Source organism: Cajanus cajan, chromosome 6 (assembly GCF_000230855.2).
Source record: "Cajanus cajan strain Asha chromosome 6, NIPB_CcT2T_4, whole genome shotgun sequence".
Lineage (NCBI taxonomy): Eukaryota > Viridiplantae > Streptophyta > Magnoliopsida > Fabales > Fabaceae > Cajanus > Cajanus cajan.
The window spans coordinates 63,294,585-63,438,763 of NC_138522.1; the positions used below are offsets into that span (position 1 = coordinate 63,294,585).

The 144,179-nt window shown below is 30.7% G+C and overlaps 12 protein-coding genes, 1 non-coding gene and 1 pseudogene across 16 annotated transcripts in view; 6 read left to right on the top strand and 8 right to left on the bottom strand.

The window, feature by feature from the left end:
* LOC109796613 (transcription factor bHLH155) overlaps window positions 1-5,741 on the top strand; it is a 7,691-nt gene extending 1,950 nt beyond the window's left edge. The window contains exons 4-11 of one of the 2 annotated variants that reach the window (XM_020356314.3): window positions 30-71; window positions 482-541; window positions 1,509-1,631; window positions 1,736-2,974; window positions 3,075-3,182; window positions 3,545-3,685; window positions 4,200-4,325; window positions 5,270-5,741. In XM_020356314.3, the coding sequence (XP_020211903.1) occupies window positions 30-71; window positions 482-541; window positions 1,509-1,631; window positions 1,736-2,974; window positions 3,075-3,182; window positions 3,545-3,685; window positions 4,200-4,325; window positions 5,270-5,359 (1,929 nt within the window). In that variant the 3' untranslated portion in view covers window positions 5,360-5,741. The remainder of the gene's footprint in view (window positions 1-29; window positions 72-481; window positions 542-1,508; window positions 1,632-1,735; window positions 2,975-3,074; window positions 3,183-3,544; window positions 3,686-4,199; window positions 4,326-5,269) is intronic. The other variant, XM_020356315.3, reaches the window with a different exon arrangement.
* Window positions 5,742-7,441: 1,700 nt separating this feature from the next.
* TRNAE-UUC (transfer RNA glutamic acid (anticodon UUC)) lies at window positions 7,442-7,513 on the top strand. The gene has a single exon. It is a non-coding gene; the product is annotated as a tRNA-Glu (tRNA).
* Window positions 7,514-8,829: 1,316 nt separating this feature from the next.
* On the bottom strand, window positions 8,830-12,063 carry LOC109798164 (uncharacterized). The gene is made up of 5 exons (XM_020358411.3): window positions 11,905-12,063; window positions 10,244-10,358; window positions 9,466-9,555; window positions 9,281-9,379; window positions 8,830-9,161 (listed from the first exon to the last, which is right to left on the bottom strand). Exons 1-5 carry the CDS (start codon window positions 11,970-11,972, stop codon window positions 9,060-9,062), a joined length of 474 nt encoding a protein of 157 aa, XP_020214000.1. The 5' UTR covers window positions 11,973-12,063; the 3' UTR covers window positions 8,830-9,059.
* An 18,586-nt stretch (window positions 12,064-30,649) lies between these two features.
* Window positions 30,650-31,737, top strand: LOC109795793 (LOB domain-containing protein 29). Its single transcript, XM_020355333.3, has 2 exons — window positions 30,650-31,022; window positions 31,124-31,737. Exons 1-2 carry the CDS (start codon window positions 30,744-30,746, stop codon window positions 31,481-31,483), a joined length of 639 nt encoding a protein of 212 aa, XP_020210922.1. The 5' UTR covers window positions 30,650-30,743; the 3' UTR covers window positions 31,484-31,737.
* Window positions 31,738-47,828: 16,091 nt separating this feature from the next.
* On the bottom strand, window positions 47,829-49,622 carry LOC109796727 (LOB domain-containing protein 16). Its single transcript, XM_020356488.3, has 2 exons — window positions 49,103-49,622; window positions 47,829-48,357 (listed from the first exon to the last, which is right to left on the bottom strand). The coding sequence occupies exons 1-2, from the start codon at window positions 49,397-49,399 to the stop codon at window positions 48,022-48,024; spliced, it is 633 nt and encodes a 210-aa protein (XP_020212077.1). The 5' UTR covers window positions 49,400-49,622; the 3' UTR covers window positions 47,829-48,021.
* A 3,013-nt stretch (window positions 49,623-52,635) lies between these two features.
* On the bottom strand, window positions 52,636-62,819 carry PARP1 (poly(ADP-ribose) polymerase 2). Its single transcript, XM_020356487.3, has 20 exons — window positions 62,576-62,819; window positions 62,238-62,287; window positions 61,932-62,151; window positions 60,341-60,527; window positions 59,906-60,239; window positions 59,289-59,484; window positions 59,054-59,218; window positions 58,835-58,895; window positions 58,676-58,736; window positions 58,336-58,587; window positions 57,004-57,238; window positions 56,790-56,902; window positions 56,642-56,718; window positions 56,342-56,502; window positions 55,678-55,869; window positions 55,448-55,556; window positions 54,698-54,780; window positions 54,448-54,585; window positions 53,981-54,163; window positions 52,636-53,021 (listed from the first exon to the last, which is right to left on the bottom strand). The coding sequence occupies exons 1-20, from the start codon at window positions 62,723-62,725 to the stop codon at window positions 52,974-52,976; spliced, it is 3,015 nt and encodes a 1,004-aa protein (XP_020212076.1). The 5' UTR covers window positions 62,726-62,819; the 3' UTR covers window positions 52,636-52,973.
* A 1,297-nt stretch (window positions 62,820-64,116) lies between these two features.
* MEF3 (Pentatricopeptide repeat (PPR) superfamily protein) lies at window positions 64,117-66,300 on the bottom strand. Its single transcript, XM_020358399.3, has one exon. It carries the CDS (start codon window positions 66,110-66,112, stop codon window positions 64,316-64,318), a length of 1,797 nt encoding a protein of 598 aa, XP_020213988.1. The 5' UTR covers window positions 66,113-66,300; the 3' UTR covers window positions 64,117-64,315.
* Window positions 66,301-66,455: 155 nt separating this feature from the next.
* On the bottom strand, window positions 66,456-69,170 carry LOC109798159 (ARM repeat superfamily protein). The gene is made up of 7 exons (XM_020358400.3): window positions 68,884-69,170; window positions 68,667-68,800; window positions 68,061-68,296; window positions 67,839-67,977; window positions 67,350-67,476; window positions 66,826-66,944; window positions 66,456-66,740 (listed from the first exon to the last, which is right to left on the bottom strand). Exons 1-7 carry the CDS (start codon window positions 69,047-69,049, stop codon window positions 66,708-66,710), a joined length of 954 nt encoding a protein of 317 aa, XP_020213989.1. The 5' UTR covers window positions 69,050-69,170; the 3' UTR covers window positions 66,456-66,707.
* A 4,468-nt stretch (window positions 69,171-73,638) lies between these two features.
* On the top strand, window positions 73,639-76,668 carry BS14A (BET1P/SFT1P-like protein 14A). Its single transcript, XM_020357443.3, has 6 exons — window positions 73,639-73,788; window positions 73,921-73,956; window positions 75,689-75,842; window positions 76,032-76,088; window positions 76,173-76,232; window positions 76,405-76,668. The coding sequence occupies exons 2-6, from the start codon at window positions 73,943-73,945 to the stop codon at window positions 76,492-76,494; spliced, it is 375 nt and encodes a 124-aa protein (XP_020213032.1). The 5' UTR covers window positions 73,639-73,788; window positions 73,921-73,942; the 3' UTR covers window positions 76,495-76,668.
* A 14,247-nt stretch (window positions 76,669-90,915) lies between these two features.
* LOC109796371 (uncharacterized) lies at window positions 90,916-92,191 on the bottom strand. The gene has a single exon (XM_020356047.3). The coding sequence runs from the start codon at window positions 92,154-92,156 to the stop codon at window positions 91,572-91,574; it is 585 nt and encodes a 194-aa protein (XP_020211636.2). The 5' UTR covers window positions 92,157-92,191; the 3' UTR covers window positions 90,916-91,571.
* Window positions 92,192-112,433: 20,242 nt separating this feature from the next.
* Window positions 112,434-114,606, bottom strand: LOC109797930 (transcriptional regulator SUPERMAN). Its single transcript, XM_020358101.3, has 2 exons — window positions 114,184-114,606; window positions 112,434-114,089 (listed from the first exon to the last, which is right to left on the bottom strand). The coding sequence occupies exon 2, from the start codon at window positions 114,047-114,049 to the stop codon at window positions 113,420-113,422; it is 630 nt and encodes a 209-aa protein (XP_020213690.1). The 5' UTR covers window positions 114,050-114,089; window positions 114,184-114,606; the 3' UTR covers window positions 112,434-113,419.
* Window positions 114,607-116,706: 2,100 nt separating this feature from the next.
* LOC145958811 (uncharacterized) lies at window positions 116,707-117,513 on the top strand (annotated as a pseudogene).
* Window positions 117,514-124,920: 7,407 nt separating this feature from the next.
* On the bottom strand, window positions 124,921-126,586 carry LOC145958882 (uncharacterized). 3 transcript variants are annotated; one of them, XR_014434426.1, is made up of 5 exons: window positions 126,450-126,586; window positions 126,339-126,384; window positions 126,074-126,243; window positions 125,729-125,926; window positions 124,921-125,216 (listed from the first exon to the last, which is right to left on the bottom strand). XR_014434426.1 is itself a non-coding variant. In XM_083076421.1 (4 exons), the coding sequence occupies exons 1-4, from the start codon at window positions 126,557-126,559 to the stop codon at window positions 125,884-125,886; spliced, it is 381 nt and encodes a 126-aa protein (XP_082932547.1). In that variant the 5' UTR covers window positions 126,560-126,586; the 3' UTR covers window positions 125,355-125,883. The 3 variants fall into 3 exon arrangements, 1 of the variants encoding a protein (XP_082932547.1); XR_014434425.1 differs by having other exon boundaries at window positions 125,729-125,938; XM_083076421.1 differs by lacking the exon at window positions 124,921-125,216 and having other exon boundaries at window positions 125,355-125,938.
* A 12,068-nt stretch (window positions 126,587-138,654) lies between these two features.
* LOC109796369 (Galactose oxidase/kelch repeat superfamily protein) overlaps window positions 138,655-144,179 on the top strand; it is a 5,972-nt gene continuing 447 nt past the window's right edge. Inside the window, exons 1-2 of the mRNA XM_083059307.1 lie at window positions 138,655-139,663; window positions 144,072-144,179. The exon at window positions 144,072-144,179 is cut by the window's right edge and continues 447 nt beyond it. Coding sequence (XP_082915433.1) covers window positions 138,762-139,663; window positions 144,072-144,179 — 1,010 coding nt within the window. The 5' untranslated portion in view covers window positions 138,655-138,761. The remainder of the gene's footprint in view (window positions 139,664-144,071) is intronic.

The following is a 144,179-nucleotide window of genomic DNA, read 5'->3' on the forward strand; positions in this document are numbered from 1 at the left end:
CCTTTCCCACACTTTGGTTTGATTTTCAGTTTGCTGATGGGTGGCAGTCTCAGTTTTCTGCTGGAATCAGGGTAAGCTAACTGCTTTATTATTTTTTCCCAGCTTCACAACATTTGTGGCTAACTAAAATCTGGAAGAGTGGACATTCTATTTGCACCCAGAAATTATAATTGCCAACTTGCCATTCATTACTAATTCTAAGTATAATGGACAATTTAATTTTGACCGTGTATATGGGAAACGGTGGTTATTATGATAGTTGGCTCAATATGACAAATTATTGTTGAGCCACTCCAGGACTCCATGTCATTATTCTTATTTATTAAATGCAACTGAACTATGTTGCATTGCATTCTGTTCTAGTGTACTTCATGTTAGAAAAATAGTGATTATCTTTTAGAAAATAATTTCCTAGTCTGCATTACTGTACTTTGGTTGCATTAAAGATTTTCATTAATAAAGCTTTTACTTTTCCTTTTAGACCGTTGCTGTTGTTGCTGTAGTCCCACTTGGTGTTGTTCAGCTCGGATCTCTAAATAAAGTAAGATTTTTATTTTTAACCTTTATCTGCATTGCTTCTGCATCATACTGGTGATAATGTGGTTGACGATGTTGTTCAAGAAGGCATCTATCTTCTCTTTACGGTGTTGTGTTAAACAGACTTTCTATGCAGGATTTCAAAATTTATGTGCACTTTTTTTTTTGGAAGTATCATAACTAGTTAGATAGCATGACTTACTTGTATTTCATTCGTTATTTTCCATCTAATTATGGCAATTACTGGTTGTTGTTTGAGATATTGGTTAAATAAATCCATAATCATGTGTAATTTAGTGAAAATCGTATAGAGGAATGGATGAGAAGTTATTAACAACTTATCCCAAATTTTTTCAATAGATAGGTTATACATGATATTGTTATGTCTACATGTATACTAAATTATAATTTACTAAACTGCCTATCAAAACTAGATTATCTAGCATGAAAAATCAGATTATAAGACTTTTTTTTAATTCTAATTTAGTGGATAATAACATCGCATATGGTTACCCTGACCTAAGTTACTGTTAAGAAACAGTTATGTACTTAAATGCTGCCTTAAAAGTGTGCACACTACATTGGAAAAACCATGCCTGGGGGAGGGGATTGTTGGACCTAAACATTAGAGAGTTTAGATACCACTGAACCTTTGCTTTTGGTGTATTTTTGTCTTGCTTTCTCTCTGAAATGGTTTCCTAAATTCACAGGAAGTTGATTAATTAGTCTGGAGAAGTATCAAATTAGTTTTGATTAGAAGAGATGTGTGCCCAAATGCTTCTCCTTCTGACATGCTTTTATGAACTTAAAATGCAAGTTTTTAGTAAGAAAATTATATCAGTCTTGTTTTTTAGTTTCCAGTCCAGAATTGTGGATTATAGAATATTTACTGGATAAGAATTTATATGGAAATTCATTTATTCTGGAAAAAAATATTTAATAGCCTTCTACTCTTTTGACATCTCTGGTAGCAGGTGATTGAAGATATGGAGTTTGTAAATCATATCAGAAATCTTTTTTTGTCTACTCAAAATTACTCAATAGGTCAATGTCCTAATCAAATACAGGCTAGTTTGAAGAGTTCTTCATCTTCGGTAAGCTTTTGTCTTCACTTCTCTTTATTCATGTGTCTGTATGCTGCATGAATGCCTGTTGAGCATTATAATGAGGTTTATATTTCTTGCTTTTTTTTTCCCAGCTGGATACCTTGAAGGAAAACATGTCTTCAGATATTGTGCCTACTTGCTTTTACAATACACAGAAATCCATGAAGAGTGAAACAGCAGATGTTTTAATGCCCCTTCAATGTTCTGGGAGGAACTATGCACCTCATTCTGGTTGTGAGAAAATGTCTGATAATGTGGCCAAGCAAGAGGGGCCTGGATTTTGCAGTGATGAAAGTTCCATTTTGCTTCAGTCGATATCCAATATGATGAACGTGGAACATCAGGAATTTGAAGAGATGAAACCTCTACATGGGAGGAAGTGTGAAGGAGGAAGTAGTGGCTGTGAAGATATGAAGTTGGAATCAGAAAAAAATATCTCTTCTCTTTTAAACGAATTTGTTACAGATAATGCTAGCTTCAATGATTTAATATATCCATCTGAAAAAGTCAGAGTTGATTCTGCATGTCTTCCTTCAGTTTTTCATGATACAGTTGTTTCTGAAAGTGATAAGTTGCATTGTGTGGATATTAACCAAAAAGGGAAGTTGAATTTCGTCCAACCTTCAGATGCAAACACCCAACAACTTACTGAAAAGTCAAAATTCCATACCGAGCCTTGTTACAAGGATAACTCATACTTTCAAACTGAACCTTGTTACAAGGATACGTCACACATGTTGAAGTTCCCTGCAGGCTGTGAGCTACATGAAGCACTTGGACCAGCTTTTTTGAAAGGGAATAAAAGTTTTGATTGGTCGACACATGTTAATCAAGATGTGAAAACAGTTGAAATGTCAGATGAGATTGCCACTAGCCAATTGACTTCTGAATCTCTTGCAGAGCATCTTTTGGAAGCAATGGTGGCCAACATTTGCCATAGTAATAACAATGTTAATAGTGAATTATCATTTTGTACATCTACATCAATGCAATCAGCAATGGACTCTGGAAAAAATCACGAAGCTTCTATTTACAATGTGCATGCTATTAATTCAGAAGGCTATTCAATAGATCAGCTCTCTCTTGTCAGAGAAGACAAACACCGTTCGTTGAGTTCATCATCAGGGATATGTGGTGCGATGTCCTCAAAAGGCGTTTCATCTACATTTCCTAGTTCAAATAGTGGACAGCTTGAAAGGTCTTCTGAACCATCTAAGAACAGCAAGAAGAGGGCCAGGCCTGGAGAAAGTTGTAGGCCTCGGCCAAGGGACAGGCAACTGATCCAAGATCGTATTAAGGAGTTGAGAGAGCTGGTGCCAAATGGAGCAAAGGTATCTAGCTGAATCTATTTCCTAATGGTTTTTGGGTTGAGTGATGCTTGTAGAGCTGGTTCATGTGGCTAAATTTTTTTTTATTTTTTTATTTCAACAGTGCAGTATTGATTCATTACTGGAGCGCGCAATAAAGCACATGCTCTTTCTCCAAAGCATAACTAAACATGCTGACAAGTTAACTGACTTTTCTGATACAAAGTCAAAGGTAAAGGCTTAAGGCGATTTTAGAAATCTGTCCTCTCCTCTGGTCCATGGTCTATATAGAATTTATACTGTATTTCTGGTCAATTAAATTGGTTATTGAACTTCAAGATATGCATACATGAGTCATGATTATGGTTTACTACTAATTAACTGGTTTCTCACTCTGGTTTAAAGCAATGACATGTTTTCCCTTGACATGTTCCTTTAGGGGGAACTGTTCAATTGAACCATAAGATTTTATTTAAGTGTTGTTTAGGATAGCAGATTTTTTAGTGCCAATGAACAATTCAGAATTTGATTTAGTCCCAACTATTTCTGCATGTGGACTTATCTTCATTGTTTAACACTACTGCAATTTTGCAGTTGCATCACATGGAACCAGAAATTCTTGGATCCTCTAGTTATGAGCAGGGCTCAAGCTGGGCAATGGAGGTAGGGGGTCATCTGAAAGTTCATTCAATATTAGTGGAGAATCTTAGCAAGAATGGCCAGATGCTTGTTGAGGTACGTTTGACATGAAAATCACAACTTGATTTATTCTATATCAGTGATTGATCACAAATTATAATAAGGTTTAAATATCCTTTTAGTCCATGTAGACTGTGTAGTTTCATGTACTTTACTTTTAACTCCTGTGGTTAAAAATGCTTCATTTTAGTTTCTAATTCCTATACATTATACATACCATTTTTGCTTGCTTTCATTCTCTATCATCTGTTATTATAGGGATTAAAAAGTAAAATTTATAAAGTTATAGGGACTAGAAGGAAATAAGAATGCCAAGTATAATGACTAAATTAGAATATTTTTAATTATAAGGAAGAAAACTTAAAAAGATGAAGTTCATGAAATTATAGGGACCAAAAAGTATTTAAACCTCGTAATAAATAATAAAATATCCTCCTAAGAAGACATTGGATGTTAGTGGGTGGTTGAAGTTCTATGAGATATTGTTTTGTTGCCGATCCCGTAATCAGCTATTGAGTATGTTTTCTATTCTAATTGTCTTCTGCTGTAGATGCTCTGTGAGGAGTGCAGCCATTTTCTTGAAATAGCAGAAGCCATCAGAAGTTTAGGCCTTACCATTTTGAAGGGTGCAACAAAAGCTCATGGTGAGAAGATATGGATATGCTTTGTCGTCGAGGTAATTTCAGAACTCAAAACTTAGCTTTATTTTTCATGCAATTAACCCTATCTACACAACCGTTTTCTTTTCCACTAGACTGAAGATCTGACATAAAATTGCTGGAAACTTGGTCTATAATTCAATTAAATACATTGCAAAAAATATTGCATACCAATTATTGTAGATTAATTCACAGTTGAAAACATCAAATCAAGTACATGGAGAAACAATGAGAATTCATTAGTAAGCTTTAAAATTAGGTCTGATATTCTATTGTGATAAATTAAGTTACCTTAATCTATTAGCGCATTAAACACTTAATTCAATTAGTCGACTAGCTCAGTCTTAGACCTAATCTTATTGGATTGGATAAACTGCATACCTTTCTAATTGAGTTTATTAAGAGGCTGTTTAGATACAAATTAGAAACGTTTTTGAAGACTTTTCTACTAGAAATAAAGAGTATTTTTCAGTAAAAAAAAATCGCAAAAGTGCTTCTAAATTTGTATTCAAACAAACTCTAAGTGGAGTTTTGTCTTCCATTTTTAAATATATGATCTTTATTCTTATTTTCTATTTCATTCTTCTCTACTAGCAAAACCTGAGTTTATAGAAACGAGTCCTATGACCACAGAAAATTGTAATTTCATTTCTCCATTTTATCCACTACGTTCAATTACATGGAATGACCCTTGCAATTGAAGCCACCTATTTCATAACATTAGTTATGGAAAAAAAATACGTTAATTGAAGCAGTTGTAATATCATAATTCATGGCTTTAGACTTCAGTTGTACAACTTGATAAGCTTGTTAACAAGTTCATGTTTCAGGTACCAATGTGTATAGATGTGTACCTTAAAGGACAAAAGCAACTTCTAAGAACAAAATATATAAACTCTATTAATTGTTTTTTGGTTAAAACTCTATTGATTGTTGATGATGAATAAACTGTTTGTGACAGGGTCAAAACAACAGAAATGTACACAGATTGGATATCTTGTGGCCACTTGTTCAAATACTGCAGTCCAAGAGCACCGTGTATTCTCAATAATTGCTTGTTTCTTGCAAACTTAGTGGCCACTCATTGGCAAGTGTAACTCATTCTTGATCTCTCAAATGAAATGAAGCCCTCCTTTATAGTGTTTTAAGACTTAGGTTGTGGTTGTGGTTGTGGTTTGTTTTTTTTTTTTTTTTTGATGATTGAAATGTGTGATTGTCATTGTTTATGTTTGACATTGAAAATAGCACAACACGTTGAACATACATTAGTGTCACTCTTTTCAGTCACATGAAACCCGACGTTAGAGGGTGGCCTTAGTCCTTAGCCACTATAGCCATGGATGATGGATCCTTCGCCATAATGTAGTTGTAATGAATATAGTGGAAAAGGTGGTTTTGTTTAATTAATGGAATAAAGCAATTTAACATATTAATTGGTTCATCAAATAGGCAATGACATAAAATTGACAGGTGGTTTACATTCAGGTATAAAAAATGAATTATTTTAATATTTATTAAATTTGAAACGTTACACTCTTGTTTTTACATATTTTCTTAATAAAGAGAGGAAAATTTAATGTGTAACAAATGATGTGATAAAAGAAAATAGTCAAAATATAATATGCAAAAGGAGTATGTGTATTACATATGTTTTCTTGAAAATGCATATTAGGCATACATGTCAACCTCCGTCCCGTCTGTCAAAAAGGCATTAATCATCAACAATCCTTTTAACAAAAGTAGGCCTAGTGTACTTGTCTCACAAAACAAAAAGGAAAAACATTTGTTTAATCCAGGGATAGCAAAAAAGAAAAAAAAAACCCATATCACTTAATAATAGATAATTAAATGGATACCTATAGGAGGAGATAATAAAGTATTTGTATATGTGAGTACTCGTATTTTAAAAATATTACAAGTATTTTTAATTATATATAATATATATGTTACAAAAATTATTTTTAATATAAAATTATTTATATTCTGTTTTATTTTAATTTTTTATATTTTAATTTAAAATTTTACATTTTATCATATATTTATAAATATACGTGGATTTTCATAAATATGTATAAAAAGATTCATGAATATATGTACGAAACTAAATAAGTAATGAAAAATTCACATATCGTATCGTTTCCTTAAAACATTGGTGCAATTTTAATACTATTTCATCAAGCACAAAATTATAAAAGAGTAAAACTAAAATCTAATGAAAAATATATAATAATTATAGGAACTTTTAAAGTTTATATTTTTAATCAAACTTAGTACTAACACACACAAATAGCTCAATCAAGTATCAACAATTGCTATCTTATTTATATAAAAGTTCACGGTTTACTAGTATATTATAGTTTTCTAGTAGTATATATATGTATGTAAGTAAAGTGTGAACTAGTTTTAATGATTTAATTTTATAAGAATTGTCTATATAATGGATTGCTTACATTGAGAAACATTTTCAATTTTATTTTCTGTTTTATTTTAATTATAAAATATATTTTTCTTGTATTTCCTATTATTTAAATTTTTTTATAAAAAAAATGGTTAAATAAATTATTATTTCAATTAATATTTCTCCATCAATTATTCACTTATTTTATAATCTATGTACATTTTCCTTAAAGAACTTAAAAAATGTGGAAGCAAAGAGTATTTCTTTACTTACATTAATCTTAAAATAATAAATATATGGAAAAACAAATAAAACATGAAATTTACTAAATTTTATAAATTTCAATAAATTGTTATTAATAAAAAATATACACTTAAAAAAATGCGATAAAAAGTGTTAGCCATTCTATTTTTTTTTCTTTTTTGACCGTTAGCTAGCATTTCTAGTTAAAAACTTGAGTATTAGGAATTGAAAATTTTACTTTAAAGCATAAAGTGAGAAGTTATAGGAACAAAAATAATAATAATAATAATAATTAAGTTTATAGGTAAGTATGATAAATTGCGTAAAATTTAAATTGTAGGCCATTACTTTATACGTGCCAGCACATGGCAGCTTCAGCTTTCACGTAAGTATTGTCAAATGGCAACTTAAAATATTAATATTTTTTATTTTGTTTTTGTTTGAATAAACTGTATAAGTTATATAAGTAAATAAACTCACCTTAAGCACAACTCCGTTGTCGTCCAGCGGTTAGGATATCTGGCTTTCACCCAGGAGACCCGGGTTCGATTCCCGGCAACGGAATTATTTCTTTTTGTAAATAATTGTACAACCAATGTTAAAATAGTATTATTAAAATAGTATTCTTGTTGGCTACTGAGAAAAATGCAACCTCGACATCCTTAAATGCTCAATCAAGTCTATTTTAATAAATAATTTAGTGTTATCTCAAATTTGAAAGTTATAGGACTAAAATATGATAAAAGATCAAAACAATTTTTTACATCAGGATAAAGAATAAAAATATATTTTAGTCACATATAAATTATAATAAATATTAATCCTACATAACTTAATATATTATAATTTTATCTCGGCAACTATGAAATATTTTATTTTCTTTCTCTTGTTAAATACTTGATAAACTTAAAAAACACTCGAGTATATAATGACAGAAAATAATTGTTATTAAAAAAAACTATATAAATTAAGCTAAAGAAATCAGTCGACATAGTTATTTAATAAACTCAATTTAAGCTTTTCAATTAGCTTGTTTAAATAAATAAATAAATAAAATAAGACTGATCACTATTTTCTTTTTACAAGACAAACTTTGTGCTTAAACAAATGTCATGGACACTTCCCAGGTGATGGTAGCAATGAGGTGGTGAAGGAGAATGGATGAAGAGGAAAATTATCATTTCCTAGTTTACCTCATTTTGATCAAAATCATTCACTTATTTCCTCCTAAATCTATTTACATTAATGGTTCAGATCACTTGCATCAATGCATCAAATTTGTGTTTGGAGGATAGTGAACATATAAACGGAAACAATCAAAGCAAGAGTTATGTCGGGAGTCAAGCTATAAAAGCAAGGTGTTGTAATTTATCGTTTTTGGAAGAAAACACTCAACCCACTAGACCATAAGAAGAAAATTGATTATTACTACCTTGGAAGCCATCATTAATATTCCCTCACAAAATGTTCCATCATTAATACAGAATCCAAGTAAAAATCAGTGCTAAGCCGAGAAATAGGTGATTACTATATTTAGTTTCCTATACAGAATCCAAGTGAGAATAGATCCTCTTGTTAAATAGATACAATTCAACGACTCTAAATAAAACTCAATAAGTTAATACCCTGTCAAAATATTTAGTTCCATGGTGAGGGTCTTTTTTATGTTTATCTCTTGGCATATAACCATATCAGGTTAAAACTAAGATGAGCATACATTTCCATTATCAAACCAAGTAGAGAACCGTAGACATTAAAATCAGGGAGCTTAAATCAATGTGCCAACGTGGAGAAATTTAGCTTAGTTCAATAGCGACTGCAAGTGCCAGACTTTACCTTTGGATCAAATTCGCTAGACAAAACAAAATTGGCACCAAGTCTGAATGAACAGGCTCCGATCATTTCCCCCCTCTTTGTATACAAGTTTAGTAATCGAAACATAGTTCCTAACGTCAAGCATACGAAAAAATAACATACATATAAAAATAACTATAAATTAAATATAATCCATTGCATTTGTTCGGAACCAGAGAGACATCTAAGCCAAATCCTGGAGAATTGGAAAATGGGTATGACGAGCAACCAAGAACAATCCGAGAACTCCTTTCAACTAATAGGTTTTGGTTTTGGGAGCCTTCTTCTTGTGTTGCCTTCTAGGAATGGAGTTTTTCATCCCAATAAAAAACAACAAAGCCCCGAAGAGGGCCATATTCTGCGAGGAGTAAAATATTTGATAAATTGCAAAACTACACGAAGAAACGTTACAGCTCAAGTTTGAGCATTCCAACATGAAAAAATATTATTTTTTTTTAAAGAAAACACTGCTCATACCTGAGTAAATTTGATGAAAAGCTGAATAAATTCTTTGTCCTCGCTGTCATAATTGTAGAAATCATACAGTATCGGAGTAGCAATCATTTGATGCAAAAGCTACAAAGAGAAAAGAACCAAGGCTTGAAAAATTAAGAACTTGAAAAGCCAATTTCAATTTCACAGAAATAAGTCAAGCTACAAACCAAAAGGAAAGCTCCAAAAGAGCTGCCGAGTATGAATAGAATCCCTCCAATGCCCTTGAGAGCAATAGCCCCAGCAACTAAAAATTTCATCTGTTAATGACATAAATCACATGAATACATGTGCTAGATACAAAATAACTAATGATAAAAGGAGTACTTGATTGGATGCAGGAACATGTTGATACAAGGATGCACCATATGCATGACAGCTATAATAATGCAAGAAAGTTCAATTATTTTCCACTAAAATGTTTCATAACTTCCCGCCTCATGCCTGCACACCCATTTCATTTTTTCAGAATGTTATACAATTTTTTTTTAACTATTTTTCTGCTTACATTTATGATTCATGTCCAACACAACCACAATCCTGTTGCCTGCTGAGAACCCAAAACTGGGTAAATGCGGCAAGCAGTCAAGCAACAATAGGTCTCAAGTTAAAAATGAAAAAGACCTAGATAAGTTAATAATACTTTGTCCAAGATACATGACAGTCTTATTTAAACGTGCAGTTACAAAAACAAAAGCATTATTAAATATTTAAATATATATCATGGTATATGTTTCATCAATCATTGATTACACATTAATTAGACCTCAGTTAATGACAGAAAAATGCATGAATTCACAAGCTGTTTCCAACTCCATGTCACACTCGTGATACATTTAACCACTTGTTTCATCTTTTGTTCCTACCCAAGAACTTGTTTATCTGTTTGCTGTGTTTTAATCATGCTTTCCTTAAATAGTTGATAATAAAAGAGACTGAGAGACTAACATCAATATCTGGAAGTTGGAAGCCAACTTTAGAATGTACTTGATGTGTAAAGGCATCAAACTTCGGTCTGAGTGCTTTTGCTGCGGGTCCCCCATCAACTCCATAGGCACTAAATCTGTACAAGTATAGAAAGGGGGGAGGAAAAATAAAGAAAAGCCATAAAAGTTAAAAGAAAAATAAGTAACAATTGAGTTGCTATGTACTTCCAGAATCAAGATGTCAAATGGAAAGAATTTTTAGCTTCTAATGTCTGATTAAATGTAAACAATGAACACCATCAAGCAATACTGTCAACTTATCCAAAATATAGCAGATGAGCCTATAAATCAGGTCCTTATTGAATGCAATTAATCAAATTTAATTACGATTGAAACATGTGAAAGCATAGAAAAGAAAGGTGCACATTATTCCACATCAATCAGAAGGTCACAGTCCATTAGCAATGACAATCAGAAACTTAATTAGTTCATGTGTAACAGAAATCATCGGTTTGTCTCCCTCAATGTATATAATGTACATGCCTTAGGGTCTGTTTATGTGAACTTCTTTCAAAAGTACTTATTACAGGACAGAAAAATAAGATGTAAAAATGAAATAAACTTCTCCAAAAACTAAAATTAGCTTATGCATTAGTTAATTTGTAGAAGTTCTCTCATTAGCTTCTCCAAAATTTGACTTTTAATTTATGCATAAGTTAGTCTTAACTTATAGATAAACTTATTTCAATTTTTCTTCTTATTTTCTTTTTAAAAGTGCTTCTGGAAAAATTTAAATCCCAAAACAAAGACATTCAATTGCTCTCTGTTGAAACCATAACTCGATACAAGAAAAATCTCAACACCGTGCCCCAACACTGTGGAAACAGGTTAGGGTCAAGCAAGGGTTACCTAATGAAGACCAAATGTTTATATACGAATATACCCTCATTTTTAACTCAAGGACTTATATGTAAGAATTATTAAGATCCTCATAAGGGTCAACTTATTGTTATTAACACCTACACGCTACAAACTGGGGATAAAAAATTCCGGGGTTATTTTATTTATTTATTTATTTTACGAAAATTGACATTTTATTGATACTCATCTGCCATTAATCACCCAAGATTAACAATTTTTTCCGGAATAATTCCCCAGTTTCAAAATAACACACTGTAATTATAACCGCTAAAAAAACAGATACTCTCTAGTCTCTATAATATCACAACCCACACGTTACTTAACAACCAGCAACAATTACCTGGTGGCCGGTGCCCACCCTACTTAATTGCTAACGGTGGTAACAACAGATAGTAAAACTCACGAACTAGAGAAAAGTTAGATTGACAAGACCCGAAACCGTTAACGTTCACTTCGAATGCATTAAAACGATTCCATAACCTCAGCAACAATGATCAAAGCTAGCAGCTACACTAACACTACAGTGCAAACCAATCACGCAACAAGATCTAACTACCATGCCAACGAAGAAGAAAAAAAAAAAAAAAACCTAATAAAAGAAAATGTTCCGTTGCATGCAGTTGAATTGAAGCATGTGAAACACAGATCTGGTGAATCGTTTTGACGAGAGAAGGGGTTGAAGCCCTTGAACGTAACAGATCCAAGCAGAGAGAGTGAGAAAGTAGCAGAACAAATAAGGAAGAGTGAGGAAATAGAACTAACTCTTGGTAAGCGGAGAGGATGAAGAGCGAAGCGAAGAGGACTCTGCCGAGAAAAGAAGAGAAGGCCATTGAGAGATGAAATCTAGGGTCAGACCCACCCAACCCAAAGTTGAAAAACACATACTTCAACAACGCCTAATATACTCTTTTTCCTTTCCTTTCCTTTCGCCGCCTATGGGCTCAATTAATCACACACCGGCCCACTTTAATGTATTATTTGTTTGGTAAGACCATTTATTGCTCAACTGGACTATCAATTCTAGGCTCTTCGCGGATCATTAATGCCATCATCAATGTCTGCGTAATTATAGCTTCGTATTTTAATTTTTTTCATTTTGTTGAACAAAGCTTTCATTACAAGTCCAAAAACAGGGCCCAAGCCCAAACACTACATCAGAAGCCCAAGACCCCACCAATCAGAAATTCACAAATAAAGCAACAACTATACTAGTAATTTCATACTCACTTATAAAAGAAGATAAATCTATTAGGGTCAATACAGTAGAGGGTTTTTTTTTCCCCTAGATAATTTACATGTGTTTAATTATTATTATTATTATTATTGTACATAAAAATATATTTTAAAGTAAGATATTAACTGTTTCCTAAAAAAGAAAAGGAGTAAGATATTAACCGGAAACGAAACTACTTATCTACTAATGGTTATTTAAGAAGTAAACAAACCTTTTCCGTATTTGGGCAATTCTACAATATTTATTCTTATATTATAACTTACTAGTATTTTAGCCCCAAATATTTATTATATAACTAAAATTTATAATAAATTATAAATATTATATTTGAATTTATAAATTATATTTAAAATTTATATAAATAAATAATTTATTTATATAAATTATACTTTAGATTTAAGGTAAATAAATTATATTACAGCACAAAATTATTTTTAATTATTAGAAACTTCTTATGAGCAATTTATGCGAATAATGTAACCATATCATTTATTAATTATTTATTAATTATATATAATGACATAAATATAAATATTCTTACTAAAGGAGAAAAATATGCAAAAATCATAATAATAATAAAGGTAAATATTTTTTTATTACCTAAACAACCTTTTACCCCAACTTTTCATCCATAATTATACCAATTATAAATATTAGTGGATACTACAAATTTTTTTTTGTTGGCTCATTCACTTTTTAAAAGACTCCAAATAAAGGAAAGAACAAATTACTTGCTTTTTTCTATCGCTCAATCTTTCATGCTTTTCAAAATAGTAAAAATATCATTATTAATTATAAAAATATATTTGCTTAAGTATATCTATTTTTATTGACTATATTTTTTTTTATTGGAGATAAAAAAAATCATTTTGAAATAAAAAATTTTCCTTTACAGTATTAAACACAACAAAAGAAAACGAAATATTTAAGACTTAAATTCAATATATTAGCTAAATCAAAATAACTCTTTACTAATTGATTTACACACGCAATTGTTTATATATATATATATATATATATATATATATATATATTAAATTGAATTATTATTATAAAGATAGATCTTTTGGATCTTATAATATTAAATTCGCAATTTTACATCAAATATTATAATTTTGTAATTTTAATTTCTTAATTTTTTTTTAAAGTTTACATTTTTATCTCTTTACTACACATTTATTTGTAAATCATTAAAATTGTAACATTTGTGATGACCTAACATTAAATAACTAACAATATAATTAATATTTAATTATAGTCAGACTAAATTATATTTTTATTTTTTATTTTTATTTTAATTTACCTTTTTAATGTGGTAAAAATGATGAGAAAAAGTGAAACTTAACACAAATGTTATTAAATTTTAATTTTCATATCATTTATTTAATTTAAGATCATGATTAATATAATAACTTTGTTTTTTAATGATCAACAAATGAACTATTTAATAAGAAGATTAAAATTATAAGTCTTATAAAATTGAGAGACTAAAATTATAAATTTAAAAGTTAAAAAATAAAAATTATGAATTTGATATTATTAAAAAAATTAAAAATTAAATTTAACCTATATATTATATCATTTCATTTCCATCTTTTATCACATTTATATATTATTATTTTTATATTCTTCTTTCCATCTGCCCTCACTAAAGAATAGAGTATATGTTTTCCACTTTTGTAAATAACAGATAATAATTCATGTTTGGATAATTTATTAACAAACACTTATAAAAATAATATAAGAAAAATAAAATAAAGTAAATTTTTCAATGAATTAAAATTAGCTTATACTAAATAAAAATTTAAACGAGGGAATTTTTATAAAATAACTCGTGAAAAATTAATTTTAATTTAAAAATGAGTTTTTTTTTTTTTTTTTTTTACTTTTTCCTTCCTTACAAATATCAAATATATATAGTTTTTTTTTTTCCTAACTCTTCCTGCCCTAGACCCTAGGTACTGAAAATGTGGAGGTTGGAAAAGGCATTCTGGGTCAGATGGATGGCCTAAACCAAACCTAGTGAGAGTTGACGGCAGACAAAACCATATTCACGTCACATGTGCCACCCAAATACAGGAAACCACTTCTATTTTTAGGAACCTCAACCCTAAGGCTAGTATACGAAATTCTCTCCATTTTTATTTTTATTTTCTTAACTTTTTTTAAAAAAATAAACATGATATATGTATTAGAAAGAGTGACTTCTTTATTCCTAAAACTTCAATTATGAAAAGAAAAAGAAATAGAGAAAATCTACTCAATAAAAATTTGGTTGTATTTAACTTATCGAGAGCCAATTATAATTAATATGACTAATCATTTAAGCACAATCTACCATTTCAATGTCAATAAAAAAAAAAGTCGACGTAAAAATAATCAAGTCTTTAAGTGGACTTTAAAACTGACGTAAAATCTCCCATTTTTACCAGTAATTATTGTTAATATATTATTATTTTTGGTTTATTAATTGGTGTTTATTACCTATTCAACATATAATTTTGGCAACTATTTATAATTCCAACGAGTTAATTAATAACTTGTAATTTTCAACTAACAACTCTCAATTATGAATGAACTTTTCAGATTTTAAATAAATTTTCAAATACTTTCATAAAGCATATCCTTAACCTTGAGTAAAGAAGTTAGGCCGGCGACGAGAGATATATATATCAGCGGCTGAGAGAAGACGTTATGCGAGTATTTTGTATACTTTCGGTGTGGGCCTTACAAATTACGATATGTCAAGATTCAAGTCAATACCAAAGGAAAATTAACATAGGTGTAGCTTATTTGAAGCAATTAATCAAAACGAGATAAGTATATAGAGTTTTATTCTTAGACTTTATGCTTCTAATCACCTAGAAGGGACAAACTTGTAGGACCAACACTTCCTCATTCACGTATGCATAATAATGTGAGTCATTTCAGTCAAATTCCAATCCAAATTAGGTTAACTTGAGCCTTGAAACTAGATTTTTAAGAATTAATTAATTAATTCCAGGTTGTCTCCACTAGTGACTAATATCACTTCTGGTCATGGAATTGAAACCGCGTACGTCCTTAACAATTAGCAAAACAACAATCCCAACAAAGACAAACCCTTTTGAAATTAAAATGGCAACCAAGCTAGCTCTCGTAATTTATGTGAATTAATACATTAAACCAATCCCTATATCGTGGCTCGGTTTTGAACAACTGCCCCCTGTTCAAACTACATTTGATTTCATTTTAAAATACGAAAGTCACCAGTGAATAAACTAGTGGCCTTTAATTGTACCGAAAACTAGCTACATTGTATATCCTATATTTATATATTCTTTTTCAAGATGAAGCTTTCTGCAGATGTGTCTCAATCATTAAGCAACATCGTGTTCTTTTGGTTGGTATTATTCAGAAAGAGTTTGCTTTTGAGTTGCATCATTATGGATTATTGTTAGAGATTAACTAATTGATAATATAATTTAAAAGTTGCACAGAACATGTTGCATAGATTAATTAATTGTATCAATCTATATTTCTAGTCAATAATATAAAAAAAAAACATTAATTATAGTGCCATTAACAGAAGCAAATATATAATACGTACTCTCAAATTAAGAAAAAAAAGGAACAAGTGTAATTCATGTGGAAATTTTATAGTATTGTTTTGTAGATTGTGGTGGATAAGAGAGGATGATACATCCTAAGTCCTAACCTAGATATGTGGCAATCATCCATACACGTGCAGTGGCCCCTATTAAACGTTTGGGGTTGGTTTAATTTGACTGGTCGTGCACTTGTCCTTTGTCCATGCCCTTCTGTTCTTAAGAGTGCAAACCAGACAACAAAATTTTCATAACTTTTAGCTAAGAATATTGCATATATATGTTTGAATTGATATGATGAATATCTTCTAAATTAATAATCCACTGATCAGACGATCATGTAGTTTCTGCTAGATGGACCTTGACTTCCGGTTCCAGATCTGGGATTCTGGAATAATTCTAAATTCTATTTCACACGTTATACACAGTTCACTCGTTTGATATGATGTACATATTCAAAATCCAAATAGGTCACAGAATATATTGATGGGTTACTTTACTAAAACTTGTTTTTGAGTTAGCAAGCTGAAATGGATATAAATGTGAATCTAGTGGCAAGTGTTTGTGATAATGTCTCATCACGTTATTAGAAGTTAAGGATAAGTTAATTTAATTATAAACACTTTTTTTAATTCATTAAAGATAAAATTATGATGTATCAATTCTAACGATATAACTTATTTGAGGTTAGAAGATTAACATTAAAAAGAAGACTTGTAAGTTTTGATATGTGAAAAAGTACTATATCATTTTAAAACTTTTAAAAGTGGAGATAAATGATAATTTATAAATACTATTTTTCAATAACATTAAAAATAAATGGATTTAAATCACAAAAATAATTTTGGAAGTTCAAAATTTAAAATAATAGTGTTTATTATCATTTAGCAATAACATAATGAAGATAATCAACAAATATAAATAAATATAAAATTTGAACCAAAATTCAAATAATAACAAGATTGTATAACTAAATAATTACTAAAATGACAAATATTTTGTTTACAATGACAATAATAACATTAAAATTTAGAATTTTGTTGTATAAAAATGGTGGACACATCTATGAATAACCTGAAATATCGATAGATTTAAACTACAACAAGCTTACAAGATTTATTCTTACGTGTACGAGCCCACCGTTAATTACTTGTCTTTTTGGGAGTGTAAAAAATACTTTGATATATAAAGACTCTACACTTGAATGATTCAAGCAATGTAGAACTATTTTCTTTTAAAATATTATATGTAACAAATATTCCTCTAATCAACCCGAGTGGTTCTAATGATGAGGGTTCATTTTTCATAAAATGTTTAAAATTTGGGAATGACGAATTGAAAGTTGGGTTAAATGAAATGTAATTTTGTTTAGAGGTGGACATTATTATTATTTGTATAGAAAGAAGAGTGAGCGAAAACGTTGGATCCTTGTTTTGGTGATAGTGAGTGTGGCTTAAGTTTGGAGCCTGACCACTATTTTAGCGTTTTGCAATTATTATACACTCTGAATGCTGATAGGGTTGTTTTATTTATCCATATGTGATCGCTTCTAATTTAATTATTGGTTCCCAAGCACGGCCGCAAGAATCACTATACTACTATAAGATTGGTGGTGACGTGGATATGGGTTGCTGTGGACCCCACTACATTAAACAATAGTACCACTCGTGCGGAATTGGATTAATATTAGTGTTTCATGTATATATGGAGCCTAGAAACGAAACCCTCCAACATTTTCTGTTAATCACTTAGTTTGCACGCATGAACCATATAATTTTTTAAGATTAATTTTAAATAGTTAAATTAAAACATGATGTGTATAAAATTTTTAAAAAAGATTCACGTTCTTAGTTTTTTTTTTATCATCGTTCATTTGATTTTAATAATTTACCCTCCTCTTACATTTTTTTTTCTCACAAAAACTAAAAATTATAAATAAATAAAAAACACATATTTATGAATATCACAATATTTCTTATCCACAAAGACAAAGCGGATGGAGTTAACCACTAGAATTAACCTGATGGTTGAGTGAGAAGGAATTGAGATAATTAAAAATATGAAGACCTAGGTTCAATCTTCATTACAATTATTTTTGTAATTTTTTCAATTTAAAAAAAAAACGGATGGAGTTATTATTACAGTAAGTGAATTATTTAGTACATGGTGTGTCTTATTGGGCACGTGCACCGCATCATCTACGAATACTAACGGCTGCAGCTTGCCTTTAATTTGTCCTCACTCGTTTTCTTGTCGTTTTGTTTCAACGTAAATTATTGACAAATTCTTTTTAAAAAAATAACAATTAAGAGAAATAAAAGAAGAAAGACAAATGAAATGAGATGGGATGAGATGAATGGTACGGTGACATGAAATGGAGAAAAAATAAATTATAAAAATGTGTCTATATTAATATAACCAACACTACAAAAAATAATGAATTAGTATCAAATTTAATTTAGTGGCAAGATTTAATTTTTCTCGCTTATTATGGGGTGACAAAAAGTTTAGTGATGATGTTGTTTTTTAAAATCGTATTTAAATTTTTTTATCACTGATTTCAATTTTTATTGTAATATTATTTGTAGTTTTTTTAACCTACCTAAGATTAATATAATATGCATATAAATATTCTATTATAAAATATTAAAGAGAGAATTAAAACAAATTCTATATAATTCTTTTTTAATTATGTTACTAGTGTGAATTTATTTTTTTTTATCAAGCTTATGATTAATCTCTATCAAAAGATATAGTCGACCAAATTTTATATATGATAACAAAGAAAAGTTTATTTTTGTTCAATTTTTATTTAAATATTCTATTGTAAATTTATAATGCATTGTAAAATAATAGAATAAATATAATAATAATAATAATCTTTCATTCTTTTATATTCGCTTAAAGAATTGTGGTAATAAACTTAGAGTTAAGATTAATTATGAGAGTTTTTTCACTCCTGATTCATATACTAATCATTTAAGACGTCATATTATTAAATATATTGTATCTACTAAGTATCAAGATGTTGGGATCGCATTAGATAACAAAGTTCATTTATTGAAGCAATGAAAAATTGATTCTAAGACTTATAAAGATGTACTTGCTAGGTATATTTTTATGCATGATCTTTCATGTAATTATGCTTAATTTGAAGAGGTTCAGGTAATGAATAGTGTTAAACCTTATTTCAAACCCCATTGTAGAAACATCGCAACAAAGTATTTTTAACTTAGTAGGAAAAATTAAAGAATGTGTAAACTACTATTTTGGGTAGAATATGTTTTATTTTTGAGATATGGATATCTATAACTACCACTACTACAATTTGAATAATCTAAGTCGCTCAATCTAAGACGGTTTACTAAAAAATGATGTACAATAAGACGCGGTAGCATTTTTGTAAATAAAAGGAACCTAATCTACTACAGTTTAGACAATAACCGTAGTAGAATAACTTAGACGCACATATCTATGACGGTTTATTGTAAAATTGACTTAGATAATGAGTGATCTACGACGGTTTATTGTAAAATCGACTTAGATGATAAGTGATCTACGACGATTTATTAGACTTAAATGATAACTGATCTACGATGATTTTTGTGTAAAACTGGCTTAGATGGAGACCCAAAATTATCACGTGCACGTTTTCTCTCATTTCATGTAAAAGTGAAAAATAAGTAAATAAAAATTGAATCTATCTTATTTATATGATACATGTTTTTTTTAATATCTAATATGACATATATGATAATAATTTATTTAAAAATATATTTTGTAATTAGATCTTTAAATAAAATATAAATTTATTTTTCCATAATCTTATAAGTTATATATATATATATATAAGTTCATATATTTAATATTTAAAATATATAAATAAATATATAATTTCAATACGTTATAAAAATAATATAATAATAATAAATACTTATTTAATTTTATTTAAATTCTTTGAACTATTGGGTCTAATAGTACTTTTATTGAATTAAAAATTTATATTACCTTTTAACTAAATAAATTTTAATAAAACTATAGCTTAACCTGTTTTTTTTTATAAAAGATTTGACCTAATCTAAAGTTGATATAGGTTATGTCATAAATATGTATTGAGCATTTTAACCTATTTTCATTTTTTTTACTGAATCTATTCTCATTTCTAAAATAAATGTAGTTAATTAGTTGTCATTCCACACATGTCATAATTTTAGATTACAGGTGCAACTAATTAACACACTACTTTTTATTATTACCTCCATCTAAGTAGTGTTGTTGTTGTTGTTGTTTTTTTTGTTTTTTATAATGTAAAAAAATTGTAATTTATCAACTCTACTCAAGATGTCAAGGTGTATTTGAGAACTAGTCAAATTAAATTTAATTAAAATTGAAAAATAAGTTACACACATATTTTTGTTATTACATTATCACTAATAATTTCAGGATATATAACTTGTGTGTATATCTAAAAATATGATAATTTACTATAACAAAATTTATTTTTATCGATAATTATTTAACGGTAATAAATTAATTATTTTTATTTTATTATTTAATATAAGTATTAATGACACTAGTGGAAAATTAGTCTTTTACGTCACTTCTTTATCGTCGGACATATAAAAAATCGACGTAAAAAAGATGCGATAGTATTTTTGTAATTTTTTTGAACTCTTTTACGTCGGACTTGGTAGAATCTGACGTAAAATTTAAAATCTACGTCAGATGTATCCTGTGTCCGATGTAGATTTTACATTTTACGTCGGATCCTACCAAGTCCGACATAAAAAAGGTTGAATGCATATATGCTTACCGCTCCGAACCTGGATGACTTCATTTCCTGTGCCCTATTCACTTTCTTCCTTCTCATTCTTGCAAAGACAACTCTTGCTTGAAAAGTTGAGTCCTCAGAAAACACAACTCCCTTTCAAGTTTTAACTGACCCAAACCCGAATCAAATCCAGATACCTCACCAGAAAGTTCTCCTTTCATTTGTCCCATTCGATTCTATGCCACTAAAGCTTCATGCCATTGAAGACTGGTCTCGAAAGCGATTAGTAAGCGAATTAGGATTTGCGGCGCGCCTCAGTGTATTTGTAAACAAGAGAGTAAAAGAGTTTCTTCAGCACGTTTCTGCATCTGGAACGACCCATTCTGCAACCAGAACGGTCCGTTCTGCTTGTAGTCTTTGATTGTTAATTGTCCATCTGGAACGGGCCGTTTTAGTTTAGAACGGCCCGTTCCAGAAGAACAATTAACAAATAAAGACTACAAGCAGAAAAGGGCCATTTAGGTTGTAGAACGGGCCGTTCCAGATGCATTAAATTTGTGTCTTCGCAATTTTACGTCGGACCTTGGCAATGTCTAACGTAAATCTACGTCGTCCTTCACAACTGACGTAAATTTACGTCTCTCGCATTGACGTCGGATTTTTTTGTGACGTAAAAACCCCAAAATAACCGACGTAAAATACCTCTTTTGCACTAGTGTGACTAATATATAATGGTCACTAAAAATGTATTTATATCACACCAAAATTTACTATTAGCGATAATTATTTATTAAGAAAAACTTTAGTCTCATATGAACTAGAAATAAGATAATTAAAGAGTATATATAACTCTCACCTTACAAGTTTGTTATGTAGGGTTGAGTTAGACCTAAACTTACTATTCTAAGTTGGTATGAAACTACTCACTATTATCAAACTCAATAGTCCTTAAACTTAAGGGGACCGACTATTGATAAGAAAATTAAAAAAATAAAATTATATATATATATATATATATATATATATATATATATAAGTAGAAGACAACATTCATCTTATAAGTCCTACATCGACTAGAAATAAGATAATTAAAAAAATAAAATAAAAAATAAAAAAAATATATAAGTAGAAGACAACTCTCATCTTACAAGTCCCACATCGACTAGAGATAAAGTAATTAAAGAGTATTTTTACTCATTTTACAAGTTCCACATCGACTAAAAAGTAAAAAATGTCACAAAAAGTTATACACTTTTTTCCGACCATTATAAGGATTTTTATTAGCATTTAACATAATTGCCGCTAAATGTTTTAGCAACACTGCATACAATGACTAATATGAAAATGCCGATAAAAGATTTTGTAGCAATTTTTATTGCCACTAAAAATCATATTAAATATTACTAAAAGTCTATTTTGTTGTAGTGATTTTGTTTATCATATAACTTGATCGATATAATTTTATCTATTATTATTATCCTATACATATCATTTATTTTATTTTAATATTTTTAATGCTCTTATTTTAAATGAATAAACATAATAAAACTTCTAAAGAGAATCTACCATTTATCAAAAAAAAAAATCATTTATAATTTTACATGATTTTTATAAACATTAAATTATCTATTTTTTTTAGAGGAATCTTTTATTTTCATTTTATTTTACTTTAATATGAAATCATTATTGAATATTAAATTAATAAACCAAATTAGAAAATAAATAACTCTGAAATTGGTCCAGCTCTAGCTAAATGCACTGAATATCAGATAACCAGATTACCAGACTTATAGAAAACAAAAAGGAAATTTGTAAACAGATCAAAGAGTAAAGAGCACTGAAATTGCACAAATGCAAGAAACAGTTTCCATGCATAGGTGAATATAATTGGCATTATTTTGCCCCCATTGTGCGGTTGCTGATCTGTGACAAGAAAAAAAATAAAAACATATACTGGTATGAATAGAAGTGCCCGACAATAAATAAATAAATAAAAATAAAATAGAAAACATGGTAAAAGGCATGTTATGAATGCGTATAAACAATTACATATGAGCTAATGAAGTGGGAAAGAATGGTTGGATGCCAAGAAGAATCGAATCAATCCATGGATCAAACTTCAAAGAAAAGGATAGCATTAAAAAGACATATATCAAAGAAAAAGGATTCTTCGTCCAAGCACATTAGTTGGAGAACATCTTCTCCTGTAAAGTGTTTCCATTTTCTTCCTTTCCAGTTACTGCCACATTAGAAAGAAAAAAAAAGAGACTACATCCTCTAATAGAGGTTTTAGATATATATATATATACACTCAAAATGTGAAGACACAAACAAATTTTGTAGAACAAGCACTACACTTTGTCTGAATTTATCATCTAAATAAAAATACGAGGGTGTACGTGGTGGTGCATTATATATGTATCTATGCACCTGCATCCGCATGAACCTTCCAATTAAATAACTCTTTAGTCTTTACATATTAATATTAATATAGAGCGACTATTAATTTATTCTTTTTTTCTAATACCGACAAACTCGTACACGTATAAATTATTTTTATGGGGCAAAAGCTGCAAGGGCTGGGTACTTATTTTGGTTTAGTGTTGTTTAGTCCTTGTCCAGAGGAACAATATTATTTTTTAATATGAGGTTCCTTGATATTCATTCTGTCATAGAATTGATAATTATTGTTAGATGCATATAAGACTTGGCTATTAGAGCCTGTAATTAGAGTTAAGGTGATTTTTTTTTATTTTCTTTAATTCGTTAAGTGAATTAAGGTGGCTTATTAATTTGATGTATTTGAGTTTGAATTTTTTTTTTATACTTATACTTATCTAATAAATTTTGTCTAATAAAACACTGCTAAAATAAACAAATTAGTGACAGAAAAAATTCTGTATATCTTAAAAAAAAAAATTATCACTCAAATTATGACCCAAAAAATTAGTGTGTAACACCACTGAATTTGATCTCCATAAAGCAACTTAGTTTTATTAGTCTCCTTTCTCTTTCTCTTTTTTTTTTTTTTGTTTCGGCTTGTTGTTTATAATCTCCATAATGAACTAATGAATTATCTTAAATAAATTATACAACATAATAAACTAATAATTGTTTCTAGGATGTTTAATAGTGCAATGAATGAGTTTTGTGGTGATCCACTTTGGATCATGTGACCTGGAGAAAAAGAAGAAACAGAAAAATCAGTTGGAAAGTGCTGTGTTGAATCAATCATTTTGAATTTTTGTGTCTTCAAATAAGAAGACCATAAAATCCAGGGCAAACACCATGTTATGATAAAGATGCGTTTTGCAAGATCGAATAAGAAGTAAAATACTTGAGATGAAAAGCAATATATATTTAAAAGTATTTAATTACTAGACAATATGTTCCTTAATTTAATTTATCGAATCTTGTTTAAACTTGATACAAGTATCCAATATTTACCACTGTTCCATTTCTTTTATATTTATATATGAAAGAATAATTTAATCTCAATCATTTATTTATTATAATAATATATTTACCGATTAAAAACAACCCCATGGATCAGAAGACATCATTTAGACCCTATTTAAATTTGTTAATATTTGTGCATATATATATATATATATATATATATATATATATATATATATATATATATATATATATATATATATATATATATATATATATATATAAATCAAAATCCTATCTTCATTGATGAATTATAATTATAATAATAATAATAATAATAATTATTATTATTATTATTATTATTATTATTATTAGTGGAATTAAGATATTTTGTATCTCTATTAAAATAAAATAAAAATAAAAATAAAATAATAAAAATATATTGATCTAATTAATATTATGATTATTTTATTAATTTTAAAATTTTAAATTTAATTAAAAAATATTTTTAAAAAAATTTAAAATAAAAAAAATATAATAATTAAAAAAGTTGAAATTAAGGTAATTATTGAAAATGATCTCTTTCATATATTAATATAGATTTTATAAAAATTGATCATAATTAATTGGCCACGTGTTAATCTTTCACCAAAACTTTTCCTGGTCAAACTCTCTGCCTATTTTTTCTAAGCACTGCACATATTCTGATTAATTTTACATTTCATTTGATTTCCAAAATACTCTTGACCATAGGATCAGGATTGCGTTTGTGTCGGACGCATTCCAGCCATTTAATTGTTAAGCATTATATAATGATTAACTAGTAGATTTTTTATTTTTTTTTGAAGGGGAACTAGTAGAACTAGAATATCATAAAAATGCTTAAAAAACATTTTGACTCTATTTTTAATTACTTCATATATACAAGTTATATATTTATTAATATTTATATGCAAGTATTGAAAAAAATTACGTAGATTTTATATTTGTGAAAAAAATTACGTAGATACAATTATTTAATAACAATAATTTAATTACATTTTTACTATTTAATTATATAATAAAAATATTAATGATTAATATATAATAGTTACTAAAGATGTATTTATATTACACTAAATTTTATTATTAGTGACAATTATTTATTGGAAAAAACTTAAGTCTCACATTGATTAGAGATAAGATATTTAAATAGTATATAAGTGAGTAATAACTATTACCTTATAAGTTGATTTTATAGAATTGAGTTAGACTCCTAATTCACTATTCTAAATTGGTATCAAAACACCCATTATTACTAAGTTCAATAGTGCTATAAAACAATTAGATAACAACTTTCATCTTATAAATCTCACATCTCTTAAGAAACAAGATAATTAAAAAATATATAAATAGAATACAACCCTTATCTTACAAATCTCACATCAACTAGAGATAAAAAAATATATAAGTTGTGAATTTAGAAAATGAAATTATAGGAATAAATTATTTAAAGTTTTACTAACAAAAGATAAAAGTCACTAAATGGATGGAAATGAGACAATTGAAAAAAATAACTTTTAATAGCCTTTAAACTGACTACTAGAATTGCCACTAAAAAAAAAGTTTTTTCGATAATTTAGTAGGTTTTTATCAGCATTTTATATAAATATTAGTAATAGTATTAGCAACACTGGATACATCAGCCATTATTTAAATACTGGTAAAAAAAAATAATGATAATTTATATAGTCGCTAAAGAATAAATGCCACAAAAAATTAATTTTAGTGTAGTGCTTATATTAAATAATTTATTTAAGTAATATTTTTTTTAATATTATTAAGATTTTTGCAAGTCTTGAAATTATAATAATTTATAATCTTTTAATGCCTGAATATATATTTTTAAAGTATATCCATATTTTATTTTTATACAAATAATTAACTTTTAGTTATAGGTAGGTCCTCTTAATTTACGTAATATTTTTAGTAAATTTTTTTATTTTTTAAAATTACAATAGTAATTGATTTTTAAAAAATAATTTTAGTGTTTTAATTGCTTCATTTTCTCACCCAAAGGCATTTTGCTTGTTAGAAGCCTTCATGAAACGTCTATCACGTGTGAAGTACCAAAAATCCCTTTAACAATTTTTTAATCGAACATTCCCATTTACATTTCAATCTTTTTTAGCATTCTATTACTTTTAATATAATAAATGATTAAATCATTATAAAAAAATGTAAAAACCCGTTCTTCAACACGGTACCATATATACTAGTTTATTAAAAACAAGCTTGGTATGTACATGCATGTGCATGCTGTCTCCAACAGCAGTCTTGGCTCTTCTGCCGTTATGCGCAAGTGGCAAACAAGAATATGGATGATATCATTGAACCATAGCTTCTTGATTTGAGGGTCATATTGGCTTTCATTGAGGCATGCAGATACAATATATACAGTGTAAAAAGTCTGTCTCACGAGTCATAAACTTTATCTACCCTATGTTCCTAACTTCTTTTTACCTAGAGCAGCTCTTTGATTCAGTTCAGATAACCCTGGCCGTGTTTTAAATAAGAGTATTACTTTTAGGGTTGTGGTCTTCATTTTAGGGCTAATTTTACTTGATCACTGAAATACATTGAAAGTAATAAACATCTCAATTATAATAAATAATTAAAATTTTTAGAGGTTTAAATTATTAACTGAAGAGTAAACAAAATTAATATTAATAATTAAAAATATACAATTTGTTATAGATCTCATATCAACTAATGAAATGACGATATTAGTATATATAAGTAAGATGATGATTGTTTGTAAGAATATATTTTTTACAATATTGCTACCGTCTCGTTGAATAAATAATATGAAAAAGTTTGGTCAAGTTGTATGATTTTTTGTATGGACTTTGTTACTACATAGTATTGAAATAACATTGTATTCAAAAGAGATGTACCAAATAAAAAATATGTCATGTATTTAATTAAATTTAGATTTTGGCATGGCAAGTTGCCAAGGTAAAATATTTTTCTTTCCTTTTTTTTGGGTGGCCAAATCCTATGTTATGTTTGAAAATTTGTAGGACCTTGTTTATTGTATATGAGTTGGGTACTCTTTATATCTCTTATTTGACACTGTTTTTTTTGTTGATAAAAAAAAGTTAAGAATTATCCTCAATTTTTAAGTCAATTTTATAAGATTTAATTAAGTTGTAAATTTCACTTTTGAAAGATAATATTAGAATTTATTTTAATGGTAATTGATTATTGTTAGACTTATCAGATAACTTGCTATTAGACTATTACTAAACCACTAATTCATGTTCGAGATATTCAGTCCTTAACTAGCGTGAGAGAAGTATGTTAGAGATTTTACATCAAGTGATATATGATTATAATAGTATATATGAGTAAGAAACAATTTTTACTCTACAAGTTGATTATGTAGGATTAAGTTAAACTTATAAATTATCTTTTTAAAAGGACATCAAAGTTTGTCGATTGCTAATTATTATTGAATTGTTATTAAATCATTTGCATATATCTAATTCCCACTAAATTAAAGTTAACTTTTTATAATCACTGTTTTGTCCTTTAAGAATCATATAAATGATCATTATTTTTTTTTACCAGTAATTAAATAATGATTATGTATCTAAAATTATTAATATTATTATCAACATTTATATAGAAGGTTGATAAAGAGTCACTCAATTGTCAGAAAAATTTAATTAAACGGATTATATATATAAAATAATAAATAATAAATTTTAATGATTATTATTTATTATCCCCAAAATCATATAATTTATGATTGATTTAGTAACAATTATAATTTTGGTACCACAAAATTATCATTAATAATTATTTTTGTGAGTGTCCGCAAATTCCACGCTCTAGAATGTTTAGTCCTTCATAGGTTTTTGAGATGATTTTATATTGTTTTGATCTTCATCAGTGTTCTTAGTTTTTTTTGGTAGTCGAGTCCTCCATTGAATTACAATGAAAACATTATTAATTAATGATAACTAGTTATTCTCTTTAATTATTTGAACCATGTGTTTTGTTTTTTTTGTGAACTATGAACCATGTGTTATTTTTATATCTTATGTATTAACCAATAAGATTAATACAATGCATAGGTAACTATATTTTTAAGCGTGTTGGTTAAAGTTTAATTATATTTTATGTATATGAAAAAATATATTGTACGATGTAAAATCTACTTCAATGATTAATATCTATATATTTTTTAAAAGATTAGCATTTCATTATCACCTAAAAGTATCTTTAATGAGTGAGTTTATTTTTTACACATTTTACTATTAGCTAAAATTTCTTACTATCAACTAATACCAATACGAATAAAACTTTGTGCATATTATGCATAGTGGTTTCTTAATAGTCAATATAATTGCATTATTTTATTTTATTTTTATTTTGTGGCTTTTTGTTAGAGTGTCATTATTAGCTAGTTTTGAAAGCGGGACCCGTTGCAGAGGGACGGACCTACATGTTAGTGCCTATACTCGACAGAAGAAAGTGATTTAAAGTTTTGAACGAGTATATATATGTACAATATTTGATAATGGTTATTATTTATTAATTAGTTATACGGTATTGCTCGACATGCCATGACTTCAAAGCCTTAAACAATTTGAAGCTTAGAAAGGGCAAACAAATCACATCTCCTCGCTCCTCTCTCTGTCTTCATTAGCTTCTGTATCATCTCAACTTGTGTCACAACCGTTTGTTTCTTTCATTTTTGGAATCTGCTTCTTTTTTCTCTGTCGTTTATTTGTTTGGGCATGCTTTACATGCAATTTCATTACCTGTACATGGAGGAGGAGGACAATGATTATTCCCATAACAAGAGTCCACTAGGAAATTAATGTTGATCATTAATTTCTCACATATTTAATTTCTAATCAATCTTATAAGAACCATAACCACTGTCTGTTCATTGAAAACACCAATGCCCACTAACGTATTAGAGAGCCCCTCAAAGGGGCAATTTGTCCCCAGATTATTGAACTCACATGGAATATACATATAAATATAATCATAAAGTTTTTACCTCAATTCACTATGCTTTTCTCTGGTTTTTCAACTTAAGTTTATAAGACGATTTGCTTCATTAACCCATGAAAACAACTGTAAAGCGCTAATGGAGTAACAGTTTGTGTCAAGAAACTATTTACGCGCACTTTTTTCTCTCTCTTTTTCCCTCGTGTAAAAGATGAACGAGAAGTATTTATATGATAATAATAATGACTCAAAATAATATTGTAATTTCTCAGTTGAATTTTTATTTTTGCTAATCATGGTACCACAACAAATTAATTCATAATCGAAATAATTTCTGTCAAAGATTTTCAGTGCAAACAAGGTATACATATTTCCTCCTAACAACTTGATAAAGAGACATAAATTACTATTATTTGTACCAACAATTATTGATAACTTCTCATTCACTAGTTTAAAATTTTAGTATCAGACTAAAAAAATGCAATTAATATCTTTGATTATATAAAATAAGTTGTATAACTTCTCAATATACTTTTAAACATTTTAAATTCTCATTAATAATTTAAAAATACATTAATAATGGATGAGTATTATCCTAATATATATCTGATGTTACATATATCGTAAAATAACAATCAAATTGAAACTGACAACAATTAATAAAATGTCAAACAAAATAAAATAGAAGGAAAACTGCTAAACAATGAGAGGGAGCGTTTTAATTAAGATTGTGCTCATAAAAATATAATTTTAAGATCAGATCCCGATGACTTCAAATGTGCGCGTGTTGGTATTCGAAAGGACACTGCCTCAAATCACAGTATAGATAGAGGTACCAATGCATTTCTTTTCGGAATAAAATGTATTAATTGGTACCTCAGTGCCATATTATTGTTAATTACACGAATCACATTCTATATGATGTATAAATAATTAAGAAACGTGACGAGGAAAAAAATTGTGTTGGGTAACAGTTGGGCATTCTTCTTTTGTCGCATAATGGAAGATAATTCTTGCTTCCAAGGTTCAATCAAACATCTTTGGTCAAGAAAAACCGGCATCTACAATAGTTGACTAATAAGTTAGTCGTAATTACAGTTAATGCTGTAACAATTGAGTTCTTAATGAGTAAACAGGTAGAAGTACTACTAAAAAACTCATCGATTTCTGTTTCGTCCATTTCCATATTCTCACGGGTCAAGTAAAGTAGTATAAAATGTACTTGCGGTTATCAGTATTCAAGGTACCAATACATTTTATTCAGAAAAGAAAGGACAAGAGCAGATAGATCCAATCATCAAACAAAATGGGTTTGGTTAATGCTACCTCTTTTGTCGTATAAGGATGTTGAATGGAATCTCTATTTCTGACAAATAAAAATTTGGTAGAGGAGGATGATAGTGTTTTATATGAGGAAAAATAATGAACAGTGTAGGCCATTAAGGGGACCTAGTGTAATTAAATATTCCTTACTCTAATCCACCCTTTGCTCTTGCTGTGGTGTATATAAAGATGGTGATAAATGATTATGATTTGCACAAAGCTGAAGAGACCCAGAAACAACCAATATCTTAAAAGACCACAAACCCCCTAAAAGGCCAAGATGACTGGTTCTGGTTCTCCTTGTGGAGCCTGCAAATTCTTGAGAAGGAAATGTGTGAGAGGTTGTGTCTTTGCACCTTACTTTTGCCATGAACAAGGTGCCACACATTTTGCAGCGATTCATAAGGTCTTTGGTGCAAGCAATGTCTCAAAGCTCCTTGCTCACCTCCCTGTCAGTGACCGTTGTGAAGCTGCAGTCACAATCTCTTATGAAGCTCAAGCTAGACTTCAGGATCCAATTTATGGATGTGTTGCTCATATTTTTGCACTCCAACAACAGGTTTGTTTCCATCTCATAACCATTGATTTTACTATGTAATTGAAAACCCTAGCTGATTTGTACTTACTAATATATGCCACTTTTTGCTTTGATCTTTGTAGGTGGTGAATTTACAAGCACAACTAGCTTACCTCAGGGAACAAGCAGGTCAGATCTATCTCAATGCCTCTGCCCCTGAAAACCCTAATGAGAAAAACTTTGGAAAACCTACTACTTTCCCCCAAGATCTTCAAAGTTGGTTCCAGATGGAGAATTCCAACATGGCTTCACAATTTCTTCCTAACTTGTCCACCAGTTCCTCAATACAGTATTATGGGAATACTAATGCTCTCATGGACCCAAGCCCCACCGGAAACTATGAAAATTCAGGAACTATAGAAGAAAGCATCTCATTTTCCAGCTTTGAAGAGAGTTGTAACTCCATACCCTATGACATGCAAAGGCAGTGGGGTCTTTCATGAAGTGGATAACCTTCAGTCAAATCAGCTTCATGAAAGATCAGAGTCTGGGTGAATGAATTGGTGAAGACAACTTTATCAATTTTGAATTACTGCTAAGCTAGCATGCACTTCTTTGTTGCCATAAATAACCTTAGGAAGCATAGAAATGTTCATATATATAATTGGAATGGAAATCCATATCCAAGTATTGTTTTGTTTAGTCTAGTGTAATATTGGTATTTATTAGAATAATAGTGTAATTCTTAGTGATAAAACTATGGTTTTTGTTTGAGCTAAATTGGGTTTGTTTATGGACCTAGTGAAGATGCTAAATTTTGACCTAAAGATATAGAGTCACCTGGATACCTTTCTGACATTTACTTTCCTTGCTAAAATAAGTTAGCATTGGCAATAGACTAGGGAATGATAATCCCAAAGTATAACTGATACATTAATTCAGAAACCCTACATGGAACAAAGTTACTCTTAATTCTCGGAAACAAGTAATCCCTAGGTTGGAGGGCAAAGGAATATATTTGCAGAGAGCATAATGATAAGAGTAACTAATGCAACTAAAATATATATATGCTTCATGCACAGACACAATATATCTTCCTGAATGAATTTTTCTGGGCAAAGCACTTTGGTTGATCTATGATGATACTTGTTGCATTTCTTCAATTCCCCAGTTCACCTTTTTCAGCAAACCAAGATGAGCTTGTGTAATTATATATAATTATGAAACTACAAAATTATATATATGCTGTACCTTGATTTTGGAGATAAGTAGTTTTTGAAGAAAGATAGGCAAATGCTTAGCAAGAGCCAGCAATATATTATCTATTTGCTTATTGCGAATTCGAAAACTTTCCATTTTACCTTTACTAATTGATATTTTCTTTTTTCAAATGTCTCTCTTGGGCATCTAATATGCAGGTTTGGGAATGTGGAGAGTTTTTAATTTCCAAGACACTCCAAATGAAAATAATTTGAACCTTGTACCATTTGGCAGCATTGGCCAAATTTTCTAGGTTCTCCGTTAAATGTGTGTGGTTCTTTCCATACGAAAGAATAGCCTCATAATTAGTTTGGACTCTAAGACCCAAATATACGTTATGCTTTTAGTTGGGATGGTGGGAGGAAATTAAAGAATGAAGAATAACCAACAGAGCTTGGCTTATATACACTAATTTTTATAAAAAATTAATTATTATATACAACGTCTATTAATAATAATAATAATAAAATATTTTGGAACAGTAAATGAGAGATATAAATTAAATGACATATTAACATGTTATAGGTGTGACATATAAATGACAAACGTAATGTTGAATAAAAGTTGATGGGTAGGTGTAGAAAGTAGAATACACCTTGGGTACTTCTGAAGTCTCAGTGTAGTTTTCTTCATTAATTGCGATGGATGCATATTCCTCAATTTGAAATGACTGCAAATTCAGTACCCCATCATCTACTTCTTTTTTGCAGTGACTGTTAAATCTGTAATTTTCTGCATGTCTCCCACGCCACATTAATTTATTTATATATATGTTTGGATAAACGCTCTCCCTAGACTACAAACAGAGATCCATATACAAGAAGGAAAAAGGATCCAATACTCATTCACTTCACGGAAATTAAACACCTTCAATTAATTTACTATATATATGCTGAACAAATGCCAAGAACTACATTTGGAAACATTAAAATGTTTATAATTAAGCGTATTAGTGATGATATGAAATATATGTGTGGAATAAATTGTTGTTAAGTTCATGCAATTGGTCTCATATAGAATACTAGATGTCCCAGTTATATTTGGCTATATATACCATGCAATATCACTACAACAAAATTCATTTTTACCGATAATTATTTACCGGCAATAAATTAATTGTCTTTATTTTATTATTTAATAAAAGTATTAGTGACTAATATATAATGGTCAATAAAAATATATTTATATCACACCAAAATTTACTATTAGCGACAATTATTTTAAGAAAAACTTTAGTCCTACATCGACTAGAAATAAGATAACTAAAGAGTATATAAATAAATAATAACTTTCACCTTACAAGTTTGTTATATAGGATTATGTTAGACCTATAACTTATTATTCTAAATTAGTATGAGATTACTCATTAAACTTAAGGGAGTCCACTATTGATCAGAAAATAATATATATATATATATATATATATATATATATATATATAATTAGAAGACAACTTTCATCTTAAAGTCCCACATTAACTAGAAATAAGGTAATTAAAAAGAATATATAAGTAGAAAGATAACTCTCATCTTACAAGTCCCACATCAACTAGAGATAAAGTAATTATTTATTTTTATTCATCTTACAAGTCCCACATCGACTAGAAAGTAAAAAATGTTATAAAAAGATATACACTTTTTTCGACTATTATAAGAGTTTTTACCAGCATAATAATTGCCGCTAAATGTTTTAGCGACACTGCATACAATGACTAATGTAAAAATGCCGGTAAAAAATTTTGTAACAATTTTTATTACCACTAAAAGTTATATTAAATGTCACTAAAAGTCTATTTTGTTGTAGTGTATCGCGCTTGTACCCGTTTAATTTCATTTTCTGCTATATATCTTAGTGGGCTGATGCATTGCATGTTTCAATATAATTAATGGAGAACAATGCTTTCTTAGTTTGTTATCATCGTCTCACGATGATAACAAACTAAGAAAGCATTGTTCTCCATTAATTATATTGAAACATGCAATGCATCAGCCCACTAAGATATATAGCAGAAAATGAAATTAAACGGGTACAAGCGCGATACACTACAACAAAATAGACTTTTAGTGACATTTAATATAACTTTTAGTGGTAATAAAAATTGTTACAAAATTTTTTACCGGCATTTTTACATTAGTCATTGTATGCAGTGTCGCTAAAACATTTAGCGGCAATTATTATGCTGGTAAAAACTCTTATAATAGTCGAAAAAAGTGTATATCTTTTTATAACATTTTTTACTTTCTAGTCGATGTGGGACTTGTAAGATGAATAAAAATAAATAATTACTTTATCTCTAGTTGATGTGGGACTTGTAAGATGAGAGTTATCTTTCTACTTATATATTCTTTTTAATTACCTTATTTCTAGTTAATGTGGGACTTTAAGATGAAAGTTGTCTTCTAATTATATATATATATATATATATATATATATATATATTATTTTCTGATCAATAGTGGACTCCCTTAAGTTTAATGAGTAATCTCATACTAATTTAGAATAATAAGTTATAGGTCTAACATAATCCTATATAACAAACTTGTAAGGTGAAAGTTATTATTTATTTATATACTCTTTAGTTATCTTATTTCTAGTCGATGTAGGACTAAAGTTTTTCTTAAAATAATTGTCGCTAATAGTAAATTTTGGTGTGATATAAATATATTTTTATTGACCATTATATATTAGTCACTAATACTTTTATTAAATAATAAAATAAAGACAATTAATTTATTGCCGGTAAATAATTATCGGTAAAAATGAATTTTGTTGTAGTGATATTGCATGGTATATATAGCCAAATATAACTGGGACATCTAGTATTCTATATGAGACCAATTGCATGAACTTAACAACAATTTATTCCACACATATATTTCATATCATCACTAATACGCTTAATTATAAACATTTTAATGTTTCCAAATGTAGTTCTTGGCATTTGTTCAGCATATATATAGTAAATTAATTGAAGGTGTTTAATTTCCGTGAAGTGAACAGGGACGGAGCCAGGATTTCAATACTGGGGGGCCGAGAATTGGAATGATCAAATGAGGCGCTACATTTTTTTAAAAAAAAAAAAATTCCAAAGTGATACCACATAGCAGGCCGTACCAGAAGTCCAAAAGTTGAATAAAAAAATAAATTTGGGTTATTCATTTAATTATACATATGAGTTTATATTAAAAATAGGGGGTGCCATATAGTAATATATATGTATATAAAAAAAAATTAAAATTGTTGGGGGGGCCGTGGCACCCGTAGGTCCCCCCTTGGCTCCGTCCTTGATCGTGACCCATGTTCATTGGCAATATTTTCAAATACATATTTGAGATATGCCTTTTCCGTTGGATTCAGCTTCTACTTAATTGTATTGGTGGTCCATTAGAGCATCTATAATGGGAGTTGCTTATAAGCAACTCCCAACTATTTTAAATGGGTCCCACTGTGTCACGTCACTTTTAAGCAACTCATATTATATTTTTACAATTTTTACTCCAATAGAAGTTTCTTATAAGCACTCCTACTTTTTTACAACTCATACTACACTTTTTGACACTTCACATTATACTTTATTATAAATTTTTTAAAAATTAATTATTATGAATAATATATATATATAAATAACAAATAAAAAATTATATAATAAAAAATTATAATAATAAAAAGAAATAGCTTAGTATATCCTACAATAAAAAATTAAAAAACTATTTTATTTGAGAAAATATTTTTTTTTATCTTTAAAAATATTTTTTATTTTTATCTTTAAAAATATTTTCTATTTTTAAATTTTTAGATTTAGAAAACTAGTTTAGTTTGAGTTCTTGTTTTCTATTTAGAAAATAAAAATATTGAAAATGTGTTTGATTTAATTATTTTTTAATAAAATTTTATGAAATGTATTTTTTTATTATAAAATATAAAAAATAAAAATAAAAAATAAAATGTAAAAAATAAAAACAGAAAATAATATATAAAAATAAAAAATAAACGTCTCTCGTTCCCTCTTTCTCTTTCAGCTCTCTTTTTTCTCTCTCAATCTCTCTCTCGTCTCTCATTCTCTCTTGTGGTTGGTGGCTGGTGGCTGGTGGGTGTTGGCCGTGGCTGGTGGCTGGGGGCTGATCGGGGGAGCGCACGCGCGACTGAGGGGTTCGGTTGGGGTTTCCGCGCGCGCGGCTGGGGTTTCTGGTCGGGGGTTGCGCACGGCTGAGGGGTCTGGTCAGGGTTTCGTGTAACGACCCGCCACGGTCTCTACACTTAGTGGAATCGCACTACAACTAGTTAACTAAGAGAATATTAAACTGGATAACACATACATACAGGCATAAATATAAAGATCGAAATAATTAAGTTTCTGTATATAAAATATAGCACCATATATGTACAGTCATCCCAAAATATTCCTTAGTGCCGGTCAAGCACTGACAAAAAAAATGTTACCCAGAATGGTAACTCAAAACACGAGACTCAGCTCCTCGTCTCACAACGATCATCTCTACTCCCAAGCTATCCCTGACCTGCTCCCATACCAAGTATGATCATCGCAGTTCCACCACATGGAAAACAGAAGGGTAAGCTAGAATTCAAAGATCAATAATACAAGCACAGAATAAAAATTCTATACTACACATGCATCCCAAATCCTGTCCCTAAGGAACCTTTCATCTCAATCAATCATTCATTCACCAAACATGAAGTCAAACACCACACTTCATCATATTAATAATCATGCAATGAATGCAACTCATGACAGATAGGCATACATATCAATCATCTAATGCGTCGTCACGCATACACCTAGGAGATCTCCATAACAATAGAGCTGTATAAATGACATTCCATCCTACCGAAACCATCCCAACCGTTTTCACGCCCAATGCGCCCGCTCGGTCACAGCTAAACAGGATATATAATCCTCACTCGGGTTTACTCGGATGATGTCACTTACACACTTGGAAGTCCAGATCCACCGTCAGGTATAGCACAGCTGGGTACGGGCTTACCACGACCTTGGCATGCATTAACCAAGTCAATTGTGGAGTTCGCCCACCGACTATCCGCAAGGATCCACGCACCTTCCCGAGTACTTGGTTAAGGGAATAACCCTCGACCTCATACCCCGCTCCAACACTAGCTAAGGACTTAGAGGAGACTCACCCAACCCAGTGGCCTATCTGAGCACCACTCTCCCAAATCCAGTGGCCTCCCAGAGCACCACTCTCATATATTAGTGGCCTATCCAAGCACCACTCTCAAGAGACTCTATGTGAGCTCTTCCAGTTCGAAATATTTTTCCTCTCCTCAAGTCCTAGGCTAGACTCATGCCATAGGCATCACATGCAATCATGCATCATACATCATAATGGTCTGCCCACCATCATGATCAACAACCATACACATGTCATAAGACATCACATGCAATAATGCATCATACATCATAAATGGTCTACCTACCATTATGATCAATACATACCATATGAACGTATCATATTCAAACATTCATATATATCATCACAAAGCATACATATGAATCACACCTCACCATACATCATATATCATACATACATGATCTAAAACTTCAACTTTAAACATGCATAAGCATCAATTCATTCATAAATATATTCAAGCACAGTGCCGTCAACTCGCGCCTGGCCTAACACCAACCCAAGAGCCCTAAGCTCTTCCACGCCTGATACGCTCAACCTGCGCCAGGCCTAAAACTATTCAGAGAGTTCAAAATTCTCATCCAAACTAACAAATTCAGCCACATGCAAACAATCTAGCTTCCCTTACCTGAAGATTGGCTCAGATAGCCAAAGACTGAATCAAAAGTATAATTTCCCCTCGAGGCTCAACTCGAAACTTCAGTCCTCCCAAAACAAGCTTTCTAATCTGAAATTCAAGAAAAGACAGAAGGAGTTATTGATCTAGAGGAGAAAAGGAGTTAAACAGAGAAATTTGGGAGAGAAAGGAGCTCACTGACCTAGAGACCTTCTCTCTAAAACTTCTCTCTAGAACCATAACTCCTCACGGCCCCCCTTCACCCCTATTTATAGGCAATCCGGAGTGGCCAGAACGGCCCGTACCGATACCGGAACGGCCCGTTCTGAACTCCCAGATCACGCACAAAATCCACGCCCAGAACGGCCCGTTCTGAAAACAGAACGGCCCGTTCCGGGACTCATCCAGAACGGCCCGTTCTCCCTCAGGAACAGCCCGTTCTCCCTCCGGAACGGCCCATTCTCCCTCCGGAACGGCCCTTTCTCCCTCCGGAACGGCCCGTTCTCCTTCCTAGAACGGCCCGTTCTCCTTGCCGGAACGGCCCGTTCTCAACTACAATATGTAGTTCAATTCAGTAGTGTGGAACGGCCCGTTCCAGTTTGGGAACGGCCCGTTCTGGGCTACTGAATCAGCCTTTTTTTTTTTTTTTTTTTTTTTTTTTTTTTTACAATGTTACATTTCGCGCACGCTGTTGGGAGGTCCGGTCGGTCAGGGGGTTCCGTGCGCGGCTAAGGGGTCCAGTCGGAGGTTTTGCTCGCGGCTGACGGGGTCGGTCAGGGGTTGCGCGCACAACTGAGGGGGTTCGGTGGGGGGTTTCCGCACGGCAGAGGGGTTCCGGTCTGGGGGTTTCGCGCGGCGGAGTTTTCCAGACATGCATGCACTCTGAGAACATGGCCAACGGAGGGAGTCGACCAAGAACAATAACAGGTGAGGGAGGTTTTATCAGTTTTTTTTTTTTGCAAAACCGTTCCAGCGTGGATGACCCTCATCCAATCAAATCTCTTCATTTTCAATTTGTCAGGAATAAGAACCGTTGCTTCTGCAAGCAACAAAGAGAAAAATTTAAGAACGAACGCTGCCACGTAGATTTACTCCAACGGGGATTTCTTGTAAGCACCGTTGCTTACAACTAAGACACGGAACAGGCACCTCCCGCTGGAGGTGCTCTTATAATTTTAAACTTGTTCTCTTCCCAACCTTATCTAGATGCTTCAGATTTCAACTTGATTTCCAGGTAGAATAATATAGAAGGACCTATATATAAAAAATGTTTAACTTTTGAAATAAAATTTAATTTAGCTAGTTTTGTTTTTTGAAAAAAAAATTGATCCAGAATAATTTTAAAAACATTCTTCAGCTAGTGAAAAAAAAACTACTTTATTTTTGGGATTTTTTAACAACTCAAATTATTATTTTAAATATATATATATATATATATATATATATATATATGTTAACAATATAATATATATTGTACTAATAAATAATGTTGCCAATATATAAAATATATATTACTTGAAAATCTGTAACATGTATATTTATAGTTATTTTGAGGGGAGTATCACCAAAGAAAATTCAATCTTAGTTATTTTTAGGATTTAAATGCATACTTTTGATATTATATACAGTTTTAGAAGCTATATGCATGTTTGATTGAGTTTAATTAATTCTTGTAGAAAATTCCAGGTATCTAAGTTAAGTATACTTTTTTTTTTAATTGGTAGGAATTACAATAAAGATAACACGATTCGAACATAATGTTTGCCTTTGGGTTCAAGAGTATTAAGTGTTTCTTGTAGTGTTAGGTCTAGAGGACTACTTCGTTCACAAACATCTTTCTCCAAGCTTGCTAGGTTCATATTCTTTGGGAAGTTAATGAGGTAGTGAATTTCTTTTTTATTTTTCTCCCTTTTTTATTTCACAGTAAAAGAAATCAAACACTAAATTTTTTGTTAAATAGATTGCTGTCATAATGTGTGAGAGTATAATAATCACTACATTAATTCATCAAGTTAACAAATTAAATTGCAAATATTATGAGTATAATTAGATAAATTTCTCCACAAATACTTTTAAAAGAAAAAAAACAGAAAAATGAAATAAATTGTTTCATAGGTTAAAATTAGTTCACGCATAAACTAATTTGTAGAATCTATCGTATTAACTAATTCAAAAAAAATTATTTTTAACTTATACTTAAACTATAGTTTATTCTATAAAAAACATTATTTTATTTTATTCACTAGTGGAAAATTAGGATACTACGTTACCCATTTTACATCGGAAATACAAACACCCGATGTAATAAAAACGCGGTGGCATGTTTCGTAATTTTTATGACTTTTTTACATCAGATTCGACGTAAATTTTAACATCTACGTCAGCTATACATTGTGTCCGACGTAGATGTTAAAATTTACGTCAGACCCAATTAGGGCCGACGTAAATAACCCACAGCCTGCTTAAAAGAAGGTGTGCGCGCATGGCTAGATTTCAAAAATTTCTTTCTCCCGCGCGTTGTGCACCTTCTTCTGCACCTCATCCCTCCGAAGCCTCCTCAAATCGTGGTTATCCTCCTCATCTGCACCTTCTTCTGTTTTTCTTCTTCGGAGGGTTGCGTTGGTTTCTTCTTCGCGTGTTGATGAAAATGGCTTAACCATATGTCCATTTGTTTTTCTATGAGGTAGCATCTTCTATCAAGTTTGTGTTTTCTGGGATGTTTTTTTCGTAATAATGTTTGTGTTGCATTTCGAGTTTTTGAAGCTAGAGAACGAAGTGACGAAGTCCGAATTTGGAGAACCTGCTCCTGGGTTTATCAAGCAGAACGGGACGTTCTGCTTGGAGAACGGCCTGTTCTGATTGGAGAACGGGCCGTTCTGCAAGCAGAACGGGCCGTCACTAGTAGAAAATCAGCATATTACGTCACCCCTTTTACGTCAAAAATACGAAAATCTGACGTAAAAAAAAACGCAGTGACATTTTTGTAATTTTTGCGAACTTTTTTACGTCGGACCTGGTAGGGTCTGACGTAAAAAAGTCCAATCTACGTCGGAGGTGTGTTGTGTCCGACGTAGATTGGACTTTTTACGTCGGACCCTACCAGGTCCGACGTAAAAAAGGACGCTAATTTGAATAAGAGAGCGCGAGGCACACCGCGCGCATTCACTCTTCATCACTTTTCATTTTTTTCTCTCTAAACTCTCTCCCTCTCCTTTGTTACTGAATCGTTTTTTTGTCTTTTGTAGAGGGATGAACTCTTTGTTACTCATTTGCACATTGTTGCTGCTCCTCATATATGAATCAAGGTTTCGTTAGCACTTTTCTACTTCGCATTGCTACTCTGACTATCTGTTTTATTTGATTTTTTGGTTGTTCTATTTGTATAGGTAGTGGGCGTTTTCTCTTGAATTGTTATACGAAGCAGAACGACCCATTCTCCAAGCAGAACAGCCTGTTCTGCTAGGAGAACGGGCCGTTCTGCTGGAATTTTTATGTTTTTTTTTTTCCTACTTTTTTACGTCGGATGTCGTAATGTCCGACGTAAATTTACGTCGGTTTTGGAGATCCGACGTAAAATTTACGTCTCCCGCTTTTACGTCGGTATGTTTTCTGACGTAAAAAACTCAAAATATCCGACGTAGTACACCTCTTTTGTACTAGTGCGTTCTCCAAGAAGAACGGGTCGTTCTTCAAGCAGAACGGGCCGTTCTGCTTGCACTCGTTTTTATTTTTTTCTTTTTTTAAATTTTTATGACTTTTTTACGTTGGACCTTTGCATGGCCGACGTAAATTTACGTCGGTTTTCGCACCCGACATAAATTTACGTCTCCCGCTTCTACGTCAGAAGTTTTTTTGACATAAAAACCCCTAAAATAGCCGACGTAAAATGTGTATTATGTACTAGTGATTTTACCTTTTGTCATTGTTTATACAGAACTTTATATAAAAAGATTCCATAAGTAAGGAAAAAACTAGAAAAATCTTTAAAAAAAATGGATAAGATAAATTGTTATTAAATTAGGATGTTGATTAAACATAGTAAAGCCTAAAAAGTAAACTTCATTATACTTATAATACATCCATTAGAAATTGTTTTGTTTAGTATTAATTGTAAATAGTTATTTATAAATTTTAAAAATTTGTTTCACCCTTTTTGTTAGTAACATATATTGAAATGATTTTTTTTAAATTAAGAAAATATATCTATGAAGACCTTATTATTTATTTTAAAAAACTTTTACTCACTATAAGAAAAAATGACTTATACATGTAGATATTTTGTTCTTATACACATGAAGAGTGTTGGCAAGACCAAAAACTACTTATACCTATAAATTTGTAGTGTAGGTAAAACTTAAATACTTACAATTATTATAGATAAAATTTACAAAGTCATTATTATGTAACTTACATAATGGACGAATATATTATCCACCCGTAAATATAAAATAAGCATTTACCTATAAATTTTTAACTTTTAGTAACAATTTATATTTATCTTTAGAAGTCAATCTTCTTGTGAGGATTACTCTTTCATGCTATTAATGTTGGACAAATCACGCACACATAATCAAGTAAACCTATAATTTTACCTGGTCATTATTTTATTACGCATTTTTTTATCAGATTTTATTACGCATTTGATATTTTGAATTCCAGCCTAATGCATACAGTAATTTCAACGACTTAAAGCAGACATGGACTTTGTTTCAAAGCTTAACCCAAGTCCCAAGCCCAACACATTTAACATTTAAAAACATACATGCACTCATTTTCAAATAATGACCCCCAAAAATATTCGGCCCAAATAATGCACTCATTTATGATTTAAAACGAATATTTAGTTAAAAGTTATTAGTAGAAACTTGAAAGTTATAAAGTGATAAACCAATTGAATTACATATATATTAGTGAGTTGATTGCAAGTTAAAAATTAACGACCCAAATCATGCGGCCTAAAACAAAAGAAAATGGACTTGATAAATTGGTTAAAAGCTAAAAAAAAATGACCATTTAGTTAAAAGTTATTTGTTGAAAGTTAAAAAGTGATAAAAACCATCTTATTAAATTGAAAATGCATGATAAAATTAACTATTTAACTAGTTCATTAAATGAGAATAACACTGCGATTTTTTTAAATGTAACTAATATTTTAACTTATCTAATTGATAAATATTTATTTAAAATAAATAAAATTATAATAAATAAATAAATTTGAATACATACAGAATAAATAATAATTGTAATAAGAAGTCTAATTAAAAGCAACCACAATATATATATATATATATATATATATATATATATATATATATATATATATATATATATATATATATAATGCTGAGGAATAGTGTATCCCATATTTATATTAGTTTAGCCACTCAACTGTATGTTATTGATGCAACATAAGAATTTTGCTCAAGGTGTGTATACTACTATTTTAGCATTTGCTGTTGTGGGGTGACGACATATAGTAATTTTCAGAATTAGGAAAATATCAAATAAACCTATAAAATTAAAATTAATGACATTTTTGTCCCTTATATGTACAATTTACTATCTTTATATAATTTTCAAATTTTATATACCTTGTTATTATTGCACTTCATAACAAAATTGATCACATCACATGAACTAACATGACTAACATATTTCAATTTTAAGATTTTATTGGATATTGCTCTAATTCTAGATATATTACTATAACGATATTCCACAATTTTAGAGACTATTATGACACATTTCATAATTTTAGAGACTAAAACACAGTATACTTAAAAAAAAAAAAAAAAACTTCGTCAAGGAGAAGACTTATAATCCTTAGATTTATGTGTACCATTAGGACTCATAATAAGGCAGTATCCATTATCCACTGAAATTCATTGGAGAAAGAAGAATCTTCTAATAACAATATTTAAGAATTTTCCTCAATGATCCCATCTTGGTATAATGAATCTTCTGCAGTCTTAAAACTTTAATCGTAAAAACATTTACAATGATGTAAAATACTAATCATGGTTCAATTAATTAGTAAGTTTCAATCTTTAAAATAGAGAACTGCGCTCCCTTTGTTTAGCACAAACGTGGGTTGCCAAACTTTGATTTATTTTATTTATACATGTCTTTGAATTTTTGTAATGAGATAATAAGAAACAAGAAGGCAGTTACTTGCTTCTTGTGTGAAGACAAACTCCTGTGTATAAAACACGTCAGTGACATCCATGTTTTAAAGTTGCACGTGTGCCCCACTTTTAAACCTTAACAACGCAAAACAAATAAATTAATACAATACAGTCCTTTGGCCAATCCCAGAGATCAAATATGTGCTACATTATTGATGATTCACTGTATCCCATATATGTTTTAAATATTTGTATTATTTCATCCATGAATATTAGAGATAATTCTATTAGGCTTATTCTTTTAGATAAATAAAACATTTATAGATATGCATATTTATTTATTAATTAATTTTTTATTTTTTATTTACTCAATATATATAAAAATTTCAGTTAAAGTATTGAATTAATGAAAAACATCTATAAAAGGTCATTAACTTTATCAACTCAATTTACGTTATTAATTTCAAGAATTAATTATACTCGTATTAAACAATGCATACATGAACCCCAAGTGTGTAATTCGACGGTAGGGGTTGATCTACGCTTAAGCAAGGTCAGGATTCAAATCCTGCTTTGTGTATGTAGCCGCGTTAAATCTTGGAACCAGCTATCTCACCCTTTGAGGTGCCTCCAACGTAGCGAGAAAATTAGTCACTGTTATCGACGATAGATACTCCAGAGACGAACCAAAAGAAGAAAAAAAACAATGCATACATGAAAATTTTCGCCGAGGTTACTGATCTTCCTTGATTTTTATTTTTTTAAAATGAGTCTTCTCTTAACCTAAAATTTTTATCTAAAATATTTAAAAAGGTATACATAAAAAGAATACATAATCAATTATTTTTCATGATCAAAACAAATAGTTGTTTCTATTTTTTCACAGTATATATCAACATGATCTCAGAAGGTAGAATTAATTCTTAAATGTTATCCAAACACACTATAACTTAATTAACGTATAGTATAGCTTTGTTGACCGTAGAATTAACGCATACTCACTGTTGTTTGCTAAAAAAATTACACATTGATATCAGTCTTAACCGAAGTTTTATGTTATCAATTTGATGTTAATTTAATTTTATACGTAAAATATATATATCATCCCATTAATCTAAAATCTTTTCCTTAAGTTGCAAAATAGGTGGGTAAAATAGTAGAGGATTTGGATAGTTTAAACATTGTTTTAAGTTTAAATTTCGATGTTGCGACGACTGTATAAAAATAAATAAATTGTCATGAACAGGGAATTTTGTGTGTATATATATCAGAAGGTATCTATGAATATCTTATAAGGCCTTTATTATATTGCTGAGTATGGCAAGAAATTAATATATATACCACTCTGCACTCTGTTCTGATCTTCTCCACTTTTGACTCTTTATTTCTTTATTTTATTACGAAGCAACTCATCAAATCAAGTAAAGACCGATACAAATTTTCTCTTCGCTTACAGCAGGTTCCATTCTACTTTTTTGGAACAACTTTTGCTCTCACGTTCAGCTAATCATCATCACTCATCGCCAATTAAATTAATGGTCCTCCCAAATAATAATTACTTTTCCAGGTGCAAGTAATGGTCCGGCTTAATTAAACTTTTTTTTAATTCCTCTCTTATCTGCTTTGCCGTTCTTTAATGCTTAGACAAATCATGGAATTAATGGCCGATTAATTGGACAGATTATGTATGTACATATTCTTTATTAAATCAATTGTGAAATGACTTAGGATGCTTATTTTATTGTCCATATGTAAGTTTCTGTTGATCCCAGGTTCAAAAAGTGGACCATTAATTGTTAAACAACAACCTTCAATGGCCTGCACACTATGAGGCTATAACCATAGGAGATCCTTCTGCTAGTTGATCTTGTTCTTCTGCATGGATCATAATTTTATACATACATGCTTCAGAAGCATTTATTTTAAGGAAGCAAATTGAAGTGACTCCAATTGAAAATAATTAAGACTTAATATAAAAATCGTTTGCAAAGGCATGCACTTCAGTGATTTGAAATTTCAGATTTATTTCTCGTCAGACACACATGCAAATTTTCATTAGGAGTCATTATTAGGTGACACTTTTAATTTTCTCTTGCTCTTGAGCTACTTGTGCTTCACTACAACTACAAACTTCTGCGTATGGTCCCCATAGTTGAATTCTATAATGAAAGTGTTGAACAAGATCACTGTCTACTAGTCTTGTCTCCCCTACTGAAGGTATCACCTATTATTGTGTGTGTACAAGTCTGACACCAAATTATGTTTTCGTTGTATTTAAATAATTTATAAGGTACACAATGCATGCTTGGTTTTACCGATCAAATTAGTACGGAGTCACCAATAATATTTGAGTGGCATGCAAGGAAATCATAAAATAGTTACACGATATAATTAACCATCAAGTTAGCTAGCTCAGTTATGATCACAAAAATAGCACTTTGTAAGACCGAAGCGATTTGAAATATAGTACGGTTCTCTATTTCTGTCTGTTTATTACTACAACTGTTACATTATTTGATTATCACCGTACGTAAAAGTGTCAACACCCCCCAATAAATTTATTCAACTTCATATTAATGGCTCTACCAAATCAAAAGCAGTGCTTTCAAAATATTGCCGACTAGGATTAGGCTCTTTATTTGATGTTACTATAGAATGAGGTTAATTGGTTAAATAAAAATAGTGATGTAGTCCCATGTATTCAATCCGGGAGACACTTTGTCTACTTGTATGAATACAAAATCATTGGTATATTGATATTACAATTAGATTAGCATAGTAATGTTAGGTAAAACTACCTGTTATTAGTCAAGTGGGGTCCATAAGATGTACTCACCCTAGTGTTGTGCTTGCCTTTAACTATAATGGTAGCATCCAAGTCCTCTCTAGCTAGCCCCCTGCCTTGCAAAAAGAAAAATCTTAGAAAAATGTCTCATCAATGCACCCAAGGGAACATTGCATTTGGATCTAAACATGTTGAAGAAGATGGGGCATCTTGATCACTTTTGACTTCAGTTCCTCACACCGGTTTTTTGCAACATATATAAAATAGGGGGAAAAAAGCTCAAACTTATATTATGCACTAATATGCAATGATTAAGGCTCGTGCATGATCTCTTTTTGGTCCCTTTGTTGCTTCCCCCCTCTTATAAATTAGAAAAAAATAATAACAAACTACCAAATATAATAGAACTCATTTTTCAGTAAATTGAAGCTTAGTGTTTAAAGTATTTTTTTGATATTACTTTTTGTCGCCAAACACCTCAGAAACGTGAATGAGATTTTTCACTAAAGTAGACAGCTGAGACCAGTATGTACTTGTCTTTTAACAAATGCAAATTAACCAAGATGGGGATTCCCACTATAAATAAAACAAAAAGTTCAACGTGTCAAGCATTGTGATCTAGAAAGTTCAATTAAGCGTGTGGTTTTGTTGGAAAAAAGATCTCATAATTCAAAGGTACTCACCATCATTATTGAAGTTTGACAGGCAAAGAATGCATAATAATTTATGACAACCCCTATTCTGTAGGCTTTCCTTTTGCCATTTTCGTTTAACACTGTCTAATGTCTATGCTTTATTCTAGTTCACATAACAGAAACCAAAATTATTTTTCTAAACTCAAAGTTAACCGCTGCTAATTTTAGCACAAGCATAGAAAAAGAGAGAGACTCAGCTAGCTAGTCTGCAAAAAAAATTAATTTCTTTTGGATTGAATCCACAAACAGAAAAGCCTAATGCATAGTTTAAACCTTTAGGCTTATCAGTTTGGCCAGTTTTCTTCATGCCACTCTCATTTTATATACAACACTAGCAAAAGACCATGTCCCCTCAACATCAAGGAACATCCTTCTAGGCCAGCTTTGCTTCTAACCTAGTTCCTCATCATTCTGAGAGCTAGTTCTTGAAGCTCCCCCAAGTCATTGTTGTTAAATGATCTTTCCTTAGAAGCTTGGATTGGAAAATCCTCTCTGCTTTGTATGTCTTGCATGGCCATTCCGTCATTGATGCTGCTGTGGTCAATTGACTCAAGAGAGCTTTGAGGAGATATAGGGTTCATGTAAGTGGGACAAATAGGATGATTCATAGGTTGTCCTGCAACACTAGTGTTATTCCCTGGCCACTGATGATTCTCTATGTTCCTGGACTCCACCAGGTTCTGAGCCAGCTGAGCCTTCACTTGCATCAGCTGTGCTTGCAAGCATGCCACCTACGTGCATTTCAACAGCAATAGGAAAATGTGAGAAAATTAAAAGAGTCAGAATATTAATGAGGGGGATTTAGAGAAATTTGTTTGTTTCTAAATAAATTGACTGGTGTGTATTTTATATAGCCAATGGCAATAAATATTATTCTTGGACTGGCCCTTGAGGCCTCATAGAAGCCTAACATAGGTAGCTAGACTTCAAGCAAGAGAAAAAGACAGGAGTAGCTAGTTTTGTTGAATAACCCCATTGATTTCCAAATTTACAACATATATTAAAAAAAAATCATTAAGCTCTCCCTAAAGAGAATTTTGTGAACAAGTGACTAGTGTACAAATCTTTGGACTTTTAAGCTTATTTCTCTTGATATAAAAACATTAAAAAATAAGACCTATATACACTTTCTTACGTGTGTTTTGATGTATTTCTCCTTAAAATTTCATCTCAGTAATTCTTCTAATAAATATTTATACGCGGATTATCCTGATAAAATTCTAAATTGAATAACACCATCACCAGAAGTCTATAAGAACATTTAGAACTCATCAAATAGTTGTTAATGCTTTACTTATTTGATGTCTATCAGGAAATATATATATATATATATATATATATATATATATATATATATATATATAGATATTAAGCATAAAAATAGAACATGATTACTGGAAAGATGTATCCTTTCCGGGAAAGAGTTACATAAAGTTTAGAAGTTTTGATGGGGTTTGTAATAAGACATAATGGTACCTGTTGCTGTAAGGCGAAAATGTGAGACACACAGCCATAGACAGGGTCTCTGATACGAGCCTGAGCCTCATAAGCGATTGTGACAACGGCCTCACAACGATCATGAGCTGGTATATGCAAAAGCAGCTTGGAAACGTTGCTAGCACCAAACACCTTGTGTATGGCTGCAAATCTAGCAGGCCCTTGTTCCGAGCAAAAGTAAGGTGCAAAGATGCAGTCTGCTGCACACTTTCGCCTGAGGAACTTGCATGCACCGCAAGGAGAGCCAGAAGTGCCATTTCCACTTGCAGAAGCCATAGTAGTATGATACTAGTAACAACCGAGAGAGAGAGAGAGAGAAAGAAAAAAAAGAGAGGTGTTGTGTATTTTATGTGTGTGGCACACGGGCACACTAGGAAATGGTGCAAACTAAAATCTGAGGAGTATGGTATGGGAGAGGGAAGTGGGACAGTGGGAATAAGGTGCATAAAGAGTCTTATAAGAAATGTGAATGGGAACATGAGAGCCTCATGTGTAGGGTTCAGAGGGAACATTTGTTAATGGTGCGGGGCTGGTTTTTCTAATGGGTTTAGACCAAGTTAATGTAACTTGGACTCTGCCTATTTTTATTTATTTTTTTATATTATATTTATATTAATATTAATAATTACTAATAAGTCGTCCGTAAGAGTAATACTCAACTTAATTATTTTAAGTATAGTTTTATATTTTGAGTTTTATAGATAAAAAATATATATTTTTTGAGATGAGACTCTAATATGTAATTAATCAAATTTTTTAATAAAGATTAATTACCATTGAAGTGGTAAATATTTTTCATTAATAACACAATTATAAGAAGAAGAAAATATTAACACTAACAATTGCTAATACATTTTTTAAATATATTTTGCGGGTCATTATTTATTAATGATTTTAATAATTTAAAAAAATAGTGAATAATAAGGTAGTATGTATTAAAAAAATATGTTAAAAGAAACGAGTATATTTGTTTCGAATAGTGCAAGCCTTTAATTAATTGTATGCGGTTGAGGGTTTGGTATGGTTTTGGTTTAGTTAAATTAATTAATAGTTTGATTAGATTTTTTTTCTCTAATTTTTGCGCCGAACGCCGCACCTGGGAACTGCTGCTGTGTTGTCGCTTCCTAACCTTGAGTTAGTACACTGCCACCTGCCGGTAAACTCTACCGACAACTTCCTACTTATTTTGAGTTCATTGGAGTACTACTTATTTAATTACGACGAATGCTAATCAAAGTTATAAAAATATTAATTTTTAAATTAAGAGTCTAACTTTATTTTTTTTCATTCATGAAAATTACATAAGAACCGAAATTCAAATTTAATATCATGTATGTTATCACAACTCGATCTAACTTTAATCGAATAAATATCCTTATTATTGTAAATTATTCGATACTAAATTAATATTGTGATTGATCCTAAACTTTTAATATTTCAAATTCGAGTTTTGTGTTGGGAGAAGGCTAGTTTCTAGTATCAATACCATGATAAAAAAAAATATATATATATATATATATATATATATAAACACTTCCTATATTATTTTTTCTTTCACCTATCCAAACAAGAGAAAATTTTCTTCATTATTTTCTTATTTTTATCCATTCAAACAACATATTTGGTTAAGAGAAGAAGCAAGAGAGAAGAATATCCTTATTTGATTAAATACGGATAATGCTATTATGATCTAATAAATAAAATATAAAAAATGACAAATGAAAAAAAAGTCTGAGTAATGGTCTGTGACTCTGTGTAGTTGAAAAAAGGAAAACAAAAATAAGAAATAGCTTTTAGCTCCTTTTATTTTCTCTTCCCTTCAAATTTCTAAACGAAATAAGATAAAAATAAATAAATAAATAAATACAATGTCTTTTTACTGTTAAAAATGACTTTCACTTATTATTTTACTGAATCCATTGCAGCGATGTTTCAATACGATTTGAGGCTAGCACGTGATAGCTTCCTATCACTCTCGTGCTCTCCTCAGTGAGACAAAGGGCAAAACTTGATACAAAGAATACTAGCTAACAACGATATGACTTGTCACATTGCCACGTTTATGTTTACCTTAACACCGTTTGTTGACTTTATCCAAGTTTTTGATTTTATAACAAAAATAAATAAATTTATTTTTATTTAATAACAATTATAAAAGCTCCTATTAAAAAATATTTATAATTTTATATAAACTATCCCAATTAGTTAAAATAATTAGAAAAAAAAAATCATTTTTTATTATGATTGCTTACAAAAATTTTGTTTAAAAAAAAGTCCAATATAAAATTGAACCTTTTGTTTTTAAGCACTCGAATCAACTTAGCAAAATTGTTCCATCCTATACCTAATGATCAAACAAAATTGTCCAGTGAAAAATATCTATAATTAGTACCAAAAAAGTGGATCTTATTATGAAAAAATAAATAAAAAACCGATTTATCTTCAACGTGCTCAATGTTTTAAACATACAAAGAAGAGACTACTGATAATTTGTTATCATGCTGTTTTGGTTGATGGGTGTATCATTAAATTCAAATCTCATGCAGGTTTGTCTATTCGAACAGAAGATATACTTATAGAGGCTCGTCTAACATAAGATGTCAAGGTCGTTTATCAGAATCCAAAATGAAATCTGCATTCTTCCGCAATCACTTTTAAGAAAAATTCTTGTACATCATGTCTTACACCACTTTCTTGATTGAGTCACGCCCAAAAAGACTGGACTCGAAGTGGTTTAATATCATATACGAAATTACAATTTCCGAACGCAGCCACTATGAATTTGCGATGTCCAAATACTTGATTAGATTCAGATGAGAAGCCGTCAGAAAACACCAAAACAAACGATAAACTAGCTAATAACTAAAATAAAAAACATTTGCCCTTCCATTACACTAGCTGTATTTTGATAGGAACTAGTCAGTGACGCAAGATTAGCCACAAATTAGTAAAAAACACTATATAGAGGTGGCTCATACACCATAACATGCGCAAACAATAAATAAAGCAGTTCGTCATACTTGACAGAGAGAAATGGCTGTTTGTATCCCCATGTCATGCATGGGTCTTACTAAGAGCCGCCTGAGTTTCAAGTTCTCACCACCATAAAGCACAGAGAACTCGATTGATAGTCATACATGCAAGTAACATGCAAAAAAAAATATATACACGCATGACATGATGTCATAATCAACATTTATTGGTGCATTAATTAACAGCATCCCCTTTTCACATGACACACGTGCAGACCACGTAATATCTTGTTTAACAGAAGTCCCCACAGCCACATAACCAGGTTAGCTTTTTATTTATTTTAATTTTTTGGCCTTACCGCCTGTCTAGCTTTTTTTCTGCACTCAGTTTTTATTTCTGAATATTCTTAAAAGAAAACAAAAAATAACCTAAGACCAAAGCTCATCAACGTAAAATTCTGTGTACCTTCCTTCACAGAGCAAGGAAAATAGCTCTTCTGCTATTTATGCATACCTATCTGAAAAAATACTAGACTGCAGTAAGATTAAAAATAAAATAAAATTGACTGATGTGTTTATAAAAAATAAAAGCACCACTACTGATGCAACGCATACTACACTGGAAGAGCTCGCTACAAGTTTAAGGCTAAAATAGAGGTTATATACAGATAACCAGATCACAAATTGCATGAGAAATTACTGCTAGAAGTGATGGGTTTCAACTAGATACATCCCTGCACTTACATGTCCAAAAAAAAGGCTTGAAAGATCTCCAGTCAACTCAAAATGAGACCTTACCAAGACAATTCGTACATGTCTTGGTCAAAAAACTGCTTAGTATAGATGATACCCCAGAACCGCAAACTTCTCTCCAATCCTCATCTCTTGTGATGAAACCTCACCTTCAACAAGAATTGCATCTTAACCTGCACAGAAGTCCACATCCAATCATATGCATGTGTTTACCAAAAGAAAAGTAAATATCACATATTGGGCTTTATCTATGACAAATCCAAAAACACTCGTAAAGAGCATTGGGCAAGTATGTCATGAATCAAGTTTAACAAATGGAAAAGGAGATGAACTAACAAAAAACAGCTAAAAACTCGTGTTAATCAGCCACAAACCCAAGCCTCATACTTAACAGTTTGTGACTTTGTACTTTCTACCACATGATAAGAATCCTTAGCTGTTCTCATTTATCTCTGAAACAAGAGTTTCCAATGATAAAAGTTTTACACAGTGACCCAAATTCTTGGCCTGGCCTGAAAAGTTCAGTGTGATCAATTAGGGGAAGAAATACTTTTGAGAATTTTTTGTGGTCCGGTAGTAGCAGAGATCAAAGGTCGATAGGCCTGAGATTGGAGCCCACCACTGATCCCTTTCACTGGTGCAGGGGCAGAGCCCCATGGTATGCACTTTTATGTTTTTGGGCTAGGGTTTTATATGCATTAAAATGATAATGTTGTAGTTGGCAGCAGCCACTCTCTTTGTATCTCTTGAACCAATTTTCAGTAGAAAGAATTGCTTCTCCCATGCCTATGGTTTTTCCCCGTTTAAGTGTTTTCCCGTTAAATATTTTCATTCTTTCGTTATTGCTGTTCCACATTGTTTCTATTATAAACAAATAAAAGTTTTCCATTTGACATAGCTATAATTCATCTACAAGAAACTTCAATATAAAATCCCAATTAATCTCCATAAATAAATATATATATATATATATATATATATGTATATATATATATATATATCAAACTGCAAACGACTAATGACCATGACAGTAGAAAATTGCCACTAAATTTTATTACAATTTAAACTACAAGTATCCTAGCTTGCTTCATTGGCATGATATAGCAAAAAACACACCAGGGTTGAAACTTACTTGAGCAGTATTATAAACAATATACTCATTGTACATGAGCTCAGAACTCTTGACATTTGATGGCACTGGTTTGCCACAAGGAACAGTGACATCGCCCCTCCACTTTGCATATTCTGATTCAAGTGGCATTTTCTTGCCCAGTCCTTTAGTAGAGTGCTTTCCTTCAGGAGGTTTATCCATATACTGTTTCGCAGATGACAAAGACAATCAGTATGAAACCAAAAATTATTGCAAATCCATTTGGCAGAAATTCAGTATTGAAAGCAACATTGTGGCATTGTGGCTCATTTTGAATAAATATGCACTTAGAAATAATCAAGCACATGTGATTGTTTGGGTTAACTTATTTTGAAGAAATAATCATTTTTTACAGGTTCTTGAGTTTTTCTTTTTAAATAAAAGAAAAAGACGATTATTTTATTTCTCTGAAAAAGCTAAATGCACAAATTGGATTAAAGCAGACTGACCTTAGCTTTCTTGAGCTCATAGACATTTCCAAGTGCAACTTCACTCAAAAGCATTAGACCAACAGGATTTTTCTTATCAGTGTAGCAATACTGAGCACTTTTGCTGACCAGGTCAGCAAAGTAAACTCCTTTGCCAAACTGCAATGCAAAATATTCAGACTTAAATACTGCTGTGGAAAGTTAATTAGGTACGGTATCCAATAAAATATTAACATAAAAGAAGAGATGAGAGGGGAGTAATAAAGAGAACCATATAGCCAGTTGCCGGGGCTTCAGGAGGTGCAATTCTGAGTCCTTGGCTAAGAATGCCCACAAAGTTTGTCAACCTAGAGCCTATAATAAAGAACAATTTTGTTATAGGAGTCTAACTCAAATTTTTACGTATTTTCATCAATGGCTGCAGTATGCACATTACAATTTACAACAAAATAGCCATCCATATGAATGTAGTTTACCACCAAAATTGTTGTTTTCCATTAGAGAGATGAAATAATTTTTAACCTAAGTTCAAGCCTTTGGAAGTTGAAACTCCTCTGGTCACTGGTCTAGTATTATCTTGGCATTTCTAGTATAATTTTTAACCTAACATTTTTGTTATAGGAGTCTAACTCAAATTTGTACGTATTTTCATCAATGGCTACAGTATGCACATTACAATTTACAACAAAATAACCATCCATATGAATGTAGTTTACCACCAAAAATGTTTTCCATTAGAGATGAAATAATTTTTAACCTAAGTTCAAGCCTTTGGAAGTTGGAACTCCTCTTGTCACTGATCTAGTATTATCTTGGCATTTATATGGAGCAATCAGATATATAATAAGAATTCCGTGAGACATTTAAAGATTGGAAGCTTTTATAGATTTTTTTTTCTTGTTAAGAAATCTGTTTACATTCCTTTCTTTCAATTTTTATACTCTTTCATTGCATCATAGGAGAATATTTCGCAGTGGCAAACATACAAGTAACTCGTAGCTATCACATATCCATAACCTACCATGCCATAGGAGCATTCTGTTACCAAGTTTTTCCCTGTAAGGAGCAAACTTATCAAATTCACCTTCCCTTTCAAGTGAAAAAACTTCTTCTAGCTCAAGACTCCAGTCCTGCATAGATGGATTACAAAGATAGTGGAAACATGTACATTGTGAGAAATGAAAGAACTCACACCAAAGGCATTAACACACAAACACCCACTTGTATACCGAATACCAAATATAATCATACCGTATGTGTGGGGGCATGAGTATTATGGAGAAATTTCTCAATTAAACAAAAATCTTCACTATCATGAGAAAGTGGAGATATATCACAGTGGAGCTTCTTATAATTATCATCAATGGAGTCATCACTGTTGGCATCAAATCCAACCAATCTTGAGGCTATCTCAATGTCTTGAAGGGCTTCTAACATTTTCACCTACAAAAAAGGAAAGGCCATACTAATCAAATTATAATAAAGGGGAATCAAATATGCTAATCCTCAGGCATAGAAGTCATCAGGAACAATCGTCATAGAATTAAATAATTTTTATATCATTCATATATTGGACAACCCTTGAAAGTTATTGAAACAAAAAACAGACAAATTTCACACATTTTGCATTACTGTTTGCACAGTCCTATCCTTTAGAGATTTTAAAACCCAAGATCAATTTGCAAGACAAAAAACCTAAAAAAATGTGATGATCCAGTATAGATTCTCACCACTGTATTCAAAATTCAAATATAAAACTATTTCAATATTTGAATCTTACAAAGTGCCAATAATCATTAAGTTCTTTGAGTCATGGTTGCAAGAAGAAAACTAACACAAAAAGATAGAATCAATTTAATTTCATGTTTCATTACCAAACCCCAAACTAAAAAATGAAAAAAATGGTACCACACACCTTGGACTTAAAATCATCTTCATCCCTTATAATATGTGGATGAATAGAAGGGATCATGGTGAAGAACCGGTTGCTGGCATTAATAAGCAAGCTTTCCTTGACAGATGGATCAGGATTGCCATTTTTTAACAGATTCTGTATCTCTGTCAATGCTTCAAACCCTGGGAAGAGGAAGAAGACCAAACATAAAATCAGGCATTTATCACTTTAATAAACCCTATAGAATTTCTCAATGCAAACAAACAAAGGAATAGGGGACTAAATAGCTCATAAAAAGTTTTAAAATAAGTGTAAACATACCCCTTTGAATATTGCTTTTGCTCAGTTTCCCAAGTGGCATTTCAGACATATTAATCTCAAATTCCATCATGGCAGCTCTACAAAACTGAAGACTCAGTATTGCATCATACATATATTCTAATAAAATGAAGAGGTATTTAACTATAACCTGTATGTTTCCACATTGAAGAGCATCTTTATCAATTCTATTAATGGAGGGGGTAGTTTGCTGTCAGCATCATTTTTTTTCTTTTTTGAGACCTGTTTGTTAACTCCATAATCCTACAAGTCCAGCGTAACAACCATGAGTTGAATATCAACCTGACAAGTGATGATATACATATTTACATCAAACAAAAAAATTATAAAGGTAAAGCAAGTACAATATCCAATGGGAAAAATCTTCCAGGTTGCTTCTGAATAGTCTTTTGTTCCCACGCCTCCCAGGGGTTTCCAGTTTTCTCATAGAATAATCGTTTGAATTCACAGACTGCATCAGGTTTTGACATTTCCTCCAGTTTACTTCCTCCAATCTTGTCATTTCCCACTCGACCCCATTTACGAAACACATAACAATCTGACCCCTTATCTTCTTGGATTATCTGGAGAATGTAGTAGCTTTACATAGGAAGAGAAAGTTAGGATGGTGATTGTGGAGAGAAGCCTCAATTTATTCTTTTTTGAGGTTCGGGATGGGGGTGGGGATAAGTAGGTGGGAGATGAAATAAAAGCAAACCTAGAATCTTAAGAAAGGAAGTGATGCGAGAGAACTCACCAAGTAAATAAAAACAAATCACAATAATAAGAAAAAAAAAAAAAACAAGGCTTTGAGAATATAACAAAAAATGGCTCCAAGTCAAACAGTTTTTTTCCAGGCTAATCCTCAAAAACAAAAGCTTGTTTTTGAACATCAATGGTATGCAGTCTTTTTATTCGGGACAAAACGAGTGGTGATAAAAGTATTTCAAGCATAAATAGTGTGCAAAGCACAAATTTATCAGCCAACAGAAAACAACTGAGCACATACATACTTTCCAGATAGACTGCATAGAGTACTCTAGCCCAAATGAAAATACAGTTAAACTATATTGTGCCTTTTCAAATGAAACTGTTGAGAAAATCTGCTATGGAAACTAGTTTGGAATACTGTGTAACAAAAATTAAGTATCCAAAATTGCTAAACAGATGCCATAAAATTTGAAAAGCTTCCCATAAGTTGCTTCTAATAAGAAATCATTACTTTTCAAAAGCCCTGGAGGAAGCACTACCTAAAAACTTTCAAAAACAAAAATTTGCAATTTGCAGAAAACATTAATAAGTGTCATGATATACAATGTTAATTTAGTAGTAGATAACTCCTCAGTCAATCAAAACCATATTTATTATTTCATTTTATTGAGAACTATAAGGAATAAGAATGTGATCGCTAGATTCCAGGCATATTTGAAATAATATTATAATCTCAATTAATGTTCTAGGTGGAAATGTCAGTCACCTTCTGCAGAAGAAATAAATCAGAATATAAACATATCAGCTCTTGCCAGGATACAAAATGATGTTTTGTGTGAAACACTAGCAGCATAACAAAATCTACTACAAGCATAATTTTAGGATCAACTTTATTCATAAATGCATAGAAAACAAACTGCTATTCCTGGATTAAACAAAAATTTATGCTCAAGGTGTACAAGAAAACTAAAACATAATAAACCCACCTGTTAATACCAGTAGACAAGTCAGACATATTCAAAGTTGTGTTATATATGCTTTTCCCTTCCTCAAGTATGTGGCCAGAATCCTGTAGGCCAGAGGCCTCGTGAACAGCACTGTGACCCTTCACTTTAATTGTAACCATACTAGAAGCCTCACCAATCATTTCAACCTTATACATATCAAATGGAAGTCTCTTCTTTCTTTCTAAGCAGTCAATCAAATAGTCCTCCCTGACTATTGGTATTTTCATCCTCCTATAGATCAAAACTATTCCCAGTGAGTGATATTAGAATTAATTAAATAAAAAAAAATGTTCAGATTCACAATTTGAGTGCACCATACCTTGCCTTCCGCATCTCAGCTTCATCATTGAGTGTTCCACCAACCACCAAGCAGTTAGTATCTGCAAGTAAACAAAGTCAGTGAAAGATTACAAAAATTGTACAAGAGGCAGAAAAATACTTTTTTCAAATTTCATAAACTGATCTCTGCAGCAGATACCTTTCTTTACTTTTGCATGAAACACCCCACCTATACCTCCAATTTTGCATTTCCATTCCTCCTGTAAAATCAACTCGTAGAAGATGAGTACAAAATACTAGAAAACCAAATCAAGCATGACTGTCTCTCAGAATAATTTATGGGGAGAAGGGGGTGGTGGAATTTATTTATGGGTGTTGAAAAAACAGATGTTAAAGGAAAAATGGAAGGAAGTAATACAATAGAGTCATTAGGTAATCCACAGATAGAAACTTTCAAATCTTGCAAATTTTCAGTGTTTGATGATTGATGCTGACTAGCAGTAATTTGACTTTCAGCAGATTTCCTTGGTGATGGAAGAGGCAATATCCTAACTGGTTTCTTCCCTTTTTGAGATTTGAACCACTGCAAACAGTAAGCAAAAATTTAAGTCATAATTTATTGATTGTTTTATGACATTTTTTTCCTTACACACCTTTTTAAGGTACTGATTATTTGTTTCCTCTGGGATTTTCCACTTTCCTTCATTCCGTTTTGGTTCGCAGGTAGAGTAAGAACATCTACTCCACTCGGAAATGTATCCATTGCACCGGTACATTCCTCCAGAGTAACGCAGAAAGCCAGAACATATTGGGCAAAGACCAAGTCCTCCAAACATCATTCCATCAGCACTAAAATTCATAATAATAATAATGACAGTTAGGGAAACTAAACATATTTTGCAGGATAATATTTTCAAAATACAGCACACATATCAGAAAACAGAATGAATCCAGAAAATCTGTCTCCCATCCAAATAATAATATATGTGCTAGACCTGCAGGCATTTGTGTTTTTCCTTTCGAAGAATAAATTATGATTTATCCATTACAAATTATAATAGAGCTAAATACAAGCGAGCATGCATAATAGGGGACATCCAACAAACAAACAAACCTAATACATGGTTAGTAAAAACATTGGCCACATATAACATAGAAAAAGCGGACTATAACTTATTGAATGGAAAACATTAAGCTTAACCATGCAGAGATTGGGATGAGACAAACACTTCTTAAACATCAGGGTAAACACTGCATAATATTATATTACCAGCGGTCACGCAAATCAAGTTCTGATCCAGTTGAATCTTGACCATTGGCATCCAGCATTATACGCAACTCTGCTGTTGTCACATGCTCTTTGATATCATCCTTCAGAGCCCAGAGTTCTTTGCTTTGCGCCTCCAGTCTATTTTCCAGGTCCCGTGCTTCCCCTGGTTCATTCTTTACTGATGCTGTGCTGCTTGCAGACACATCTCCCTTGGCCTTAGCAACCTTTGATTTCCGTTCACCATCAGCATCCTTGCCCCGTTTTATGCCACCTTTGGAAGTGTGTTGTGTGGATTCTTTACCCTCTTCAGTCTTGATGTTTATACCACTACCACCTGAAAGGAATGCAGTGAGCAAGTCGATACAATGAAAACAAAGAGATTCAACCACTATGGCAACAAAAAACAGACTTTCTTAAACATATCAATCATCATACCCCCCTTAGTCAGAGAATGACCCTTCTTAGCCAAGTCACTGACAGTTGATTGATCAGAAGATGAGAGACTATTCCATCCAGATAATTTATCCACTTGAATTGATGGTGATAGTTCCACAAGACACTTGGCATGGTGCCAAGCCAATCCTCTAGCACCTTGACCATCAGGCTTGGTAGATATTCGAACCTAAAAATCAAATAAGAAACAGTTAGCAAGGATACAAATTCCAACATCAGCAACTTCTGAGCATCGATCAATATGATTTTGATTTGTGAATGATTAGGGAAAATTCTGAATTCTAATATATATCAGTATAAAATATGATTTTTGTGATCTAAGAATACATGGCAATCAATTTTAAGAATATTTACAAGGATATGAATAAGATGAAGTGTAACAATCATGAATAAACTTGTGGTTGTGGCTAATAACGTGCAGATTTCAAAATGAAATTCTGATATTAAGTGGTTTAATTTGAACACAGAATAGTTTTTTTAATTTTTTTAACCTTTTAAGGACTTCATAGTAAAGGAGAGGGAGAAAAATTGGTTAGATGCAAGATTCCAAGTTCAACCCAAAAGCAGTGGTCAGAATTTGGGAGAGACTGATCCCTGATTAGCACCCCCTGGCCCCATCTACCTAATTAGTAAAGGCAAAATGCACACAAAGAGGGTCAGAAAGCTTTTATTTCTATAGGCATTACAAAATTGAAGAGGCATGGATAAAAACTTAAGAGATTTAACCTAATCAACAACCCAAAAGGCGTAAGCCATAAGGAACATAATTGATTTCAGGAAAATGGAAGAGCTCAGGAGGATGTGCCTATAAGCATTCCATGTCCATGACACCACCCACAAACACAGCATGTGGGGTGGGTAGCCTTACATTCTTCCTCATGCTACTAAAACTTCTATATAGAAACAATTTCCAAATGCTTAATGGTTTTATGAAACATATCTAACATTCTCCCTCACACAATAGCCCTTTGCTCAGGTTCAGCCAACCTTGTGTTGAAATTCAACTTTTTCTAGGAAGAATGGGGGCAGCAAGGATTAAACTAGAGACCACCTGGTCATAGAGGCTCTGGTACCCTGTCCCGAATCAACTACCTCAAGCATTTTGACCATACAACAAGAATCTCAAGATGGAGAATCCAATCAGATAGCATAAAAATTGCAACATCATGCAACAAGGCTTGTTCAAATATTCACACAATGGAATAGTAGCACGCCACCTATGTAAAAAATACTGGAAGCAAACATGTTAGATGTCAAAGCAATAATGTCGAGTTCAAACTTGACAACTAGAAGTTGAAAGTAAAAATAAAAACCACGTATTCTTATAGTTCCATTTCATCCCTTAAATCAGCAACGTCATACAGCTATTACTAAAAACCAAATACGTTATTTTCCATAAGTTAATTTATGATAAACATGATAATAAAAGGCCAAAATCAAAATATTTTCCATCCATAGATTATAACTCATTTTTGCTCATGATCTCATTTCCAAAACACAAAATCCATCAGGTCCGGTTAACACACATTATTTAACCTTTGGAATATGACATTGAGAAGCATTAAAACCCAACCTCTCCTTTGATGATTTTTTGACCGCAATCCCTGCAAGTAGCACGAGAAGTTTGTGAAACTTCAATACCACATTCAGTATCTTTGACAGCCTTTGAATTTGACTTTGACGCGCTCCCGCTCCCAGTCCCAGTCCCAGTCCCAGTGCCACTCTCTATGTATTTTCTGATCTTCTGCTGATCATCCCAACGAAGCGATTCTATGTTTTCAACATCTTCAACTCTACAGCAACAGCAGTACACGACAATAGCCAATGTCAAAATATTATACAAACGCACATTCAGTGAAACGAATAGAAATTTCCGTACAATTTTATCTGATTGGCTTTCTTCAATATGCAAGCAGCATGATTCCACATCTGATGTAAAAAAAAAAAATACAGATTAAAATACCACAGCAATACATACAGTATACATTTTTTAAAAAAAAAGCTCGTAAGAGTACAAGGAAACTACTACAAGCTAGTGAAGTTTATGGCATGTACAAGAAGCAAAACGAATGAAACCCTATGGTTCATCTTTACATGCAAAAAACAGAGGAAATGCTGGAAATGCAATAGCATACCTAGAAGGTACATTAACATTGATCGAAGGCGAGCGATAATGAAGGAAAAGAAGAAGAAAGGGCGTGTTCGTGTTAACGTTACCGGCATGAGGCCATCGAATTTGGACGACTGAACCATCTTGCCGAGACGCAGCGTTTCGCTGGCAATGGGGGACTTGCACGTCCTGCATGATGATCTCCCCGACTTCGCGTATTCCGCCTTCCATGGTTTCTGATTTTGAGGGTTCGACATTTTCTCTCACTCACTCCCACTCTTCTCTTCCCTCCTTTTACTTTTACTCTCTTATTTTTTGTTTTCTTTTCTTTTTAATAACTACTTTCTCTTCTATCGCTTTTCCCTTATTTCATTTATTATTGTTTTCATTCTCGATTCGGCTATAGTCAAGTGTTCTACACACGTTAGTACCCAAACAAAACAAAAAAAAAGACGTTCGTGCGCCAAGCAATATGTTATACAGAATATACTAGTCAATAGTGTACTGTACACGTTCATGTGTTGGGCCACTAAATAATTTTAGTAACAAACTGAACTCAAAATGTACTATGTTATATAAAATTTTGGAAGATGTTAATTTGTAACCCTGTCATATTGATTAAAGAATACAAATAAAAAAAAATTATAAAAGTGTTGATGTTGTTATTGCCTTATACTATATTTTTTTATTTAAATATTTGTTTTTTTATTTCTCAATTTAGTTATAATTTATGATCTCTCGTGCAAATTAAAAGGGAAAAAAGTTGCGTCTTCCTACACAAGGAAATGAACTATATTGGATGTAATTTATTGACATTTTTAAGCTTGAAGAGGGGATAATAATTGTTACTTCACTTGGTTAGGTGGTGAAAAAATTAGTAGACAACATTGATTCCTTTACATAAAATATGTCATTATCATGTTTCATTGTTGATAATGAGAGCCTTTTTTCTTTTTTCCTTTCTTTTGAGATCTCAAATTATGATGACTCTCATATAGAAATGTAAAAATTTACATACTAATTACTAGTCAACTTAGCAAGTAAAAATCCCCTTCATTTCTTTTATTATTAAAGTTTGGAGGGTATAAACGTCACTTTCTCTAAAATATATATTATCTTCATTTTATTTATTTTCTCAAAAGGTTAGGAAATGGAAGGAATAGACACAAAAAAGAATAGAGAGAATCCAAATTCCAATCTTGGGACTTTCACCATTTAACTTTATCCCATCCATTTTCTTTTATTTCTTTGAGAAAAAAAATGACTTTAAAAATATTATCTTTTTCTTTTATTTAATTTAATTTTAATTATAAAATAATTTATATATTCAAAATTATTTATTTATTATAAATTTTAGTTATATAAAAAAAAGTTTATCATTTATTGTTGACATAATGATGGGACCCTTGAGATGTCAACATTCTCACCAAACTTCAACTATGATTTAAGCCATGATATCACTATCAAGTATAAATCATGGGCAACTCACCTTATTTTGTTGACAATAACATGCAAAAAAATAGAAGGAAAGTGAACAACGCTCTCAAAATCATCAGGTGCACAACTTCAAGAAGAAATAGTGCGTCAAGAAGGCATATAACCCATTGGTAACTATATTCTGTTTGAGTGTACTCCTACAAGCATAGTATTAGGAGCAGTTATCTGGTCATACTGATTCATGATTATCGTTACATTACACAATTTCAGGAATTATTGTTACATTACACAATTTCAGTATGTTGAGTCACGACAAATTGAGAATTCGAAAATCCCCAACTCTTTCACAATCAACAACACCTAGGACTACAAAAGTTTGGAACATTTCTCTCCAAATATGAATCATAAGTTCATAACCAAGCATTTTCTCTCATTTCTCTACTGAGAGAATTCCATGTATGACTGATATGTGTTCTTATGGATGCAAGCGTATCATCAGAACTAAATACATATAACTTGTTCTTGACTTCAATTGAGGAAAAGTCAACACTCTTATTCAACCCCTCTTCAGCCATTACCATCTCTCCTATTCCCCACATCCTACCATCACCATATATGTTCCACAATGATGCATGCCAGGACAAATCATTAGGCTCCAAAAGTGAAAGAGTTTTTGCTATTTTGTCAGCAAGATCAACTCGTTTATGGAATCTACATGCACTTAACAGAGCTCCCCAGACACTAGGACCGGGTTTTATGGGCATGTTTGATAGAAAGGTTAATGCTGCATCAAATAGACCAGCTCTAGCTAATATACCTATCATGTAGGCACAGTGTTCCTCAGTTGGAGAAATGCCATAATCTTTCATAGAATTAAAGATCCTTAACCCCTCCTGAACCATTCCAGAGTGACTACAAGCGGATAGAACTGAAGTGAATGTAACTGAGTTGGGGACGTGTTTTCCTGATATGACACATGCATTCTGTGTCATTTGATCAAAAGTATAAAGAGCTTCCAAATACAAGCCATGCATTGCGTATCCATTTATCATTGCAGTCCAAGAGACTACACTTTTTGCCGGCATCATACAGAAGATTCTGTTAGCAGCTTTGACACACCCGCATTTGGAATACATGTCCACAAGTCTAGTATAATTTACCACATCCAATTCAACCATGTTTCTAATCACAAAGCCGTGCACACTCATTCCCAGTTTCAAAGACCCCACACCAGAGCAAGCTAGAATTACGCCAGCCAACGTCACCGGATTTGGGGTAATTAAGTTTTCCAGCATCCTTTTGAACACAGACAAAGCTTTATGAAATTTCCCTATCTTAGCACACCCATTAATAACAGCACTCCATAGAACCACGTCTTTATGGTCAATAGCTTCTTCAAACAACCTAAATGCATAATGAATAAAGCCACATTTCATATACATATCTATAACAGATGTCAGCAAACAGACATTCACCAAAAGATTGTTCTTTATACACACCCCATGAGATGCTTTCCCTTCTCTCCCAGCCAACACGTTTGCACAGGCTCGAACTAAGCCTTCCATTGTGAAAGCATCCCATTGAAAACCAAAATTAGTCATACAAGAGAGTAGCTCAAAAACTTTGGATACTTGAGAAAATTTCAAATACCCCTTTATCATAAAACCCCACATAACCGAGCTTCTGTAAGAATATCTTTCAAACAGCTTGTGGGCATCGTTCAGGGACCCCAAATCAGCGTAAATCTCCAACAGAGCAGGCACGATGAAAAGGTCTCCTTCCAACCCAGATTTGATGACCAAGCAATGAAGCAATCTCCCATTATTTAAAAGCAGCAACCTTTGACTCGCTTTAATGGCAAACACCAAGTTGAAGCTATCAACTGCACTGCCCTCACTTCGCAAGCGTTTGAAAAGCTGCAAAACATCACCATAGAGACTGCGTTTTGAGTAACCGGAGATGATGGTGTTCCAAGAATGAAGGTTCTTTACGGTGATCTGATCAAAAGCTTTTGTAGCCAGTGAAAGAGAACCTGACTGGACATAGGCATTGGTGATGTTGGAACCATAAAAAACCTCCCTGTGAAGCCCGTTGATGATGACCCGAGCGTGAAGTTGCTGCGCCAAAGGGAGAACCTTGGCACAAGAGAAAAAGGCACGAAGGGTTTCGAGAGGGTTTTGTGATGAAATGAGGGGTGCAGTACGCATGTTAGTTCGGTAACAATAACGCAGAACGACAGATGGGGGAGTGATATGCTATGTAAACTTCGGACTTTGTCGTAAGAACAATCAAATCAAAGCATTATTACGTTACCGACAACCTTATATTGCACTGGTTTATTTATTGCAGATTTTGGTTCTAAGAAAATCATTAGCGCCTGTTATCAAAAAGAAAAGCATTAGTGTCGATTTGATGCCCGTGTGAGAAAGAAAAATTATCTTCCTAATCGAATTGCCTTATGATCATCAGACAGTAATCAAGCAGCCAGAGTTTTCCTATATTTTAACAGAAAATAGTGATGACAAAACTTATCCCAAGGTGGTAGAGACATGATAGAAAAAGATAGACATTATTTGAACAATTGTATGCTTCCTGTTCATCACAAATGTCATTTTTCATAACTTAACAAAACCATAGTTCAATTGGTGTTTATATAAAGAAGGCTAATGTTTCTTAATTTAATCAATTGTAAGTCAGAAATCCAACATTTGCTATCTATTTCTTTGTATATCACTGTGTTTGTGTCTCTTCATTCTCACGCACCCGCTCGTTTTTCATGTCTTGGTAACCGCGAGAAAACTTTTAATGCACAATTGGAGTGCGCATGAACAGGAACTGCAACCAAGACAAAAAGAAGGCCGTGTCAACAAACATCGAAGCAAAAAATGCAAATACTTAGTAACTACTATATGGTATATACCTCAAATGATTTCCCTGATCGTTCATATTCAAGCATACTTAGAGCCACTTCACAACTCTGCGAGACAAGAGGCTCTGGATCTGCTGAAAACTCCTCGAGAAGTGCTACACTTTGGTCATCTAAGGGCACATAACAAAGCAACTATGTAAACAATCCACAATGTAAACAAGGAGATTTTATATTTTGAAGTTTGCACAAGGACATGGTAATGAATGGTAAGTAATCAACTACTATAGAAGACCAAAAGATTAAAAAGAGTTGACAAGAACCCTGTAAAATAAACTGAAACTTGGCATATATCATAGACATAGCATTGGACGGTTGTGGTGGAACATATAGCACTATCTGATTCATGGGAGTGAAAGCCAAGGAAGGACATAGCTGATACAGCCGGAGGTTTTCTTTGCGTTTGTACTTTATTCAATGATTCTAGCCTTTTGCTTGCTTATCTTATTAAAGGAGTCTTGTTATGTTTTACTTCGAAAGTAAAAGGGATCATGCCATTTAAATTCTGGCAGCAATACCTGCAATCGAACCAAGAGCTTCAGCAGCCTCATGTCTAACCATTGGGTGTTCATTCAGATCTTTAAGTATATTGGATAGAGCAGCTGAAGCAACTTTGTCTTGCAATTGACCCAAAACATATGCAACCTAAAAATTACAGAATATTAAAAAAATGATAGATTCAAACTGGTGTAGGCAAATCAAAATCAAATCCACAAAACAGTCATCTAATATCATTACTTAAAAGTTTAAATAACTTTTTTTATACTCGAGGACTAATGGCTACTCTTACCATGACAATTTCATGTTTATTCCATTCCAAAGGATAGTTCCACATGTAAAGTATAAATGATATATCAAATGCTATTTTTATTAAAACAAAAGGCTAACATATCACCATGCAGCTCTACCACACCTGATATCTCTTCAAGTATAGTGCACAGCTTATCAACTATTGATACAAACCATGATGTAGATAAAAACTACATAAACAAGTGTGCTTGTCAAACCTCATGGCGCAGTAAAGCACTTTTTGAGCCCAAGGAATCAATAATAGCAGCAACAGCTTCATTTCCACCGTCATTTCGAAGTGCAAAAAGAGCTGCATAGCGTTCATACATATCTTTTTCTTCATCAAGAAGTACTTTCCTAGTATTGATGAATACAAGTCAGCAACCTACTATTTACTCAGTTATGACGAGATTCTTTCTAATAGCATGAACCCGGCAAACCTTAATTGATCAACAGAAGAACAGGAAGTCGCTGGTGCAGCTGGATCAACAGACTTAAAAGGAGATACTTCAGTTGCAGTCAATGCATCAGTATTGCCAGCATCTTTTAAATGCTGAATCCGTTGAAGAGCCAACTCACATGTTTCTCGAACCTCCTGCGCCGGATCCGAATCCAAACTACTCTTCAGGAGAGGAACATTGCCATCTGAACCAATAGCACCCAGTGCCTCGGCCGCCTAAGCCATTATAACAAACTCAATCACCCCAAAAAGTGGGAAAATGATAATAATAATAAATAAAAAAAGCTAAAATCAATTTGTACACTTCGTACCCTTGTAAAAAACAAAATAAAAGGTAAAACAAATTGAGCTTTTTTCATATGCTAACATCAATTGGTAGATTTCGGTTTATGGAAAAAAAAAAAAAAAAAAAAAAAAAAAAAAAAAAAAACCTAAATAAGAGAGTTTTTATAAAAGTTAAGTTTAACTTTAGAGAGAAGTTTAATTCATCGCCCCTTCTTGTTTTTTTTTTTATCTTAATGCATGTAAAAGTTTATTCAAACAGTTGTAACAGACAAATTAAAAGTAGTGGTTAAGGGGTACCTACCTCGTGGCGAACAATGGGATGCAAAGAAAGATCATTGAGAACTGAGGCCAAAGCAGGGACGGCTTCCAATTCCTGCATTTGACCCAACGCAAATGCAGCTTCATGCGCCAACAAATTCGACGAATCCCTTGTTGCTACAATAAAGAAGAAGAAGAAGAAGAAGAGGAATAAGAATCCATTTAGGGTTGTGGAGAGTAAAGGGATATAGTAAACTAACCGAGAATAAGGGCGTGGCGAGGGGCGGGGCCTTTGAGGTTGCGGAGAGAGAAGAGTGCTCTGAAACGCTCAGAAATTGGCTGGGAGGAATCCAGCAACAACTCACAGAGGAACTTCTCCATCTCCGAGGAACCCAAAGCCACGTCGTTCGACGAATCCATAGCCATAGACAGGTTGTTGTGACACTGACGCCCCCTTCTCTACCTTCCACGGCGTACCAGCGAATCCGATACCGCCGTAGTTACTAGTTAGCCGCTCCTTGTTTTCAGCTAGTTTTTCTTATTTTCGCTGCGTAAACATACTTTTATATTATTCGACCAATATATTAATTTCTATAATGTATAGATAAATATTTGTTTTATATAATTTTAATTTATAATAAATAAATATTTGTGAATATAATATTATGATTATAATTAAATTTATAATAACAAAATATTTTTAATATATCAAATATATTTTAAAATTTATGATAAAAAATTATATTATAATATAAAGTTGTTTTTTATTATTTAAAAAAAATAAACTTTTATTTAAAACTATAACAGATAAATTGGGGAAAAAAATGAGAGATTCGAGAAATATCTCTCATCCTTTTATTATATTAAAAAAAAATATTTTTAAATATTTCTCTTAACTAATTATATCATTGTTCTTGACACTATGGTAATAGGAGTAAATTATTTTAGTTTTAAATTCAAACCAAAGTTTCTTAAATAATGTAGACACTAATTTGAAAATGCATATCTTTAAAGCATAATCCTATCTTCCAAGATATGAATTATTCATGTTTTGTGAGAAAAAGATAAACAATTTATTTTATAATGAGAGATTGAGAAACAATCTCCTTAAAAATGTGAGGCTTGAGAGATATATCTATCAAATATGTGTTTACACTATTTAGGGGATGATGGTTTGAGAGCAAGACATGTAGAATGCCATTTGCAAGTGAGAATCAATCAAGGGTTGATATTTGTTACGAGGCTTAGACCTCTTAGGTTGCAATTTGGATTCCATGCTCTAAAAAGACATGACATTGGGACTTGGGATAGTTCTCAAGTGTTTTGGCTGGTTTGTGCTTTATTTGTATATTTCAATTGCTTAGTTTATAAATATTTGTATGCCATTTTGGAAAGCCAAGTGGACCTTTTGATTATTTATTATTAGTTTTAATTGTATTTCATTTATTCAACTAGAAATAAAATGTAAATCTTTTACCTTTGCAAAATATTTATGGAATTTTGTAGTTTTATTTAAATTAATATGCATTTTTTTTAGTAATTGTAATGAATAGAAAGGGGTGGAGAGTGTTAAATCTTTAGGTCGATTTTATCTTTATGATAACTTAGATTTTAATCTTACTTGTTTAGCTTATAAATAAAGGATAATGTACTCACCAAAATTTTTGGTCGAGCTTAAGGTTGACTTCTTTAGGTTGAGTTTTATGGTCGACCTCCTATATAACTTATTTGAGTTAAACTCTTAGATGATCTCTCAATAAACTCCTTTAGATCAAGTTCTTTAATTTACTTCTTGGTTGACTATGTACTTTGAGTAAATTTCAATCAAATCAACCTCTTTGGACTAATTACTTCAACCCAACATTGAGTACTCTTTAGATGTCAAGTACCCTTTAACATTTGAAAACCAAAGTTTCAACTGATAATATAAGAAAAGACACTCCTTTTGCGATATAGAGTCGACTCTTATGTTTTTTTTCCTCATATATGGAGTTGACTCCAAATAACATAGAATAATCCATCAACCTAAGTCAATTATTAGTATTTTTGTGAAAACTATTAAATGATAAAATACACTTTTAAATATTTTTATCATAGGTCATCTTCAAGTTGTTATTTGAAGATGACATGTAACTGAAATAACTGTTAAATAAAATAAAATAGATATTTTTTTAAAATTTAATAGAAAATCAAATGCTTATGATATAAAGATGAGACATGTGCCATAATGAAAACAATAATAACTAATATAAAATATTTGTAAGTTTTTTTTATTTTAAATAAGTCCCATTTAATATGATGATTCATATTTGCAATAATGAATCTTATATACGTGTGTGGTAGGGATCATTTGATATCATGGTGTCAAATTAGTGAAATGACACATTCAATAATTTTTTGTAAAATATAAATTTAATTTATTCAAACGTTGTATTTGATGATATTGTGCTTATGATTATGTATGTCGAATTTCAATTTATTTGAATTTTATTAGATATGTTATCTAACAATAAATATTTACATGTAATTTAAATATCATTTAGTAAATTAAAATAAATTGATGTGATGAACTACCAAATAAATATAGAATTGTAAGTAATTTTTTATACTTGATCTAATTAGTAATATTATCATGTACAATGGTTGAAATAATTAAACTTACATCTTTTACTTACTATAAGAATAAGCCTACCTAAATTTACTTAATCAATAATTCATGTTTTACATCAAATTTCAATGATCAAACAAATAAATTAAAAAAAATTGAATGCATAGACCAAATTTGTAATTTTTTAAAAAATTTAAAAATTATTTGATACTTCATTTTATTAATTTAAATTAATATATAAAAAAAGTTTTTATGACTATCTGTTTATTTGAATTAATGAAACAAAATATAAAATAATTTTTAAATTTTTTAAAAAATTGCAAAATTAATCTATATATTATAAAATTTTAATCCAATGATTGAATCGTTGAAATTTAATATAAAATATAAGTTATTGGTTATAATTAATTTAAAAAAACTTATTTTTAGAATAATTGAATTTCTCCATATATATATATATATATATATATATATATATATATTCGTGTTTTACTTATTCTTCAAAAATTAGTATTTTATTCTTCATGCAGGTCATCTCTTATTTCATTATTAACTTCATTATTAACGGGAAATCAAAAATGGTAAAAACACGTAGTTTATATTATAAAAGTAAAAGATCAAAATTTACGTAAGAGTAATATTATTTTACTCCATACATCTTTACATTTTTTTAGTTAGTAAATAGTTTACTTCATTAAATATGCTGTTAAGGGTACAATTACATGTGATATGCATAGAGGGAAAAAAAACGTCGAGAAATGCCAAATTTTTTTCTTCTTCTTCTTCTGTGTTTGGACGGAAAATTTAAATAGTAAAATTTATTTATTTGAAGAATTTCAAATTCTTTAAGGTGAAATACCTTGTTTGGACTAAAAATTTATAAAAAATTTGAAATTTAAGCATTTATGAAATTTATTGAAATAGTAGAATTTCAAATTCTTCAAAAAAAAGTAAGAATTTGAAAATTTTCATATATTTTTTCTTAATTTATTTATATTTTATTTTATCTCTTCATATTTTTAATTATTTAATATTCAAAAATATTTTTAAAATTATTAAATATTATCTAATATTAATTTTTAAAATTATTAAATATTTAAAAATTAGTTAATATTTATTTTTATAAAATTTAGTTTAAAAATATCAACATATAATATATTTTTAAAATAAATTTTACCATGGTGGAATCAAATTATCATATTCAACCCAACAATTTAAAATTTGAGAAATTTAAATTGACTTATCAAAACAAAATATTTTAACAATAATAGAAATTAAAATCAAAGTAATTCAAATATCAAGAATTTAAAATTTATAAAATTTATAAAATTTCTCATCCAAACACACTATTATAATTTTTTACATTTTGAAATAAACTAATCTTTTGACTAGTGATTAATAATTAAAAATTTAAAATATCATTGATACAAGTTATAAAAATTTCATTATATTTTGAACACTGTTAGCATAAAGTGGCCAAAGGTGTAAAAGGCAGGTATCATGGAAAATGTAAGTCTACCGTATGGAAAGTTAAGGAAAGTACTCTGAATTATATGAATTTAGATCTTTTTCTTTTACTTTTTTTTCTTCCATTTTCTAAATATTAAAAAAAAAAAATGATATACATTTTGGGAGAAAGAGAGTTTTTTTTTTTTTTTTTTAAGATAATAGTTAATAGAGGGTGAAATTTATACTCTTAAAATTTAGTAATCAAATAAATAGAGAAAAAAGGGAAATAGAGAGTTTTTACTCTATTTGTATAGAACAAATTAAATTGAACAAGCAAATTAACCACAAGTAAACACGTATCAGATATTTTGAAAATCACATCTTATAAACATTTGTTGACAGGATCAATAACAATAATATCTCTTAAAAAATCAGGAAAAACGATCAACTCATTATATAACAATTACATTCGTTCGTGTAAATTCTCTATGTAAAGAGATATACCGTACATATAAACCTTACCTATTTTCTTTTTTTATGAAAAAAAGCATAAATATTTCCTAAGCAAACAAGGTCATCATTTTTTATATCCGGTTAATGTAAAATAAATCAATCAATTAATTAAAAATTACTTAAAATAAAAAAATTAAAAATAATTTATACTATTAATAAAAAAAACTACTCTATTTATAGTCACTTCTTAAACTATACCTCAAAAACTATTTCTATACTTTTAATAAAGAGATTACTTTATATTTTTAATCATCTATCAAACTACTATTTTTCTTTTCATTATTTAAAAAAAAGGTGTCTTTAAAATTATAATTACTCAAAAATTTATTATTAATTACTAATTTTTCCATATATTTTTAAAACACACTAGACATGAAATGTAATTTTTATGCCAGTTATTATAAAATAAATAATATATAGTTTAATGATATACATTGATGTATAATGTGATGATAAACACTCCTCATTCCTTAAGCGCTGGCTCGCACCCTATAATATATAAACCCCACCGTCAATTTCTTCCTCCTCCTTCTCTTTTGTGTTCACCTCTGCTCAGTTACCAACCACGATCAAAGTCCTCGCTTCCCGTCCACAGGTTCGCCCACAACCTTCGATATTCCTTCGGATCTGGATTTTGTTTTGTGCACTTTCTTCGCTTTTTTGATTTCAGCGTTCATCTTTGGGAATTATCGGTTAATTAATTGCGATAATTTTGTTCTGGAAACAGTGATTGGACGATCTCGTGAGCCATGAATGCTAGACGGTTAGTATGGATCACTGGTTTGAAATTTATTCTCTCAAGAAGCTTCTTAAATCGCGATGAAATTTGTTTAATTCGTCTGTGCTAGGCTAGGCAATATTTGTTCGGTTACTCTAGATCCACGGATACGGCGTGGTTATAGTGTTATACGATTTGGATTTCGATGTGATGATTAATTGATGAGTGTAATTGATTCGTTAATCGCAGCTTCGGAGCTGTGATTTTGTTTCGGTCTAGTACAACTTTGTTGTGCACGTTGTATTTGCTCAATAGGAGTGAAATTGTGTTGAAGGAAGTAGCTGGACTGGTGAAGTATAGATAGACTGATAGAGAGTCGAGCAATTCGCTGATCCTTGTATCGTCCAATTGGAATAATTTTGATCTGACTACCTGCGTTAATCATGAAACGGATATGAGGAGTGTTGTCTGAAGGAGAATGTCTATTTTATTTAATTGGTTCTCTCAAGTTGAGTCTAACTGTGTATGATCAATTAGTGTGACTTGAAAGTTAGGTGAGTGTGGGCATGTCAAATTGCATTCAGATTCCTCTAAATAGAATTTAATGAACAACTTTCTGGTTCTCCTTGTTTCCCCTCTTTCGATAGCATGTTTCATACGCTCCAAGAATACAACGGGTGGTTTTCTACAATGTATACCGTTTGTTGATATAGGCTTTTATTAACTTGTTTAACTGTTTTGCATTTTTACATGACTTGTGCTGGATGGAAGTATGTTGTGAATTTAATATAATAATCCTAATCACCTAGCAGAGAAAATTATGGGAAATTTTTCTGAGGGAATTCATTAGAAACTTCCATATGACATTTGATCATATTGATCTTTAGTCTAAAATCAGGGATGATTTTGGTGAACTGGTCCTTATAGGCCAGTGGCTCTGCTGTGCAACTTGGACAAGGAGAAGTACTATAGTTTTTCTCAAGTCTCTCTTCCTAATTTAAGTTATAGTTTATGTCTCTCTTCTTCAGTTTGGTCTTAGTTGTTGATATATGCAATATGACATGCAGTGTGCTATAGAAATTCACCTAGCGTTTTTTTCTTGTTATAAATTTATCAATCTCTTTCTGTACTGGTGAGGTGTGCAACTTTATGATTCTGTACATTGAGAATTACGCCTTAGTTTTTGTTTTCAATTAACCATTTGATAACTTGCTGCATATGTTGCTTCAATAATCTCCTGTAAATTTGGATGCATTCAAACCCTAGCAGTTAAATGATTGCTTGTTTTTTGTTTTATGACGAGTGTATGACATAGTGAAGCTTTGGTTGATCAGTTTTTAATGGCTATTTATTCAGTCTCTGTTTATGATACTTGGAAGAGCTTAACCTTGATCCACTATCAGCTTGACAGCACAAAACATTTATACACTATCTCTCTGTTTATAAAGACTAAGTCAAATTCTTTGGGCAGTGTGAGCTATCATGACTGTGTAAAAGGGCTTAATATAATAGTAAACCAAATTAAAATCTATCTGGAAAATATGGTGTTTTTATTTATAGGCCAAGATATTTGAAATGCTTAGAGTCCTTAGACATATTTTTTCCTTTCTATTTATGTTATTTATAAATCTTGATATTTTATGCAATATGGAGATGTCTCATATCTGATGACTCTCCGTTTTTTTAAACAGTTTAACTATGTCGAAAGGAAATTTATCTTGTTTGTGTTTGTCATGTCACGTGACCATTTGGTTGCTTGTACTTGTTTTTGTTTTAGAGACAACCGTAACAATAGAGTTTCCCTTTTTGATGGTATCGAGGAGGGTGGCATCAGAGCATCATCTCTTTACTCCTCTTCCCACGAAATTGATGAACACGATAATGAGCAGGCATTGGATGGATTGCAAGATAGAGTCAGTCTGCTGAAAAGAGTAAGTTTACTATTACTATCAACATACCTTAGACGGCTAGACCTCCTTTATTTATTTATCTATTTGGGTCTTTAAATCCCGTCTTTTTCTAGAGTGTCTAAAGATCTAGTAAGTGTTTAGAATTGTAATTCATACAGATGTAGTAGGCAGTTGCATGATAGTCTAGAACTGATGGTGTGATTCCAACAGTTATCAGGTGATATAAATGAGGAGGTGGATAGCCATAACCGCATGCTGGATCGAATGGTGTGTTTACTGAAACTGTTGATATTATTTTGCATTTTTTCTGCTATTTATTAGTTCTGCTTTAATAAGATGCTATTAATTCAGGGGAATGATATGGATTCATCAAGAGGAGTCCTTTCGGGCACCATGGACAAATTTAAAATGGTATGTAGATTTTTAACCCTATATGGCTTTTGAACGAGTGTTTATTTGTAGTTTTTCCTTTCCCTTTTCACTTGTCATCTGCTTCCTCGATATTTTTTTTTTGGGAGGAAGAAGAAAGGGGGCAGTGGAGTTTTATTCATATCTGTTTCAATGATTTTGTCTCATCTTTCAGGTATTCGAGACCAAATCCAGCCGGAGAATGTTTACACTTGTAGCATCTTTTGTGGTGCTTTTTCTTATAATATACTACCTCACTAGGTAACTTGATCTTTCATTCAACTATCAGCTTTACGTTTGATCCGAGAGGAAGCTATTTACTCTATTACTGTAATTAATGCTACTGCTACCCCTGTAAGATATTATGTATCAAGGTTTGATGTTTCAAACAGGTATTGAATTCAATCCAACGAGTAATGTCCATATCCGATTTGCGGTATATTTACTAGTATTATCTTTCACCTACTCAATTGAATAGACCTTTTGTTTTGAAATTGTTTTTGGCTCAATTTTAGATGTATCTACGTGGGTCTCTCTTATTGCCTCCCCACAATCTGCCACTCAGTGGAGCCCTAGCACTTAACACAACAAAGGACTGACTAATCGTCTATATTTTAAAGGAAAGAATTATACACAATCATCACCCTTGAAATATTTTTCTTTTTCATGACAAAAAATATTTTTTGTTTCGTACGCAGTGTTTTCTGAATTGTTGACGACCGTAGTAAAAATTCTAATAGATCCTTCGAAATTCAAACTCAAACTTCTGCTTTACGAATTATGTAAGTGATGAACAGATGATCTCTTAACATTTTTTAATTAAAGAATTGTTTAAAAATTTATTAGTATTTTTCAGAAACTAAAATTTATATTCTTTAAAGAGTTAAAAATTGTATTATAAGTATAATTTTAAATAAAGCAAAAGGGTGAATTGACTACTGTCAAATTCTGCAGCTTACCTTGACCCAAATTTCATATGAACTAGCACACGAGTAGCAATACCTAGTCCTAGACATCGATCTACATCGAATCGAGAAACAAAACATATATGCGTCAAGTTGGAGAATTGCTAGTAATATAATTAAAATAGTGTATTACGAATTAATTTTTAGGATCAGATATCACATTAACTAATAATATAGTTAAAATAGTATGATAAAAATTAGTTTTATCGTTAAGTTAGAATTTAAATTTTAAGATATTTTATAGTTATATTATTAGGTTTATTGACCCATATGTTATCATTTAATATTGTATTATTAGGTTCATTGTAACAAAAAAAAACTGTTATTATTTGTAAACGTTTGTAAACTTTAAACTTGTTATCATGTGTCATATAATCAAAATTATATATAATGGTGGAGGATAACTCTTAGTCGACAAAATAACATCTAGGATTGATTTTGGCTCAAATTCAGATTTTTATATAAATTTATGCAAAAAAAAAGAAGCAATACTGTAAATTTAGAGGTGTATTGTATATTTATAATTTTTATGCAATGCATTTTCTTTCCCTTGGCAAAAATGAGATCATTCGTACACTTCCGTTGTTTTTATCTGCAAGAACATTATTATTCATGGGAAAGCCCATATTTCATTTTTAGGGCTAAAAGATGGCTGCTTACGTTGGACAGGGTGACATGAAGCCTTTGTGGCCAGAATTCCTACAGGTCCGAGGTTAGGTAAAATCATTTGGTTCTAGTATTTCTCTTATGCCTTGTTTGATACAGGATAAATCGGTAAGAAATAGGGTGGAGATAGTAAAAATAAGTAAAATTGTTCGGTCGGAAAAGAATAGAATGGATAGAAATTAAAAGATGGATGATCTTACCCTTTTATTTAATTTTATTTATTTATTTATCTCTCCTTTCTATTATATATATATATATATATATATATATATATATATATATATTATTTTTCACTTATTTTTCATTTATTTATTTTAATCAAATAACTAAGATTTTACTCTTTTTTTTTTTTACCTATTTCTATTTATTTTTTATTTCTTTCTATTCTATTTCTTACTTATTTCATTCTTCTCTACCAAACACATACTTAATATTATACTCATTTGTAGACCAATAAAGTTATGTAATCCCATCTTAAAAAAATCCAGACAAAAATTAAAATATTAAAATAAAACTATTTAAAATTGTATTGTATTAAATTTCAGATTTAATATTAAAATTAAAAACTTATTTAATTCAAATTGAAGACTATTTTTTCATACTAGCTCAATCAACTTTTATATATTAAATATAAATATCTATCTTGTACAAAAATATTTTATGAGTTTTTTTTTACAAAAGGGGTTTTAGGAATTTTTTTAACTTCTTAATTAATTTGCTTTTTATTTTCATATTATTTATGAATTAAATTTAATATTTTAAAAATAAATTATCAATAAATAAAAATAATATTATTCTATAATATAAATTATTTATCATAAATTTAAAGTATAATTCATGTTTAAAAATATCTATTAATACAAATTTTAAATATAATTTATATATTTAAACATAATATTTATTTTTATATATAATTTATTATAATTTTTAGTTACATATAATAAATATTTTACGTGTGTATTATATAGGTTAAAATACTAGTTTCTTGTAATCTTATATCGTAAATTACTTCATATTACAATGATGCTATTAATAAAATTGTTAGTTTTTCGTATAAATTATTGTTTTTAAGTTAATTTTAAAATCTTTTATTTTGTGTCTTTTTTCCTTTCGTTATATATTTGTATTTTAGATTAAAATGCATTTATATGAAATGAGAACGAGACACCCAAAAAAACAAGATACTAATACAATAAATTATTTTTCATTACATTAATGTGTATTTAGAGACTTATTTATTATTTTTTTAAAATTAGAAAATATAAATTGAAAAAAAATCAATCTAAACTAATTTTAAATTAGATTCAATTATATTTAAATTTAGATCTAAATCATTTAGATGTTTAAACAAATAAATACTTACTTCGATGTTTTATATAAATAAATAAATAATTATTTTTTCTTAATTATAAGAGGCATAGTTCATTTTCAAAATGTATTGATCCATAATTTATTTATTTATTTATTTTTATGATAAAATCTATTAATGAGATATTTACTCATTTGTCATAAACCTAGATGTATTTATTCCTTAAATATATTAACAATACAAGTCATATTTATCGATGAAAAATCTCTTAGAATTAGATGTAGTGGAGTAATAAATGCGATTATTACTTAAATTATTAAATTTGAAAGATATTTTTCAAAAAAATTTAAATTATGATATTATACAAGTTATATAATTATTATGGAGAGAGATTTATTAATGACGAAGAGAAATAGACAAAAAAAAAATTAATATTATATAAATTGTACAATTTTATTATACATGTATCATTACTTGTTCTATATAGTTTTTCTTTCTTTCAAACTTATAAGATTGATTTATTTTTTATTTATAGATTTTTGTTTGGACTTATGAAATTCAAATATTTAAAATTCAATTTTAGTTTCCAAATCGATGCATTTTGATTAGTATAACTGTTGAGTAACAGGTAAAATATTCTAATGCTTTTAGCTTTATGGTCTTTAAGCTATTTTTCAAAAACAATAAAAAATAATAATAAAATATGATTAAATTTTATTATAATTTTTAATAAATTATCCATAAATATCCCCAAATATCATATATATTAAAAAATTGTAAGCACCAACTTAATGCATACTTAATGGACCAGTTGGATTGAGAATTAGTATTAAATAGATTTGATTGACCCAGAAAATTATTCTGCATTAAATTGGTGAAAAATTGGTAGAATTAGTTCAAAACTAGTCAAAATTGGTAAAATCGGTCCAATTATATATATATATATAACTTATAAAATTTAATTTAAAATATTTTTAATACAAATATTTAATATAAAACTATAAATTAAAATAAATTATTTTTAATACTTGTTTCATACATATAATTGAACCATTTATGTTAACTTATAATTTTTAATATCTTTGTTTTTTTAGTTTATATTATATTAATTTGATACTTTTTATTCTAAATGTAAACTTGTTATTGTTAATAAATATTGTTATATTTTATTATAACTTAAACTTAAATATTATATTATATATAGTTCAGAATTTAATGTATACAATAAATGTTATGAATCTATAAATAATATTTTATTTTAATTTTTAGTGTTATAAATAGTGTAATATTATATTTATTTAATATTAATTTTGTATTGATAATAATAATTATTGTTCACAATTCAACCATTAAACTTTGAATTGATGCTTATACTAGTTTAATGACTGGTCCGATTTATTAGTTCATATTCTAATAATTTTTTTAAGAACAATTGAATTACCTATATCTAGTGGATAAATTTTGATGATTAAATGAATAACAACATATGCGCTGTGTATTATCTATTAAAATTATAATAATGATATCAAAATTCAAGTCTAGGATCTTGTGCATACTATCTTAATCCCTACCATTAGGTTGATCCCAATGGTTCTATCAAAATCCTTTTCATAGAATTTGTTAATGCTTAACAAGTTTTATTTTTTTTGGTATTTATCATTCAAAATACTTTGAATAATATTTGTATGCTTCAAAACTTTGTTTATAGGACAAGTTGAAATTTCAAATGCATAAAATGGCAATAATATACTTATCAATCCTAAAAGTAAATGTAAGAGAGATAAAAAAATTGAGCTAGAAAAGGAGGGGGAAAAAAAAGGTACGACGGTGTGTATAGATAGATAGAGAGAGGTAAATGGAAAGAAAAAAAATATTATAAAAATATGTTAGCAATTTAACATTTCCAAGAGATGTTTTTGTTTGAGGATGGAGGTGCGGAAATGAAATGATAGCGGTTATTTTTATTTGGATATTGTTTTTTTTATTAGTATTGACTTGGTTGACTCTAATTAGTGTTAGCCTACGAGTTAGCTTAATAGATTCTAATATTTGACGATTTCTTCTAATCAACATTATATATATATATATATATATATATCATCACTCAATCGATACAAAATTAGAATTTGTGTTGGTTTTGAATAAGCCGGTGCTAATTTATATTTTGCTTGAAACCGAAGATATAAGTATAAAAATTAAGGACCGGTTTCGAAGATATAAGTAGGGGAATAGTCTTCAAAATTGGTGCAGCATAATTGGTAAGTCCGGTTAACTGGTAATTTATAATTCATTAAATGTAAATTATCTATTAACCCTGACATAATTTGATAGTTTTATTTGAGATATTGTATATGGAATTTGGTATCATTTATACCTATAATATAATTATCTTTTGCTGTCCAAATAAAAAATAAAAATTAAGGACCGGAAAATCAAGATTTTCATTTATATAAAGTGTAAATTCTCAAAACTGTGAATCGCTTATGTTTCTTTATGCAAACGAAGATGACCCAAACAAAATACTATTCTTACTCTCTTTTTTTTGCTATGATGAAGGGATATAAAAAAAAAGTTAAAATGATTTATGCAATAGATAATCTTAAAAGAAAAATAAATTATAAAAGAATTAAAGAATATTGCTTTTTGTATCGTGGCTCCACTTGTGAGTGACTAGTGAGCCTCTGTGTTTTATCACTCCTTTTCTGTAGTGACCCTCTACTTTGTCTGTTGTCTTTGCCTTTTCAAAGTAAAGCTGTGTGTCCCGTAGCGCCAGCGGCAACAGTACGCTCCTCTGTTCCGTAGCAGGATAATATTCCAACATTATAGACCTCTGTGGTGTTAATTAAAAAAATATATCGTCTAGAGAGAAACCATGCTGATAGTTTTCTCTTTGAACTAATATGCAAATTAATATACTAGTGCATGCATGTAGCCTTTGAGATTTCAAGATTTTTGCATGTAGTTGTCGTTTTCCACATCTTTGTTTGCACGGATGCCACATACATATTTAGATTTGTCTAGCAATGTATCATCTAGGATGTGACTATATACTCTTATTCATCTGATAATGTTTGTGTACGTAATTTCTGTCCACATAGATTTTTCTTGCCGATTCTAGCAGATTTTGCAGCCTCGTTCCCTTAAGAAATCTTACCAAAACGGGTGCTTCTCTTTCAATTCATAGAGTGGAATCATAAAAGAAAAGAAGTCAAAAAGATAAACGATAGATGGATATCAATTGTGTCTGAGATAAGAAACAAACATATGCACAACCAAGGCGGGTGCGACATATGTCAAAAAGCACTACAGTGCATGCAGAAGCACCGTCCATGGCCTGCTTAAATGTTCGTGTAAATTGTGAATCTGGAATACATCAGATAATGTACAGGGAGATAGACAATGACTTTGTTACTGAGATGTATAGTGCATGTTAGACACGTGGATGCATGATTAACACGTGGGATTCATTTGTCTCATATGAAAACAGTATATACATACCCTTGTAACAGTATAAATAAAGAGGCTAAGTGTTAAGCCTAGGGCAGTACAGTTTTTCTCTCTCTCTCGTGTCTTATTGCATTTTGATATTCTTTGATCATCTTGATTCCTAAGTTCCCGATTTATTCAACAAGTGGCGCCGTCTGTGGGGAAGTGGAAAAGAAAGATAATCAAGAATGGCAACAAAGTTTGATATTGAGAAGTTCACCGGAGCCAACGACTTTGGGTTGTGGAAGATCAAGATGGAGGCAATCTTGATTCAGCAAGGGTGCGAGGAAGCGTTGAAGGGGGAGACAAACATGTCATCATCTCTGACGCCGACAGAGAAGAAGAGTATGATTGATAGGGCGAGGAGTGCAATTGTATTGTGTCTTGGTGATAAGGCACTAAGAGAAGTTGCAAAGGAGAGAACCGCTACTGGTATGTGGGAGAAATTGGAGTCTTTGTATATGACAAAGTCTTTGGCTCACAGACTTTGTTTGAAGCAACAACTTTACTCGTTCAAGATGGTGGAATCAAGAACGATTGAAGAACAGTTGGCAGATTTCAATAAGATCATTGATGATCTCGAAAATATTGGTGTGAAGCTTGAAGATGAGGACAAGGCCGTTATTCTCCTAAATTCTTTACCAAAGACCTTTGAGCATTTTAGGGATGCGTTGCTATATGGGAAAGATCAGGTGATTACTCTAGAGGAGGTTGTGACCTCTGTTCGAACCAAGGAGTTACAAAAACTTCAAGATTCGAAGGGTGCAGAGGTATCGTCTAGTTTGGCAGCAATGAAGGGTAAGGGAAAGAAGACAGAGGGTAAAGAGAAGAAGGCAAAGTCTGTAGGGAAGAAGCAGATCCAATGTTATAAGTGTCAGAAGGTTGGTCATATCATGAAGCATTGTCCTGAGAAAGGTGCCAAGGAGTCTCGGATTCAGGAAACTGCGGATGTTGCAGAGGCTTCAGAGGAGTATGAATCTGCGGGGGTTTTGGTGGCTTCGTCTGATGACTCATTGAAGAGTTGGGTCATGGATTCAGGGTGTACGTATCACATGTGCCCTGTGAAAGATTATTTTGAGACCTTAGAACTGAAGGAGTATGGGACTGTACTTCTTGGGAACAATAAAGCTTGCAGGGTCCAGGGCATTGGAGCGGTCAGACTAAAGATGTTTGATAATCAAGAAATGTTGCTGCAGAATGTGAGGTATGTTCCAGAGCTAAAAAGGAACCTTATGTCCATTAGCATGTTTGATGTTATGGGTTATTCCACCAAGGTGGAGGGTGGAATATTGAAGGTGTCCATAGGAGCGTCTGTAGTTGCTAAGGGAAGCAGAAGTAATGGACTGTACATTTTGGAAGGGTCTACTGTCATTGCACATGCGTCTGTAGCAAGTCAGACGATATTAGACAAGGCTAAATTGTGGCACTTGCGTTTAGGCCATGTTAGCGAGAAAGGCTTGGTAGAGTTGGAGAAGCAACAACTGTTGATGGGTGATAAGCTTCAGAAGCTGGATTTTTGTGATCAATGTGTTTTGGGTAAGTCTCATAGAGTGCAGTTTGGGACAGGTAAACACACTTCCAGCAGACCATTTGAATACGCACATGCAGATTTATGGGGTCCGTCAAGAACTCAGACGCATGGAGGTGGATCTTATTTTTTGAGCATTATCGATGATTTTTCGAGGAGAGTATGGATTTACATTTTGAGGAACAAAGCTGAAACGTTTCAGAAGTTCAAAGAATGGTATACTCAAACAGAAAATCAGCAGGAGGTCAAGCTAAAGGTATTGAGAACAGACAATGGGTTGGAATTTGTTTCAGATGAATTTAACAATTTTTGCAGGAACCAAGGAATTAAGAGGCATAAGATTGTGGCAGGGACCCCTCAACAAAATGGACTTGCTGAAAGGTTGAACAGGACCATATTGGAGAGAGTCAGGTGCATGCTTTTGGGAGCAGGGATGTCTAAGGTTTTTTGGGGAGAAGCTGCAAATACTGCTTTGTATCTGATTAACAGGTGTCCTTCGTCTGCTCTAGGGTACAAGACACCGATGGAAGTTTGGAGTGGAAGACCAGCTGACTACTCTAATCTGAGAGTGTTTGGGTCATTGGCATATGCACATGTCAAGAAAGATAAGCTAGGAGCACGTGCTGAAAAGTGTATCTTCCTTGGATACGCTGAAGGAGTCAAGGGATATAGGCTATGGAGGTTAGAACCTAAACCTTCAAAGCTTATTATCAGTAGGGATGTAACGTTTGATGAAACAAGGATGGGAATGCTTGATGGAAACATTGAAAATGGGAGAGAGAAAACTCACATTGAGGTGGAGGCATCTACGAGCAGACTTAGGGAAGATCATCCAATTGATTCATATGATGCATTAGACGATACATCAGGCGAAGCTGAGCAAGCAGCTTCAGACTCAAGGGGATCAAAACGTGTTGTCAGTGACTATCAGCTAGTTCGTGATAGAGAGAGGAGGGTTCCAAAACCAATTAGAAGGTTTGGACAGGCTGACCTTATTTGTTATGCTCTAAATGTAGCTAAAGAAATAGAAGGTTCAGATGAACCGAGGAACTTCAGGGAGGCACAGGAGAGTAGTGAGAAACAACAATGGCAATGTGCCATGGAGGAAGAACTTGAGTCGCTGAGAAAAAATAACACATGGAGACTTGTAGACTTACCTAAAGATCAAAAGGTAGTCGGATGCAAGTGGGTTTTTAAGAAGAAAGACGAGATTCCCGGGGTTGAGAAAGCGAGGTTCACAGTGAGGATTGTGAAGATTGCATCTGAGGATAATCCTGCTGATATGTTAACCAAATCTCTACCAAGATGCAAGTTTGAAAGATGCTTAGACTTGGTGGGCTTCGTTTGAAGGGGCTGGAAGGTTGATCTGCTGAAAGAGAAGAGAGAAGCTTCAGAAGATCGTGAAGGGTTGATTTCTGATATTCAGATTCAAGGTGGAGAATGTAAATTGTGAATCTGGAATACATCAGATAATGTACAGGGAGACAGACAATGACTTTGTTACTGAGATGTATAGTGCATGTTAGACACGTGGATGCATGATTAACACGTGGGATTCATTTGTCTCATATGAAAACAGTATATACATACCCTTGTAACAGTATAAATAAAGAGGCTAAGTGTTAAGCCTAGGGCAGTACAGTTTTTCTCTCTCTCTCGTGTCTTATTGCATTTTGATATTCTTTGATCATCTTGATTCCTAAGTTCCCGATTTATTCAACAGTTCGAATATATATGCAAACATTGTTGTCATATTTTTGCTCCTTTTTCTTCTCTTTTAATTTGCTTTTATACTTGCTTCTCATGCACCTTTCATATTATTATTCAGAAGTTAAATTAATGAACAAACAAGCTAATCAAGGATCAGGAATACAAGGACACAGACGGTTTACTTTTCATATCATTTTCACAAACTGTTTGTTGATGTAGTGAGATTTGCACAATATATATTTTTTTAATGTTTACGGCAACATTTCTTACAGCAGACATAATGTTTTTTTTTTCTTCAAATAATTAAAAGAGTTAATGCAATGTTTAAATGTCACGAGTAACATATTTTTTAAATAATTAGAGTTAGTGTAGGATGAAAATATCAGTGTTTATCTACAAACCTCAATGTAATTTTCTCTGCCTATTATTATGTTGCATATCAGAAAAATAGAATTGTCAGAGTGAATAATTCAGTCATGATTTGACTCATCACAGGTTAGATAATAGGTGGACCAATTCAATCCAATTCACTTTTAAATGAGCTTAAAAAAAATTAACCTGTTTTAACTCACTACGGGTTAATGAGTTAAATGGATTGACTCATTTAAATTAAAAAAATATTAAAAACAAAAAAGTTATTGAACTTTATAAAAAATAATACATATTATAATTTTATATTTTAGAATTATAAATATGTAACAAAGAGGACAAATAAAATGTCAAAAAAGAATTAAACATCATTCACAACCAACTTAATCAACTTATAAAATCAAAGTTGTTGTATAAAATATTGACAAATAATATCAAATTGATACGAATTATCATGATTTACAACTAGTTTGTATAAAATTTAATTAATGATACAAATGTATAGTCACACAAATTAACATTTGAAAACCTAAAAAATAAAATAAAGTAAAGTATATTAGGTGAGTTAACCCAACTTTCCACGGATTGACTCATGATGAGTCAGGCCAAATTTTCTTTATAATTGAAATAGATAAAAAATTTTTGGCTCAATTTAGCTCAAATCTATGATGAGTCATGTTAACTCACAAATTTTAATCTACTTTAACAACTCTAAATATTTATGGAATGATGAAGGCTTTTCGCAAACCCACCACTTGGCAAGTGAACCAAGTTTCGAAGTAGTATTCAAATATCGTCCTCAGGGATTTGAATGTTTAGTAATTCTTGCTCTAATGATTTAAAAGAGAATGATGTTAAAATTGCAGATGAGTGAAAACAGATTAGAACAACACAATAAAATAAACGTAGTAAAGACAATGATTAAGAAACAAGGATTGGTTCAGAAGTACTTGCTAACTCGTAAATCTTCTTAAAATAAATGCGATTCTAATTTCATTATTTCCACGTTCATTAAGTAATCCAACAAGATTCTTCAAGGTTGAATCCTAAAGTCATTAAGCTCAAAACATGATTCCTCTATGTTTTAAGTTTAACACTTCGCATTAAGAACAAAGACTTGAACAATGTGACTAACCAAATCAAGTCTATTCCTAGAACAAGAAATGATTAGGTGCAAGATTCAGTTCGGGTTTTCGAAAACGTTTTTCAACTGGATTCAAAAGCCAAAAATCATACAACGGGTGATCAAGCCGATATAAGCATTAAGGGAAGAATCAAGCACAAATAATGAGATCAAAATGCATATATTTAAGAAGAAGAAGAGTTAGTAGTTACATCTAACCAATCCTTAAGGAGTTTAGCCACACATGACCATTACAGGATCAAAGAGTGAAAAGAAGAAATTACAAAGTAAAGGATGAAGAAATGGAGTTGATCTTCGTTCTCAAAAGATTCAGCTTCCAAATCTTTGTTCTCCCTTCGTTCTTTCCTCTTCACGTGCTCTTCTCTATGTTTTTCTCCCTTTGGTACGTGATGCCCTGTTTCTTCACTTTTCCCCTTTTATATGAGCTTTAAAACAGGGGCAAAGAGTGATTTTTCCTCCCACGGCTGCAGCTGTAGATCCACGGCTATGGCTGTGGAGAGTCCTTCAGAGTGAAGAAACCTCCAAAGCTGCAGCTGTGGTTTCACAGCTATAGCTGTGGCAACTCCTTCAAGCTTAAGGAACCTCCAGCGCTGCAACTGTGAAGCCACAACTATGGCTGTGGATCTCTGGAGTTTTTGCTAGGTCCTGAGTGCTCCATGGCTTTAGCTTTGAGTTCACAACTTTAGCTTCAACTCTCTGGAGCTTCAAATTGTATTTCAGATTTTCACAGCTCGAGTTCCAGGTCCACAGCTATAGCTTCAAGTCTCTAGAACCAAAAAATGAGCATTTCAGATTTCCACAGCTATAGCTGCAGAACCACAGCTATAGCTGCAAGTTTCTGACCTTCACAATTTCTTCCCAGATTTCCACAGCTCGAGCTCCAGATCCACAGCTATGGCTGTGGATCTCTGCCTTCCTAAAAAACTTACAAAAAATGAAGAAATTCCTTAAGATTTTGCTACTACTCCTCTACTCTTTTAGTATAACTTGATTCTTTAAATAAAGAGGGGTAAAATAACATATATAATATCTACAATTACCAAAAAGAGTACCAAAAGTTGAGTGCAAATCATACATAAAAGACATCTCTTTTAAACTTTTTCTCTCAATATTGTGCAAATAAGGATTGTGTATGCCGCAAGATTTTACTCATTATAAAAAATATATATCAAAGAATTGATTATATTACGGTAATTGTTTTTTGGTGAAATTTGCTTAAAATTTTATACAAGTTAAATGCTAGAACAAAATGTACAAAAAGTACTAGTAAGAATTTGCTAGAATGTAAAACTTAGCATGGAATAGCTTTGATTACTATCTCAAATCTGCTATGGTGTTGACATATTGAAGTTCATGAGCTAATTATAGGAAGTTTAATGAAGTTCATGTATCAAATTGAATCGTCTCATAGATATCACACATATGTTAGAAATAAAAAAAGACACAAATAAAAATACTAAATTAGATTAAATCATTTTGGTACAAAAGGCTGCTTAAATTTTATCATAAATAATAAATATGGACAATAAATAAAAATATCTCATCCATGTCATGATTAGTTAATAACAAGAGAGGACTCAAATTTAACTTACTTTGTAGTTCTAATTCGTTAGAAGGTACATGTTCATGATTACAAAATGTTGCTTAAACATAATATTTACAAACAGAAATATTAAAGAAAAGCTATTATTATCGTTGTTTCCGTTGAGGAAAGTCTATAGGGATGTGTAATTTACAATTTATCTGAAGAAATTAAAAGATTTATTTTAGATCATTGTGTGTACATGAGTGCAAAAAGAGTGTTGGTATCTGAATAAAGGTTTTTTTTTTTAAATTTACTTTTACATAATTTATGTTTTACATTCCTTTACACTTATTAAAATTTTAAATTGCTAGCATGAATTTTTTATAATATTTTAATAACACATTTTTCTCTATCTTTCACTATCTATTTTCTACCTGTTTGTTTTAGAAAAAGTACAAATTCAATTTCTCTAAATTACTTGTCAAGGAAAGAGAAAGGAGGAAAAAACAACGAGTTTCTCTAAATTAAATGTTAGAAAGTATAAAAATAAAAATCAAGTAAGAAAGTTATAGGAGTACACCCGAAAGCAATACCAAATCAAATTTGTTAGGAAAATAAATTCAAATTTCTAAAATATTAATTGAAGTGGGATTGTAATACATTGTAGATCATTGAAAATTAATATTTGACTTGTGAAAATTCTGTATTTAATTTATCATCAATGAGTAGTGACAATTTTCAATTGCTTTAAATTTAGAAGGGTGACATATTTAATATCCACTTATTTATTCTTTAAAGAAATCAGACCAACTATCATATAAAGGGATTTTATGAAATGTTTAGACATACCAAAATCTTGACATTCAAGAGTAAGGGAGGAAAACAAGTGTGTGATCATTTGCAGTGAAAGTGTTTCTTTTAAGAGAGTATTTATTGTTATTTACAACCCTTGAGTGGACTTAGATTTTTTTGGAAGATAGACAATTTATAGGATAAATTATTAAACTTACAATTTTGTTTGAGATAATAAGCACTTTATTGAAACGTTTTCCTGTACACACATAAAAGTTACCAAATTGCCTAAATATTATGTTTTCTTATAGTATATTTAAGTTTGTTCGTATCTTTAATCTTTATTATTTATGGGGTTTTTCCTCCAAACAGAAAATGGGGTAAATTTTGACAAGGAAAAATAGATGTAGCTAGGTTGAGTTACTATCTGTATATAGGAAGCTTTTCTTCATTAATGCTCGACAAGATTCATGCTATAATATAAACAATTCCATAGTGGATGAAAAAAGAAAAATCTCTGTCAAATAGAAGATGCAAATTACCAAAAACAATTGCAGATACTCTGATATATAAAAATGGATCAAATTAAGAAAATCTAAATGAGAAAAGAAAAAGATAATTGAAAATTTTTAAAATACATTTACAGAAAATGATTCCGTTATATATGTAACATGGAAATTATTTTCCTGCAAGAATTTTATAAACCACATAAGCAGTTCTCCTTTACCCCCGGCCCGAAAGAAAAAAAAGCCATGTTTTTCTGGATGTATTCGATGTTGTTCTGCAGATTATTGTATTTTATATGCAACAAAAAAATTTAGATACGGTGTCATATGTGCTTTTAGTATTATTTTTGAGTCAGGATTATTATTAGATTTTATCTTGATATATAATACTTGCATAATACAAATTTATAGTAAATATCAATATAAATAAATAAAAATTCAATTTTGATTAGATAATAGTATTGACATTTGAAGAATTACAGAAGTTTTTTTTTTCCTATTGATCAACAAGATCACCGACACTTTTTGCATGCTGTAAATTTACACTTCAGGTAGACGAATCAAGGTAAATCATTTTGCTTATTGCTTCGATACCACGTAAACAAAGAAAATTATGTCACCAAAAACAACAAAGAAATTAAAATTAATTTCACGATATGCAACCAACCCTAGTCAATATTATATCTGAGGAAATTAATAACGTAAGTGAAGAATAAATGTTTCCTTCTATATGGATTTAGTGAGCTAGTATTCATGCATCCTTCTGGAGCAGTTACGTTATGGTTCTGTCTTCAAACAATTAATGCAAAGCAGATGGCTCAGTCGAAAAATGACAGAATTATATATTTTATTATGGACACATATGTTTTGGATTATATGTTAAGAGGTTTCTTAGAAAATTAAGTACAATTTATAAATAATAGGATTTACCTAATTAATTTTCATTGTAACAAGCAAGGATCTGCATACCAAAACTGAACAAAAATGAGTACCAAAACAAACATTCACATAATTAGACATTATTTTCATCATGAGATCGAAAAATTCTTAGTAATACCTTCCTCATAAGAACCATCTTAACTTCACTAGCCAGAAGAAGCCCCAAGCTTTGACTTTCTGCTTCTTCATTGCCATCTGTGTCTATACAAATCTCCTTATGATAGAGCCCGAAAAGCATACATGCTAAATATATATATATCCAAATGGAAAGTTCACGCGTGAAGTAAAAGGAATTAATTTGATCACATAATCCATTACGATTATATAATCAAAATTAGTTGCTCCCATCTGATATATCTATGCATGGTTGATGGATACAAAGGATGATATGTATATTTGCATGCTATGGATGATGATGACCAAGCCTCAGCTCCAAATCTAGTCCATCCCCTTCACTCTCTTCAAGCTTATCTTTAATTTCATGAAAATGCAATGGATTACTATACAAGCTCAAATTTCTCTTCCTCCAATCTTGCGCAAACACATGATGACCCCTTTGGTTTTCTACACACAAAAACTCACCATGAGAAGGTTTAATACTTGGTGCAGTACTGGAATGGCTTGGAAATTGTGAGAAGAATCCGAGATCTGCATAGTTGTTGTTGCCATCAACTTTGTTTGAACTCGAAGGAGGAGAATTAGGGAATATTGAAACGGGTTTGTTCTTGTTGTTGGCTCTTTCTTTTCTGTGTATGTTCATGTGTCCACCTAAGGCTTGTGCTGTGGTGAAGCCTCTCTTGCAAAAGATGCACTCGTAGGATCTACCAGTTCCTATCGTCTCATCATTGTTCTGCTCAGATGATGGATCATCAGTTTCTTCACTGGAGCTCTTGGAGTAGCTCTCTTCTGGGTAGTTTAGGTCCATGAGATAGATAGATATGGACTTAACTAATTTGTTTTGGGAATTAATAATAACATGAAGACTCATGTAGGGAGGGTGTTATATATTATAGAAAGAAGAGGGTGGAGGTGGTTTTTGAGGAAGAGACAAAATGAGGACATAGACATAACCTACCTAATAATAGTGAAGTGAATGTGGGAAAGTCTTAGAAGTTTGCTAAGACAAGTATTCTACAAGCCGGCTATGTGGAACTACCTCTAGTAGACAGGAATCAATTTTTTAATTTACTTATCTTCATTATTCTTTAGTATCATTGATTAATCTGTCAACTATTTGGGACTTTTTTGCTTCTAATTATCTACCTAGGTTTTTTGGGGTAGGTACTATCTACCTAGGTTTAATATCTTAAGTTTTTTTCAATTAAAATTATCTGATCTTGTACTTATTCTCTTTAGACTACTGGATCATGTATACATGAATTAGTTCTGCATCAGTAAGGTGAAGAAGGTCTGAGATGAAATTGATTTTTTTAGGAGCTATATTGTGAACGCAAAACTTACACGAAGCACTGTTTTGAAAAATGTTACAAGTTCTATAATAAACTTCTTAGATAAACTTTTATTATCAGACAAACTTTTTAGTCAAGTAAGAAAATAACTTATTTTTCTATAGCTAATTAAACACACTCAACATCAATAATTAATGTATATATAAAATGTTATTTTTGTTAATATCTAATCATTAATTGTTTATGAAAAATTTCTTCAAACTTAAATAACAATAAAATTATAATCAAAATATTCTTTTTAATATATTTTAAAAGTATGTATGTATGTATGTATGTATGTATGTATGTATGTATGTATGTATGTATGTATATATATATATATATATATATATTTAAAGTATATTAAACAATTCTAGATTTATCTATAATAATTTGAAAAATAAATTATATAATACAAAAATAATTTAACAATTAATTTTTTTAAAATAAATTATCTAATACAAAATAATTTTTTTTTGTGTGTACTTGTATGGATACTCTTTCATAACCAATTCCTCAATCAAGTTTATGAAATTGTTTTGTTAGGTTTGTATCCTAAATTATCAAAATGGTATTTAGTCTTTAAAACCGTAATGATCGGTCAAATTGGTCCAGTAAAATTGTAAATCATCAATCATTTTAGTTCATCCGTTATTAGTTGGTATCATCTAATGTAATTAAAAAAAAAAATTGAATTGACACGATAAGTTCTTGAGTGACGGTCAATTAGCTAGACACATATGCAATTGTCATGACACAAAGGGTGAAAAAGACTGAAACATTAATGGAATAATTATCAATTGTTCCTTTGTTATGTCTTTGTTCGTCCTAGCTCATTAGTTTTATAATACACTCATTGAAAAACTGTCGCTGACCGCATTATCAGTTAAAATGAAAGTTGTGTGAAAGATGCATAATTAAATGTACTAACACATATAAGGAAAGTACTTCTAAGAAACTTGCTTTGTCATTTGAAAAATATACTAAATGTGCATCTTAAAATTTGGGAGTATGAGTGGAAAAAAAAATATTGAGAAGTAAATAATAAATTATTATATAATTTGGTAAAAAAATAAAATAATAAGATGAGAAAAAATAGATGCATAACAATAAGTTATGAGAACTTTTTTAATGAAAGTTTTTTAAATATATCTTTCATCGGTTACTTAACAATAAAATATTATTTTAATGTATTATATATGACTTTTGGGTTGTTTAAAATTGAAAAAATTATTTATATAAACAATCAATTATTTCTTATAGGTTAATGTTTAGCATTTATGTGTATATGTAAGAGAGATATGTAAGATATCAAAAAGAAAGTTTTTTTTTTAATATGTTAAACAGCTTAATAATAAGATTTTTTTATTGAATAAAAATTGATTCAATTACTTAAAATTGAGATAATACATATTGATCATTACATTTAAAGAGAACTCCAACATTGATTATTATAAATAGTAACAGTTTATCTTCTTTTATTAAATTGTTTATAGTTCAAATCTTCACTTTAAATATAAAATAGTCTATATATCAGAAGAAAAATATGAAAAATATCTTATATATATGCACTTATAGTTTATGATAAAAATTGGTCATTGTTTCAACTTTCAACGATAGGTACTAGTACCAATATTATAAAAAGAAATTGCTTATACGTAAACATTATAAATTGTACCGCGAAATGGTCTCAAAGAGAACTGCTAGAACTTCCGAATTATATAACCTACTTATCTTCCGAAGTTTTAAAAAAATATATTATTAAATTTATTTATTTATTTTTACATTAAATTAGTCTGCAGATATATAATTTTCATGCGACTTTCAACGTTCGGAAGATTTGTCGATTCGTAACTTTCGGAGGATGAAGTATTTTCCGGTCTGAAATTACAGCCAAATCAAACATATATATATATATTTTTTTATAAGTTTCTTCAAACACCAATTAACTGTCGGTCAAAAAGAGTACCGTAGAGATTTTCCCTAGCCCTAGCCTAGGTATTCGTTTCATGACACACCACTGCTCGTTGTGTGACAATTGACTAACTCTGATCTATCAACATGTGACGACACAGATTCGAGTTGTAAAAAGAAGCATATGGATAATAACATTTTTCATGCAATAACCTTAAATTCTTAATGTTATTTTTTTTTTTTTTTTTTGTGAAATATTTTTAAGATGCAATATCTAGAAATTAATACGTGAATAGTAGAACTCGAAAATCGATCGTATAACATGGAAGAATTTTACCCGCCTAGCAATAGCATACACATGAGTATTGATATATCCTCCTAAACAAATATGTCGAACAATCCAATAAAGATAAAAAAAAAATTAAAAAATTTAAAAAATTAATTTATAATCAAATGCATGTCAGATGTAACATTTTAATTATATCAGCTACTTTTTTGGCACACATTTTCGAGAAAAAAAAAAGTATAGAATTTGCAAGGAAAGACGAAGGAACCTTCGTTGTGGAGATATGAGAGGAAGGTGTAGATGGCATTTTGTAGGATGCACTTGTCCTTGAGTTTAAACTCGGCACCAAAATATGGTAATGACAGCACATCAAATCAAAATGCCATCACTATCAACATCATAGCCACTGTCCTACACCTGAATATTATTGATTAATTCGCTCGATGCAGTGCTCATAACAAACAAGAGCATAGGCAGAGTTGTTCACTGATTCCAATTACACAAATCCTACACGAATTTGTCACACATTTGAGAAAGAAAAGTGTGTTTGGCCTCTTGTTGTCTAGATAAGAAGGAATATTGACATGCTTGGTCTTGAAAAGATAAGAAAAAAAAAATGCAGCAAAAATTCATCTGAAACCATAATACACTCAGTCAAAATTCATCTGCACAGTTAAATATTTATTTATATTTAACTTCTTAAATAATACACTCAGTCAAAAGCTGTTTCGGAAGGTTAGTTTCGGAGGATGTATATATCATTTTTCAAAAAAATATAACGAAAGAAAAAGAAAATAATTAAAAGTGAGATGGTTTTACAAGTTGTTTGATAAAAAAAGAAAAAAGAAATCAAATAATACAAAGTAGAGGATGAGGTCGTTATTGGTAGTGATACTGGCCAGTGTGATTGTCTGGCACGGCGGAGATGCGGAGGAGCCAATGACGTGATCAATGGAGTTGTGAAGGTGAAAGAAGAGCTTGTGGAATGTGACATGAACACCCACAACACTTTACGACCGACGTCAAACGCTTGTAAACTTGCGTCCAAGCAATGCCACCAACAGAAGACTAACATTTTTATTTTAAAGAGAAGACATGTAAAAAAAAAAGGACTTAACTGTAATTTATTAGTAAAATAGGACAAATACTTAATTCTACCGTGAAAAATAATTAATATGGTTATTTTTATTAATTCTATCATAAATTTAAATTTTATTCTAAATATATTCTTTACTTTAAGGTGACATTTGGTATGAGAAAATTTTTTTCATACTCAAAAATCATGATTCTTAAAAATTATAAATCTTAGAAATTAAAATACTTGAAAATAACTAAAATATATTTAGTTACTTGTAGAATCTGGGTATCCATCCCCGTCCCCACCCCACCCCGCCCCCGGCGGGGATCGGGTTTCCCCACCCTGCCCCCGCTCCCACTTCTACCTTTTTTATTTCTTTTTTTCTTTAAATAAATATGAACAAATTTAAAAAAATAAAAGAAAAATAAAATAATACAAATTTTTATATATAAATATTTTTAATTTTGGTTTATATATATATAAATAATTTTTTAATTATATTATTAAGCTAGGCATGTATTAACATTCCCGTCCCTGCCCCCGATTTAATCAATCGGGGAAAAACCCGAACCCGAACCAAACCCGAACCCGATAAACACCAATTTTATTTCCGTCCAAATCGGGACGGGTTCAGGCGGGTACCCATGGAGGTGAGTTAGATTATCATGCCTAAGAAAGAGGGAGAGGGGGAGAGAGAAAGAGAAAGAGAAATAAAAGTTTTCTCGTAACTCAAAAAATTGGATTCCCACCCCTATGAAAATGTTCTTATGAAAAAGTGGGATAAAAATAATTTTCAAAAAATTTATATTCTTGAGAATTTTTTTAAATAGATATCAAACATAAAAAAATAAGATTTTTGATTTAATATTTTCAGTAAAAATATTTTCTGTACCAAACACCTCTTATGTGATTTTTATATTTAATATTAGTTACAAGTAAATGTATAGAAAATAGAGTTAATAATAAATGACGGATATAAAAATTTTTTAACCCTAAATAACTTTAAAAACTAATAATTATTACTTATAATTAAAACTAAAGAAAAAATTATTTTATTATTTATAATTAAAATTAGAGATAATATTAAAAAATAAGTACTATAGTGTAATTTTCACTTCTCTAAGTGGACCACGTGTTTTTCCTACACCGCACCTAGAGCTGTCAAAATGAGTCAGCCCGACCCACCTCAACCCATTTTTTAAGTGGACCGATCCGGCCCGGCCCATCACGGGTTGGTGAGCTAAACGAGTCGCCCACCAACCCACATGATTTTTTAAAAAAGATTTATAATTTAAAATAAATTTTAATATAAAATAATCTATAATCTAAAGTAAAAATTATCAAACTAAGTATCATGGATACAACATTAAATTTAAATTAAAAAGTGTACAACTTTAAAAAATTAAAACAAAAAAAATAAAAATTCTTTCATGAGAGTGATTATTCATCAATATTAAATTTTATTAGAGGTTTGGGTAGATAACTTTATAACAATTTTATATTGTTTAACATTGATTTTATCTTTATCTATAAAAAAATGATATCTTATTAAAATAATGCATATATAAACATAGTTAAATGAGTTGTTAGTGGGTTAAGTTGATGGGTTGGTAAGTGGGTTAGGTGGGCAGCCCGACCCACCATAGGTTGAACCCGGGTGAGCCGGGTCACATTTTTTGACACTCATAATTTTTTTCTTCATTTTTTGGCCTAGCCCGACCCGTTTTCAAGGTGGACCGGGTTGATCCATGGGCTGAAGCCCACTTTGACTGCTCTAATCGCACCTATGTTTTGTTTGGTTAAAATGAGTTTAAGAAAAGAGAAGTGTGTAGGGAAGAAGTGGGAGAGAGAAACTAACAGCCTCATTATAAATTTCTTAAAAAGTAACTATCTTAATTATATATATATATATATATATATATATATATACATATATATATATATATATATATATATATATAGAGGATGGTTCAAACGACACCGGTGTAACTTTTACTAAGTGTTACACTGCTCAATAATTTTATATTAAATGTGAATTTTGAAAATCCAACCGTTGGATTGAAAGTTCATATATCTTAGATCATATATATCAAATTTTATATTAATCTAAGATGATTTGATACTTCATTCTTATAAAACAAAATTGACGTAATATATACATTTCAAAATATACTAAAATATGAACACTTTGATTACCTTCAAGTTGTTGTTCAATTTTAACAAAATTTGACATATATGATCTAAGAGATATGAACTTTCAATCTAACGGTTGGATTTTTAAAATTTACATTTAATATAAAGTTATTGAGCGGTGTAACACTTAGTAAAAGTTACACCGGTGTCGTTTGAACCCTCCTATATATATCAGGGAGCATATCAAGTGAGAGAGAATTTATTATGAGAAATGAGATGATTAAAATATAACCCTTAGATTAATCAAGTGAAAATTTTTTTGGGGTTTAATCAAGTCAGAGAAAATTAATCTAAGGGTTATATTTTAATCCTTTCATCTCTCATAATAAATTCCCTCTCACTTGATATGCTCCCATATATATCATATATTTTTCTATATAGTATATTCATTTTTATAAAATCTTGAAAAAAGTATTTTCTTGAAGTTTTTTATTTTTTAGAACAAAAGATAGATGAAAGAAGGAAAGAAAACGAGGATACAGGATAAAAACTTATAGAATTTGGTTAAGTTGAAAGAAAATAGAAGAAAAATATTTTTTTTTCATCATTTCTCAAATTAAATAAAAAGTATTTTTATCCGTACCTTTTACTTTTATTTCCTTCTATTGAATTAACATATTGTTGGCATGTTTGAATTAGAATGTAAACGTGAAAAAAAAGTTGAAAGATAACTTTTTTTAGGTTGTTTATTTAGCAAGCGAAAAAACAATATTTCTCTTTCAATTGACATAGACATCTCAAATAAAAAAAATAATATATGAGTTATTTTTTCTTCTTTATACTTACATAAGCCTTCCTTTCCTAAAATATATTTTTTAATTCAAAAAATATTTTCATTTCTTCATGATAATATATTTGAAATAGTATATATAGGATTTTAAATTTTAACTTCATCACCGTTATTATAATTTTTGTGAATATATATGTTTATGTGTGAGAGAATTTTTAAAAGTAAAAAAGATCAATTGTCAACTATAATGTTTTTATTTCTCTCAAACTTTTTTTTTCCTACAAAAAGAAAACAAAGTGTTAGGATGAGAGAGGAAAAAAATAACATAATTAATCATATATTTTTATTTAACATAAGAAAAATTTAAAATATTTTTATTTTTAATTTAATTTTCAAAATAATTCTTCTTATTTTTCTTTTATTTATATCATGTTTATTTCTTTTATTTTTAATCCTAACGTAAGTGAATGACGTAGATGTAAAACAAAACAATCAGTGTCTAATGTAAAAAAATATTTAAAGATTCAAAGAACTCTTACATTTACTTTACTGTAAAGAGACAAAAGAAAATTCAAACTTGTGAAACACAAGAACATTTCCTTATTCACTGCATCAAATCGTTGTAGTTGCTGCTGCATGAATCAAATTATTTTTCCTCCCTTTATAATACTAAAAGACAAAGTTCCTTTCTTTTCAAGCAAAAGTTCACGATTGCTGTGTTGGCCTGCTAATTATTCCATATCATTGCTTAATTGCTTTAAAAGAAATTATACATTTTTCACGATATATACTTTATGATAATTTTTTATTTATTTATCAAACCAGGTTAAAATAATTATTTTATTTTATAATTTTTATCCTTTGTAATTTTTATTTTTGTTAATAACTTATTGATTTATTGAATTTGGAAGAGTACTTGTAAACTTGTTTGTAACATAGTGAATCCCTGAATGTTTTCGTGTTTATACACTACTAAAATTTCTCTTATTACATGCGACTTTTCCTGCGAGTTTTTATGAAAAATTTACAGGAAACGTTGTTCTTACTAATTTTTCTGCGAAATTTTATCGGCAGGTAATACCTTCTTGGATAATATATATTTTTGCGAATTCTAAAATTCGAACGAAATTTTCCTGCGAAATTTCTTGCGAAAAAAATTCACAGGAAAGTTTCTTGCAAAAAAAAAATTTGTAGGAAAGTTTCTTGCAAAAAAAAATTCGTAGGAAAATCTGCAGGAAAGTTTTCTGCGAGTTTTTTCGCAAAAAATTCTACAGGAATATTTTTTACGAAAAAAATTAAAGAAATTACTATAAATTCTATCCATAATTCTTCAAATTTCAAATGTTCACAATGAATTCATCCGAAACATTTGTTTTCATGCCTCTAACATGTGATACATAATCTTTTAAATTCTAAGATCATAGATTATAAGCCTAACACTCAACCATACAAATCAACTTGTAAGGTAAGTGTTGTCCCAACTTATATACTCTTTAATTATTTTATTTTTAATCGATGTAGGACTTGAAGTTTTTTTAAAATATTAAACTTATAAATTTAATTTTTTTCCTGCAAATTAAAATTTGCAGGAAAATCCGCAAGAAAAGTTACCTGCGAAATTTTTTACCATTTAGTAAACATTACTTGCGAATTTATTTTTGCAAGAAAATTTGAAAGAAACAAAATAAAATTCTTACAATATTTTTTTACAAATTTTTACCATAGAAAAAAATTTCTATGATCATTAAAATTGTAGCAAAATTTGTAAGAAATATCTATAAATTATTTTTCGCAAATATATTCGTAAAAAATGTTTGCAAATATTTTTTTGCAAGAAAATTCGCAAAAAAAATTTGTGAATATTTTTTTGCAGGAAAATTCAAAAAAAATTCTGCGAATATTTTTTTGCAAAAAAATTCGCAGGAAAATGACACTTTTCTAGTAGTGATATATTGACTTAAATGTATTTTTAGTTTCTCAAATTTAAGATAAATTTTTTTTTGATCTCTTAAATTTAAAATTATTATTTTTAATTCCTGTAATTTTCAAAAATCTTGTTTTAGTCTCTTAGTTCATCAATAACATATATGAAAGTGATAAATTAAGATGATTATGCAATATTAACTGGATTTAATGTGATATTTTCACTAACAAAAATATTAATAAGTAGTTTTTATGCAATAATATTTGATAAATTTTTGAATAAATTTAAATATAAGGACTAAAATAAGATTTTTTGAAATTACAATGACTCAAAACAATAATTTTAAATTTGAGGGAACAAAAATAAATTTATCCTAAATTTGAGAGACTAAAAACATATTTAAATTTTATATATTTCTACAAAATTTTCAGATAGTAATTTCTCAAAATAATTACAGGAGTTTTTTTTTGTGGGTATATTACAGGAGTTTAAATAATTGTATAAACTAAATTTGTTTTATTCTTCTCTGTAATTTGTGTCTTCACAATAATAATTAAACGAGACCACATTAACCTACTAGAAACAGGATTAAATAAAAAAAAAAAGCTAACAAAAAGTAAAGGCAAATGATATATTCGCTTTCACTTTTAAATAAATAGTCTCTTTTTTTTTTCTTTTTTTTTTAAGTTACTTAAATATCTTTTAATTTATATTATTCCTTTTTAAATAAATTTTATTTTTAAAAATTATTTTCTTCATTCACACCTTTTTTCTCTCCAATTTTTTTTCTTTGGTTACTTTAATTCTTTCTAACCACACTTTGTTGAAATTTTATTTTTACTTTTTTTTTCTTAAATTTTTGTCATTAACAATCAAGACACTTATTACTTATCTTTATTAAACTCATAATTTTTTATCTCATCTTCAATACTGCACATAGTAGAAATAAGATTGTGAATTTTTTTTAGTTGTCATTTTGAAAAGTATGATCCATTGATTTTACGGTGAATGATAAATTAAAAACTATTTTTTATTATTACCATAAATAATTTTAAAAATTGAATATTGTGATTTTTAAAATATACTTTTGAAAAGTAATTTTCATAATAATTAAAATAGTCCTTCAAAAATACTTTCTAAAAAATATAATTTTATCCTATATATTATATGCAAGTTAAAATAATAGCATAAAAATAAATAAAGATTTAAATATTTTTTTGTCTCCACAATATATTTCTATTCTTTTTTAATGTTTGGTCCTTATATATATATTTTTAAATGATATTCATAATTTTTTAAAATTTTATTTTAGTTTTATTATTTTGTTTTAGACGTTATAATATAATTTTTTTGGTCCGTGTAATATATGATCAGTTTACATATTGTTCCTGTTTTAGGATACACACTTCAATTATCTTCGTTGTGACGGGTCGGTTCTTCGGTCTCAGTTTCGTTGCTCCAATCCGGATGGTCCGAAGTAGAGAAAAAGGGGGGTGTGCCTGCAAAGACACTCCGACGCTCAAGTTAGTGCTCGGCGTAATAAATGCGGTAGTTCAGAATTAATTACATACCTCATTGGGGTCCTATTTATAGTAGTTCTTATTGGGCTGCAATTAGGGACTGGGCCCCGGAAAATTAGGGGTTTAATCCTGTGCATTATGTTAGTTAATCTCTCCGTAACCATCTAGATGATGTCGACATATTCGGCAGACTCCGCCGACCCGTTTCACCTCATGTAGGGGTAGTCGGCGGGTTCGGGTACTCTGCAGAAGCAACGATCTCGGGTATTCGGGCGTTTCGACCACCATACGGTATACATATAGTTCCTACTAATTATTTTTTGGAAAGGAATAATGGAAATGAACAAAATATTATAGGAACTAAAATAAAATAATAGATATATTATAAGAACTAATATATTCCTATACGTCTTTTAGATTTGTTTGTATCGAACCTAGGAAACCTCTACTATTTTGTATTAGGATGCAGGTCATCTTATCCCACTTTTTATGAATTGTTTTCAAAAGAATTTCCTAATTCATTTAGATAGTTTGATTGAGACGGATCAGCTCCATAAATAGTAGACAGGGGAAGGATCAACTATTAGCTAAGAGAAGAAGGCTAGGTTGTGTCCTTCACGAATTTGTGAAACTCGTTTAGGCAAATCGATCAATATAACGGCCTATACACCTGCCTTTGAATGAAAGAAGTGTTGATTGTATTTCTAGAAAAGAGAAAGAGGGTTATGAGTAAATGTTTGTAGTAGCCTCATTAGACTTTTATTTTTATTTTTTTTTTGGTATATCCAAATAATAGATAGGAGTATAAATTGAAACATTCAAGAGTTATAAAAATAGTTATTAAATTGTTAACATCGCATAAAAAAAGTTCCTCATAGAGCAGCTGTTAATATGAATAACAGAAACTTTGTAATAACCATTTTTATACATTCAATGTACTCTATTGATAAGAAAATACATAGAGTTGAACATGGTAAAATAAGAAATTAAAAGATTTTATTAAAATTGTTCGTTTGAAAATTTTTCAAAAAGTTAATCATAGGTTCTTATCTCCATCAGAATAATAGAGTCATTATATTCATTATTAAACTTGTTGAAGAGATAAAATAGAACCATGATAGATCTTTTTGATTAGAGGTTAACAACAAAGGAAAAAAATATTTTTCAAGACTAGAATAAAAAATATTATTATTGTGTATTAGGTATCTCCTCATTAATATGCATTTACTGTTAGTTATCATCCAAAAGGTTCATACCAATTGTGGCTTTGGGTGCTTTATAAATTTATGTTTCTCTTCATCTCTTAATGATGTGATACTTTGCTTACAATCCAACAATTTTTTTCTTAAAGGACCATGGTTTTAACTTCCCTGTGAGCGAAAGTCTTTTTCCATTTATAAGTATTTAATGATACCCTTTAGAGTTTAGCCATCACCTATCAATGTGTTCTGGATACTTGCATTGTTGTTAGTTCATATCAACGAAACATGTTGTTTGACCTCTACATCACTAAGAAGACTTTTAACAAAAGGGATCTCATACTTAGATTTATTGTCTTTTAGAATTGGTTACTTGGTCGAATTATCGACTGTTATACCACTGTTGTTTACCATAGTTCATATAAATATCTCCACATTGAAATGATATATTTACATTAAAGATAAAATTGTTATAAGAACTTGAACTAGCAAATGGCTAGTCATGAAATTCTTGCAAAATAATGTTAAAGATAAAATTGTTATTTAATTAACGTTATTGACTATTGCATTTTTAATATTTATTGAAAGAACAATTTTCATTTTTATGCATTTTACCCAAAAAGAAATCATTCTTGTGCAAGAATTTAAGCCAACAAAATAACTAATCATTAAATCCTCGTAATCAAATAACTTAAAGATAAAAATGTCATTCAATTGATGCTATTCATTGTTGCATATCTAATTTTTTAAACTAATTTTTGAAGAAAATAATTCCTATTTTACTCCATGCATAAAATTCATGATAACAAATGCCTATTTCATAAATTTTTTGATTTAGATAATATTAAAAGATAGAATTGCTACTCGATTAATATCACAAATTATTATGTTAAAAATATTAATTTTATTTAAAATCCCAAAAACTATAAATGATCATGTTAATTAAATAATAAAAAAGGTATTCAGATGCAACTCTCATACAATTATTTTTAGCAGATAAAACTAAATGAAACAAGATAAATAACTAAACAAATTGAACATAAACTACCAAACTTTTAATCTAATTAAAACATGAAAATGAAATGAAAAAAAACCACAACAATTAGATTTTAATATATTCCTAAACATAAAGGAACAGAACATTAGACCCTCCTCCATTGTACCAATCGCAAGTAAAAAAGAAAGAATAACGGAACTTCATCATGAATTCAGTATATAAGCAATGCATTGATACATATTTTGTCAAAAGGAAAAGCGAGAAACTTAACAAAAAGATTAACAAAAAAAAATGAGTTAAATAAAGAACATGAAACCAAAACGTGAAACAAAAGATTTATTGAATTTGTGGTTTGTAGATAACTAATACCTAATAAAATGAGATATGTGGCTTAGACTTATGATTAATAACACAACAATTTCTATTTTGTTATGGTACAAAACCTTTCTCTTAATCTCTAACTTTGTTATTAATGTCTTTTTTATGTCATTATTCTCTATCAATACTTTTTTCTTTGTTCTCTTCTGTGACTGTAAGTCTCTTTTTATAGATAAATATTTACTTCAATTATTTATCTATAGTTCCTAATTTTTTATTTGCAGTTGTAATCACTTTATCCACTTTGTAATCAATCTTATTCAATATTAATTGAGTCTAATCTAATTGACTATGATAAAATTTGTTACTCACACTTAGATATTAATTTTTATGACTGGATAAGGAAGATATATATTATATGCAGGAAAAGATGGGATATAAGAGTAGGACAAGGACAAGAAAACGAAAGACATTAACGCGAATGTCATGGCTTTTTCTACCCAATTGCCCTGTCTTACTTTCTTAACATTTTCCTCTTGATGTTTTGCTTGTTTCTCGTTGTTAGTAAGTATTAAGAAAGCATATAATAATTAATTCTACAGCTTCTCAATCTTGTTCTTTTATTGGACTGGCTATGTGTATTTGTACTGTACTTTAGACCTTGAATGTCTATATTTGATACCTTGTAAGCAAACAAATTCTACCGATCTAATGAACTTATTTTTACGTCTTTTCCGTGGCAATGACAAGTAGTGAAGTTTCTTCAGTTGTGAGTGTTGTTAAATCGAGTCAATTAAGTGCAAATCACAAGACTAAAACATTTTTTTAAGTGGATTGAATTTTAAAAACCATTCTAATATACATTATGAAAATAACAAATTACTTATACTTGTAGTATATGTGTATGTGTATACAATTAAAATGCGCACTATTTTGTTTTGTTCAAGATCTTACACTTTAAATTGCGTTATGTTATTTGAAAGACTCTATGAACTTGATAGGTCTAGATTAATTTTTAATTAATTTAATCTCGCATAAATATATTTTAGTTCTCATCAAAGATATTCTCTAATGATAATTGGAAACTACTTTTTTTTAGGTGTAAGGATCAACAAGTGATCTTTCTATTTAAATAAAATTACAGAAAAATTTACAAGTAAATTAATATGAATAAAAGAGTTGAGAATTTGATTTTATGAGATCATCCTTGTATATACTGTACTATCACTTATATATTAGGGTTTATTAGGTTTTTCTTTCAATTTATAATTTTAAAAGTATTTTTCAACAACATTCAATCCCAAAAAATATTATAGGTTGCAAGCCACAAAAAATATTAATGTCTTGTTTGGGAGAGGAGGAAGAATTGAAAGGAATGAGAGAGAATAGGTAAAAATTGATTTGATAGAAAATATAATGAATTTTGTGGTTGTTTGATAGAGTAAAATTAAGTAAGAAATAGAGAAAAATTAACAATTTAAAATTATATTATTATTATATATAACCATTATTTAGTAGAACGAGACAAAAAATAATGTATAAAAAATTGTTTTTTTTCCTTAAATTCCTAACAAATATCCTTTCTTTAGTTTTTTTTTTCTCTATGGGGCCCACCTCTATTTATTCTCAAATCCTAACAAATCACTATCCTCAAACAACTTAACTTTTTACAATTATCTGCAAATCATCATTCTTCTCTTAGTCTACTCTAAATCATGTCTCTCAAACACACTCTAAGGGAAAAAAAAGTACATTAGTTTTGGTCTAGCTACATCAACCTAGCAAGACATGCAAAAATAAATTAAAATTAATGAAAAGATAGAAAAATGAATGTTGAAACTATAAATGTATTATGTAGTCGATTCTTTATCTCACTACTACAAGATGCATATTTTACATCGGTTCTCTAAAGGCATCTACATCGGTTCTAAAACCGATGTAGAATAGAGCGACGTAGAAAATATATACATTTTTACATCGGTTCTGAAAAACCGATGTAGATTTAAGCATAAATTTACATCGGTTCTCCAGAGAACCGATGTAGATTTATTCTTAAATCTACATCGGTTCTCTGGAGAACCGATGTAAAATGAATTTTTTTTATAAAAAAAAAAATTATGCTTATTTTTGCACCAACAGAGCCACAAAATAATTATCACTTTGATTTCAGGCATATCTGGATTTTCAAGCCTGCTTCATTGCACCTTTGACATAATCTTCAACTGGAGTTTTACTCCATAATATATTCACATGAAATGTTCGCCAAGGAATATAAAAAATTGGTACACTGTAAGGAAGCCCAAATCAGGTTGAATCAAACAAAAGTTAATAATAAGAAACAATGCTAGATGATGAACTGAATTTACCTTCCAAAGAAATTTGAAAATTTCTGTGCATTCAGAGTTGCTGATGTGACGATCAGCTTGAAATCACGACTTTGGGCTACAACTTTTTTTAATATTCCAAAAAGAACATATGTGTTCAATGATCTTTCATGGGCTTCATCCATGACAATAATCCTGAAACAGTTTCAAACAAAATGATTGGTAACATTGTTTTTTGCAAAAAAAAAAATGGTGAAAATGTGGAGGGCAAAAGTTGCTAATACATACTTGTTAAGATCAGAGTCTTTGAGTGTTTCACGTAGAAGTACACCATTAGTCATGTACTGTAAAATTTAACCATTAAAGTTTATGATTAATGTGTCCATAATCCACATAATTATAGTATATCTCACATCATGTATGCACTTAATATAAATATATACAATGAAAATAAATCACAATTAATAGCAGACTATGCAAGTAACATGAAGCAGAATAACTGATTCTAATGCTATAAACACAAGTTAGGATCACCTTTATAATGGTATTTGGCCTAGTCACATCCTCAAAACGTATAGCATAGCCACCTTTATAAAAGAGAATAATAAAGTAAACTTATATCAATGAGCATGCATAAATGCTCTTTGAGCATGCACATGATCCTGTCCCCCAATCCATCATGTTTAGGGAACATTTCAAGTACTAGCTACTCGGTTCCAGTCCTAAAACAAAAACTAACGTCCATGCAATACATTTTTAATATTATACAAATAGAAAATTTGATTAATACAAGGAATCAATGATAGCTGAGGAGAATAAAAAAAGGACAACTTGAAAAGTAGAAAACGAAAAATATATAGCTACAACAGACTAGCAAATTATTAAACTTATTATTATGCAAGCACACAACAAGTAAAGAAATAATTAAGAAAGTCTTGCAACATAATTTAGAGTCATTATCAATGCTATATACGTGCGTGTTCAATGTCAAAAACTTAACACTAATTGGTACAACATAATAAAAGGATATACTTATTCTGATGCACATGGACATGAGATCAAGCAGAGAATCCAAAGTTGATGCTGCAATAGCTATTGACCCATTCCTTACAGTCGCATTAATCTAGGCATAGATACGTACATATAGTTATTTTATAGAAGAATTATCGGCAAGTACAATAGAAAAAGAAACACTTAAGGAGCTAATTATGACTAAAACAATCAATCAAGCTTCTTCCATATGTTCATATTGACACATGTATAAATTAATTTGTAAAATTTATCTTATTTAACTTCTCTAAAAGTTGATTTTAACTTATATATAAGTTAATTTTAACTTCTCTAAAAGATAAATGTTTTGAATAGCATAGGTCTCTAACCAACAAAATTAATACATATATATAGGTCTCTGAAGATTAAAGGAGAGGGAAAGAAAGTGGACCTGTTTCAAGTTAGGAACATTGTTAATTCTAGAAGCAAGAGCTTCCAAATTCCTAGAAATGTCAGCCTTAGACATAGAGGGCCTGCTAAAAATATCATCTTGCCTTTGTCTTGTCTTGTCAGTAGTATCACTATGTTCTCCAACCATCTCCCACAAGTTTCCATCGCCAGGTGGATAATGAGCAAATAAATCGCCCAGAACCCACTTTGCCTCTCCAGAAAATGCAAAATGAGGAAGACTTTGAAACCCATTATTAGTGTCAACCTTCTTTTTGATTTTTTGCACACACACTCTCCTCTTCTTCCCAAGCCTACACAAAACACAGGCCCAATATCAATAACACAAAATGTAATCACCAAATCAATGCAAGAGTTTTTCATTACAATTGTCAATGGAAGACAAACTCGCTTTAGAACTAATATAAATTGTAACAAAAACAAGATAAGGGGAAAACAAGTGGAAAATCATATAGAGAAACATTCTCAGTCCAATATTTTAATCTAAATAATACATTAAGATTCAGAATTCCACAATTCAAAAAAGAAGAAAAAAATTTTAAATGTGGGTTATTGACAAGAGTTGAGAGAAATTACCCGAGCACAGTAACAAGCTTTATCAATGGCTCCAAATAGTGCTATTCTCGGAGAAGTTTTGCACAGCCACAAAGAGCCACCACCACCCAAAGCCATCGCGTTCTGCAACCCTTTTTCTCAACCTCCACTTTCACCATAACACTTCCCAATGTTGGTGCTTCTGAAGTTTTCATAGACCCATAAGAAAATCACTGCTCAGTGGCTAAGGAAAATAAAAACCCACCAATGGAGGCGTGAAAATAAAAACCCACCCACCCGAAACTACAAAGCTGCAACCTTTACTACCACCACAAACACAAACACAGAAACCTTACCCACCATCCCCATCACTCCAAACCCTAAACCATCATCACGCATTTGCAAAGGATGAGCGAGGCAACAACAAACAAAAGACAAAACTAAATACGCAAGTAAAAGGGTTTCACTATCTTTACCTCAAATGTTATTCGTCAGAGAGGGCTTCAACGCTGGACCGTCGTTAGTCGAAGATTAGCGAGCCTAGATTGTCATTAGTCGAAGCTGAATGATAGATCTTTAGGTCAAGATGAGTATATGTTCGCACGGGGCTGATTCAGAGATCGATCGATTTGTGTTCGTGCAAAGTGTTGAGTGGCTAAGCTTGCTAAAGGTACTGTGTGTTCGGGGAAACTGTTTATCCCTTCTACATCGGTCAATAGAAGACCCGATGTAAAATACTTTACTAATTTTATTTTTACATCGGTCACTAATATAACCGATGTAGAATGGTTCATATTTACATCGGTTTTAGGAAGAACCGATGTAAATATGCTTATATTTTCTATTTATTTACAAGTTTGCCACCGCGTATATTTTTTACATCGTTTTTTGGATAACCGATGTAAATATAGCGACGTAAAATAGTAATTTTCTAGTAGTGTCTTGAAATGATTATCTTAAAATGCGAGATATGTCATAATTTTCTTATTAGTCTTTAAATATGAACAATAATAATGAGACATCAAAGACGCACTTAAGTAATTCAAAAAATCATAACTTAAGTAATACTACTTCATCTTCGATTTAGATCATATAAACTCGAGTATTTACCACTTAAGTTACTAATAATGGTTCGTTTAAGCTAGAGATAATTCTTTTGGTCTAGTTTAAACTATCAAAAATGATTTGCCCAAGTAATAATTAACTTTTTTTACAAACTCCTTCACATGTAAAACTTAATTAAAACTAAACAAATATTAATTAAAACTCAGAAGTTTATTTAAATTTACTTATTTGTAATTTTTATGAAATTTTAATTTAAATAATGTTCAAAAGCATAAAAAATTAAAACTAATTATTAATATATGTTTAAAAAATAAATCATATATAATGATTAGGAAGGCACGAGATTCACGCGCCCTTAGTACTAGCGAGTATTGTGTAAGTGTTAAAATTTTGCAAATGATGAAACCAAACTCGTATACGATAGTACTAATAAAATTGAAAGAAATAAAAGAAGTGGGATGTGTAGTTTAAAAAAAGGCTTAAAAAATGCATGTGCCCATTCAACGTCATTATAGTTCGCCTATTCCAATTATTTATGGCCCAGCTATCATGAGCCCGTAAATGACCAAAGCCCATTAATAGATCTATCATAAAATGTAGGCTTGTGCAGTGGCCAAAGCCCACTAATAACTTTTTTTTATTATATAAGAAAGGGTTATTAAGAAAGTTGATTATGAATCTAATTTTATCTTACAAAATTATTTATTATAAAAATTATTCTTCATTTTATCATTAATTAATATGATATTTCTAACATATTTTCCTTACATCAATTATACACATATCTAATATGAAATTTGTAGAATTTTTATTTATTTATATATATTATTATGATTTAATCACTAATCAAAATAAGATCTTTAACACATTTTTTCATGTTGAGAATAGAGTATATCGAGTATAAAATTTGTAGTGACCTAATATATTTAACAACATTTAATATTCATAAAGATAAAAATAAACTTTAATATTATCTTTAAAAAAATAATTATTATGAATCTAACCAACTTATATAATCTGTTATAGTTGCAAGAGGTTTAAGATAGAAGATGTGAGGATTGTTTAAAGGCCTAGTGTTTTTGTTGACTTTGGGTTTGGGAAGAGGTTGGGTGAGAAAAAGTGAATAAAATAAGAAGGAATGGAAGAGGAAAGTGACGTGCGGCGAGTAGCTTACTTTAACCCATTCCTCATCTTTCACTAGAACTGCACTTTTGGCAGGTTGTGTTGTACACCCAGATGTCCATTTCCCTTCCCTTCCCTTCCTCCCACCTTCATTCATACTTCAAGTGACATCATTGCATTGCCACTACCTACACTTCATTTCTTATATTTCAAACTTCCCCAACAACTATAATCAACTCGATTAATGCATTTCTTTAATCAAACTTTGGGTACTGATTTTCACATACCAATCAAAAGAGAGAGAGAAAGAGAAGTAGTACTCCATTCCTTGTTTTAGATGGTACTGACAATTACTGTGCGTTTGTTTTTAGGGAAAGGTCATCATGGTTATAATGTATTGTAAACCAGACATCTCATAGGGAACATGCAACATATCTTATGTTGGAAACACACACAAGGCTAGGCCCCCATTACACACACCAAAAGGTTAACAAATTGAGTTACCATAAGCAAATTCATCTCTCTTCGTGCGCATTTCTTCTATCTTCTTTTTGACAGTTTATCTGAAAAGGACATGAAATTCATAACAGGTTGAATGTCCCTCCTGACATTTTTTCTGCCTCTTCCTTTTCATTCTACTCTTGTATTATTATGCTTACGTAATCTCATACATGTTTCTAGCTCGTATTTTTTGGTCTTCTGAATCATCACATACCAAAACCACGGCGCTTTCAAAATCACCTAGAGCATTAAATACCTGCTTATGATATTATACAGTAATATTCTTTTTTTTTTATACCACTTCATTTTTTTATTACACCTCTCTTTTGTACATGCTTACGAATAAAGAGAGAAGCTTTTTTCACCTTTTAATTATAAAAGAAAGATATATATATATATAAGGGAGTGTACAGGAAAGTAACTTAGGAATAATATTACTTTATATATTAAATAAATACGTGTGTGTAGCTATACAAGTACGCTAAGATGTATTTGAAATTATAAAATTTAAGAAGATTGACATTTTATTTATGATGAAGATATTGCTGCAAAGTATTTACTTATTTCTTTAATGATTAATTAATTTCAGTTAGAAAAGTTAACCGACTATAGAGTCATGCCTTCGGCCATTTTCTTTTTCTATTCACAATGCTCAAAAAGAAGAGAGAAAAGATTGACTGAATATTTGTGAAGAATTCCTAGATGACAAACCGGAAGAGCCAAATATTTTAAATGAATGTTCAATAAATAAATCTGCCCTCGCGCGCTACGGTGTCTAATAAGAAAATACAGGTGTGGTTGAATAATTGCACTGTAATAACTATAGGATATAATAATGAGTAGTCTTACTTGATCGAAATTATATGTTGAGTTAATTTCTTATATTGATTTGATTGTTTATTTATATGTACATTGTACAGCTTATTATAAATAAATCTTTTTGAGAACTTTAAAATAAAAGCATGATGTTCTGTTTGAATATAATATTATGTGTGTTTCCAAGAAAGAACAAGACAGAAACTACCCTCAAGAAACATGAAGACTGCAAGGTGCTTGTATACAGGAAAATGCATGGATACTTTAAAGAATATCTAACTGAATGATCACGTGTTCATCTATCTTGAGAGACTGATGAGGAAATTAATTATAGTTTGTAGAAAATCATATTAAATATTTATATTCAGTCAAACTAAACAAAAACCCTACTCATTGACTGTCAGATCAGACGATCAAGGTGAAGATTTTTGAAAAGCATGATCAAAATTTGACTGCCACTTGAGACCTATACAACAGTATATGAACATTACAAGAATCTCTCCAAGTTTCATCTCCTTTGTAATTTTTAGTTTTTGCCTTTAATTTTTTTTTCACTTGGCCATTACACCAAACTGATTTTCAATTCTACGAACCTTGGATCACAAAAGAAAACAACAAAAATATAGAACTATTGCAAATTTGCAACCTTAAAAGAGTGCTCACAAAATATAAGGTACTTAAAATGCAGAATAGAATAAAAAAAAAAACATAAATGGGTAAAAAAAATTACTGGTGCAAGAAGTTAAAACAAATTTGAAGTTGCAGACTTGCAGATCAGCTAGATATTTGTTTTATAAATTGCACCAAGCCACATAGCTAGCAAGCTAGAAGTGCCCCAATCGTAGCTCCAAATCTAACTTCTCCTTTGGTTGTTTAAGCAGTCCTATCCCCAACTCCAGCTTGATGTTATGCTCATTACTCTTGAAATTGAAACCCTTGTGTTCCTCTCCTATTACACAACCCTGTGCTTCTTCAACTCCTAAACCACTTCCTGTGTTCTTACTCGTCTTAATTTCTTCACTGCTTTGAGGAATCGAAAGAGGAAGAAGTCTTGGTTTCTTATCTCCATTAGATGAAGCTGGGGTCAGTGAAGAAGACAAAGCCAAAGGAGGGCTACAAAGTGGAGAAATATGTGCACAATTCAAAAGCTTATTAGATAGAAAAGATGATGGAGAGGAGGGTGAAAGATGAGTTGGGTAAGGGTTATTAGGTTTAATGCTAGGGTTAGGTTTAGGAGACTCAGAAACCCATGATGAGGGTAGGGAAGATCTCAGTCTTGCCCTATCCCTTCTGTGAACATTCATGTGGCCGCCCAAGGCTTGAGCGGACTTGAACTCTCTCTTGCAAAAGCTACAAGCATAATTTCTAGCAGTCCATGAACTACCCCATGAATGCTCCTCAAACCCAAACCTCTCCCCTTTATGCATGTTTCTGGTCACATAGTTTCCTTCCATGGAACTCTTGGTCTTGTTTCTATCCAAAATGTTACCTTACCTGCACAAAGAACAAAATAAAGATAGATATATATAGTCACATAATTATTGAAAAAATTGACATTGTTAGGCTAATGGATCTAGGTAGTTCTTACAAAAGACTTTCTTCTACGGACTTCAATGAGTAGAATGATCCGTAAATATGTTGATAATTGACATATATTGAAGCTGAGGTTCATATATATTCTGAGGCAGAAAGTGAAGATCTCTCTCAGCAGGCGTACTACATCTGCCACTGTCTGCACTCTGCAGCTACTGTATTTGGATACTTCTTTCTTTGCATGTATAATGGAGAAGCTATGTGAAAGAGGTATTCCCTTTTGCCTTAACCTGGAAACCTCTCGCAAATAATGCTTATACTATATTACACTCTAGTGCCTTTCACCAGAATTTGACTTCTAAAAAATATACTATTGGAATGATCCCACATAATGTATGTACCCACGCAATATTAAGCCCCTAATAGAAACATAACTTCACTTTTTTGCGGTTGATCTATTGACAAGTTTTGCAATTCTGAATAAGTGAAGTGGGTTTTTAACTATCATTTTTCTTGTTATTGCATTCGGAGGGGCAATAGAGTTATTATATGATAAACCAAACCATGTTCAGTAGTGTAATTTGCCAAAGATATGTATCATAAATATTTCAATATCATATTGGCATGCTCAAATTAACTAAAATTGAAGTTAATTAACAAACACATTATAATGGCTAATTAAGGTGTGGTTCATGCCTTAAAACTTGGGTTTCTGGTATCGATATTTAATTAAGAGATATTTTTTAATTTGTATCAAGTCACCTGGGAAGTAAGGATGTGAATGCGAGGATATCTCGTAATTAATACATGAAAAAAAAATGAACTAAAGCTAGTTTTTGTTGTTTGTAAAATTGTGATAAATCTAAAAATTGCGATAGAAAAGAACTATTTAATTTTTTTCTTTTGGTGCAGTAGTAAACTAATATATAAGTACATTCTCCATAATTTTATAATCCTTAGTGTGTTTGGATGAAAAATTTTACAAATTCAAAGAATTTAAAATTTTTGATATTTGAATTACTTCGATTTCAATTTTTATCATTCTTAAAATATTTTGTTTGAATAAGTCAATTTTAAATTTTTAAATTTTTAAATTTTTAGTTTGAATATGATAATTTGATTCTACCATGGTAAAATTAATTTTAAAAATATATTCATATTTCGATACTTTTAAATTAAATTTTATAAAAATAAATATTAGTCAATTTTAAAATATTTAATAATTTTAAAATTAATATTAGATAATATTTAATAATTTTAAAAATATTTTTTAATATTCAATAATTAAAAGAATGAAGATATAAGAGATGAGATAAACTATATAAGTGAAATAAGAAAAAAAATATGAGAAATTTCAAATTCTTCCTATTTTGAGAGAATTTGAAATTTTACTATTTTAAGAAATTTTATTAATGTTTGGATTTCAAATTCTTTATAAATTATCTATCCAAATAAAATATTTTACCTCAAGAAATTTAAAATTCTTCAAATAAGTGAATTACACTATTTAAATTTCCCATCTAAACACAATAGGAATTTGAAAATTTTCAAATAAGTCGAATTAATGATTGACTTTATTCTTATTTTCTGAAAAAAATAAAAAAATATTCAATATATATATATATAACCATTAATTAAAATTATATTATTTTATAATTTTTATTAATTTAAAGATTAAATTACTCCACTAATTCTTAAATTATTTGAAAGGTTTCAATTAATTAGGTGGTTGATTTTTCTAATTAGAAACCTAAACTACATAAGAAGATTTCTTATATTAGTTTTTGACAACTTGAAATTGAAAAAAAAAAACATTTATGATGATTTAAAAAATTCTAAAGACTCAATTAAAAAGTTACATAATGAAAGACTCGATTAAAAATCACATACTTTAAAAATTAACCGAAGTGGATGCATTCCAATTTATTGGGATGAAAAAAAAATTTTGCCCTCATAATTATATGTGGATAAATTCCTTCTTTCATACATATGAGTATAAGTATTTTTTTACTTATTTAATGGAGTGTAGATAAATATGGTAGTATTAATACTTACGAATAGCTGTCAAATATTATTATTTAAATATTCTTATATATATAAAAGTAAATAATCTTAAATTATTTAATTTAGGATTATTTTTTCATTACTTAGGAATATTTCCTATCAAACATGATGATAATCTCTTTTAAGAGTTTGACAGATACTAAATAGGTGGACTTTGCTTCTCAACACATTTGCAAAATGATATATAATAATAATGTCAGAATATATGATAATATATTCTGATTTATTATAATATCTGTTAGGCGTATATTTAGTTCTTTATTTATAGCTAATTTGTTTCCCAATTTTAGCTAAATTATCCTCTGTATAATGTGTATATAACCTTTTCTCTGACTTTCGCTCATAGCCCTAGTGCCGTTTCTCCCTGCTTCTTTGTCTTCTTCATCCTCCTAACCTCCATGTCTGACTCAAAATCTTCCTTTCACCCTGCTCTCGTTGTATCTAACATCAGGAACCACGTTCCCATCACTCTTGAGATGGAAAACGTGCAATACATGACATGGGCGAAACTCTTCAAAATTCACGCACGCTCCCATAAAGTAATTGATCATATTATTCCTCCAGCGAAAAGCAAGGAGAAAGTTCCTCAAACAAAGGAGGAGGAAGAACTATGGTCGACCCTTGATGCTACCGTTCTTCAGTGGATTTACGCCACTATTTCTCATGATCTTTTACATACCATTCTTGAACCTGACACCATGGCAATGGAGGCTTGGAATAGATTGCGTGACATATTCTAGGATAACAAACACTCTTGTGCCGTCACCTTGAGTATGACTTCACTCACACCGACATGACAGATTTTTCAAATGTCTCTGCATATTGTCAACATCTCCAATCTCTGTCGGATCAACTCAAGAATGTCGGCTTTCCCGTCGCCAACAATAGACTTGTTCTTCAACTAGTCTCTAGTCTCACCGAGCCCTACAACGGTGTGGCCACCCTTATTCGCCAAAGTGATCCCTTGCCCTAATTTTATCAAGCCTGTTCAATGCTCACTCTTGAAGAGGCCGGCCTTGCCAAAAAGGTAGCACAGAACTCGTTATCCGCCATGATTGCTCGTGACTCGGATGACTCTCTTGATATTTCTGATTATCCCTCTTCGAACCACAATAATGGTGGGAAGAGGAGCCAAAATCGTAACAATAATGGAGGGAAAAATCGTCGCAACAATGGTAGTCGTGGCAGCGGAAAGGGCGGCACTAGCCGTGGGGGTATAATCGGAGGCAGCAATAGCCACGGTGGTGGACAGCAGCAAGCCAATCAGCAAGCTCCGGCCAATGTCCCATGGCCTGGCGAACAACCGTGGCCTTGGCAGTGAATGACTCAGTGGGCTACACCTCCTTGTCCGGACCCTACTAATTCATGGGCTAGGCCCAAATTTGGACAGCAACAGCATCAACAGCCTGGTGTACTCGGGCCTAGACCTCCGCAAGCCTACACCGTAACACTAACTCCAACAGACATAGAAGCCGCAATGCATACTCTCGACATCAGTCCTCCGGATGCAAATTGGTACATGGACACTGGTGCTACTTCTCACATGATATCCGCACAAGGTAACCTCACATCTTATTTTAATATGAGCAACAAACATGGTATAATTGTTGGTAACGGTCATTCAATTCCAATTCATGGCTATGGTCACACCAAATTGTCATTCCTGTGTCCTCTCTTAACATTAAACAATGTCCTTCATGCTCCTCAACTTGTTAAAAACTTGGTGTTAGTTAGAAAGTTTACAACTGATAACTCTGTTTCTGTTGAATTTGATCCCTTTGGATTTTCAGACGGGGAAGCCGGTAATGAGGTGTGAGAGTCGGGGCGAGCTTTATCCCATCACCAAGCCTACAAATCCATATACCTTTGCTGAGTTTTATCCCATTACCAAGCCTATAAATACATATACCTTTGCTGCCGTAACACCATCTCTTTGGCATGATCGTTTGGGTCACCCGGGAGCACCTATTTTGAACTCCCTTAGGAAGAATAAATTGATTAAATGTAATCAAATTAAGGATTCTCGTATTTGGCATTCATGTCCTCTTGGAAAACATGTTAAGTTTCCATTTTATGCTTCAAATTCTTGCACCATATTATGCCATTTGATATTATCCATAGTGATCTTTGGACATCACCTGTTTTGAGTTCATCGGGTCATAGATATTATGTCTTGGTTGTGGATGATTATTCTAAATTTTTGTGGACATTTCCTTTATCGCAAAAATCACAAACTTATTCCACATTTTTGAATTTCAAATCCCTCATCCGAACTCAATTTGAACGAGACAAAAAATATATCGTGTGATAATGGCACCGAATTTGATAATGGGCCTTTTTGGGAATTTTGTAAGGCTAATGGTATTTCTTTTCGTTTTTCATGTCCTCATACATCCCCTCAATATGGGAAAGCTGAAAGATAAATTCGTACAATCAACAACATTGTACGTACCTTATTGGCCCATGCTTCTCTTCCCCCTTCTTTTTGGCATCACGCTTTGCAAATGGCAACATACCTTCTCAATATTCTTCCTCACAAGTTATTAAACTATCATTCTCCTCTCCGAATCCTTTATCAAAAGGACCCATCTTATTCTCATCTTCGAGTGTTTGGGTGTTTATATTATCCTCTCATTCCTTCTACAGCCATAAACAAATTTCAACCTCGGTCTACTATTGTGTTTTTTTGGGGTATCCTCCGAATCATCGTGGGTACAAATGCTTTGATTTATCATCTAAAAAAATCATCATTAGCCGTCATGTAATTTTTGATGAGACGCAATTTCCCTTTGCATAGTTACATACTCATCAAAATCACACTTATGAGTTTTTAGATGATGGACCATCTCCCTATATGGTCTCTCATTCCTCTACTCAAACAAGACCACAAGCTACTCTTTTACCCAACTCACTAGAGCCCATTTCACCGGATCCAACAACCGACTTGCGCAACCAGCAACAAAGCCTTCCCATGCTGACTAGGCGGAGCCCCTCCACCCCACCTCCTCTCGTACTCATCTCTCTTCCTCGCCCAACTCCAAGCTCATATCCAAGCCCACCAAAAAGGCCTGTTACCAAAAGCCAGCATGGGATTTATAAGCCTAAGAAGTCCTTCACTCTTCTTACCTCTGTGCCTAAGTCCCCACTACCTCGTAACCCTGTATATGCTCTTCGTGACCCGAATTGGAAAAAGGTTATGAATGATGAATAGGATGCTCTTATTAATAATAAGATGTGGGAGTTGGTGCCCCGTCCAACTAATGTTAATGTAATTCGGTCTATGTGGACTTTTTCTCATAAAGACAAATCTGATGGTTCTTTTGAGAGGCATAAAGCTTGTCTTGTAGGTGATGGTAAAACTCAACAAGTTGGCGTGGATTGTGGTGAAACGTTTAGTCCGGTGGTCAAACTAGCAACTATTCACATAGTTCTCAGTTTAGCTCTTTCTAAAGCTTGGTCTATTCATCAACTTGACGTAAAAAATGCATTCTTACATGGAGAACTCAAGGAAACTGTTTACATGCATCAACCCTTGGGGTTTCGAGACCCTGATCGACCTAATCATGTGTGTTTGCTAAAGAAATCTCTTTATGGGCTTAAACAAGCCCCACGGGCTTGGTATAAGAGATTTGCTAACTATGTCCGTACTCTTGGATTTTCTTACAGTATTTCGGATCATTCTCTGTTCATTTATCGTCGAGGTACTTCTATGGCTTATTTATTGTTATATGTGGATGATATAATTTTGACTGCTTCTTCTGATGAGCTTCCTAAGTCTATCATATCCCTTCTTAGCTCAGAATTTTCTATGAAGGACTTGGGACATTTAAGCTACTTTCTGGGCATCAATGTCACTCATCATGCAGGTGGTTTATTTTTATCTAAAAAAAATATGTTTCAGAGATCATTGATCGAGCTGGCATGTCATCGTGTAAGCCATCTCCTACTCCTGTTGATACCAAACCAAAGATCAGTGCTACTACAAGCACACCTTTTGAGGATCCATCTCTTTATAGGAGTCTTGTTGGGGCTCTTCAGTACCTTATATTCACAAGACCCGACATTACTTATGCCGTGCAACAGCCCAAGGGAGGAGCACATGCACGCTCTCAAACGCATTTTGCGTTACATTCAAGGTACTATGGATCTTGGTTTTCATCTATATCCATCTTCTACATCCACCCTTCTTTCTTATACTGATGCTGATTGGGGTGGCTGCCTAGATACACGACGTTCTACATCTGGTTATTGTGTTTTTCTGGGAGATAACTTAATCTCTTGGTCCGCCAAACAACAACCTACCTTATCATGATCTAGTGTAGAGGCAGAATACTGAGGGGTTGCCAATGTGGTTTCTGAGTCATGTTGGTTGAGAAATTTACTTTTGGAGCTTCATTGTCCAATTCAAAAGGCTACATTGGTATATTGTGACAATGTTAGTGCCATATACCTTGCTGGAAATCCTGTTCATCATCAACACACTAAGCATATTGAAATGATATACATTTTGTTCGAAAAAAAGGTTGCTCGCGGCCAGGTTCGAGTGCTTCATGTCCCCTCACGTTATCAAATTGCAGATATTTTCACCAAGGGTCTTCCGCTGGTGTTATTTGAGGATTTTCGAGACAGTCTTAGCATTCGGCGACCTCCTGCTTTGACTGCGGGGGTGTGTTAGAATATATGATAATATATTTTGATTTATTATAATATCTGTTAGGCGTATATTTAGTTCCTTATTTATAGCTAATTTGTTTCCCAATTTTAGCCAAATTATACTCTGTATAATGTATATATAAACAGATGACAAGGAATTATTCTCTTTTAAATAATAATAATAATAATAATAATAATAATAGTTAAAATGAGTTGCAATATTATTGTCTTATTGATAGGTTCTAGCAACTAAATTGAAGTAACTAGCAAAAAAAAAAAAATGAGAAAGAAAGGAAAACTTCATTCACTAATCTTCATATATGAAAGCAATTCAAAAAGCTTCTTTAATAAAGCAAAACATTAACAAAAAAAAAAAAGCTACAAAATCCATTGCATCCATGTGAAGGATCCAACAGAAAGGAAAAATACATACCCCTAAACTAATAGTAGTTATTAAGTCATTACTATAAGAAATGTTATATACAGTGACATGCAAAAAAATGTCACTATAGGTACAATATATGTAGGTATATCTCTATTTGATATATAGTTATATATAATTTTAGTATTAATTTTGAATGAGATTTAACAATATATTTTGTGTATCACTAAAATATATCATTATAGCCTATACCCACACTTTTTAATAATATATATATATATATATATATATATATTAATATATATTATATTTATTGCATGGTTTTAAATTGCGGACCGCAACACGTGTTGCGGCCGCAATATTGCTGTTGCGGCCTTGTCCGCAACGGCATCGGACCGCAATTGCGATGATACTGGAAATCACACATTTTTCCGCAATGTAACGGTGTTGCGTCCGCAACACATCTGCAATGTACCGCAATACATCCGCAATACGATAAATTGATACTATAATTTTAAAATAAATTAAATTATTCATTAAAATAATAGAATATTTATAAAAAAAGGAATTAAAATGTATAAATCCTTAAAAATAAAATATATATTGATAATTATAAATTTTTTATATTTAGTGAAAATAATTAATAATTTCACACCGCAACCGCCGCAATCCGCATCGCAATACCCGCAATACCCACAACCGCAGTAACTGCAACCGCGACCGCAACCGCAACCGCAACCGCAATTTAAAACCATGATTTATTGTATGGATAAAAATAGTTTTTAATGACACATTGTATTATAATAAGATGTGTGTCATTATATGACAATTTTATTATAGCGCATGTAAGAGGTAAATGTTGTCTCTTAGGCTGTTCATTAGAATAGGACTAGGCCTCAGCTATGTTACTATCATTGCTTTGGGGAAGGAAATAAGCCTTGTTCATAAGGTTGAACGAAATGAGCCTTAAGTACTCAGATTGTTCTTCTTCTGGATGGTGAGGATTGCAAGTTGGTGTCACATGGCAAACCAAATTGTGTAGGATGAATTATTAATGGAGAATTGTTGGAAGTGACATCAAACACGTAAGTGGGTGGTGTCTTGTTGAGGTAAGTGAGGTGAGTAAATTTGGGTTTAAATTTGATCATTGGATGATATTGGGATGTGGAAGAGATGTTTGGGTGGAAAAATTAGAAACATTGGGAGTTAAAGTGGGTTGAGAGGCTTTTGAAAAGTCATTATCATTTGCTTGAATAGGAAGAGGCATGAAATGTTGGAGGGGAGTGTCCTTGTGGTATTTGTGAAGAAGTGAAATATGAAAAACGGGGTGGATATGTGCAATGGAAGGTAGGATCAACTCATAAGCCACCACATCAATGCATTTTTTAATTTAGAAGGGCCCATAGAATTTCTTCCCCAATTTGTTGCACCAGTATTGAGCAATGGAACCTTGGTTGTAGGGCTGCAAACCCAACCAAACCCAATCATCTAGTTGAAAGGTAAGGCCACGATGATTCTTGTTATCCTCATGTGTACTCATTTGTTGACGAGTTCTTTGCATGATGTCTTTGAGAATGGGTAACAGTTCAATGTGTTGATGCGAGGTTTGTGCAACTTCATTGTTGGGGTTGGAGACAATTTTGTAGCTTGGAAATGCTGACGATGGACGACTATAAAGGGCTTGAAAAAGTGGCATCGAAATGGCTGAGTGGTGCGAGGTATTATATTAGAACTCTACCAGATGAAGGAATTTGAAGCATTGCTGAGGGTGCTCACTCGCGAAACCACGCAAATTAATCACCTCGGTTTTGACTATCTGCAAAACCATTCTTGGTAGGTTGTGCTGTACTATAAGGTAATTCCTTGTGCCTTGAATAATTCCTTCCAAAAATCACTTAAAAAATGGGATAAAGATCATGGAAGGTTTGTGATAAAGTCCATAATTAATTCATCCCATACTTGTGAAGGGATAGGGAAATTGGAATAACCTTGATTTCTTTTTTGGTGAGTATTGGTTTTGTTGGAGGTGGAGTAGCGATGGATGGATTCCTTAACAACCTTGTACAGGTTAGGCCAAGAAAAAAAGGTGACCAAGCAAGCCATGGTGGGTTTCATGCCGAAGCGGCTAATCGTCGGGGTAACATGAAATTCGAACAAAAGTTGCTGGTGGAATTTATTTGCATATGGGATAAAAAGGTGATTTCTAAAATATACGAGGCCATTTATGAGTTGGTAATATTGCTTCTCTAGTATATTTCATTGGAGTTATTGGACGAGTCGTTGGCATTCTCATAATCTTGATAAATAAAAAAAATTAATTTCCCTATCAATGTTGGAATAAGGGACGAGATAGCCATTAACAGAGTGACAGTACCATCTGGTATGGAAAGAGTGTCTAGCATGATGTTAGAGTGACTAGGTTTGTAAAAAATTTCAAAACTATAACCCATAAGTTTGGCCGCCCATTTTTGTTAATCCAGAGTGGTGTAGGCTTGAGATACAATAGTCTTTAGACTTTGTTGATCAATAAAAATGTGGAAGTGTTGGCCAATTAAGTATTGGTGCTACTTTTTAACAACTTCAGTAACAACGTATAATTCTCTAATGTAGGTGGAAGCAACTTGCATGCGTAGACATAGATTTTTTACTGAAAAACACAATGGGCTTTTGGTTTTGAGATAGCACCGCTCAAATTACAGTTGCTAATGTATCAATTTCAATCTTGAACACCTAGGAAAAATCAGGCAGAGAAAGCATTGAAGAAGTAGTTAGGGTTTTTTTAATTGTAAAAATGCCACTTCTGCGTTTCCGGACCATGTAAAAACCAGTAACTTTAGTATAGCCGTGAGGGGTGAGGCATTAGCGGCGTAATTTTTAACAAACTTCCAATAAAATCCAGATAGGCCTAAAAACCCATGAAGAGATGGGAGTGAACGTAGTGTGGGCTAGTCTAAAATTGCCTTGATCTTGTCAAGGTCAGGTGTGACCCCATCATCGAAAATATTATAGCCTAAATAGGCAATACTAGGAATGCCAAATATATGCATTTAGAACACTTAGTAAAAATACATTAGTAACCAATAATTCAAGAATAATATCCAAGTGAAGTAAATGGTCACTAAATGAATTACTATAAACAAGAATATCGTAGAAAAAAAAATAAAATAAATTTATTTGAAACATAGATGGTGCATTAGATAAATTAAAGGGCATGAACAAAAACTCATAATGGTCATCAAAGGTACGAAAAACAATCTTAGCAGTGTCATGTGAGTTTAAGCGTATTTGATGATAACTGGAACAAAGATTGATTTTAGAAAAAACTTAGGTCTTTCCCAATTTGTCCAGTAATTTGTCAATGGAAAATCGATCCCTAATAGTTATAGCATTTAGAGCACAATAGTTTACACAAAATTACTAAGTACCATCCTTTTTTTTTAACAAAGTAGAACGGGAGAAGTATAGGAATTGTTACTAGGAACGATGATTCCATGAGAAAGCATCTCTTGAATTAAGATATATAGTCATGATGGTCTTTTGAGAATAAGGAGTTTAACATTAACACAAGAATACTAATAGATTTTTTTTAAATTAGTTATTTTTTACTTTTAAAATCGGTTGTGAATAAATTTTAAAAATAAATTTTAAAAATTGATTATAAAATCATTTTTAAAAGTTATTTTAAAATTCGTTATTGTATATCTGCATATTTTAAAAGCTCATGCTTTTAAAATTCGTAAATCATACTAAGACATTAGAGAGAAAGAATGAAAGAATCTCATAAATGAAACACTTGAGATTAAGAATAAAACATAATAAATAAAAAAATTGGAAAGCGGCGCAGAGGCACACGACATGAGATGATAATGTTGTTGTGTGCAATCACCTCCTTCAGCAGATGAGATAATAATGTTGCTGCGTGCAATCTCCACCTTCTTCTGTTATTGTTTGTGAAGTCAACTAAGCTTATCCTTTTTAAGCATATTCTCCTGTGCCGATTGGACTATATTACAACAAAATTATCATATAATAACATATATCATATAGTGACATAATACTTATCATTAAAAATTATTTTTATCCACACAATAAATATATATTAATATATTATTAAAAAGTATAAATATAAATTATAATGACATATAAAATATGATATTAAATATTATTTAAAATATTAACATTAAAATTACATGTAATTATATATCAAATAAATATATATTATAAATATTATATTTATAATAATACTTTTTATATATTATGTATGTTACATTTTTTATAATGTCACACAATATAGTTAAGTTTTAACTAATATTAATGAAAACATGTTTTATGCGTACAAATACAAGAGATTTGATAGGGATCAAAATCCTCTATCTCCCATTTCTGTCCTCAAGCTGTCCCTTCAATCACAAATTACCACATTATTACTTTTAATTTTTATTTTTATTTTTAAAAAGTGTAACTAATTCTGTGACGATTTTTTCTTTACCAATTCTGTTACCTATGGCATCGATTAATTCGAGACATTTGCTCCATACGAGTCATTCTGAAAGTTGCAGCTAACAGATCTTGGCCACTGCAGCAGCTTGGGCTTCCTGCCTCTCTTACATGGCATTCAAGGAGGGCATTCCCTCATGTGACTCCTTGCATATTTCTTTAGCACCCACCCCTCGACACATATGCTTTCTTCTTCTCCTTGCTAAAGAAAAATCTGTCACATAGTTAGTTACACTTTTTAAAAATAGAAATAAAAATTAAAAATAATGATGTGATAATTTATGATTGTAGAGACAGGATTTGGGAACAGGAGTTAGAGATAGAAGATTTTAATCCATCAAATACATACATAGGTGTGTTGGGAGTGATGGATGGCAGGAGTGTGGGAAAATGGGTAGAAAATGAGCAGGGACACCCATTGTCTCGGTTCGGTGGAAGTGGTAGACAAGTGTAGTAGTAGGATGAGGAGGGTATATTGGCATAATTGGATTCACATATATAACCCCCACCACTCAATTTCTGCATGCACCAAATTCCAAATCACTACTTTTATATACCTAATGTAAACAAAACATATTAGAAATCAAATTCAAGGCACTCACGTAAAATCATACCAGTGGACTTGATTGGCGCTCCTCATTCCTCCACCGTTTGATTTTCCTGCATGATTTCATCATATCAATCACTAAACAATTCAACTAGCTAGGTAGTAAATGAGTCATTACCTTGTTGTGTTTGTGGAGGAGTGGTGGATCAAGATTTTGGACGTCGTGCACCTAACGATGCCAGATTGCAGTTCGCTCTGAGCCCATTCATAATCATACTTGGATAGCATCCTTGAAAGTTACATTTTTCCATTATAAAAATTAATTAATCAGTCCATTAATGAACGTGAATGTAAATTAATTATTTATATTCACGCACTACAAGAAAAATGTAAATTTTCGACGGAAAATTTTCGACGGATATGGATCCGTCGGAAATTTCCGACGGATTTATATTTTCGTCGGAAATTTCCGACAGAATTTTCTGTCGAAAATTTTCCGTCGGAAATTTCTGACAGAAATTTAAATCCGTCAAAAATTTCCGATAGAAACTTTTCGACGGAAAATTCTGTCGAAAATTTCCGACGAAAAATAAATTCGTCAGAAATTTCTGCCGGAAAATTTCCGACGGAATTATTCCGTCAGAAATTTTTTACGGAATTTTCTTTATTTTTAATTTATTTTAAATTTCTTTTTTTAATTTCTTATTTTTAATTTATTATTTTTAATTTCTTATATATATTTGTAGTATTAAAAATTTTATATATCTTTTAAAGGTATAAATATATATTATAATTATTTATTACAAGTTTTTTATATCTACGATTAGTATTAAAGATGAAAATAAATTAGGTTATACTATATTTTATTATAATTTACTTGGTTTGAACCTAACTTTCTTTAAAAATATATATTTTAAGTGTGACTTATTTATCTATCATAGATAATTTTTAAATATTTGGGTAGAACTACAATCATATAGACTTATTTTATAATAATTTAACACTATTAAAAATATAAAAATCTATATGTTAAATTTATAAAAATAAAGTTTAATTTATTTATGATATAAATCTGTTTTTAATATCTAATATATATTTTTAGATGATAATTTATTTTAAAATATATCTTATAATAACAATTCTAAATAGAATATAAATCTTATGATTTTTCTTATTTTGATTTTTTTAATCAATGTATACAATTTTACTATTTCGATTTTTTCAATCAACGTATACAATAAATAAAAAACACAAAAGAAAAACATGCATGCTACAAATTTTATTTTATCAAAAAATTATTTGTTTTAATATATTACATTATATATGTGAATATTAAGACATATATATATATATATACATATATATATTATAATTAAACTTTTTTTAAAAATTAATTCATTATTAAGAAATTTTTTTTATCACATGAGAATTAATTTCCTTCAAAAATTTGACAGATATCAAATAAATAAACATTTTTTCTGAATCTATATATTTATTTTATTAGAATATAATTTTTATTTTTTAAAATATATTATTTTTTTAGATAAAAAATTATGTATATGTCAAATAGTAGTGAGGGCAAGTGCCTCACTATTCCAAACGTGCAGCTGTCGCTGTATATATATGTATGTGTGTATATATATATATATATATATATATATATATATATATATATATATATATATATATATATATATAATATAAGGGGTTATAATTATATCGGTGTAACTTTTACTAAGTATTATGCCGCTCTATAACTTTATATTAAATGTGAATTTTGTAAATCCAACCGTTAAATTGAAAGTTCATATCACTTTATACGTGTATATCAAGTTTTGTTAAAATTGAACAACAACTGGAAGATAATCCAAGTGTTCATATTTTAGTGTATTTTGAAATGAATATATTACATCAATTTTGTTTTATAAAAATGAAGTATCAAATCATCTTGGATTAATATAAAGTTTTGTATATATAATCTATAAGAGATATGAACTTTCAATCTAACAGTTGGATTTACCAAATTCACATTTAATATAAAGTTATTGAGCGGTGTAATACATTGTAAAAGTCGCATTTAATATATATATATATATATATATGAGGGGGGTTATAATTACAATGGTATAAATTTTACTAAGTGTTACACCGCTCAATAACTTTATATTAAATGTGAATTTTGTAAATTCAACCGTTAAATTGAAAATTTTTTACTCTTAAATCATATATATATATATAGACACACACACACACACACACACACAAACACATATATATATATATATATATATATATATATATATATATATATATATATATATATACATGAGGGGAGCTATAATTACAATGGTATTAATTTTACTAAGTGTTACACCGCTCAATAACTTTATATTAAATGTGAATTTTGTAAATTCAACCGTTAAATTGAAAATCTTTTACTCTTAAATCATATATACAAAATGTTATATTAATCGAAGATGATTTTTTATAAAATTAAATTAAATCTGTCGAAAAATTTATATTTTTGATGAGAAATTTTTTGTAAGAAAAGTTATATTATTGATAGAATATTTCAGACAAATTTATATTTGTCGAAAATGTAAGAACTGGTTTTAAATTTGATATGAAAATATTATGATATAATTAGATAAGATTTTAAGTTAGTATTTTATTAATGGTTGATAATTAAAAAATAAAACATGGATAAATACATTATTTGAATTTTATATGTTTGATTTAAGATAACTTACAAAATAACTCTTGGTAAAGTTATTCCGCTCAATAACTCATGGTGTGTTGAATTTCATCGATCCAATTAATTGTTAAATTAAAAGTTATTAAATTTTACTAATAATTAATATAAAAAATTAATTAGTTTTGGAATAAATTATTTGCTAATTAACAATATAATTGAAATATTAATTATTTTAAATTATTTAACTAAAATCTTATTGACAATTTACTATATGATCTTAATATTTTTGTATAACTAATATCTGGTTTTAAATTTGATATGAAAATATTATATATAATTAGATAAGATTTTAAGTTAGTATTTTATAAATAGTTGATAATTAGAAAAAAAAATAAGGATAAATACATTTTTTAAATTTTATATGTTTGATTTAAGGTAAATAAATATATTAAATTAATTAATAATTTATTTAAAATATTAAAATTTAATTTATAAGTATGTAATAAATAAATATTTATAATTTTATAAATTATATTATCATTATAAATTATAAAATTAAATAATTTAAATTATAATTTTAAATAAAAATAAGTAGATGTTAATTATAAAAGTAAGTACATATAAATAAAGAATAATTAAATGTATTATTATTATTATTATTATTCGTAATATAAAATTATTATATATTATTATTATAGTACAAATATGAGATTGTATATTTGAGGATGACTTGAATGAATTAATTTGTACAAGTTATACTGACAACATACATAGACATTTCGGTAGCTTACTCATCAGAACTTCACAGTTAAGCGTACTTGACCTGGAGTAGTACTGGGATGGGTGACCTTCTGGGAAGTCTCCCAGAAATTGCACAAGTAAGAATAAAACACGCTAAACAGTGAAATATTGTGAAATAGAACCCTTAAGAAGCAATTTCCGACGGATTTTTCCGTCGGAAATTTCCGACAGAATTTTCTGACGGAATGTTCTGTCGGAAAATTTCGTCGGAAAAATTATTTCCGACAGATTTTTTTTTCCGACGCCACTTTTTCCGACGGATTAAAATCCGTCGGAAATCCGTCGAAAAAAGCAAAATCCGTCGGAAATTTACCTATTTCCATCGGAAATTTCCATCAGAAATCAGCATTTTTCTTGTAGTGACGACTTACAAAACATCAGATTATGCCAGGTTTTTTTTATCTTAATAAATGAATGTAAGGTTACTTAATATATCTAAGAACCCATGTGTAGTTCCTGTCAGAAAAAGAAAAATTATATTGTTATATTCCTACCAAAAAAAGGAAAATTATACAACTAAAAACAAGGAAAACACAGCTCAGGCATATCAGTTAAAATATTATACACTACTGAACATTATATATCATCTATGTTGTATGAAACTTATGGTTGTCAAATCAATTTTTAATATTATATTGGTAAAATGGTTGTGGAACTTATGGTTTTCAATCCCAAGAGCTAACTAACTACACATACATAGGATTTAGTTGAAGGGCTCATAGGTTTTAAGGTCTGTATCTGTAATGATTTCTTTAATTGATCTAACTGCAGCAACAAGAGTGACAATCAAACAGAACCACTAAGCAATTTGACCCTAATCCAGATGACAAAAAACTTAGTCACTTTGGCCCGTACGAGGTACATCTCAGTTGGAAAGTACACTGTCAAGGGCCAAAAGGAAATAGCCCCGAGCAAACCCACAACGTTGTTGAAGAAGGGTTATAGGATAGCAATGACAGAGGTCAATATCACATACAGTGTCCTGCATATCACCCGAAACGCTTTCAATCTGTATGTGCTAACCAATGGAATCCTCTCACGATATTAATTCTTTTGCCATGAAGTTGCTTTCAGGCCAACGCTTCGCACACCAACCTTCCATGTACAACTTTTAGCATTTAAAACAAAAGTTAATACAGATGAATATTAAATAAGCTATAAGCACAAACAATTTATGTAAACTTCAATCAAACTATGTCAATACACCAAGCAGCTATGACTTGAGATATATTCAATTGGCTCATCAATGACACAGAATAACAACTAAGAAATATGAATCAACATTAAATATCTATATGTAAGTATAAACAATGTTCAAACTTCAATCAAATTTTGTAGAAAATACTCATAAAAAATGTTTTTTTTATCAAACACATAATATCATATACAAACTCTTAGATATCGCATGTTCTAAGAAACTAAACTTTTTCAAATAAAATTCATACTTGAACAACTTGACATATAACTGATTGTCTTTAATGGTTTGTAACACAACTCTCAAATGCTTGTCCCTGAACTTAGTACACTGGGATGTCTTTTATAAAATCTACAACAAAGTTAAGGTAAGGTAAAAGTTTTTATTCATGTAGCCCATGAACACACCAAATGTATTGTTCACGCTAAAAGACATAACTAAATACTCCTAAAAATAGTCTTTGAGATGTCTTTAGATTTCATGCAAATTTGATGACAACATGACCTCAAGTTTAGCTTTGCTAAATGTACAAGTTTTAGAAAAGATGGTTTATCCAAGAAAAAAGGTGAATTGGATATTAAAAAATTTTCTCTTTGAATCTTGGTTTAAAAGCTTTTCTAAGACTTTTCAACGAAATATATTGATATATAACTAGTTATAGGATATAGTGTTGAGATACATTCAATATCGGATTTTAATAATCATATAGCTGTTTATGATTTGGAATGAAAACTCAATACTTTGATTTTTCCAATCAAATCTCTTTTTAAATCATTTTTAAAACTTCTTTTCATCATTAAACATCGTTTATATGAAGATTTAAAGTTAAGATAACTAAAAAGTACAAAACAAACATCAAGACAATTATATTTGTAATCATCAAAATTAACTATACCATGTCTTTATCTTGAGTTTGATCAATGCAAGCACCCACCAACTAATCCATAATTAAGGTCATCTATCCGAAGAAGAGAGTGTTTATTCTTAAAGGTTACTTTGCTAAGTTGATGATGGTCTACATACAATCTCATATTTTTATCATTTTTCTTCATAAAAAACACTAGTGTTTTCTACTAGGACGCACTAGGTCTCACAAACTGTTTCTTTAACAACTATTCTAACTATTTTTTAATCATAGTTAGCTATAAAGGTGACATATTATAAATAGTAATGAAGATAGGTTTAGTACTAGGTACCAAATCTATGGGAAACTTAACATCATGTCCAGGAGATAGACTATTAACATCCCTCGTAAGCATCTTAGGAAATTCTCTCATGATAGAAATATCCTTTAGAAAACTTTTTTTTTCCTTTTAGGGAAACTAACATCATGTATACCTTAGACATTTTCCTTCAAGGATGCCTCCACTTTTTTTTGGCAATTAATGAAGAATCTTTACTCATACTTATGATAGACTCACAAAACATGACAAACTTTTAAAACAATTTAAGATGATGTAGTAAGAAGGTAATTAGTCTATATATACCAAGAATAACATCTAATTGAATAAGGAGAAACAAATCAAGTTAATAAGAATAAACTCTCTATCTTGAACAAATACAGAGCATTGCAAACATACACTAGTTGTGATGAGAGAAACATTTGCACGAGTGTTAACAATCAAGTTAAATTTCAATGGAGATGTAAGAAATCTTATTTGACTCATGCAAACATTTGGTATGAAAGAATGTTTTGCACCAAAATCAAAAAGTTAGACTCATAAGTTTCAACAACACTAATAGCAAAATTCCTTTTGTTTAGTCTTTAGTTTGTTAACTTGAGAACTTTGACTACCACTACACAATGCTTCCCTCGGATTAGGACAAATCTTCTTATTGTGTCTTTGTTTTTCATAATTGAAACAAGTCACAAAGTTATCCCAACACTTAGGTAAAATTTCCACACTTACCATACTTCATGCCCTTTTTGGAATTGAAGGTACTTTTCTTCCGTTCTTTATTAATCACATGTATAATTTTGTAAGGTTGAGTTAGATTCAAACTCACTATTCTAAAAAAAATCTCTCTAAATATTATTTTAAAAAATGCAACCAACATTCATATTTTTGAAAAAACCCTGTTAAGTGTTATTCGAGAAGAACAATTAAAAAAAAGACAAATATAACATTCAAAATTTTTATAAAAAAAAGTTACATTAATTCTTATTCTAACTACCTAGCTCACATTATTTTATAAGTGTATTTGTATTTTGTTTAATAAAAAATTAAGAATAAATATCTCTTCTCTATTATAATTTTAATTTATTTTTGAATACGATAGTTGCATTAATTTTTATTTTGAAAAAGAAAAATGTGTGTAAAACTATAAGGGCTAAACGACCATTATAATGCAGTTTTACAAACAAAATACTAAAATGGGGCTGTTTTGAAACATATTACACCTTTGGGGCTATTTTACTGGGTGTCGCTATGGGCCATAGCGACACCCATGACATGTGGCAATTTTGGGTCTGCTTCTAAGCCATGAACACCATATTAAAGGAGGCGCTGTAGCTGGTAGAAACCCTTAGAAAGTCGCTATAGGCTACAGCTAATTAACTTGGCTTAAAAAAATAATTAAAAAACGAAATAAAAAACCAAAACTTGAGGCGCTGTGGCTCCTAGCGGAACAAAGGCGCTATGAGTCAGAGCGCCTCTTTTTAATTATTTATAATAATTGTTAAATATAAAAATTGATATATGAATTATAAAAAATTTTCCAAAAAAAGCGAAAAAAATAGCTGAAATAAGAAAAATATAAATTTTTAAAAATAAGTAATATAATGTTAAAAAAGATTTTAAAAACGAAAAAAATATACAAACTGGGGCGCTGTAGACCCCAGCGCCTGTTTGAAATTATTTAAAATATTTTATAAAAATAAGAATTGATAAATTAATTAAAAAAAATTCGGATAAAAAAGCGGAAAAAAGAACTAAAATAAGAAAAAATAACATTTAAAAAAAAAGTAATGTAATGTGGAAAAAAATAATAAAAACAAAAAAAACAAAATATAAAAACGGGGCGCTGGGGCTTGTAGTGCCTTATAGGCGCTGTGGCGGATAGCGCCTCCTTTAAAGTAACCGCAGGCTCCACCAATGACAACGTGACACGTGGCCCATCCTTTTCAAATTAACCGCAGGCGTGGCCAATAGGAAGGTGACACGTGTGTCAATTTAGGTAAAAATTTTTAATTTTACACTTATAAAATGAAACAGATGGTCCCCTCCCCCACTTTCACTTTCACCTTCCTTCTTCTTCGGGTAAGTTTCTCTCCTCTAATTTTTTCGTTTTCATAATTTTATTTTATTAAATATTTTAAATTTATTTTATTTTCAGGTTATATTTTTTTTATAATATTTAAAAGTCGCTATAGGATATTTAATTAATTTTTTCTGATTATAATTGATTTAAAAGTCGCTATAGGATATTTATAAGTGTTATAACTGTTATTTAAAATTATTTATTTTGATTTATATTTAATTTAAAATTTATATGTAATAATATATTTTTGTTATTTCAGGTTGTTGGTGTTTTTTTTGGGATATTATATCATACGAGGTATTTATGATTTATTATGTTTTAAATTTTGTAATTTTCTGCAATTTATATGGTTTTAAATATGTTTTTTAGAATTTTAGTTGTAAGTCAATTTTTTACTGTAATTGTAAATTTAATTCTGTGTCAATTATATATATATGAAAATTAATTATATTTAAATTGTTAATTTATTTAATTTATTGCAGTATAATTGATATTAATTAAAATAAAAAATATATTTAAATTTTAAATTGATAAAATGATTTCTGTGTAATTTTTATTTATTTAAAACATAATTATAATTAAATTTTAAAATGATATAATTAATTTCTGTGTAATTTATATTTATTTAAAAATAAGTATATTTAACTTTTAAATTGATTTAATTTATTTGTGTGTAATTTATATTTATTTAAAACATAATTATATTTAAATCTTAAATTGATTTAATTCGTTTCTGTGTAATTTATATTTATTAAATAATTAAATATATTTAATTTTTAAATTGATTTAATTTAATTCTATGTTATTTACGTTAATTAAAAAAATATTTTATTTATATTTGAATTTGCTTTAATTTATTTCTGTTTAATTTAAATTTTTTTCGTAAATAATTTTATTTAAAATATAAATTGGTATAATTTATTTCTGTGTAATTTATATTTATTAAAAAGAAAGTTAATTTTAAATTTTAAAATGATTTAATTTATTTCTGTGTGATTTATATTTATTTAATAATTAAATTTATTTAATTTAATTCTGTGTTATTTTCATTTAATTACAAAATAAGTTTATTTAAATTTTTTATTTTTTAATTTATTTCTGTGTTATTTTTTTTTATTTAAAAAATATATTTATTTATATTTATATTTTAAATTGGTTTGAGAACATTTATGAAGATACGTTTGTTAAACTAAAACTAGATAATTAACAAATATTCAAATATACCTTATTTAATATCAACAAATATTTGAATGTCATTTTTTAATTTAACAAAATATTTGAAGTTTTATTTTAATTCATTCCCTAAATATTTAAATATACCTTATTTAATATATAAATTATTTATTTGGATTCTGTGTTATTTATTTGGATTATGATTATAATTACTTATTTAAATTATTAAATTGTTTTATTTATTTGTTTATAGTGAAAAAATAATATGTATAAAATAAATTATTGTAAAAAGAATAAATTAATTTTTTGGATATTAAATTAATTTATTTGACATTTGTTATAATTGTTATTTTTTTTTATTTTTTTTAAGATTATTGTTGGTTTATTTGGATTTGTTGCTGTATTTCCTCATCTCAGGTAATTATTATTTTCAGTTTGAATATTTGTTTTTCTCTTAAAATTAAGTAGTCGGTATAGGCGTTATCTAATTATTTATTTAATTTATTAAATATTGTGATTTATTTGAAAATTATATATGATGTTAGTGTGTTATTATTTATTATTTTGGTATAATAATGTCAATGAAATTTTAAAAATAAATTATGTTTTAAAATAATTAATTTTATTACATTTTGTTATAGATGACATAATCATCATCTTCTACGGGTATGCGTGTGACATGTGGACCAGTCGACGATATTAGTGTAGTGGGATTATTAGCCAATAGACCAATTATTAGTCACATCCATGCCTGGGATTTCTTCTTCATCTGGATGACTCCAATTGACATTAGTGTAGTGAGGTAAATTACCCCAAAATTGACTTCCACCTAATTTAATCATAGTAAATATATAAAATTAAATAATGTAAATTTAAACTAAATTTTTTAAACGAATAATACAAATTTTAGACAATTAAAATTTAAACTAAATTTGTCAATACAATAACATAAATTATTGAGAAATTTAATTTTCAAAAGTTACCTTCAGTAAATGGATACATTGAAATTGGTTCAACCATTGGACTTTGAACAATAGCATCTGACTCCACGTCACTATCAGATGCTTCACAATTTTCTATTTCATCTTCATTTGATTCATCAATGCTTTCATATGACAATGAAACATGATAGTCTTCATCATCTTCGTCATCTTCATCTTTGTCTCTTGTCATCACCGGTGATCGTTCAATTGACAAATTTTCTAACGAAATTGTAGAAGATTCTAAGTTACCTATTTCAGCATGTAATTCCATTATTGGAATCACATTCTGACCGATAAAACTTTCTATCATGCATTGTACATCATCATCGTCACTCAATTCCAATGAAGAATATCTGTTCTCATCATGTTGTGAAACAACAAATCTGTAAGTTACAGATAATATAACTTGATTTGACTTAAGATGAAATTTGTTGTGAATCATTCTCTTTAATAAATCCAAAGTTAAACCTCACTTAATATACATCCCTTTTTTTGGTCCCTCAAATGTTACATCTTCTGGACTTTCATACATCCTTCCAGTGTAAATATAAGCTATAATTTGATCCATAATATCTGAAATAAAATTCAAATATTAGTACAAATACATACAACTTATTTAAACTACAATAAATTTAACCCCAAGCGTGTGGTTCAGCGGTAGGGGTTGATCCACGCTTAAGCAAGGTCAGGGGTTCGAATCCTGCCTTGTGTATGCAGCCGCGTTAAATCTTGGGGCCAGCTATCCCACCCTTTGAGGTGCCTCCAACGTAGCGAGGAGATTAGTCACTGCTGTCGGCGGTGGATACTCCAGGAACGAACCTAAAAAACTACAATAAATTTCAATCATAAATAAGAATTTAAAACTCAACTAAACAGGAACAAAGAACCAATCAGACTGATTTAGTCGATAAATAACAAATACAGTAACAAAAACAACAAATGAAGTAGAGATATCGATGTGATTTACCAGAACGTAGGGGGGTATATATATTGCAACAGTCTACATCACCTATAGCGACATCTACATAAATTATTTAATAAAAATTTTAAAAAACTGAAGTCGCTATGGGCCATAGCTCCAGTTTTAAAAATATATCTAATATTTTTTAAATATAATTTTTGTTTAGAAATTTATAAAAAAATAACGGATAAAAGGGAAAAAAAGGATTGAAATAAGAAAAAATTGTAAATTTTAAAAAATAAGTAATATAATATAAAAAATAATTTAAAAACGAAAAAAAAAATATATTGGGGCGCTATGGCCCATAGCTCCACTCAGGTGCTATGGCCCATAGCGCCAGTTATAAAAATATAGCTAATATTTTTTAAATATTAAATTTATTTAGAAATTTATAGAAAAATAACGGATAAAAGGGAAAAAAAGGATTAAAATAAGAAAAAATGTAAATTTTAAAAAATAAGTAATATAATATAAAAAATTATTTAAAAATGAAAAAAAAATATATATTGGGACGCTATGGCCCATAGCTCCACTCAGGCGCTATGGCCCATAGCGTCTGTTATAAAAATATAGCTAATATTTTTTATAATATAAATTTTTTTTAGAAATTTATAAAAAAAATAACGGGTAAAAGGGAAAAAAAGATTGAAATAACAAAAAAATGTTAATTTTAAAAAATAAGTAATAAAATGTATAAAATAATTTAAAAACGAAAAAATAAAAATATTTAAATTGGGGCGCTATGGCCCATAGCTCCACTCAGGCGCTATGGGCCACAGCGCCTGTGTTAAAAAAATACATTTTATTTATTTTAAAATTATATTTTTTTAAAACTTAATTTTCTTTTTATAATTATATAATAAATAGTTCACTTTATTATATTTATTTTACATTATTATTATTTTCCTTTTTTTTTATTTTTTTGTTTACCCAGTGTTGTTATGGGCTACATAATTTTTTTAAGCCCATCAGCTGTGGTGGACCAGCTGATAGCGACACTGATCCAACCCAACCAAGCAAAAAAAAAAAAAAAACACGTGTCATGGATGTCGCTATGGGCCATAGCGACACCCAGTAAAAAAGCCCTAAAGGTGTAAAATATTTTAAAACAGCCCCATTTTAGTAATAAGTTTCTAAAAGCGCACCACAGTGGTCGTTTAGCCAACTATAAGAGAGTTGGATTGGAGTTGACAGATAGTTGTGAAAAAGTAGTTAGAAAGTAAAAAGATTAAAAAATAGTGATATGTTTAGGAAAAAGGTAAAGAAAAGTAAGTTAGGAGAGAAATGAATATAAATAGGGTGTTAGTTTGATATAAAAGAAATGGGCAAGTGTATGCTTGGCTTGGATTAGGGAGTCAGAGGCCAGAGCCGTGACAGCGGAGTGTGTTGCTGAAAAAGTTAATAATGCGTTGAGAGAGAAGATGAATTGCGATTGCGAGGGCGGAGATCTGGGTATGGTGATCCCGGGACTGCCAAACGACGTGGGGGCGTGGATCCTGTCGAAGGTGCCGTACGCCCACCACGGGAGGCTGAAAGTGACGTGCAAATCATGGAAACTGCTGCTATCCTCAAAAACCTTCCTAACCTCATTGAATAAACGGAATCAGCTTCTATGCATATTCCCGCAGGACCCTTCAATCGCATCGCCCTTCCTCTTCGACCCAAAAGCCCTCGCCTGGTGCCCCCTCCCCCCCATGCCCTGCAACCCCCACGTCTACGGCCTCTGCAACTTCGCCGCCCTCGCCCTCGGCCCCCACCTCTACGTCCTCGGCGGCTCCCACTTCGACACCCGCTCCTTCCCCATCGACCGCCCCTCCCCCTCCGCCGCCGCCTTCCGCTTCAACCTCCACGACTTCTCCTGGGAGCCCCTCGCGCCGATGCTCTCTCCCCGTGGCAGCTTCGCCTGCGCCCTCCTCCCCGGGGCCATTCTCGTCGCCGGCGGTGGCTCCCGCCACACCATGTTCGGGGCCGCCGGGACCAGGATTCGCTCCGTCGAGCGCTACGAGGTCGCCGGGGACCGCTGGGTGCCCATGGATCCTCTTCCCGGCTTTCGCGCCGGCTGCGTCGGCTTTGTGGCCCGGGAGGGGGCGGAGTTCTGGGTCATGGGAGGCTACGGCGCCTCAAGGACCATTTCGGGGGTGTTTCCGGTCGACGAGTATTATAGGGACGCCGTGGTGATGGGACTGGAGGGCGGCGCGTGGAGGGAGGTTGGGGATATGTGGGGGGATGGGGAGAGGGTTAGGGCCGGGAAGATTGTGGTGGTTGATGATATTCATACTGGATTTCCCCAGCTTTTTATGCTTGATGGGAATGAGATTTTGAGGTACTTTACACTTTCTCTCTTTCTCTCTTTCTAAATTCATACCAATTGCCTGCTTAGTTAATTAATTAACTGTAGTGGAGGATACTTGGGCCTCTGACCATGATAAAAGGGTTTCATTGAATGTGCAAACATCATTGTCTCTACTCTCTAGTAGAGGATACTTGTCAAGTGTGATCATCTTGGCTTGTGATTTAAACTAATTCTTAATGCGTGTCTCTACTTCTATTCGTGAATAATGATTTTTTTATTATTATGTAAGTATGCTTCATTGTGTTTCTGGACAAGTTTGTGCTTTGTGTTTTGATTGGAATTTGGATTTTCTTCCCCTTTTTGTGAAGTTTGATCTGTCAATTATACCCTAGTTGTGGTTTTTCTTTTGAGGAGTTCTTTTTAGGCACTTGTTTGGTGCATGGTAGTCATAATTGTACGTATTCCAGATCGTAGAATTGGTTCTTCATGTTGTGCCAGATTCTGCAATCCTATGCACAGGTGATAACATGGTTTTCTGGAATTGGAGATGAATCATGTTCTTACTCATAAAAGCTCACTGAATCTGCGTTTCTAGCTGTTCTCAAATTTCCACTAAAAGCATGTTTGTGGGTTGGGCAGAGCAAAATAATGCCCTGTCCAGCCCACATAAAAAAAAACTCTGGCACACCTAAACTTAAACCACCCCGTTCAGTATACTCAAACTGAATTCCATCTTTTTCTTTCAAAATCAATTCCCTTCCAACGACTATGATACTGCAGTGGAGTGTGTCCTAGGCTAGGTGTCTTGAGCTCAGCAATGGAGTAAAATTAAGATGGGTGATCATGCATCTTTGATCAAGAGTTTTGGGATGTGGGACTTCTACTTGGACCGAGTTTGTGGATTTTTTACTTCCCCTGTTTCTGGTTTGTGTGTTTTCCTGTTCACGTGTTCTCCGCTGGGTTTCATGGTTTGAGTGACTTGTACTGAACTGAGTGTTGGTTTTTCTGGTTGCATGTGTTGTTTCTAAGCTGTATTCCTCTATTTTGGTCCTCTATCATTTCTTGTTGGGATTTTGTTTGTCTTTAGTAGGCATTTGGTTTGATTGAAGGGCTGTCTTGTCTTTGGTAGGTTGGAGGCTGTTGTTTTGTTATAAGGCTTCTACCCATTACGCAATCTTAAAATCTAGGCAAACAATATTAAACGACATAAGGAAAAAGACACGTTTCAGATTTTTTTGTTGAAGAAAGAATTCAAATTTTCATCCTTGGATATAATTGTATTATATACTATAAACTAGTAGTTGTGATATTGATCTTGTATTTTACATATAGGTTGTCTGCTTGTGTTTTGAACTTGTTAAAAAAATGTATTTAAATGCTTGCATTATAGTCTTTTAAACCTTAGAGTGTGCATGTGCAAGTGTTTGTGTATCCGTTTCAAATTGTGACTTGCAGTGACCAAATAGCTCAACCGAGTTAATAATTGGGTTGGGTTTAATGACAGTGACTCCTTATTTGTGTTATTTTGATGAGTTTAATTTGTATATATTGTCAGTGTATAATTTATTATATAGACATCCAATAGGAATTTACCTTGCCGCCATATCATATTAAAGAATAGGATGATGTGATAGTAGGGTAAAGCCCTATCGGATGCTTGTGAATAACAATTTTATACTGATAGTGCATAAACTTAAGTTCTATTTTTATATTTACAGGGGACATATCAAGTGAAATGACCTAATGTTGACCATTTAGTCTTACATGGATGGTTAACATTGGTTTTACTTCAATTTAATAACGACCATCCATGTAAGTTGAATATAAATGTTTCATTCACACTTGATATGCATCCTATATTGGGACCACCAATCCTATGGAGTGGGACCACCTTCTTACTCTACTTGGTTCTAACAGACAGGCTGACACTCCTGACTCCCCCATGGCTGATCAAAAATAAATCTAAAATATTATATTAAATTGGTGAAACAGAACTGATGAGGGTTTTATACCATAAAGGCCTTGCAAGCTCATAATGAAATATCAACACACATATTATGAAAAACAGTATTTGTAAACTGAATAAGATATTAAGGGTCAAAGAATATTGATAATAAATATTCTTCTATTTGCTAGGTCTTATAAGTTTGTTTTTTCTAAATACTCTTGGATTTCTTTCTTGTAATACTTTTGGTATTCTTTACTCATTTTTATTGGTCTTGCTTTAGTAGGAATATGTCTTTCATCAAATCCTTCTTCATAAGGTAGTGATACCGGGTTTTTGTGTCCCAAAATGCATTACAATTTTACATAATAGGTAGGAACTTATGTTTTGTGTTTTGATTTCAAGTTTTGCATTCTTGCCTCCTTTTCCATATCCAAGGTAGGATCTGAGTTCAACAACCTTGGTTTGATGTGCGCACAAATTTGAGCATCACATAAATTTTTTTGGTTAGTCCAATTAAAGTTTAGGTGATTCTCGCAAGGATCCAGTTAAATTTGATAGCACCTGGTGGGTGCAGGACTGCAGGTGTAGAACTGTAGAAGTGGTGCACATTTACGGGAAAGTAAATAGCATACCTCTCCTTATGAAATTTGTATATTAGTTTCTTACTACTCATTATAGCTATAGAATGAATAAATGAGTCAGTTATTGAACAATTAGTTTTCCTGGCTAATCAACATGCTTGTCTAGTCCTGTGTTATTGCAACTCCCTTGGTCTTTCTGTGTATCACACTCACACCAGGACCTGGGCCAGTGGTCGGGCAGATGCAGATTTGGGGTTAGATGAGATACAAAAGGGTAGTGGTTAGACTACTCTCATCATGTTACCATTTATAATTTAGGGTCTATGAATGATAACCAATTGTGGTTTTGTGGCACCAAATGTGTTATTAGGGGGAAAAAGTTGTCAGTTGCAGTAGTAGTGTTGTGTCTGTCAATCACATGATTTATTATTCAGTTGAATTCAGTAGAAAATAAATGAATGCTGTAATGTGAAGTGTAAAATGTATAAACTAAATTAAAAATTATTCTGATGTTTGGGAAATTAAAGTCGAACATCCCTAGAATTTGGAGTGACTTAAACATGAAACTCTTGAAATTCTTATTATGAAGCTGGCACTTGTATATAAATAATAGAAATTTTTGCCAAATGTTTCTAATCACACATAGTAACTTTGCACGTGTAAGCTATGTTTTGTGTTTCTTTGAACTTGAAATTTGTGTGTTATTTCAATTTCACTCTTTGATGGATCTTGGCAATTGGACAAATGAGGCAAGCATAACCTAAAGCTTCGCTTAACTGATCAATGGTTATGCTGTGGGGAGTACCTTGTGCCAGACTATTTGAGCTTCATTTAGTCAACTTTTAGGAAGAATCAATGACAAGGGTTTGCTATAAAATGCTATGCGATAATTAAATAATTATACTGGTTACTTAGCTTGCTTATCACTTATTATCAGTCATCTAGTGGACCAGAAGTGGAATGCTTGCTAACAGATATACATTGTTTTACTTTTACCGCTGTTAATATGTACTATCTATGTTTTCTATTATAAGTAAAAAAGAAACACATTATTTTTTTCTTAAATATAAGCAAATTTTAACTATTTTTGTCTCATTCAATGATATTTTCTATAAAATATCTCTTCTTTAATGTATGATTTTTTAGTTGTATTACTTCTCTTGATATTTATAACAAGGACAATTTAGGAAAAATATTATAAGAATAATAAAATTTAATGTAGATAACTAATTTTTCTAATATGCATAAAATCAGTTTTTTTTTTTATTAATATAGAGAACAGAGGGAGTACAAGGTCTATTTGGTTAGGTTTTGATAGAATTGATTTGGAAATAATTGATGCCGAAAAAAATGTTTTATGTTTGAGAATATTTTAAGAGTGGAGTTCTGAAGAATTCATTTTAGAAGTGTAACTATAGGCACGCTGTAAACCCTTATGTAACAAGTTCGATTCCTATTGATAAAAAAAAAGGCATGTTTTTAAAATTTTGATGGGTCACATATTTAGAATAAAGGTTTTCACCTAGAAAGTTGTTTTTTGCTTTTCTCAAAATCAAATGTACTTTCTGTTGAATTGATTTTTTTTTTTTCCAACTTCAAATTCATTCAAACATGTTTTTCCGTTGAAATTAATTGTCTTACGGCAAATGGCCTTTTGCATTGAAACAAATAGACTAATATTCATTAAAACATGAATCCTAATTGATTCTTGTGCTTTCAACTTTTCCCCCTTCATTGTAAGGTTCTTGTATTAGATTTCGTAAACTGCTTGCAATCCACCTACTTTAGTAGTGATCATGCAACAGTCTCATGACTTTTCTTGTTTACATGTAAATTACAATTCCAAAGCTTCTGAATTGGTAAATCTGATATTGACCATTTTTTTTGTTATGATGAATGCACCTTGCAGATATGACATGTCTTCAAATCGTTGGCTATACGAGTCTCGTGTGCCAAGAAAAGCTCCTTACAATCCGTCATTTGGTTTTGTCGTATTAGGTGGGGAGCTGTATGTAAT

Excerpts from the sequence above, each read along its gene's own strand:
- LOC109798164 (XM_020358411.3), bottom strand. The coding sequence starts at position 11,972 with ATGGCCTTCTCTTCTTTTCTCGGCAGAGTCCTCTTCGCTTCGCTCTTC. Across the intron at positions 10,359-11,904 it reads ATCCTCTCCGCTTACCAAGA|ATTTAGTGCCTATGGAGTTG; the intron begins GTTAGTTCTATT and ends ATACTTGTACAG. Across the intron at positions 9,556-10,243 it reads TCCAACTTCCAGATATTGAT|ATGAAATTTTTAGTTGCTGG; the intron begins GTTAGTCTCTCA and ends TGTCATTAACAG.
- LOC109795793 (XM_020355333.3), top strand. The coding sequence starts at position 30,744 with ATGACTGGTTCTGGTTCTCCTTGTGGAGCCTGCAAATTCTTGAGAAGG. Across the intron at positions 31,023-31,123 it reads TTTTTGCACTCCAACAACAG|GTGGTGAATTTACAAGCACA; the intron begins GTTTGTTTCCAT and ends TGATCTTTGTAG.
- LOC109796727 (XM_020356488.3), bottom strand. The coding sequence starts at position 49,399 with ATGGCTTCTGCAAGTGGAAATGGCACTTCTGGCTCTCCTTGCGGTGCA. Across the intron at positions 48,358-49,102 it reads TTTTCGCCTTACAGCAACAG|GTGGCATGCTTGCAAGCACA; the intron begins GTACCATTATGT and ends AAATGCACGTAG.
- PARP1 (XM_020356487.3), bottom strand. The coding sequence starts at position 62,725 with ATGTCGAACCCTCAAAATCAGAAACCATGGAAGGCGGAATACGCGAAG. Across the intron at positions 59,219-59,288 it reads ATAATCAGTACCTTAAAAAG|TGGTTCAAATCTCAAAAAGG; the intron begins GTGTGTAAGGAA and ends TACTGTTTGCAG. Across the intron at positions 54,586-54,697 it reads CCCCGGCAACTGGCTATATG|TTTGGCAAAGGAGTTTACTT; the intron begins GTTCTCTTTATT and ends TTTGCATTGCAG.
- MEF3 (XM_020358399.3), bottom strand. The coding sequence starts at position 66,112 with ATGCGTACTGCACCCCTCATTTCATCACAAAACCCTCTCGAAACCCTT.
- LOC109798159 (XM_020358400.3), bottom strand. The coding sequence starts at position 69,049 with ATGGCTATGGATTCGTCGAACGACGTGGCTTTGGGTTCCTCGGAGATG. Across the intron at positions 68,801-68,883 it reads TCGCCACGCCCTTATTCTCG|CAACAAGGGATTCGTCGAAT; the intron begins GTTAGTTTACTA and ends TCTTTATTGTAG. Across the intron at positions 66,741-66,825 it reads GATCAGGGAAATCATTTGAG|TTCCTGTTCATGCGCACTCC; the intron begins GTATATACCATA and ends TCTTGGTTGCAG.
- BS14A (XM_020357443.3), top strand. Across the intron at positions 75,843-76,031 it reads GAGTCAGTCTGCTGAAAAGA|TTATCAGGTGATATAAATGA; the intron begins GTAAGTTTACTA and ends TGATTCCAACAG. Across the intron at positions 76,233-76,404 it reads CCATGGACAAATTTAAAATG|GTATTCGAGACCAAATCCAG; the intron begins GTATGTAGATTT and ends CTCATCTTTCAG.
- LOC109796371 (XM_020356047.3), bottom strand. The coding sequence starts at position 92,156 with ATGAGTCTTCATGTTATTATTAATTCCCAAAACAAATTAGTTAAGTCC.
- LOC109797930 (XM_020358101.3), bottom strand. The coding sequence starts at position 114,049 with ATGGAAGGAAACTATGTGACCAGAAACATGCATAAAGGGGAGAGGTTT.
- LOC145958882 (XM_083076421.1), bottom strand. The coding sequence starts at position 126,559 with ATGCTATCCAAGTATGATTATGAATGGGCTCAGAGCGAACTGCAATCT. Across the intron at positions 126,244-126,338 it reads AGCGCCAATCAAGTCCACTG|AAATTGAGTGGTGGGGGTTA; the intron begins GTATGATTTTAC and ends TGGTGCATGCAG. Across the intron at positions 125,939-126,073 it reads ATCACTCCCAACACACCTAT|ATTTTTCTTTAGCAAGGAGA; the intron begins GTATGTATTTGA and ends ACTATGTGACAG.